Here is a 144,179-nt window from a genome sequence, read left to right as displayed (position 1 = left end):
GAGGGATAATATTAGAGATTTTGTTGACCTCAAACCAAACTTGCTTTGCAACACCATTTATAAAGTTTTGGTCAAATCATTGGCAAACGGATTGAAATCGGTTCTTCCTCACATCATCTTTGAGGATCAATCCAAGTTTGTCCTCGGGAGATCTATCCTAGACGGAACCATCATAGCACAAGAGGCCATTCATTTCATCCAAACTAGGAATGTCCCTAGTATGCTTATAAAACTAGATATAAAGAAGGCATACAATAAGGTTGAATGGATATTTCTATGTAAGTGTTTAGAAGCATTTGGCTTCAGCAAACAATGGATAGATCTTATGTTTTATTGTATTTCCACCCCAAAAAATTTAGTGATCACTAATGGATCTCCAATGGGGTTTTTTTAGGCTTCTAGAGGGCTCAAACAGGGTGATCAAATATCCCCCTTCCTTTTTATTATTATGATAGAGGGTTTGGGCAGAAATATTCAACAAGATCAATAGGTTGGGAAGATAAGAGGGATTAGTATCACTAGGGAGATTGCACCAGTAATGCATCAACAATTTACAGATGATACCATGTTATTGGGTGAAGGAACACCTCAAGAAGAATCCAACTTCAAATACATCTTAGACAAATACTATAAAGTTCAGGACAACAAATTAGTATAGAAAAATCAGAAGTTTTCTTCTTTTTCCTTCAGCCCTGGGAGGAAACACAAATCATCAGAATACAGCATTTTCATCAGGGAAATCTTCCTTGCTTCTACCTAATAATTCCCTTGCAGAGTGGCATCCTATTGGTAAACTTTAGGGAAGGATTTAAAGAGAAAGTGAGTAGGAATCTCTCTTCTTGGAAGGGCAGATGGTTGACTTGGGTAGGTTGAGTAATCATGTTAAAGATAGTAATCTCAACATTACCTATATATCTAATGTTATGTTTAGCACTCCCAATAGGGGTAGCTGAGAAGATCAACAAATGCGTGAGACAATTTTTTTTGCAAGGTTTACAGAAGAAAAAGAAGATGACCATAATAGCATGGGATTCTATTTGCAAGCTCAAATAATTTGGAGGTGTGGGGCTTAGGAAACAACTATGGTAGAACAAGGCTTTAGGAGACAAATTGGTGTGGAAACTATATGAATAGTCATAGCTCAAATGGCTTAAAATTTTGAAGAGCAAGTATCTAATAGGGGATGATTGGACTACAATCTTTAGGATAAAGTCTCCCTCGAGAGGGTCCAGAATTTGGAACTTTATCCTTTCTTGTAGGGATATAATTATGAAAAATATTACTTGGGACATAGCAAATGGAGCTAAGGATCACTTCTGGGATGACTCTTGGTGTGGATATCACCCTATAAAATCCATGATGAATTCAAAAAGACTTTAGGAATCCCTGGAACATAGGTGGGGTCTCTATGTTAAGAATTATGTGATTTTGGATGGGCATGGTCAGGTGCTTGGATGGGTTTGGAATGTACTTCAAGATAGGGATGATCTTAGATCTGACATTGATCAACTACATGATTTTGAAGGGCAGAAATGTGACTTTTAGAGCTTCACAGGACAAATTGGTATGGTCTAGAGTTAATTTAGGTGTATATTCAGCCAAAGAGGATAATAGGACAATGACAAAACAACAAGATTGGAGAATCTAAGACCTTCCTCTATATCTTTGCTAGAACAGGGCATGTCTACCAAAAGCTAGATTATTTTCTTGGGCAATGCTAAAGGGTCGAGTCCTTATAGCAACCTAGTTCAGGAAAATTGGGTTTAGTGGACCCTCAAGATGTGTGCTCTACAAAAAAGACAAGGAAAGCATCAATCACTTATTCCTACAATGTCCTTATACCATCAAATGTTGGAAATGGTTATGTGCAAAGTTAGGGTGGTCAATTACCCTCCCAACAGATATTTTAAGTCTTTTTAAGAGTTGGCCTATCTTGAATAGGAATGGAATCTTCAGTGGATTATAGATAGCTAGCCCTTCACTCCTAGCATGGGAAGTTTGGCAGGAAAGAAATAGGAAGACCTTCAAGGATGCAAGATTGAAAAAAGATATCCTCCTCAATAAGATTGAAGCAGCTATTGTGGAGGTTGTGAACAACATGAATGAAAAACAAAATTTGGTGAAAAAGAGCTTCTCTAGCTGGGATGGGCAAGTGAGAAGAAAGTGGAAGGGTCTAAAAACTCCAAAATTGATTAGAGCGGGAGGATAAGATAGTGTGCGAGCATGACTTAGGTGTGTGTGGACATCTCCTCAAGAGGGGTGGTTTAAATTAAACTTTGACAGTGTTGCAAGAGGGAACCCAGGCATCTCAAGAGTAGGTTGTGTTATTCATTGTTGGGAGGGTAGAAAGATAGCTAGTATGGCATTTCCATTGGTCATCGATTCTAATAATCAAGCAAAATTTATAGCATTAATAATTGGCCTAATAAAAAGCAAGGATCTTGGCATCCGTAAATTTAAAATTTAGGGGGATTCAACTATGACAATCAATGCATTGAGACATGAGGAAACACCTAACTAGAAGCTAAAAGCTTTACTTGGGAGAGCATTAGAAAAAAAAAAAATTGAATCCGACACCATTAATCATATATAGAGAGAGTAAAATCAAATGGTGGATGAATTGGCCAATAAGCAGCTGACGGGATAAAAATCGATTCATCTATTAGCATTTAATAATTTTTATTTTGCTTGTTGTATAAGAGCTCAAGGTCTTGGCAAGTGGCTCCTTCAAGTTTCATAAATGATGTTTTCTCATTCTGGCTAGATAACTTTAAAATTTATAAAGTCATTGACAAGTGATGGTTTGCATGGGCCCATGCATGATGAGATGGACTAACATGTCTGCAGCCAACTGAGATGAGTCAAATGTTTGGATGATGCAATTCAAAAGATTTTGGTAGGTAGAAATTAATGCTTCATTCAATGTTGAAGCCAAGGTAGGGATCCAACTAGATCGATAGAATATGTCAGAGTATCTGTAGAGGGTTGATGGAACATTTATGGCTCCAGGGAAACTTCTTGAGGAAGCTTGGCTTTGAATTAAATACCTACCTTATTCGTCTAACATTCTTCACTTCTATATTTTTCAATAGTAATTTTTCTCTAGTTTTGCAAGTGATAACGAATTTCCTGGCGGATCATGGAGTCAAATATCATAATAGTGGTGCATAAAAGGCAAATGACCTTTGTGGGGGTCATATCAAACAAAAGGCTGCTCGGTGTCACCAAATTTTCATATGTTGTATTTCTCCATGCCCTGAAGGAGATTTTGGGCATTGAATTTCTCATCACCACACACTGATATCAAGGTAATACCGATATCCCAGCTCAATTTATGGTGACCATATTGATGGTAGAAAAGCCAGAGATATAAAGTCATAATCTCTACAAGACAATCTTCCTTGGGGATTTTTTAAGTAACATGAACACAGTTTTGCAAGAAATCAACATCAATCGGACAATCTCATGACCTAAAGACTATGGCATAACAGAGTTTGATGGCAAGCCGGTGACTCGCCTTCTGATTCTGGTCATTTCAGATGTCGACATTTTGGAGGTTAGAAAATCTCAAATCCGCTCAAACCTGGATTTTCTAAAAAGACTTATGGGGTTTGCCAAGGATGGTTTTTTGGGTGCTCCGATTGGTGATGCAGTTGATGAGTAGGAGGGGTGGGTGAAATACTACAAAAGGATTCAAGGTCTCCGAGCTGAGGATAATAATTTCAATAATGAGAGCTTGTCTTTAAAATAATTGAAGGGCCTCTGAATGGTTTTCTCACATTTGGTATGGTTTTATAGGTCTGTGACCACATTTTGGCAATGTAATAGGGGTTACAATTTGTTAGTTTACTTGTTGAATGTCTCTTAGAGTTTATGTCATGGGTTGGGGATTTTTTGCTATATGGCTCTCAAAGCGTATTTTTTGTGAAATTAACTCATGAATAGGGGATAATTTTGTAGTGGCTACAGGTGGGTGGTTTGTTTTTTGGTATTTTGTTTGGTCTATGTGGGCCGAATTAGATTTCTCTGGATGTAACAAAGCTAGATTTTGATATACACCAACAGTATGTAATTCCTTTAAATATTAATATAATCCTTGACCTCTGCCTTTTATTGATAAAGAAAAAACAAATAATTAAATAAATAATAATTGATCCTCAATCATAATAATGATATTAAATCATTAATTTAAATATAAAACCAAGGATAATTAATAATAATAATCACCCATTAATTTTAAAATGTTTATATTAACTATTTATTTAATTTATTACTATAAACTATATTAATCCATTAATTTTAATTTAAGATTATTAAACTATATAAATCAATTAATTAATTTAATAATTAAATCAAACAATAATCACAACACTACACAACAAAAACAACCCAAGGAATCACTAGACGCCAAACAATAACTCGCACCAAGACACCAAACTGATAAGGGTGATCAACTTAAACCTAGAGTATAGAGTGCATTTTCATGTCATCTCCAATCAACTTTCCATTGGGATAAGACACACTCAGACCTGTGAAGCCAGGTGGAGTCAATGTATGGTACCTACAAACCTGTCATCCCAACTCAAGTAAAATAACATATATAATAACATATATCATATAATAGGAAGACAAGTGAAGTGGAATCGCAATGCCATATCATGCTCATGAATGAGAGGTATGGCATCATCCCTTTCACAACCACAGTAGAAGACACTCCCAATCAACAATCACTATCATAGTCATCCTCATCAAAAGATAGGGTTAGTACATAACATGATATCATCAAATCACACATATAACATGAGTACATATCAATCATCAAAGAGTAATCCATCCTCAAAATAATATAGGAATGTCATCATCCACAAGTAATCATGATGTTAGCACAATATAATATGTCTATTATCCATAAGGACACATTTAAATCATAAGTAAACCCATAAACATCTAATCAAAGCATCACAAAATAGTCTAAGCTATGCCAATATAGTCTAACGATGCACAAAAATGAGAGATGAATTAGGGAGGGGCACTACATTACCTTAGATTTCCATATAATTGCATAATATTGTCTATATATCATATCTATCTTGCATTTCGGCTGCAAATACCATTGTCCATTCATCTATTGTCATCTTGAAAACCATAATCAGTGCAATCTAAGAGCAACATATCAACAATCAAGATCAAAGGTGATAGGACACAATGAGACACCAACTGGAGGTTTACTTGCTTTAGTTTATTTCCTTTATTTTGTTTCATTGGTAATCTAGGATTTTTTATAGGATTAGAGTTTGTGGTAGCTTAGATTAGTCTTGCATATTTCTTTATTATTTTTCTAGGTTACATAATCATATCTTGCATTGGATCAAAGATATCATCATATTCTTGAATAAATCTATATATTGGCAACAAATTGTTCAATAGAAATCTCGCATCTGCCCCATACACTAGCTCAAAAGGTGAGTTACTAGTTGTCTTCTTTATTGTTACTTTATTAGCCCAAAGAGAAACCTTAAGCTTGGAATCCCAAGCTCTCTTATTTTTATCTAATACCTTTTTCATGACACCTAAATACCATATGAATCACAAAATTCATGGAACTCATTAGACCTAAACCACATGGCAATTATGACTAACTTAGTTGGGACACCAAATTTGATGATAATATTTTCAAATATGAAATGTAGGACAACTTTACTAGTGGCCTTTTTAGTAGGGATTGCCTCAATCCACTCAGTAAAGTAATTGGTGGCAAAAAGTATCCATTTATGCCCCCCAATAGATGGATACTTAATTTTCCCTATAAATTCAATGCCTCACTGATGAAAAGGGGCCTCATATGGTACTAGCCTGAGAGGTAATGCACTTGAGAATTTTAGTTTTCTAAAATATTTTAACAAGATTCACACTTCTGAACCATTTTATGTGTATCTGTGAAAAGAGTAGGCATGTAGTATCATGCCCTTAAGATCTTATGGGTAGTTGTTTTTGTTGTATAGGGGCCACCAAGAATACCTTCATGCATTTTTTTGAGGACTTGTTGTGCCTAGTATTCATCTAAACAAATCAACAAAACATCATATCTATCTTTCCAATAAAAAACATGTTAAATAAAGACATATTTCTATGATTGCAATTTCAAGGTTCATTTTTTATTATTAGAGAGAGAATCGAGACATTTTAAAGTCCTTAGATGATAGATAATATTAGCATACCAAGGAAATGTTTCTAAATTGCATACCTTTCCTTCTTGTATTTAAACAACATTAATTTGGGCAGCCTCCAAATTAGTCTTTGTCATCAACTTAGCTAAACCTTGGCCTCTCACAAGTTTTGTGATTTGGATATCAATATTAAACTCTTGGATTTTATTAATTTGTAGCATCATAAATTGTAACCAATCTAATTTACACCTCATGTTTGTAATCCTACTTTAGTGTGTCCTATCTCCATCCCCTCTCTAGGTCCAATTTGACCCTCTTCACAAACTTTAATATCATGAACAACATTTTGTGGGCCTTGTCTTGGAGGTCCCTCTCGCATTTATTTTTGTATTGGTCCTATTTTCTGGAGGACAAAGGCATCAAGCACCTTGGTCTCAACTAGGGCACCCCAAAATGCCCTGGTCCCCCTTAATCAAGCCCCAATTTGAAATGGGGCAAGCCCTTTATCTCCTTGATGGTTTCCAGTCCTTGTGGAAACACATGAAAATTAAAGGTTGGCCTAATTGGTAATTTACCTAGGGAACCCTATATAAAGACATCCTATCAATTCATTTTAGATCTAAGAATCCATCATCAACATATATATAATATTCGTGCATCTTGTTAGTCTCAAATTATGATTCCCTCTTATCCCTTGTAAGAAAATGAATAACTCTATCTGCAAATGAAGAGATCAAGGAAAAAATAATCTTAGAGTAACATATGACAAGGTTTCGAGAACCTTCTACACTTTGAACTTATCCAAAGTTCAGGCGGGTATACCTTTTGTGAATAATTTCACACTTTTAAATGAGATCCACGGTAAACCAGTGTCCAAAAACCAATGGATTTTATCACCTCAACATAAACTAAAATAATAAAGGAAAACTTGTGCTCATTTTCAGTATTGATCCTCAAGAGATGTAGAAAGAAAACTAAAACTGATACCAGTGCCTTATCCAGGCTACAGAGTCATCTAAATTAAGCAAGGATTTCACAATTAAACATCCCCATACATCTCATCACTTCGGCCTCTATTAACCCCATACATGCCTGACATATATAAGAGTTCTTTCTTTTTAAACTAAACAGTGTTTATCAAATTCAAAGCTTCAAACAAAGTAACCTACTGACAGAGATATTTCATGTGTATTTAATTCCTCTCCCAAAGAGAAAAGCTAAGAAACATATCCATAAAGATTGCATTACAATCCATTTTCAGTTGAATAACCCTAGATTACTCAAATGAAACTAGTCAATTATTGAAATCACACCAGAAAACAACACAAGTTTAGGTTTGAAAGTTTTTGATCTGTATATTGATATTCATTTTGAAAAAATCTTACATAACTCAAAGTACTCTCTGTAATAACTAGAAAAAACCTAGATATATTTCTGCAGAGTTTCTTTACAAAATTCTTGTGATCCCTTTTTTACTAGTCCTGGTATCCATTTATAATATTATGGATGCTTACAAGCTTCGGACATTCCTAAGAAAAGTTGTTACAAACCGCAATACTCTCCAATAAATAGTTACAAGTCCTTCTCAATATCAACGGCCTCTTCTATTTGTTGTTTTGTTGCAACCTCTTCTACCTGCTCTGGAGAATCTTCCTTTTGTCTGACATATTTGCCCTTCCACTCCTGGAACACGTCATAACTTGGCCAAGCAAAGCTAATAATCTTTTGTTTCATTTCTTCTAGCCTTTTCCAAAAGACCCTTAATTGCCCAATTTCTATTTCTATGAAACCATAGTGTGATTTCACTTTTTCAATTTCTTCAACTGTTTGGACAAATAGGGATGTGTCATCAGTGTTAATAATTTCATTAACCCTTAAGGACAATTTGTGGTCCAACTCTTCTCCTCTTTCAATTGAATTGGACCAACAAATCCCCCTGGAAACAATTCAAATTTGTGATCTGAATTTTTTTTTTTATATAATTGGGCTTTTCTTTTTACACCTACCCTTTCCTCTGAGAGTATATTCATCTCTTTTATGAACTCACTAGTGGACCTTAGATTGTCATTCACTTCTGCATCTGCATGAGATGAACACATGAGCTCTAACTCCTTACCTCTAGGCATCCACTTATTAAGGATTGGTTCCAAAGTGGCTTCATCCTCTCTGAATTTGATCAAAACATCTAGAATCCTCTTCATATTAATGTATAAAATTGAGGCCTTGACTGAATCAGCATACTTAAAGATTGTAGCTTTCACCTTTTCTTCATACTTGTTTACAAACAAGGCTTGAGCTTGTTTCAACTTTTCCAACTCATGTTGGACAGTTTCAGCTAACTGGAAACCAAAAGGCATAGGAGAAGGGGGATATTCTATAATGGGGCTAGAAGGTGGAGGTCTTGCTGGAGAGGAAGCTATCATGAGTGTAGAGGATTCACCTGGATGGTGCTGACCTACAAACTGACTCTGAAGTCTAGTGATAATGTTGTCCCTGTTGGTTATTCCCTCTTTGACCTGATTGTAAGCCTTTAAGTGTTGGTATTTTGGTATGGTTTTGTCATTGATGTCAACACCTACTAAAACACTAGCACTTTGGAGATCCAACAGCATTCACCGGCAAGAAAGTAACTATTGCACAGTTACTAGTATATGGTTCACCGACAGGATATAATGATCACCGACAGTTGAAATGATATGGAAGACACTTGGTAATATCGAAGACATCATGTGGACATCTTATCTTAATGAATTAATCATTGGTATATTCATATTTGCATATTTGCTTTTACCGGCAAATAGGTCCAGGGTTACACCGGTAGGTTTATCTTTTCCAAATCAGCATGGCACGCTATGGAGATGATTAATTATTGTTGTAAATGCATTAAGCCGACATGTTCAATTGGTTATTGCATCGGATATTATATTATTTGTAAAAAAATTTATCGTAATACCTTGTAGAGAAAACCTACTAAAATTGGTCTTAGGTTATGGTATAAAGGTAAGATCTTATTTGTAAGATAAAATGTGGAATGCAAAAAAGAATTGTGTGAAGGTATATGCGAGATTAAGCAGTGCAATACACGTAGACATCATTTGAAGGTGAAGCTAGGTTTTTGTGAAAGAATATTAGCATTACACCAGTACTGAATCCAGCATATGAAGATGCTATTTTGTGCAGTACATTCTTATTGGATTTAACCATCCAACTATAGTCAGTGTGACTCCCATTTTGTGATTGAGCAGTGAGCTCTAGGCTGTTGGCCTTTCTACATGTGCAGACCCCATTTATATACACTTACTATCTGCAATAGTTTCATTTGATTGTGGGTAAGGTTTCCCACCATGGTTTTTCCCCTTACAAGGTTTCAACCTACAAATATTGTTGTCATGTGTTGTGGATGACTTTGTGTTTATGTTTCATGCATTAATCTTTACCGGTATAGCCATTAACTATTAAAATTGTCTACCGACATACTTAACTAGTTTACCGGTATTAAGCATTAAGTTGGTTAAGTTGTTTTTGGTTTGAATTTATTTGACAACTGATTCACCCCCCCCCTCTCAATTGTCTCCGGGACCTAACAATTGGTATCAGAGCTTAGTTCTTTATTGCAGAAGTTTAACAACTTGAGGAGATCCAATGTCTACTAATTATTTCAGGAAGGATAGTCCTAAACTTGATGGAACCAACTATGGCATATGGAAGATCAGAATAGAGACACATCTAAATTGCATTGGTAAAGACATCTAGGAAGTTACAAAGAAAGGTTACACTGTTGTTGTACCTGGTCAGCCCAGTCCAACTAACTTGGCTAAAGATGAGGAAAATGATTGCAAAGCAAGAGAAGCACTTTTGAGTGCATTATCAGATCAACAAATCATGGGATTATCAGATAGGTCTACTGCTAAAGCTATTTGGAATCATTTGGACACTAAATGAAGGAGATTCCATAGTCAAAATTGCAAAACTTGAAAGCTTTCGGGTCAGATATGAACATCTGAAAATGGAAGAAGATGAAAGGATTCTGCTTTTATGGAAAGAGTAAATGAAATTGTTTTGGGTATTAAATGTTGTGGAGGAACCTTAAGTGAGGATGAAATTGTTTCAAAAGTTTTAAGATGATTGCCACCAGCATATAAGATGAAGGTTACTGCTATAAATGAGTTAAGAACAATGCCTAATACATCAATATCTAAGGATACATTTATTGGGAAACTTTCAGCTTTTGAAATTGAAGAATTTGGTCCTATTGCTACTATTAAGATAGATTTAGCCTTTAAAGAATCAACATCATCTGCTCCATCATTTGACAAATCTAATTGGAAAGCCTTTTATGCAAGAGAACTTGAAGAAAGCAGGAAAGAAAATGAAGAACTTGAAGCACTATTTGCAAGGAAAATGCCTAAAAGTCCAATTGGAAGTAAGTATGAAGCTAAAGCACCCTTTAAATGTTTTAACTGCAATAAGATTGGTCATATGGCTTTGAGATTCCCTGATAGACATGATAGACATGATAGACTAAGAGAAGAAGCTAGAAGAACATACAAGCCTAATCCTGAATATCAGAGATATAGATTTAAGAAGAACAAAGAAAAATCTTGTTACATTGCTGATGAAGGTGTGACTGATGATTCTGATGAGGATCTAGCAGACAATGGATGGGTTTTTGTTGCTATAACAGAAGATCAACCAGCACCTACTGCTCAACCAATAGAACAAGCCCTAGCAGCTAAAGTTGAAGTAAAGGATGAATGGATCGTTGACTAAAGATGCTCACATCATATGACAGGAGACAAAGGTAAATTCTTGAACTTTCAAGAATACAATGGAGGTTTAGTAAGATTTGGAGATGACAAAGCCTGTTCAATCAAAGGTAAGGGTACAATATCCCTTGTGTTACTACTTATCAAGATGCCATTAGTTTTATGTTCAAATTTATTCTATATACTCTGGTCGGTTATCTCTACCGAGATATTAAGTCGGTATGCACAGTCTAGTCCGTTATTGAAGAAAGTAATCTCAGAACGTAGTTTACACTGAGTTGTCTATCGAGTATCATTTCATGTCTACCGAGTAGCAAAGATGACACACTGAGTTGTTACACACCAAGTGAAACATGTTACCAGATTCATTGAACCTGGACATACATATGAAAACGTGTTACAAGATTGAGGAACATCAAACTGTTATCACATTGGAAATTGCACTTAAAGATTGTGTATGATTTTGAGGTCATCTAACCAATGAAATATTGTGCATGGTTATTCATTCGATAAAACATGTTTGTAAGATCAAAGCAATGAATGGATCACCAACATAAGAGATCTATTTATACAGCATGAGTTAAGAATTAAAAGTGTGTGTGCATGAGTGTAAGAAGACTGTTATAGAGACACAAAGGTCACCGAGAAGGTTTTCAGAGAACAGTCAAAGAACAGAGTAAACAGAAGGGTTTATCGAGTTACTATATGGGTTACCGAGGTATTCTATAAGAAAGGTAATCTATTTTGAGCACATAGAATTTTCTATAACATTCCAGATGTAAACTTGCAGATATTTGTTATGATTTATTGTAATATTTTGAAGTTGTAAGAGAAACCTTTAACAAGGTAAAAGACTCTAAACAAGTCTATAAATTGTAAAGCCTCTAACCAGGGGCAGCATTTAGTTTAAGTGTTGTAAAATCCTTTAGCAAGGTAGATCTAACAGATCTTCTTACTCCTAATAGGGTAAGCTATCAGAAATAGCTAAACATGTAGCTCTAATCGAGCACTCTTTATTATTGCACTAGTGAAGTTGTGGGTGCCATCCCCACAGCAGTTTTTCTCTCTAACCAAGAGTTTCTATGTAACCAAGATATATGTGTTATGGAGTGAACATGTATGATTGTTATCTATTTGTTTTAGCTTTATATTTTATATTATTGCACTATTCAGTTTATGCATAACAATAAAGTTATTGTTGAAGAAAAGTTTTGGAGTACTGATTCACCCCTCCCCTCTCAATACATTAGCTTTCCATATTGGGCCGAACAATTGGTGTCAGAGCTTGAATCTTGGAAAAGAGTTTGACTGCCTAAAGAGAAAGATCTTATCAATGGAAGGCTATAAACAATCTCAGAGGATTGTGTATTTGCAAGAAGAGATGGATCATGCTAATCAAGTGATTGCAAACATGCAAAGACAAATGCAAAAATATCTGAAAGTGAGAAGAAGATTATCTAATGATTTGCAGGACTCTCAAGAGTTAGTGGAACAAATTGAGACATCATCTGAGAACAGCATGTCTGAAGAAACTAAAGAAATGATTGGAGTATTGAGAGAAAAGAACAAAACACTAGCTGATCAACTAAAAGCAATGAAAATAAAACATGAACATTTCATCACACAGATGACTAAAAATCTTGATGCATTGAGGACAGCCAAGGATAAAGTAAGAGATCTAGAAAGAGAGAAACAACAACTTGAAGCCTTAGTATCTGATAAGAATGATGAAATCACAAGGATGACTAGAATTCAACAGAACCTATCAGATCAACTAGGTTATGCACATCATGAAGCAATTCTGAAGGATGATGAGAATCAAGCATTGAAACTTGAAGTATCAAGGTTGACCGATGAACTTGAAATAGAGAAGAAATCCAAAGAAACACTGAAGAAGAGTTATGAAGCATCAAAGATGTTGGATGAGCAACTAAATACAAGAAGACCCAACAAAGATGCAGGACTCAGTTACAAAGGAAAGAACTCTACCGAAAAGGGAATTCATACTACCGAGAGAGGAGAATCATCAAAGCAAGCTGGAAACAAGAACAACATCAAAAGAAAGAAGCCTATTTGCAACTACTGTGGAAATCAAGGTCATACTACCAACTTGTGCCAAATCAGAAAAGGTAAGCAACCGAATGTCACTAAGTCCAAAGGTTATTGTTATAATTGTAATAAATATGGTCACACATCTAACCAATGTAGGACAAAGTCTGTAAAAAATTATTAGAAGGCAAAATTCAAAGGGTTTTGTAAAAACTACAATAGATATGGACATAATACCAAGAAGTGTTGGTTTAAGAAAAAGAACTATATGTGGTACGCACATCAAGCAAATGCTAGAGGTTACCGAACTCACACAAATCCTTACCGACAATATTCTGTAGTACCATGGGATTACAATACAAGAATATGGTGTGAATGTTGTGGAAGATATGGACATATAAGTGCCAACTGTTTTATAAGGTTTGGAATGTACAACCAAAGATCATGGAGAAATCCTGGTATGGCATGTTTTCATTGTCACAAAGTTGGACATTTAGCTAGAAATTGTAGAGATCAACCTAGAAAAGACACTGAAGAAATAAAAGACAAATTAAAGATGATTTGGAAAAAGAAGGAAATTGTGTCAAATAAAAAAAGAACCTTACCTACCGAGTTAGGTGCTCCTATTCCAAATTAATCGGTAAAGGTATGAAGGGAATACATTCTATCAAGGTTAAATCTTAACAGTTCCTATTCTATTATGTAATTATTCCAAATCTGCATAATTAAGATGTAATAGTAAGTTTGAAGTTCTATCAAAGTCCTTTGAAGTACTTTACAAGAAACCTGTCAAGTCGGTGAATATAGGAAGCCTGTCAAGTCGGTGAATGAAGGAAGTTCTGGTTACTCGGTTAAAGTGAAAAAAAGGAAAGAAAGTTAAATGGAACTGAGTGCATTTAATGTTTTTGACCTAACCTACACGGAGCTCGATAGGGCATATTGTGTACTTAAAAGCATTTTCGCAGTCATTTTCAACTCACCAAGTCTTCAAGAGAGCAGAGAAAAGCGAATCCAAGGTGATCAAACCTCCTACAAAGAAAATTCAAGGTATTTACATCAATCTCAACACATTGTTAAGTTGGTTTATCGATCTTATCAAGTTGCTATTATTTGCTAAGTGTGAAGCGTCAGTCATTTGAAATCTTGAAACCCTAAGGATTCTTTGTTAGCTTTTATCTGAAATCTAAAATGGCGCCTAAGATCCAAGATCCCATTGTTGTCAAGAATATAGAGAAGCCCTCACTAAAATACTCTTTGACTCCCAAAGTTGCATCTAAACCGGATGACAAAACCATTTTTTCACTCATCCCAAATAGAGTGTTGTTAGTCGAGGATGTGAGATTCTTCACCAAATATCGTGTTGAAGAACTTGGTCATGTTGAAATTAAAGACACCTATGATGAATTATTCACAAATTGTAAACTGAATAGCAAGTATGAGCACATCAAGATCAAGGGATTAACTGAATCCCTAACCTATCCCCGTGTGTTCAAACCCTAGTGGGTCAAGTTTGTTCTAAGCAGAGTTCATGATGATTTCATGTGGCTCGAAGAGCAACCATTTAAGATTACCAAGGAAATCATTCATCTGATTACCAGTTACCCTATTTATGATCATGCCCAAGCCCAAAAGATGATATCACAGAAGGAATTGATCAGTTTAACCAGAGTGGAATCAGATTGTAGAGGATTAAAATTGAACAATATCATAGATGAAGAACTAAGATTTGCCATAAGAGTAATAGGTTATTGTTTCTTCTAATCAGCAAGGGAGAATAGTGTACCATGTGTAGCAGTAGACCTAGCATACCAAATTGTGAAAAAGGGAATGAAAATTGATCTATGTGAGGTATTGCTAAAGAACCTGTTTGAGAATCTGAACACCATCAGGAAGCCAATGAAGAACAACTCGCCTAATACACTAAAGTTTGGATCATTACTTGTATGCATGTTTTTCTATTTTGAAACATTCTTTCCATCAGTCAGTAAAGTTGTTTGGGAACTACACCAACCAATCACCCATCAAATCAATGACTTCATCAAGAAGTTAGGTGATAATTTCAATGATATTATGGATGATTACTTCAGTAAATTTCAAGAGAAAATGTATAACAGGTACTGGATTCCACCCCAGCTAGTGGAGAAGTACAAAAATGACATATGCTTTGAAGTTGACACTGATTACTGTTATGTGAATGTTGTGGAACCAAGGACTCAATCTTTGTCACTGATGGGTTACGAGATTGACTTTGACATCACACAATAGCAAATTGATGCATTTCTTACATTACCAAGGCATGCTACCGAGCTAAGGTATGGAACCTATGAGGAAGTGAAGGAAAAGGTAAAGATGAGCATTGTAGTACCCAAAGCTACAAGAAAGGCAACAAAGATGATAAAGGCATTGTCAGAGAAATTTGGAGAAGACTCTTCCTCTACACCTATCAAAGGCACCATTGCCATTACCGAAGAGGAATCTGAAGCCCAAGAGGCAGCTATAACACTGAGCACTTAATTGCCTAAGGGAAAAGTGTTGAAGAGAAAGAAACATGACACATCAAAGGCCTCACCAACTCCACCTCCAAAGCGACCTAACACTAGAGCATTTATGGCTTCACCGAGTAAGAAAACAAAGAGTGTTACTGTTCCCAAGGCAACAAAGACCTACAAGAAATCTACTGAAGACTCATTTTGGCAAAAGAGTCTAGTGATACCAAATTAGAGGATGCAAGCAAATTTTAGATTGTCAAAAGCAAGAAGGTAAATGTACATAGTGTTGAAAACTTCTGTGCTAATCTAAAAGAATATGGAGGATTTGGATCATTTAGACATGTTAAGTATGAAACCAAAAATAATGATGAGAAGAGACAAATTGAAGAAGTTGTCATCTGCACACTTCTAAAATTCCAGTTAGCTCCATTGGAACTAGCTAACTCAATTCCGAATGAACTTTATTTGCATATTGATAATAGGTGGAAGTATGCAATGGACTCAGAGAAATAGATCAGAGAAAGAAGTCTGGTTCATCTCTTTCATGACATGTCAATAGCTGAAATAAAAGAACATCTGACAACCTACAACTCAAAGTTTCTTGTCAAACAGAGAGCTTTAAAACTGATGACTAGGTTGTATATTGAAGTGGAAAATGAGACAAAATTAAAGTGGCAAGAAATCTTTAAAGTCAAGGATGTCGGTAAGCAAGCTATAGTTGAAATTATTGATGTCACCGAGCAAGATCCTGATGTTACCGAGAAAGACCCTACTGACACCATTCAAATAGATGAAGATGTCATGGATACAGAGGCACTGGAACAGGAAATGATAGAAGGTAATTCATATGCAAAACTTGTATCTACTGAATCAGTCTTGGAACAAGTTCAGCGTTATCCACTGGTCAAGCAACCTATCTCAACCGAAACCCCTCATGACACAGAGCAAGGCACCGAAGGCCACAAGTCTACAACAGGAGAAGGTACTACTCAAGAACAAACATCTCAAGCACCTTCTAGCACTGAGAATGTTGCAACTGAGACAAAAAGTATCGAGACACCGAAGGACTCTACAGAGGCTAAAGAAACCGACCAAAGTGTTGCCTCTACTGAGCAACCTATCGAGGGTCATCAAGCCTCACAAGCCATTGTCTTAGTTCCATCGATAAAAGGTAAAGAAAAGAAGATGAAAAAGCATAGTTTTAAAGTTGATTTGTCAAAACCAATAGTGTTGCCCAATATAGATATATCAAAATTAAAGGGGCAAGCACTCATTGATTTCGATGAACTATGCAAAGAAAAGGCCAAACAAGAGAAACAAATGGCAATTCAAAAGAAAAATAAGGTACTTCAGAAGGTGAAAGCACTCTTAATAGACATGCTACCTGAAGCTAAAGTATCAACAGATGCAGCCATCCACATTCAACTGGATGAACTCCTAACAAAGATAGAGACATCTGGAGTAGATGCATCGGAGTATTTGAGCAAGCTAAAAGACAAAGAGCTCACTGCAAAAATGATAGAAGACGTACAAAAAGCTATAGCTATTGGCCAAGTTAAAGTTGTTAAATTTATTGTTGAGTTGACTCCTCAACTCAAGCACATTCTTTATTTATTTCAGAAACTCTGCACATTTTCTTTATTCATTAAAGACATTAAGAATAAAATAGAGGCAATTGAGAAAGAGAACACCGATCTCTCAAACAAGTTGACCACAGAGCCAAATTCAGTTCAGAATTTCTATACAAGGTTACAACAGCTCATGGCTCAACAATTGGACCTAAGAAATGAAGAACACAAGATCAGGATGGACATAATGACACTTCAGACATTATTCCTTCATCATCTTTCATCCGTCCAAGAACAGATCAACCGAGCCACCTCCTTATCTACTACACAAGAGGGAAGTACTCTAGATGGCTTAATATCATTATTGGCTGATATTCAAGCACATAATTCTTTAATGGACAGTGTAAAGAATGCCCTCTCTGTCACTCTCACTGAAGCACAGACTAAGTACAAATCCATTTTTGACCAGTTACCACACCCGAATGGTAATTAAGTTTTGATGTTTGTCAAAAAGGGGGAGTGATATGATATAGTATTAGGAGTAATGTGATACAGTATTGGGGGAGTGTAGTATTCAAAGTATCAAACAAAAGGAGTATATTATACATGGGGAGTATACTAAGCAGAGCAAGCAGAGTATTGAAGAGCAGTGAATAGGATAGTAAGCAAAGATCACAAGAAGCACACAGAACATTGATCATCGATCATGCAAAATCAGAGTTTTGTATAGTATATCGATAAGGGGAGTATATCTGGATATATTATTTCATTGACTATTGTATATACTATTAGTATAGTCAAATTTTGCAAGTATATAGATTATTGAGTTATAACTTTGAAAGTAGTTTTTGTCAAACATCTCAACTAATGTCAAAAGGGGAGATTCTTACTACTTATCAAGTTGCCATTAGTTTCATGTTCAAAGTTATTCTATATACTCTAGTCAGTTATCTCTACCACAATATTCAGTCAGTATGCACAGTCTAGTCGGTTATTGAAGAAAGTAGTCTCAGTACGTAGTTTACACCGACCTGTCTACCGAGTATCATTTCATGTCTACCGAGCAGTAAAGATGACACACCGAGTGAAATGTGTTACCAGATTCATTGAACCTGGACATACATATGAAAACGTGTTACAAGATCGAGGAACATCTAACCGTTATCACATTGGACATTGCACTTAAAGATTGTGTATGATTTTGAGGTCATCTAACCAATGAAATATTGTGCATGGTTATTCATTTGATAAAACATGTTTGTAAGATCGAAGCAATGAATGGATCACCGACATAAGAGATCTATTTATACAGCATGAGTTAAGAATTAAAAGTGTGTGTGCATGAGTGTAAGAAGACTGTTATAGAGACATAGAGGTCACTTAGAAGGTTTTCAAAGAATAGTCAAAGAATAGAGTAAATAAAAGGGTTTACCGAGTTACTATATGGGTTACCGAGGTATGCTATAAGCAAGGTAATCTATTTTGAGCACATAGAATCTTCTATAACATTCCAGATGTAAAGTTGGAGATATTTGTAATGATTTATTGTAATATTTTGAAGTTGTAAGAAAAACCTTTAACAAGGTAAAAGACTCTAAACAAGTCTATAAATTGTAAAGCCTCTAACCAGGTGCAGCATTTAGTTTAAGTGTTGTAAAATCCTTTAGCAAGGTAGATCTAATAGATCTTGTTACTCTTAACAGGGTAAGCTATCAGAAATAGCTAAACATGTAGCTCTAATCGAGCACTCTTTATTATTGCACTAGTGAAGTTGTGGGTGCCATCCCCACCGCAATTTTTCTCTCTAACCAAGAGTTTGTGCGTAACCAAAATATATGTGTTATGGAGTGAATCATGTATGATTGTTATCTATTTGTTTTAGCTTTGTATTATGTTACTGCACTATTCGGTTTATGCATAACAGTAAAATTATTGTTGAAGAAAAGTTTTGGAGTACTGATTCACCCCTCCCCTCTTAGTACATTAGCTTTCCATATTGGGCCTAACACTCTTGATGGTAAGCATAACACTGACAATGTTTACTATGTTGAAGGATTAAAGCATAATCTTTTAAGTGTTGGTCAATTAGTTGAGAAAGGATTTTAGTTACAATTTAAAAATGGAAAATGCAAAATCATGAATAGAACTGGTTTGGAAATTGCAACCAGTAATCAGACTAAAGGTAATATCTTTCATTTGAATAACAGTGAAAAGACATGCTTGATTGCACATATAGATGAAAGTTGGTTATGGCATAAGAGACTCTATCATGTAAACTTTTATTGCATGGTAAAAATCAGTACTACTAAGGCAGTTAGAGATTTACCTAAAATTGTCAAACCTCAAAATACAGTATGTAAGGAATGTCAATTTGGAAAACAAGTTAGAGCTAGTTTCAAAAGTATTCCAGAAAAATCCAATAATTCTCTTGATTTGATTCACACTGATTTATGTGGTCCAGCTATTCTAGAATGTGTTGGGTTACTTTTCTCAGAGAAAAATCAGAAGCACTTGCAAAGTTCAAACTATTCAAAGAAATGGTTGAAAATGAAACCGGTAAGAAAATCAAATGCTTAAGATCAGATCAAGGAGGAGAATTTGCATCTAAGGACTTTAATACATTTTGTGAAGTGAATGGAATCAGAAGACAGCTATCAGCACCTCAGACACCACAGTAGAATGGAGTTGTTGAAAGGAAAAACAGAACTATCTTAGATGCAGCAAGAATTATGTTACCAGAAGAAAATTTACCACATGTGTATTGGAGAGAAGCAGTCAGCACAACGGTCTATACATTCAACAAAGTTCACATCAAAGGTGAAACCGGTAACACCCCTCATGAACTATGGTTTGGTAATACTCCTACTCTTAAGTATTTTAGAATTTTTGGAAGTAAATGTTATATTAGAAGAGATGAGTATATTGGAAAATTTGATCCTAGAAGTGATGAAGGAATATTTCTTGGTTATTCATCTAAGAGCAAGGCATATAGATGTCTTAACAAGAGATTGCAAAAAATTGTTGAGAGTACAAATGTAAAAATTGATGAACAATTTAGAGGAACTTCAAGGTATATAGACTCTGAACCAGCAACAGAAATTGTGACAAATGAACCTACACTAAATCCACCGGTATAGAATGAAGATCCAGTTTACCCAGTACCATTTGAGGATTCCACAATAATTGAAGAACAACAGCAAACAAAGACACCCCGGTATGGAAGATTGAATCATTCTGAAGATCATATAATTGGAAATAAATTTAAAGGAGTTATGACAAGAGGAAGATTGGCAAATGAAGAGGTATGTCTTATTTCTCAAATTGAACCATCATCTGTTAATGAGGCATGTGAAGATAAATTTTGGATTAAAGCTATGAAAGAAGAATTAGAACAAATTGAGAAAAATAACACTTGGACATTAGTTCCCCAGCCTAAAGATAAAAATGTAATTGGAGCCAAATGGGTATTCAGAAACAAACTTAATGAAGATGGTAAGGTTGTCAAAAATAAAGCAGGACTAGTGTGTAAGGGATATTCTCAAAAAGAAGGAGTTGATTATTATGAAACCTTTGCACCGGTAGCTAGAATTGAGGTAGTCAGATTATTCTTGGCTTTTGCAGCACACAAGAACTACAAAGTTTATCAAATGGATATTAAATGTGCATTTTTTAATGGAGATCTTCAAGAGGAAGTATACATTGAACAACCTGATGAATTTTCTTTGACAGATGACAATGATATGGTTTGTAGGTTAAGAAAAGCTCTGTATGGATTAAAACAAGCTCCAAGAGCTTGGTATGCAAGATTGGATAAGTATCTTTTAAAGATTGGTTTTACTAAAGGAAATGCAGACAGCAATTTATATTACAAAATAACTAATGATGACATCTTGATTATAGAAGTATTTGTTGATGATATAATCTTTGGAGGAGAAGATGGTTTATGTAAGGAATTTTCTACTAAAATGCAGCAAGAATTTGAAATGTCTATGATTGGAGAAATAAAATTCTTTTTAGGATTACAAATTTCACAGACTAATAAAGGTATATTCTTGAGTCAATCCAAATACTTGAAAGAGTTACTAAAGAAATTTGGGATGGAGAACTCTAAACCGGTAAGCACACCTATGACTACAAATGACAAATTATCTCAAAGGGATGAATCTACACCTGTTAATCCAACTAGATACAAATCTATGATAGGAGGTTTACTGTATTTGACACAAACCAGACCTGATATTATGAATGCAGTATGTATTGTTTCTAGATTTCAAAGTAAACCTAGAGAAAATCATGAATCAGCAGTAAAAAGGATTTTTCGATACTTACAAGCCACTATAAATCTTGGATTATGGTATCCTAGAGATGAAAACTTTGAATTATATGCATACACAGATGCAAATTGGGAAAGAGATGTGGATGATAGAAAAAGCACCACCAGTGGAGCATTCTTTCTTGGAAACAAACTAGTTTCTTGGTTGAATAAGAAACAGAGTTGTACATCTTTATCAACAGCAGAATCAGAATATGTTGCAGCAGCAACTAATTGTACACATGCACTATGGCTTAAGCAAATGTTGAAAGACATAAAGGTAAAATGCAAGGAACCTATTACCATATATTGTGATAACACTGCAGCAATTGATATATCTAAAAATCCAGTACTACATTCTAAAACAAAACATGTTTCTATCTTCTAAGGGAAAAAGTTGAAGAAAAGGAGATAAAATTGGCTTATGTGAATACTAAAGAACAGCTTGCAGATATTTTTATAAAACCTTTGCCTAAGGAGACTTTTGAATATCTCAGAGATCAGCTTGGAGTCATACCACCACCGATAGAGACTTATATAATTGATGATTGTCATCAACCGACAAAATTAAAAGACAAATCTTTTACTCTGGTCTTTGATGAGGAAGCTACTTCTCATGAGGAGTAGTTGGTATATTGAATTGATTGGTATTTTGTATATATTATAACTTTGGCATTTGATGTCAAAGGGGGAGAGATATCTACGAAAAAACACATTATCTTTTGGAGATATTGGTATGGAAACTTTGGATAACACATATTGCTCCCAGGGGGAGAGATTGTTGTTTGGAAGAGACTATTACTCTCTGTATTTTGGTTATGAATTTTTTGGAGATTGTTGGTTTTTGGCATTTCTGTTTTGGCACTTTGATGGTTTTTCCATCTTGTGTTGCCATCAATGCCAAAGGGGGAGATTGTCGATATTTTGGTATGTTTTTGTCATTGATGTCAACACCTACTAAAACACTAGCACTTTGGAGATCCAGCAGCATTCATCGGCAAGCAAGTAACTATTGCACAGTTACTGGTATATGGTTCACCGATAGGATATAATGATCATCAGCAGTTGAAATGATATGGAAGACACTTGGTAATATTGAAGACATCATGTGGACATCTTATCTTAATGAATTAATCATTAGCATATTCATATTTGCATATTTGCTTTTACCAGCAAATAGGTCCAGGGTTACCTAGGGTTACACCGGCAGGTTTATCTTTTCCAGATCAGCATGGCACGCTATGGAGATGAAAAAAATTTGTTGTAAATGTATTAAGCTGACATGTTCAATCGATTATTGCATAAGATATTATATTATTTGTAAAATGTTTTTATTGTAATATCTTGTAGAGCCAACCTACTAAAATTGGTCTTAGGTTATGGTATAAATGTAAGATCTTATTTGTAAGATCAAATGTAGAATGTGAAAAAGAATTGTGTGAAGGTATATGTGAGATTAAGTAGTGCAATACATGCAGACATCATTTGAAGGTGAAGCTAGGTTTTTGTGAAAGCATATTAGCATTACGCCAGTACTGAATCCAACATATGAAGATGTTATTTTGTGCAGTACATTCTTATTAGATTTAACCATCCAACTATAGTCAGTGTGACTCCCATTTTTTGATTGAGTAGTAAGCTCTAGGCTATTGGCCTTTCTGCATGTGCAGACCCCATTTATGTACACTTACTATCTGCAGTAGTATCATCTTATTGTGGGTAAGATTTACCACCGTGGTTTTTCCCCTTACAGGGTTTCCACGTACAAATATTGGTGTCATGTGTTGTGGATGACTTTGTGTTTATGTTTCATGCATTAATCTTTACCGGTATAGCAATTAATTGTTAAAACTGTCTACCGGCATACTTAACTGGTTTATCGGTATTAAGAATTAAGTTGGTTAAGTTGTTTTTGGTTTGAATTTATTTGACAACTGATTCACCCCCCCCCCCTCTCAGTTGTCTTCGAGACCTAACATTAAGATGGTCTCCAATTTGAATTGGAGATTATCTCTTTCTTTTGCCTCTTTCTCTACTACTGCCACACTAAACTTTGCAGTTTCCAAAACTGTGCTTGCAGCTTCCACTACCCCTGTATCTTAGACTCTCTTAATAATCATGCCTCCTAAGAGACTAGAATCTAATGCACTTTTCCTTATTTTGTTCTCATCCTTCTTCACTGACCACATGACTAGAGCAGCATTATCCTTGTTGAAGGTCACTCCTTCCATTGGCTTTGTCTCCTTCCTCACTGCTTCAAGAACTAGAGCATCAACTATATCCCATTCAGGGAGGATTAACACACCAGCTTTAGACACCATCTCTCTTCCTTTCTCAGGGGTAATAGTCTTAAACTCTTCCATCAATTCTTTCTTTATTTCTTCTTCCACCTGAGTTGCATCTCTGAGAGGTTGTTCACTATTCCTTTGCTCACATCTGACCTTGAATTGCTCCATATTTTGCTTCCACACAAATTGCATGAAAGCTCCTGTTGTAACAAAATTACTGCCAGCCAGGAATTCCTCACTGGCTTTCTTAATAGTAAGGTCTAATTCTTTGCCCTTTAGCTCACCATCAGTCAAGTTCATTTCAGCACTAGATGGCTCTTCTGGCATCCCCTCTTGGGTCTCCTCATAGGTATAGGCAATCTCACCGAGACTCACTAACTGTAATAACTGTTCAGCTACTGCTTTCTCATCTCCTATGTGGATAGGGGACTGAGATGGAGAATACTGAGGTTCATTAGTTTCAACTTCCTTCCCCACTCTTTGCCTTTTAGGGGAATCTTGGATGTCAATGACATCTTCAATTTCTCTTTTCCCTCTTGAAGTGGAAGGCTCACCTATCACTGGCATCATCACAGTGTACTTTGATTTCTTATGCATTACATAGTCACCAAGTGCGATGGCCTTAGCAAAGGCAGGATTAGCTAGGACCAATTTAACCCTATCAGGATCGTTTTGCATTATATCCTCTCTTTTTTCTTTAAAGGTCTGCATGAGGTCTTCAAAATAGAGAATCAAGAATTTTACTTTCTCCTCAAAGGGGTTGAAGCTAGAAAGAGAGTCATAACTACTATCAAATTGATGAATAAAATCAAGTGTCATTTTATATGCAACCCACTTCTCCTTCCTCAGTTCTTGCTCATCTAAGATGAATTCATTCCTAATTAAATCTTCAGGGAACTAAAATTGGTGAGGCCTACCTTTACACACTACCCTCTTTCTGAACATGCCATTGAAAAATTCCTTAGGGTCTACACATCTTGAAACTATAGATGACAGCCTGTATGGCTTAAAGAATTCTTCAAAATATTTCCAGCCACCTTTAGTGATTACAAAATGGTAGGCCATGGTGATAGTCGAGATAATGGTCCCTTTACCCCTATTGGTCAGCTCTGCCTATTTTACTCCTCCAATTTGTCTCAATACTTCTGCAATTCCTATCTTCAATGGGATCTGATAGGGCAGTAGATAGGGGGTACCTCTAAAACCACACACTCTAAAAACAATAGAAACAGGGTCCAGATACATGTCTCCCCAATTGTGAACAATCTTAATACCCTCTAGAAACTCTTTAGGTCTGAGGAATTCCAAGAGAGCCTTCAGAATCCTAGGGTTTTCTATGCATAAAAGAATTCTAATCTTAGATGCAAAGGATCCATCAAACTTCAGAAAACTAGCATCTTCTCTATCCTAGGATAAAACATTGCTCCAAAGTTGGACAGACATCTCTTCCTTATCCTTTACCTTGACCAAGTCCATTTTGTTTGCAAAATAGTCAGCACCTTTGAACAAAAACATGTGCATTAATAGGGAGTACCATCCAAATGGCCTATCCACCTTACCATTTTTTATCCCTACTAGTCCTGCATGAATCGCATTAGTAAGGTATGGTACATAATCAAATGTTATTGCCAGAGAGGGGTTCAGAATTTGTGCAATCATTAGCATGTAATGGGTTGGCATGTTTCTCTCAGCATCTTCTCCAAAGATCTGACATAGTGCCAATACATACCTTTAGCTCTCAGAGTAAACAAATTGAGAGAGAATGGTTCCATTATGTTGGGGCCTACAACTATTAACCCCCCTATCTTAACCAAAAACTCTTTCAATGGGCCACTCCTAAGATGATCCCTTTGTGCATTGTAGATGTAGGCTAATGACTCAAAGTCAATAGGTTCTAACAAACTGGAAGCCTCACTGAGTTTAAACACATTTCTAAATTCATCATCTATTATTTCAATCAGGGCTGATCCCTTCACACTCCTGATACATCTTGCTATAGGGTCATAATTTTGTGCAATCAAGGTCAACAAATCTACATCCATGAATACACCAGGGACCACAAGCATCCCTACATCCAATTCCCGTATGCTATTCAAAGGGGCGAGGGAATATCTTTGACCAAAACCTACTTTGAACAGTCCTAAACTTGACATTCCTATTTTTGGATCCCTTAACCAATTGCCTTTATCATACAGGCCATCCCCAATTCTCAGATGAGGGTTATTTGGTACTAATTCTTTGGCCTTAGCCCTGACATTGGTAGACATGGTTAACTATTCTAAAAAATCATCACAAATGTTCCTGTCCTGGTAATTCACTTTTCCTGTCAACTCCCTTCTTGGGGCCATCTTGAATATGCTACTATACCAATTAAAACTAGCACAGACCTCTAATGAAACAATTCACACAGCAAGAACTGAAATCAAACCAAAATTATCAAGAAATGGCACAAAAACCTGTTATTCACCTGAAGAGAACCACTCCGCACCAATTGCTCTACAACAAACTTCGATGAAATGATATTAACATTCAAGTTGATGTGGACTTCTAATATGGAAAGTTGGCATTGAATTTCAAGAATTAACCCTGAATGCTTCGGCCATCACCTCAAAATTGAATTCACAAACCGGATTCAAAAATAGGCTCCAACGGATCATAACTTCTCTGAGTATTTTTCTCTGTTTCGCTCTTTCGCTATTTCGCAGAACATAAAACCTTTGCACTTTTCTTTCACAAAGCAACACTGGCCATTGGATTATGAGAACTTACACTGCCTTTATCTCCATCTGATCTCTTTGTGTTAGTGTCGGGCCCTACCTTCTTTTTTCTATTTCGTGGGCTTTAACACTCATGCACTTTTCCTTCATGAAGCCATGCCAGCCATTAGATCAAGCTCTAACTACCCAGTCTTTACCTCCAACAATGACCATCAGTTTTACTAACTAACTGTGCCTTACCTTGATGGCTAAAAATTTTTGCCATTTCGTAGAGACTAAGTTGCAGGCATCTTTAGGCCACAAAACAACGATGACCGTTGGATTGACCATGAGATGAATATATTTTAATAGGCTTTAAACCTTTCAGGTGGGCCCTTTAACTTGGAGATCACTTTCTCTACCTTATCACTGGTTAACGAACACAACTTGGCACTTGGCCATTTGCCCAAGAAGTTCCATCGAGTTCCATTCTAAAACCGCCACGTGCTTTACACCACTATTTTCCACATAACTGTCGGTTGAAATCAAGGCGGGCCCTCAACTACCCTTCAGAGCCATGTGTACTGGACATGTCACTATTACACTCTACGAAACACACCATCTATCCTACCACCTCCTACCTTCATGTGATTGCCACCTGTCTTTTTCCATTTCATGATGACTAACTTGCAATCATCTTGTCTTCATGAATCCACACGGGCCGTTAGATCTTAGGAACTTGCCTGTTGTTTATCCTTTCTATGACCACCTCGCTCGGGGCCACCACCTTTTTGCTACTTCACGAAAGGTAGAACACGTGCATCTTCTAGCCATGAATCAACGCGAGTCATTGATCTTTTCTAAACCGATCATCCTTTAACCAAAGAAGTCGCTGGCCTCTGGGACCCGCCATGTGTTTTCGCTATTTCACAGAACTTATACTATGTGCATCTTGGGCTAGCAAATCAACACGAGCCATTGGATCATAATCAAGATGCAGTTCTTTTATCCGACGGTCAATCCACCTGGTCGGGCCTGCCTATGCCTTTCACTATTTCGCGAACATTAACCTGCTAGCAACTTCTCTTAACGAAACAATGATAATCGCTAGATTAACAAAGAGTTGCACAATATTTACGGGGCCCGACAAACATTAGAACAAGGTAAAGTAAAGACGCATAAATTTAAAAAATTTAAGGGACCGCCTAGGGAAATAACTAATGGGGGATACTTCTCACGATAGACCGACCCTTCTTTAAGTGACAAAAGTAATGCAGAATTAGAACATAAGGGTTTTTCTCAAAAACTAGAAGGGTTAGAACTCAAACCTTAAACCCTCTTCTAACCTAAGACAATCAAAGGCAACAAGGCCATACCAGACTCAATTTTTTGTAGACTTTTAGCCAATTATGGAACAAGAATATCCATTTTTAAACAGTGATAACACATCTATGAAGCATTCATCATCAAGAATTTTCAGAGATTCAAAGTTGCATTCCATCCTTCAAGCATTATGGAAAAATTTACATCAATCTTCATATAAGCATGTGTGTGTGATTAGGGTTTTTCATTTTCATGTATTTTTCATGCCTTTACATTCAATATTTGTGATTATATTCAAAGTTAATTGCATCATCATCAACAATTGCAAATCTAAAGTATATATCCTTAAGATTTATTTCAGTATTTGCATTATTTCATTCAAGGTTAATTCCTAAACCGAGGTTTGACTTAGGCAAACCCCTATCCCCAACATCTTTCTCTCTCTTACTATGTGTTGTAAATAGGTGCAGGAGTTGTACTTATGAATTCCAATAATATCAACAGTGATGAACATGTTTAGCTTTTGAAAAAGCAAAATTTAGAGGACCGGGGTAGATTTATACTAACTGGTCTCGAAAAATCAAGCCAAACTTCTGGGAAGGTAAAAGTACAAAGTTGTGTCACGCTTTTATAAAGGAAATGGCCAATGTTGATTCAACTTTTTAAAGTGAATGAATAGAAAGTGAAATATATGTTTTGAATTTTGAAATGATGTGAACTAATCAAATGTATATTCTTTTATGTATTTTATGTTTTTAATTTTTATAAAAATTTAAAAAATTATTTGAACATAGTTTTGTATATAGTATTTACACTATAATTTATTTGTTGATAAAAATGTTGAAACTAAAGTTACACAAGCCATCACACTTTATTTAATAAGTTATATCTTTTTTTCTTCAATTTTTTGTCTATATTGGTAACTTGAAACTTTAGTGCATAGATATATTTTTTTAATAAATTTGAAAAGTTGCATGTATTGAAATATCTCTTTCCATTTGCCACCACCTTTCTTATTCATTATTTATCCAAATTAGAAAAGAATTATATCATCTTGGTATAGACTCTTTTCTCTAGTGCATCATATTTTTTAGAAAATTTTAAATAATTTTTTTAATATTTTTTCTTGTCAAGATAATTAATCTTATATTAAGTGTTGACGACCTTTCAATCAAAGTAAAATGTAAAATATAAAAAAATATAAAATATTAAAATATTAAAACAGATATATTTTGGAATATTCACTTGTAGATCTATAAAAGGATATTTTTACATTTCATAAAAATTATTATTTATAAGAGTAGGAGTTGTTGAAACATCGTGATGCAGGAGCATCCCCGGTTCATGGAAATCTTGCATCAACCAAAAATATTTCTTTTTTGTTTTGCTTTTTGTTTGCAGTTTCAGCATTTCTTTTTGTGTTTCCCATATTTGGCTCACCAGAACCTGTGGAGTTGGATTTTTCTTGAAGACTTGATCATCTTCCTTATTCCCAAATTGTGGAGCATTTGGATCATTTTCTGGCAAGTTATGGTTACCGGTTTCCGAGACAGTTTTTTGTTACCAGTTACCTAAATCTATTTGCATTGGTGATCTATTAGATCCTTTTCATAGCTTGTGGAGCCTTGAGCATTGATTCTATTGTTCCTTGGTGTGTGGCCAACCTTCCCTTTGATTCTTACTTCATCCTTTGGATTTTTCAGAGGATTTTTTTGGTCAGAGGCCGACCTTGTTCGTTTTACATGTTAGGTCTTGTTCTCAGGGTTTTGATCCCTTTCTGGGCCAATGGATCCCCATGGATCATATAAATCATTTTAATAGAGCATTAGAATGTATCAAAGGAGTTAGACAGAGCATAGAAGATAGATCTTAAGATTTGAGGTCTCAATTGTGACCTATTTTGTATTTTGAGCATGTTTTAGCAAGCCTGTGAGTCAGTTTCTGTAACCCGATTGTTACCGGTTGGTTGAATCAGTTTTCATGATATAATTCAATTTGTTCTCCATTTCCTCCATCATTTCCTTGTATTTTCATTGTGTTTACTCTTACTAGCTGATCTGGACTGATCTATTTGAGGTCTCTCCTAACCGATGACTGCACCAAGTCGTATCAGAGTGAGCTTTTGTTCCATAGATTGCATTGTCCTAAGAATTTTGTTGTAGGGCAGTGGACTGTGAATATGACCTGTAGCTACAAATGGCTGGCATAAAGATGGCGCGAAGAGGAAATAGGAATGGTGGAGTGCATAGAAATGCAGACCCTATTGTGATAGAAATGTTGCAAGGAATTCCAATCCAGTTGGAAGTCATGGAGACAGCCCAGAGAAGAGGCTGACACATTGAAGATGTAAGTGAAGATGAAGGAGAAGCCCTGACAGAACAAGTAAACCCATCAGTGGTTGATCTGGATGAGGAAATTTTTTCGAGGGTTTTGACTAGGGTGAATACTAAACCTCATTTTACCCCACCGAAATATGATGGAAAGTTGCATTCAGATGAGTTGATGGATTGGATCTCAGAGATGGAGAAAAATTTTGATTTTGAAAACACTACAGAAGAAGGGAAGATGAAATATGCATGTACCCGGTTGAAAGGTCATGCATCTCTTTGGTGAGAGCATTTGCATGTTGATAAATAGAGAAGAGGTAAAGAGAAGATCAAGACATGGGATCGGATGGTTGCTAAGTTTAAATCAAAATTTATACCAGTTGATTATCAAGTAAATATGTTCTAGAAGTTGCAGAATTTGAGACAGAAGGAATCTAGTGTGAAGGAGTACACCAAAGCATTTTACAATTTGAATATCAGATCTGGACATATTGATGATGAAGTTGAACAAGTTTCCAAATATTTGAATGGATTGTGGGTTTTTACACAAGATGAGCTCAGTTTGATCAAATTGCAAACTATTGAAGAAGCTTACCAATATGCCCTGAAAGCAGAAGAGAAGCTAAACAAAAGACATGAGCAAAGGCAGAGAGGCAGAGGTGGAAGGTTTTTCGGAGGAAGATTTTGAGGAAGAGGATATATTGGAGGTAGAGGAACATGTATAGATTAGAACAAAGACAAGGAAGTGAGCAAAGAGGGTAATTCATACCGTAAAGATGATAGAAATTTCTACAGGAGAAGAGAACCGGATGGCTACCAAAATGAGAATTATGGAAGAGATGATAGAAGACAAGACAAGAGAGTGTTTAGAGGAACTTGATTTAAATATGGAGGTGAAGGACATCGTGCTTTCGAGTGTAAGAAGATAGAGAATACTATAAGAACAACAATGATGGAAGAAAACCCCCCCGGATCAGAAAATAAACCGGAAGATGGAGAACTATTTATGATGAGGAGAGCTTTGTGTCATACCGAGAGAGATGAAGAGCCCTTGCAGAGGAAGAATTTATTCAAGACCAGATGTAAGGTATCTGATAAGTGTTGTAAAGTTTGCATTGATAGTGGTAGTTCAGATAATCTTGTTTTAGAAGAGATAGTGAATAAGGTGAATTTGGAAAGATTGAAACACCCTAAACCTTATGAGATAGCATGGATTCAGGATGATCATAAGTTGTTAGTAAGTGAGCAATGTTTGGTGATATTAAAAATTGGGAATTATCATGATGAAGTCTTGTGTGATAGTATGCCTATGGATATTTGACACCTTTTGTTGGGTAGACCTTGGAAGTTTGATAGACACACAATAGATGATGGGAGGAAGAATACATACACTATTGTAGCCAATGGGATGAAGAAAACCTTGTTGCCCTTGGAGGAACCTTTGAAGAGTAAAGTTCGTACGAATGCTAGAATCTATTTGGTGGATGGAAGGAAATTCCTGGATGGATTGAGACATGAATGTGTTTTGACTTAGTCCCTAAAAAGACTAAGAATCTGGAGCATGAAGAAGAACAACTAGAAGAGATGAAAGATTTACTGACAGAATATGAGGAAATCATTCCAAATAATGTGCCTGTTGGATTACCACCTATGAGAAGTATCAGTCATTGCATGGACCCAGTTCCCAGAGCTAGTTTTCCTAACAAAGCTGCACACTGGATGACACTGACAGAGAATGAAGAGTTGAATCAACAAGTGCATGAGTTGTTGAAGAAAGGTTTGATCAGAAAAATTTTGAGCCCTTATACAGTACCAGCAATATTAGCACCTAAGAAGAATGGAGATTGGAGGATGTGTACTGATTCCAGAGCAATAAACAAGATCACAATGAAATGTCAGTTTCCTTTGCCTAGGATAGATGACATAATGCACTGTTTGAGTGGAGCCACGTACTTTACAAAGATAGACTTGAAGAGTGGATATCATCAAATCAGGATCAAAGAAGGAGATGAGTGGAAGACTACATTCAAGACAAATGAAGGATTGTATGAATGGTTGATGATGCCTTTTGGGTTAACTAATGCACTAAGTACCTTCATGAGGCGGATGAATAAGGTACTGAAGAAATTCTTGGGTAAGTTTGTTATTGTGTATTTGGATGAAATTCTGATTTTTCAGTAAGACAAAAGAGGAGCATTAGTTTCAATTGAGATAAGTTTTGCAAAGGTAAGATCATTTCATGGATTGGCTAGTTTCTACTGGAAGTTCATCAGAAATTTTAGTTCAGTTTGTAACCCTATGATTGAGACAATGAGGGGAGATCAAAAGGAATTCCAATGGACACCTGGAGAAAACAAAATTTTTGAACTATTGAAATGAAAAGTGACTGAGCATCCTATGTTAGCTTTACCGGATTTCAATAAATTATTTCAAGTGGATTGTGATGCAAGTGGAGCAGCAATAGGAGCAGTCTTGAGTCAAGAAGGGATATCAGTAGCTTATTTCAGTGAGAAATTGAATGATGCCCAAAGGAGATATTCAGTGTATGATCAAGAATTTTTTTGCCATAGTTCAAGCCTTGAAGAAGTGGAGACATTACCTGTTGCCTAAGGAGTTTGTGTTGTACATAGATCATCAAGTTTTGCAGTATTTGAATAGTTAGAGTAAGTTGAATTAGAGACATATGGGATGGGTAGAAATTTTGCAAAGTTACACCTTTGTGTTTAATCATAGAAGTGGGAAATCTAACAAATTTGTTGATGCATTGAGTATGAGAAGGAATTTTCTGATAGAGATGAGAATAACAGTATTAGGATTTGAGGAATTGAAGACCTTGTATTATGATGACCTAGATTTTGCAGATCCTTGGAGAGAATGTAGAGAACCGGTTACGGTAGATAGAAGCAAGTGGTTAAATTACTTCATTTAGGATGGGATGTTATTCAGAGGACTTCAGTTGTGCATACCTAAGAGTTCTATGAGAGAGAATATTATAAAGGAGAAACATAGTGGAGGATTCATCAAACACTTTGGTATTGACAAAATAGTAGCATTGGTGAGTGAGCATTACTTTTGGCCCCAGATTCATAAGGATGTTAGGAAATATGTGAAAAGTTGTAGAGTCTATCAAGTTGCAAAGGGTAGTAATCAGAATGTGGGATTGCATAAACCTTTGACAGTGCTAGTAAGACCTTGGGAGGATATAAGCATGGATTTCATACTTGGATTGCCTAAAACGCGGAAAGGGAATGATTCTATATTTGTGGTAGTGGATAGATTCTCAAAGATGGCTCATTTCATACCTTGTAAGAAGACATCAGATGCATTACATGTAGCAGACCTATTTTTCAAGGAAGTAGTGAGATTGCATGGATTACTGAAGAGCATAGTTTCAAACAGAGACACTAAGATTGTTGCCTATTTTTAGAGAACGCATTGGAAGAAGATGAAGACAAATTTGAAGTTTAGTTCTACTTTTCACCCACAGATTGATGGACATACATGAGTAGTTAACCAGATCTTGGGAAATTTGTTGAGATGTTTAGTTGGAGACAAAATCGGAAGTTGGGATTTGATTCTTGCACAAGAAGAGTTTTCCTACAATAATTCAGTGAACAGGAGTACCGAAAGGACACCTTTTGAGATGGTTACCGGAGTACACCCTAGAGGTATATAAGAATTAAGAGATATTAACAGTGAAGACCAAAGAATTTCAGAAGTAGAATAATTTACAAATCACATGAAGGAATTACATATTCAAGTTAAGCAATAGTTGGAGGGCATGAACAACAATTATAACGAGAAAGCAGAGGAGAAGAGGAGACCTAAGGAATTTGAAGTTGGCAATGAAGTGATGAAGTATCTAAGAAAAGAAAGATTCTCGGTTAGAACTTATAATAAGTTGCAGATGAGAAAGTTTGGACCTCGCAATATTTTGAGAAATTTTAGTTCTAGAAATGTATATGAAGTGGAGTTATCAGATAGTCTAAGTATTTCACCTGTGTTTAATATTGCAGATCTTCATCAATATCATGAACCGGAATTCAGTGAGGACAGTATTGCAGACTTGAAGAAACACTTATTGGTATGCACTGCATACCTAACCCCCATTAGTTTCCTTGGGTTGAAATGTGGGTCCCCTATTTTGCCTTATGTCTCTTTGTTTCTTTTTTTTTTTGCTCCTTTTACCTCAGAACCCTAGAGTCCCGGAGTCTCAAGGTCTCTTTCCTTTTTGTTTTTCTTTGTCCACCCCAGAACCTCAGAAACCTAGAGTCCCGAGGTTGGTCTCTTTTTGTGCTTGTTAGTGCAGCTACCTTGGAACCTGAGAACCCCGGAGTCCCGAAGTGGTGCATTGTCTCTCATTTTGTGTTGTCTACCTCAGAACTCCGGAGTCCCAGAGTCCTAAGGTGCATTTTGTGTTGTCTGCCTTGGAACTCCGGAGTCCTGAGGTATGTTGTGTTTTTGTTCATCAACCCCGGAACTCCGGACCCCCAGAGTCCCGAGGTTGACTGTTCGTTTTCTTGTTCTCCCTCACCCCGGAACCCTGGAGTCCCAACGTGAGGTGTCTATTCTTTGGTTTTTGGTGTGGACCCTGGAACTCCAGAACCCCGGAGTCTCGGAGTCCTGGAGTCCCGAGGTCCTGTTTAAGGCATTTGTATGGATGAGGTTTAGGGGGGGTATAAATATGTATAATGAACTTTTCAAATCTCATTTGTGCATTCAACCTTCCAGATCTATTTCTATTTGCTTCCTGAATTTGTGCCTTCGTCATTCCTAGCTCCTTTTGGGTGATTTTTCTCACTAGGTTGGTTATTTTTCTTGTCCTCCTTGTCATTTCTAGATTAGATCTTCTTGACGTGCGTGTCTTGTTTTTTTTTTCTTGTTTTTTTTTTTTGTTTTGTTTTTTCTTTGCTCCTCGCGTGCCCTAGTTCTTCCCCAGAACCCCAGATCCTGAGGTTGGTTTTTGTGCCTAATGCTCAATGAACCCAGAACCCCAGAATTTTGGAGTTTTGGATTACCCCTTTCAAGAAGTAATACCATCAACCTCAGAACCCTAGAGTTTTGAGGTCCATTCTTCTGAGCGCGTCTTCCTTAAAAATCTTCTGGATATCTTTTGTGTCTATCCTAGAACCCTAGAACCCCAGAGTCCCGGGCTGAGCGTCAACTCTCAATCTCCAAAACCCAGAGTTCTAGACCCATTTGCAATCCATCAAGCTCGGAACCCCGGAGTTTCAGACTTTAGTCATGGTTCCCATCCTGGAACCCTGGAGTTCCAGACTTCATTCAAGCTTACCCAACCTGGAATGAGGTCCTTTCTTTTAAAATAGAAACACCCACCCTAAAATCTCGAAGTCCCGAGGTGAATGAAGTTTTTTTATGTTTTATATAAGGTACTGACACTTGTTTCCTTCTTGTAGATTCAAGCAACTAGATGGACCCAGCTTCCAGCAAGAGAGGCAAGGACATTGATCAACTTTCGGCAACCATGAAGTACCATTACCAAGGGCAGGTTTATGCTTCAAAATTGGATGATGAAATTAAATGGGTTACCAATACTGAGATCGAACACATCAAAATTGAAGACATTAAAACCCAGTTAGACAAACCAAGGTTGGAAGCCCCATAGAGAAGGATAAAGAGATCAGGCCTAGTAGAGGCTACCATCTTCCCACAGTTGGTGCAGGCTCCAGAGTTTATTATGACAAATACCTAATTTTATGACCCTGACACCAAGAAATGCACAGGCGCACAAGGTAAGACAGTGATAGATTTGTCTCCTGACATGCTGGGATTTGTCTTCAGCATCTCTACCAGAGACGAGATATTCCTCTCAACTGAAGAGGAAGCCTTGAATATTTGGAGCGGCAATGTGACCTCAAATAAGAGGCACATGAATGAAAATTGGTCGGAGGAAGAGAGGAAAATGGGTCTAAAGGCCATAGAGATACTGAGGGAAGACTTAAAAGAGCCTCAAAGAGACCTGATCATCATGTTGAGCAAGGCCTTTGGCAAGCTCGATTGCAAACACTTTCACCCATGGATGTTCCAATTCATGACAACCATTCTAATAGGGAAACAATACTCCAATTGGGCTCAAATCCTTTTGAATAACATATGTAGGCAGATGAAAGAGGTGCACCAGACCAAGAAGTTCTTCTTTACCTCTTATGTCATCCGGGTGGTTGCAAGAGCTGGCAAATTTCCAGGCCTATAGGTTGAAGGTCAACTAGGGGATGAAGAAGGCCAGAAGAAGGTATGGGAATATTATTCCCTACTCCCCCTCACCAATGAAAAGGTGCATTTTAAAAGGATCAATGATGCCATCCTTTTTCTTGTAACTATTAAACTAACAGGAGATACAGGATACAGGATTAGACCGGAGGCCATGGCTATCATCCAAGAGTGGGTGTGTTGGTTTATCCAAAACCCATGCTCCACCTACATAAGGGTCTATGGGATTATAGGAAACCCAATGCTACTACCATAGTACTGCAATGACTGGATCATCTTATTAGAATATGTCAAGTAGCTGCTAGGCCTCCAATCCATCCTGTCATCCAAGCACAAAATAGGGATTGACTTTTCAGTATCTATTGGGTATTTCTCTTGCTCAAAGATCTAGTGGCAAAGTTGGCAGAGCAAAAGCTCCAGGATTTGAATTTAAAATAATTTGATTATGCTAGGGAATTTTATGATCCCTATGAGAAACTCAAGTAAACTATGCCTAAGGCATATGAGGGGCATAAGCCTAGACTGGAGGATTTTTGGGCAAACCTCCAAGACAATTTTGAAGTAAGAGAGAAGAACTAAAATAGGTTATCAGTACCCTAAATAAAGAATTTTGAAATTGAGACTAATCTCCCTAAAGACCTGAGGGATGAGGGCGACTTACTAGATGTTGCATACAAAGAGCAAGAAATTGATAAAAGGCCCCTCTCCCCAATAAGGTGGTTCACAAATGAGGATGTGAATATAGAAAAGGTCTCCCAAGTGGTCATCAACAGGACCAAATAGTGGCTAAGTCAAAGGGTTAGGCCGAGTGCTTCAAAGGGGAAGCAGAAAGAGTCTACCTCAAGGGTACCCTAATCAAGAGGTTATAAGGAGTATGCTCAGAAAACAAGATCGAGTTCAAGAAAGAATACATCTACTGACCTTGATGAAGCAGTGGGGTCCCAAGATAGCACTGAAGACTTAATGAAAAAGCTTCATGAAAAAATGAGGAAGTCTGAGTTATTGAAGAAGGCTGCAGACCTGGGAGTAATGGATGAATTAGGAGCGGTGTCACCCATTGAAGTCCTTTCACCAAGGACAACTATAGGGCAAGCTACAGGAGAAGGTGCTTAGGAGAAAGAAGAAGGAACAGAAATAGATGAAGATGTGCCCACTCAATCTTCTCCAATAGCTACAACACAAGTTCCAGTTACCAATGCCCCCATACCACCACCAGTTGATACAACCATAGGGAAGCCTGGGATATAGGGATTTAGGTCTACTAATGAGAATATAATTATCAGAAATATTAAGACTTAATTAGATCAAGAAGAAGAATAGGGAGAAGAGAAACAACTAATGGGAGGGGAGAAAGAATGAAATGAGGCAGAATATTTGTTGAATGAAAGATTAGTCTTACCCCGTAAGATCAAGAAGACCTCCTTAAGGATATAGATGTCGGGCAGGATAAGACCGAAACAGATAGGGAGGGAAGGAAATTTGGAGAGGAGGTCAGTGATAAGTTGGGAGAGATGCACAAGAAACAATAGTTGAATGTTAATATTGCTCTCCAAACTAATCTTGCCCGCCAAGTTGCTTCACCTCAAGATCCCAAACAGATAGAGGCGGAAGGGAGGGATGAAGCAGAGGAATAGATAGATGTTCATATTGTAATTGCTGACATAGTGTCACATCAAGGTGAAAAGGATAAAGATATACCACAGTGCCTTGAGTTTATTTTTGAGAAGAATAAGAGAAAGGTAAAGTTACCTAGAGTTACTCTACAACAAGCAATCATGGAGGAGCCAAGAAAGGTCAAGAAACCTAAGGTTGTACATCATTTGTTGAGAACAGGTTCTGGTGAAGTGGTTGTGGATGTGGCAGTTCCACTTCACACAGAGGATCAAGCCTCTACAAAATACCAAGTATCTTAAGTAAAATTTGGCAAGCAAATAAAGTGGGGAGAGTTGGATACTTTGGAACTTGTCACCAATGTTGTCAGGGGATGAATAGAGAAAGAACATACCTCTCATACTGAGGTAAAGGTTAAACTGGAGTAGTACAAACATCTGTTGATAGAGATGGGCAAGCCATTAGATACTTGCAGGAGTGATAATCTATCGTCAACGTCATCACTCCCAGAGGGAGAGGTAAAATCATTCATGGAGGTAAGACAGGTGGCCGCTTGAGCAAAGTCATGGGCCCAAATAAGTTCTACCAAGACCAAATTATTTTTGCAAGATAGTATGAAGGTATATAAGGAGGCAGTACAGGTGGGAGGAGCATTAGCTTTTGCTTCTCAGCAATGGGAGCGAAACCTCAAAATGTTTAGTAAACAATTCTAGATTTTGAATAAAGTTTTGTATATGGGAGAAGAGGTAATAATGGAGGAGGACGTTTTGAGTGGTGATAGTGGTAAAAACTTGCAGTCTTACACATACATTTTAAAACTGAAGATCGAGATGCTTTAGCAGTATGTGAAGAATGTGACAAACATCCAGGTTCCTCTCCTTAAGGTAATTTTTGAAATATGAGGATTTTTTTAAGCACCTACTCAGAATTTTTGGATTAGGGATAACTGATACAGGGGTCATGAAGGAAGAGCAAGTATTGAATCAGTGGGATGCATATGAGGCCCAGCATTTGCAACCTCCAACTTAATTTGATGTCACACTGATGGACAAATACACATGCATGATCACCCAATGTCAAGAGGCAGCATAAACAATAGGGGAATTGGAAAAGAAAAGAGAGAAGGCAGAGGAAATCTTGAAAAAAGTATAAATTTAGAATCAAGCATGTTGTTGATCCTCCTGCTGAAGAAGTTGCATGTATTATTAATAATTATAAATCTTATAAAGGAAGTAGAAGATGAACCTACAGTTGCTAAATATAGAAGGATTTATGAGAAGAGATTTTGCATGACTTCTCCACTAGCACTCTGATGGCAGTTCCAACTCCTGTTCCAGTTTTGAACAAAATTTTGCATGACTACGAAATCTTGGCTCATATAGCATGCTCTTTGTAGTGCTCACTAAACCTCTATTTCATAGTAGTTAATTGGAGTCTAGAGGTAGAAACTTGCAAGTTAACTGCGGCTCCTAGTGTTGAGTTCTTAATTTAGATTAGATTTATTTCCTAGAAAGTAGGGTAGAAAACTCTATAAATTGAGAAGTTTGATTCATTTGTAAAGGTCCACAAATTGATGATTTGAGGCCCACTTAGAAATTTTAGATTATTTTGCAGATTCTTATGAACTTGAATTATTTTTGTTACACATTCTTTGAAATTAATACAAGAAGCAACTTGTAGATTGCATGATCTACGCATATATTCTATGAAGTTATTCTTTTTGATCCAGTAACATCTATTATTTGGAATTAGAAACGTGGTTTGATCTTTTTTTAATTGCTTTATAAATCATATTGTGCACGTAAGTGGTGTATGAGAATTATTGTGGTAGATGATATTATTGGTGATTTTATTTCCATAATTCTGTGAAGTTGACAATTTTGCAGGTTTACTCGAGGTCCGTTGTTGAATGCTAATTTGGATAATATATGATAATTTTTGGATTGCAGGGAATTAATTGAGTAGCTTGTTAAGTTGTTATTGAATTGGTTTCATTGTTGTTTTCTTGTTTTCTTTACTATTCATAGTTTATTTTCCAAAGAATCTTAAATCATAAAATATAAAAAAAGAGGAATTTAAGCCATTAACAATCAACGGGATTTAGTTTCAACCAGTAGGCCCCTTAACAGGTACAGCCACATCAACCATTGGGCTGCCCATCACCGTCGTGACCCGACTATAGAGACCTTGGAGTAGTGAGTTTTCCTAAACTTATTGTTTTTCAGGAGAGGTGGTGAGTGTTCATATTGGCTACCTGACTGTTGGTGGGTGTGTTAAAACAATTGTCAATAGTTACCCCAGAAGGAACTAGATCAGATTGAAGACATTTTGGATAGTAGGATTGGAACTAGTACTTGGAGTAGTCAGTATAAGGAGTATCTTGTGAAGTGGAAGGACATACCAGTTGAAGATTCATCTTGGATTTCTCAAGTAGAGGTAGACTGCCTTGGTTTTCCTTTGACCCTAGAAAAGTGAGAGACTTTCTTTTTTCAACAACCCTGGATGTCTGATGTGGGAGCATCCTCAGTTCATGGAAATCTTGCATCAACCAAAATATTTCCTTTTTGTTTAGCTTTATGTTTGTAGTTTCAGAATTTCTTTCTATGTTTCCCAGATTTGGCTCACCAAAACCTATGGAGTTGGATTTTGCTTGAAGACTTGATCATCTTCTTTATTCCCAAACCGTGGAGCATTTGAATCATTTTTTGACAAGTTATCACTACCGGTTTTCAAGATAGTTTTATGTTACCGGTTGCCTAGACCTATTTGCATTGGTGATCTACCGGATCCTTTCCATACCTTGTGGAGCCCTGAGCATTGATTCCATTGTTCCTTGCTATGTGGCTGACCTTCCCTTTTATTCTCACTTCATCCTTTGGATTTTCTGGAGGATTTTCTTTGTCGGAGGTTGACCTTGTTGGTTTTACACGTTAGGTCTTGTTCTTTGGGTTTTGATCCCTTTCTGGACCGACCGGATCCCCTTGAATCGTATAAATCATTGTAATAGAGTATTATAATGTATCAAAGGAATTAGATAGAGCATAGAAGATAGATCTTAAGATTTGAGGTCCCGGTTGTGACCTGTTCTATATTTTGAGCATGTTTTACCAGGCCTATGAGCTGGTTTTTGTAACCCGGTTGTTACCGGTTGGTTGAATCACTTTTTATGATATAATTCAATCTATTTTGCATTGCTTCCATAATTTCCTTATGTTTCTGTTGTGTTTACTCTTGCTTACCACTTTGGACTGATCTATTTGACGTCTCTCCTAACTGGTGACTACACCACATCGAGTTTTTCAAAACAAAATAAAATTATGGTAATTAAACTCAAAGTGATAAAATATGCATTTAGTAGACACTTCCAATTGGAAAATTTGTGTTCCATATATAACTTATCTATAATGAATCTATATAGACCATATGTTTGACTAAAGTTAATTTTTTAGTTAGAAAAAGTTAAATTCACTTTTGCTGATAAGTTAGCCTAAAAGGTGACATAGTATTGTCCTTTTACATGAGAACAGGTTCTAAACATCTTCTTTTACCCAAATATTAGTTTGTGGCTCTGTCGGATATTTATAGCCAATTATTTTTATCAATTTACCTTAATTATTCATTATTTTATCCTAATTTTTTAGCTTACATTTACACATTCAACTAAAAGAGGGTGGCAAACATAGCCAGTGAATCTAATCAAAAATTTAGCCCTTTTCATTTTTGGATTGTTGCTAGATATATTGAAACCTACTATAGATTCATTACTCCCCTTTTTGATACTTGTAAACTCATTTAAAGAAAACTTAGGATCTAAATGTTCTCCATATTGCTATTTAAACACATGTTTAAATTCATTCTAGGAACTAATGGAATCATTTGGCGAGCTTCTATACCAATCTCTAGCATCTACCACAAGAGATTGCATGAACAATTTCATAATTACATCCTCATGTTCTTTTTCAAAGTTATTAACAAAATTTGTGAAAGTCCTCAAATGATCCTCTCTTGACAACACGTTGTTTCCTTAGAACTTTGAGACTATTTTCATGAAGGATTGCATCCTAAATGCTAAGCTTTGGTGCTCAGCAATCTCATGAAACATGAAAATGCCTTCGAGCCTATGGGTTGCACAAGATGAAGGTGAATCTCTATAGTGAGCTAGTTCTCTTGATGGACACCTCCTAATACTATTGATTGCTTGAGAAAAGGGGTGAGATATTGCTTGAATTGAAACTCTATGCTACTAGGAGGTGATACACCAATGCTTTAGGTCTGAAACTACTAACTCAACTCACAACCTAATTCTGAAAAAGCTTATTTTTTTCTTCACCACTCAATCCAAATCACAGAGTATATAATTGTCTTATATGGAGGTTTTATTTTTTCAATATTTACCTGAAATAAACCAAGTTTCACAACTTAAAGTTATTGAGAAAAATATTTAAACACAACATATAATATGTACTACCAGTGAAATATCTTGCTTCCACATTTTCTTGAATGAAAAAGAAATAAATGATTTAAAATCAATCACAATACTTTCTTAGAATCATACATACATAGTTAGAGACATGGAATTAAAGAAGGAAACTTGTTGCTTTATTGAATCAGAAAGGAGTAATTTGTTGTTACAAATATGAGAATTGCTTCTAAAACTAGAAAATTTGATTTACAAGATTGTTCTTGAGCCTGAAAGAGCTTCAAGAGCTACAATACAAGATAAAAGTAAGCAAGAAATAGATAAAGAAGGAAGAAGAAAGGAACTTTATAGAAAGAAGGAGTTGATCTAATGATTGAAAGATGTGATTGATGCTGAACTCTAGCCTTGACTCTTAAACTTAGCTCCAACTGGTTGCTTCCACCTTGGTTTATGCTCAAATTTGCATGATCCTATCGTCTTGGGTCGAATTTGAAGAAAAGGCATGAAAAAAGGCCTTAGAACTACTAAAAATTGATTGTGGAGTGCTCCAAAAGTTGTCTCAACTAATTCCTAACCCATGAGGGGTCTCAAAATGAACTGGAACTATTGTATTTTCTTCATAGACTCCACCTTTCAGGGCCTTGAACTAATGTTGAATTTAAAACTCATCTCTTGCTTTCATAGGTAACATTTGAACTAATGTAAATGGATGGCATGATGATTTGGAACTAATTTATGAACCTTTAAAGTGATTGCATGTCATAAAGGATTTATTGATCTTGATTTTGACCTGTCTTGTGCTAACAATCTCTTTTAGTCTAAAGTATCTCCTTTTACAACTGTGCTTAACTTTGTATTCTTATTGAAGACCATTGTCAAAACCCTTATCACTATTCCTAAGGTTAATGCATTAGATCTTTTATGATCGCATACTATCATATGTCTACTTTGCTAATCTATTTGGTTGAGACCTTGTTCATTAGCAGAGAAGTAAACTCGAAATTAGACCTATAGAAAATAGAGACTTGCTTCTACCTAGTTATTGGTACAAACTCCCAGGGTGAACTCACAAAGCTAGTTCCCACTTTTTGGTACATCCTGATTTTTGCTGAAATCATACATTTTTTAAGAAATATAATTATTTAAGCTTTAAGAGGTCCCATTTGAAGTAATTAATTGAAGAGAGTTAGATCAAAGGCTCTTAGATCAAAATTTCTTGGATAGAACTTCTCTACTTCTAAATCATACTTGCAATGGAGTTTTCTTTGCATCTATCAAATGCTGATAAAAAACCAATTTTACATTAGCTTTTGAGGGGTCAAACGAATTCATTTATAAGTTTTGTTTTCTTAAAGATTTAGTCCTTATTATAAGCTTTCCAAATAGTATAATTTTTAATATATTTAATTTCATTAATATATTTTTATTTTATTTTTTATGAATGTAGGTTTTTCACTGAACATGAACTTCTTTGTTCAATGCATTGGGAAAAATAGTAAACTAATTCAAAAAAAATCAAAAAAATATCTATGCACTAGGTATTGATGTCTTCTTTCTAACAAAATAAATTAAATTAAATTTTGATATATGTAGAACAAGTTATGTGCTCAAACGTACACCTATATCTAAATTATACTTAGTCGGACTTCAAAACTTAATAAAATAAAAAATATTCAACATATCACTATCAATCCAACTGCATGCCCTAGGTATTGATGTTACAAACCAAAATTTAAAAGAGATAAGTTTTTATCATTTATAGAAAAAAGTTATACGTTTCGGGATGCACATCACTCTTAAAAAATGTTGTTTGCTGTGAAAAACTACTTTTGAGGGAGATGGAAAAATCAATAAAATTTTATTCAAAAAAATTTGAAAAAACTATATTTAGAATCTTCAAAAACGATGTTACAAATCACTAGTTTACATCATCTTTTCTTAACAGTTTAAAAGTTATAGGTGTCAGAAAGTGAAGGTTTTTTGCAAAATGTTCATCTAAGTGTCAAAGTTGGTCAAAAAGTGGGAACCAGTATTGTGTGTTCACCCCCCATCAAACTAATATTGGTCCTTTGTTTTTGTTGCATATACCTTGACAATGATATGACAATCTTTGTCTTTTGATAGTCACCAAGTGAAATGACTGCTCTTTATTACTGGTCTTTGTCATCATTATGATCCCTACAACTTCTTAGGATTGAAGCTTGTCTTTATGGCATGTGCTATCAATAGTAATGTGATCTCTATCACTTTTATCTCTTCCTATCTAACTACTGCAACTTTTGTTTTCTATTTTTGATCTTCTATCATGTTAATCGATGAGAAAACTACTTTTTACTATCCATTGTCAAAACTATCCATATTGCTCATTTGAATGGAAAATTCATCATTGTATTGTTCTTTGCTTAGGGTCTTTCTTTACCTATTATCTTCATTATTGTATGAACAAAAACTGGCATTAGTCCACTATTATGACTATGCAAGGCTTTTATTGTTGCTTCTATTTTCTATTCTAGCTTCTTGATAACTCATTTAATGATACATTCTTTCATGGACTATTTTGTCTTTCTTGTTGCATTGAATGCCTTGAACCCTTGAAGTCACAGTTTTGACTTTCCTATTTGAGTGTTCCAAGCAAGCTATCCTATGACTAAGAGAGGTTCTTATTAATGGTGAGATTCACCTATCTCTACACAATCACCCCTAATCTTTTATTAATCTTTGAATGTCTAAGTCTTCCTTCTCTCTATTCAATTATCTTGTGCTTGACAAGGAGTGAAAGCACTGTAATTCCTTTGCATTCTAACCTTTATTATTGTTTATGCTTATCTGAGAATGTAGCCTTTACCCCTAACTCTAGGATTGTAATTGTCATTAAGCATACTCTTTTTTAGTTGTCATGATGATGGATGCTCATAGTTTGAAAATGATTGTCAAAATTGTTTTTGCTTCATTTGGAATGGTTTCTTTATTTCTCTGTTGTATCTACTCATTTGCCTTTTGGGGGCTTGATACCTCGTCTTCATTACTTTCTAGGGGTCTTATAAATTACTACTCTCTTATTTCTTCTATTTGTACGTAGGTCTTATAACTTTGTCTCAAACTTGTTTTCTTCTATTGAATGCTACTACAAGCTCATTATATTGCTTCTCTTAAGCATTAATCTATGCTTTCACACAATGATCTTTATGATGATTCTCTATGTTTTAGTCTTTGACTGTTCCAAGTTGCTTGTAACCTTTGTATGGACTATCACATTATCTTTTGCTACTTTGCTATCATTAACATGACTATTCAAGAGGGTTTCAAGCTACACCACTTTCCATATATTTTGGTATCATTGTACATTGTTTTGACTTCATTGTGATATGGATCTTTATGCATCCTCATAATCTCAAAGATAGAGATTATCATTATCCTAAATGTTTTCCTTGTTCTATTTTTCTAATATGGTTACAAAGATAGTTGGACTATTCTTTATTAGCTACAAGTGATCTATGTGAACTTCTTTAAGATACATATTCCCTTTATGTCTTTCTATTGTTGCATCAAACATGATGAATGGTTACTATCATAAGTGTCTTTGAACTATGGACTCTACTTTTAAATCCCTATAACCTCCAACATTTGGCGATGTCTTTATCACTATCTCAAACCGTTATTTTTAAGATGAATGTCTCAGGCTCTTTGATGAGCCTATAAATTTACCATATTATTTCATTTTTTATGATACATTACCTCATGTTTATAATGTCCTTCCAATTCATTTCCAAAAATTATCTTGGTTTTCTGAAGCATTAACTAGGATTAATGGTCTTGGATATACATATGTGTGTCTAGCTAGGTAATGATAAATGATGATAAAATATTATAATAAATTATTATTATTGAATGTAAAGTACTTAAGAAGGATTAAAATTTTTTTTCTGAGTGTTTTGAGTTGTTCATATAGCTACAAAGGAGGAGGAGTAAGTTGGAAATTGATAGATGTAGAAGTTGACTGAAAGTGCAGAAAAAGTCAAAATACTAGTTTTAGTAAAATAGGCATATCTCACTCGTTTCTTGATGAATTTAATATTTTCAAAATGATCTGAAAATATTAAAATAATATATAAAAAGGGTTTAAACCATTTTATCTGATTCACAATAGTTAATGAGAAGCATTCACTAGAAGTAGACTGAGAAAAACTAGCATATTTTCGGGCAGCAGTTAAGGATTGAGTTCTAATTCAACTTGGACTCTTCTACCTCTTCATGAGCTCGTGTATTTGGATTTATTGAAGTCAACAAACATTGGATAATCTTGCAGAAACACTATTTTATGATTCATAAATAATTTTAATTGTACTCTATAGTTGTAGAGTTCGAAGAGGATTAGAACTCTCTCAACTCTTGTTAGTTTAATCTTTATTATCGCTCATGAGTAGAATAAGTCATCTCCTTGCTATCATAGGAGAAATAAAATTTGTATTAAGTTGTTAAGTTTTTAATTAATTCAACTCTCAAGCCTCAATCATAAATCTGATATTTTGTTGAGTTATGAGTAAGTAGTGTTGAAAGTAGTGTTGAAAGGAGTGTTGAAAGTAGTGTTGAGAGTAGTGTTGATAATAGTTTAAAGAGTGTTTAGAGAATATCCAGTGAGTGTTGAGTCTTATTAGTGGTTTTCATGTTCAATCAAAAAGTTTGATATATGTCCATGTAATATTTGATTTGCAATAAAAATATTATTTGAGCATTGAAGCTTGTCAATTGAAGATGCAATGCTAATGACAAATTGAAGAAACTCAAGCAAGGGCCACTTGAGAAACTGTGATTCCATTGTAGTTTAGTTTTGTAGTAGTTTAGTTTATTGTTCATTATGATTTACTATTAGTGATCACTTTCTTAAGATATGTTTTGTTTCATCATATTCAATTTCACTAGTTTTAGAACAGTCAGCCTCCATCCACTGTTGTGTAGTTAGTTTTATTTACAGCATTATCATGTTTTCAATTCAGATTATTTTTCTGAGTTTATTCGCTATACATAAATGAATTAAAAACTTAGAAGGCTTCCATAGTGCATATATAGTGTTGTCTCATTTCAAGTTCATGCCCCTAGGTTGATAATTAAATGTAGCTTCTAGTTCATGAAGGGTTGCTTAGTGTGGATAAAAATCCCTGAGTTGTGAATTAGTATTCCAACCTCGATTGCAATTTAAAAGCACAACATTTTTGGCGATGTTGTCGGGGATGAGACAAGCTATGAGGGTCTCTAAGTTGTTTTAGAATATCTACATTTTAGAAGTAACCGCAAGAAGTCAATGAAGCACAATAATCAGAAGTCAATGGCATTACCAACAAGTTTGGAAATCAATGAAGACATGTTCTCTAACATCATAAAGGAATTGTGTGCATGTATTGACGACAAGGTGTTGGTTTCTTAGAAGGTACAGGAAGACAACCTTGTTTTTCAAAAAGAAGTTACCATACACAAGGTTGTTGAATGTGATGTCAAATCAAAACTCTTTCTTCAAGAAGAGAGTTGTCATAAAGCTAAATTTAGTCCTTTAATTCTGAAAAGTAAAGAAGATATTGATGAAGACATGTTTTGGGATAACTTGGAGAATTTTTTCTTAAATTTGGATGCTATACAAGTATCTTTTATAGAGAAAAATCATGAACAACAAGAGAAAAGTGCAGAAATTTATGTTTCAGTCAAATAAGTCACACAAAATGGAGTTTACAAATCAAGAAGAGGATAAAGAGGCAGCCCATCAACACAAAAGCACCAAGGAGGGTTCTAAATTTGTGATTTCATGAGGATTTCCTATCATACATCTAGCTAAGAAGGAGGAAAGCAAAGCATCACAAATTATTGCATCCAAGTATGAAGTTGCAGTTGAAGATGAAAATAAATTTTTAGTTGCAACTAAAGAAGAATAGTTCCACCTCTCTTATCCACTTGAAAACAATAGTATATATTATCATATTGAAGTTGTAAGTGAGTGTCTTAATTTCTTTCAAAATTCGTTGTAGTTGATTGTTAAGTTTCTATTGATATTGCAACTCATTTTGGTTGCACATAAGCATGTGAAGCATTGTAAGTTGTTGAGAAAGGGCATATATTTCATAGAACTAATGAATGGTTTTGCGTGAGTAATTCTTATTTTCTAGTTAGTGTAGGTTAGGATAGGTTAGAATAGGTTTTTCATTCTATAAGTGATCTTGCACAATGTCTTAGATGTCTTATTCTTCAATTGTTCATGCATATTTAGTTAGGTGTTGTCTAGTGGAGTTGTTTCCCCAAATTCTTCTTGTTTAAATGACTCCTTCAGAGGTGTTTACAGCTGCTTTGTTGGTCATTTTAAGATAACTTATTTTTCATGGTTGTGAGTCACTCATGTCTTCAATTTTGAAAGTCTTGGCATACATTGTCAAAAAAAATCATTAGGTAGTTAGGTGTTCGTGGAATGAAAAATGTATATCCAAATGGTGTAGTCTAGTTGATCTACTCAAGTTCTATTTACTAATAAATAGACAACATATAAACTTGTATTAAACTCATTGTATGGAGGTGTAGTAATTGTTCAATAAGTTTGTGGCTTTTGTAAGTTACTTGCAGCAGCTGTATTGTGACTAAATAGTCAACCTACATAATCTTCCAAGAAGTATACAACAATTTTAATGTCAAATATGCAACACTCTTAAAGGGACCTATAAACTCAGCTACTTAGGGACCATTACTTTTAGTATTTCAGCTTTCCAAAGAACCATAGGTACTTACCTTTATGATTTCTATTTATTTGTAATATTTATCATTTTTAGTTAGTTGGCTATCTATGCATTATAATGTGTTTGTCAAATTGACATTTTTCTTGTTACATGCTTCATAACTTATTTATTTTTCCACCCTCATTCATTCATTGTCATTTGCGGACAAATGACCTTTTAGCTAGGGGGAAACATCCATACCTTGTATTGTTGTCCTACACCATAGAAAGATGATCTTGTCATAGTTGCATATATTCATGCTTTCTTCCTAGATTCATGAAAATATTTTTCTCATTTGACATGTTGTATTCACTCCATTTTCCATTATTTCCTCAAAGTGACAAAAGAAAAGAGTATTTAAGGGTGTCTATACCAAACAAAAATGACAGTCTAGAGACAGTGGAAAGGAGTAACAAAGTACAAATTGTAGAAGGGATGTAGATTATTAAATGTTTTAGTGCAGAAATCAACAATGAAATAACAATGAGAAATATTATCATATGAAGAATTTAAAAAGAGAAGAAATCATGATATAGAGAGAAAGGAAGATGAAAAAAAGATAATAATGAGAATGGAGCATAGAAGTGGCAGCAACAAAGAAAGTTTCTACAATTTGACCATGGATAGTAGAAGATGGAACAAGATCAAGGCATGATGATAATTATTAAAACATGGAAAGAATATTTTTAAATCCCTTGTAGAAGAAAAGACAATGAGAAGAAAAGACAAGAGCCAAGGAAGAGGATATCACAATCACATAATTTCATACATAAACAATGCGCCTACTCCTTGCTTGAGGACAAGCAAGATTTTGAGCTGTGGGGAAATTATGATCCTATAAATTGACCATAGTATTTCATATTTTATGATACATTACCTCATGTTTATAATGTCCTTCCGATTCATTTCCAAACATTATCTTGGTTTTGTGAAGCATTAACTAGGATAAACGGTGTTCGATATGCACATGCGTGTCTAGCTAGTTGATGCTAATTGAATGGTAATAATTTGTTGAGTTTGTAATTAATTCAACTCTCAAGCCTCAATCATAAATCTGAGATTTTGTTGAGTTATGAGTAAGTAGTGTTGAAAGTAGTGTTGAAAGTAGTGTTGAAAGGAGTGTTGAAAGCAGTGTTGAGAGTAGTGTTGATAATAGTGTAGAGAGTGTTTAGAGAATATCCAATGAGTGTTGAGTCTTATTAGTGGTGTTCATGTTCAATAAACAAGTCTTATATATGTCCATGTAATATTTGATTTGCAATAAAAATATTATTTGATCATTGAAGCTTGTCAATTGAAGATCGAATGCTAATGACAAATTAAAGAAACTCAAACAAGGGCCACTTGAGAAACTGTAATTCCATTTTAGTTTAGTTTTTTAGTAGTTTAGTTTATTGTTAATTATGATTTACTATTAGTGATCAGATGCTTAAGATATGTTTTGTTTCATCATAATCAATTTCACTAGTTTTAGAACAGTCGGCCTCCAGCCACTGTTGTTGCAAATCTGCAGCCACTGTTTTGTAGTTAGTTTTATTTATAGCATTGTCATGTTTTCAATTCGGTTTATTATTCTAAGTTTATTTTCTATACATAACTAAATTAACAACTTATAAGGCTTCCATAGTACATATATAGTGTTGTCTCATTTCAAGTTCACATCTCTGGGTTGATAATTAAATGTAGCTTCTAGTTCATGAAGGATTGCTTAGTGTGGATAAAAATCCCTAAGTTGTGAATTAGTATTCCAAGCTCGATTAAAATTTAAAAGCACAACATTTTTTGGTGATGTTGTCGAGGATGAGTCAAGCTATGAGAGTCTCTAAGTTGTTTTAGAATATCTACATTTTAGAAGTAACCGTAAGAAGTTAATGAAGCACAATAATCAGAAGTCAATGGCATTACCAACAAGTTTGGAAATCAATGAAGACATGTTCTCTAACATCATAAAGGAATTGTGTTCATGTATTGACAACAAGGTGTTGGTTTGTGAGAAGGTACATGAAGACAACCTTGTTTTGCAAAAAGAAAATACCCATATACAAGGTTCTTGAACGTGATGTCAAATCAAAACTCTTACTTCAAGAAGAGAGTTGTCATAAAGCTAAATTTAGTCTTTTAAGTAAAGAAGATATTGATGAAGACATGTTTTGGGATAAATTGAAGAATTTTTGCTTAAATTTGGATGCTAGACAAGTATCTTTTATAGAGCAAAATCATGAACAACAAGAGAAAAGTGCAGAAATTTCTATGTTTCAGTCAAATAAGTCACAGAAAATGGAGTTTACAAATCAAGAAGAGGACAAAGAGGCAGCCCATCAACACAAAAGCACCAAGGAGGGTTCTAAATTTGTGATTTCATGGGGATGTCCCATCATACATATAGCTAAGAAGGAGGAAAGCAAAGCATCACAAATTATTGCATCCAAGCATGAAGTTGCAGTTGAAGATGAAACTAAATTTTTAGTTACAACTGAAGTAGAATGGTTCCATCTCTCTTATCCACTTGAAAACAGTAGTATATATTATCATATTGAAGTTGTAAGTGAGTTTCTTAATGTCTTTCAAAAATTTTTGTAGTTGTTTGTTAAGTTTTTATTGATATTGCAACTCTTTTTGGTTGCACATAAGCATGTGAAGCATTGTAAGTTGTTGAGAAAGGGCATATATTTCACAGAACCAATGAATGGTTTTGTTTGAGTAATTCTTATTTTCTAGTTAGTTTAGGTTAGGATAGGTTAGAATAGGTTTTTCATTCTATATGTGATCTTGCACAATGTCTTAGATGTCTTATTGTTCAATTGTTCATGCATAGTTAGTTAGGTGTTGTCTAGTGGAGTTGTTTCCCCAAATTCTTCTTGCTTAAATGACTCTTTCAGAGGTGTTTATAGCTGCTTTTTTGGTCATTTTAAGATCATTTATTTTTCAAGGTTGTGAGTCACTCATGTTCAATTTTGAAATTCTTTGCATACATTGTCAAAAAAAAATCATTAGGTAGTTGGGTCTTCGTGGAATGAAAAATGTATATCCAAATGGTGTAGTCCAGTTGATCTACTCATGTTCTCTTTACTGATAAATAGACAACATATAAAGTTGTATTCAACTCATTGGATGTGTTGTTCACCAAAAGTGATAACCCAACAACACCTGCAAATCTATCTATGAGATAGCCAATCTTAATCAATGAAACACCTTAGGGCTTGGACAACATAACATAGGATTCTAATGGTCTTCCTGCACTTCAGGTTCTTCTAGACCTAGGAGGGGACACCCTTTTGATGCATTAAATACAGTAATCACAAACATAAGACTGCATCAACAATAAGCAGACAAACCATTCCACAAGCTCACCAAATTAGGTAACACGTATAGATGGGCTGGATCTTATACAAATAATAGGTGAAATAGAGCTTTGGAAGGATAGAACATTAACCCCTAAACATAAAGGGAAATAGATTTTCTTTTAAAATGTATATCTGATACCATCCCCAAATCTGTCAAAGACCAATGCCTTGTTCATTGAGCAACAAAGACACACACAGAACTACAAAATGCCAATCATAGCTGCAAATTTGTTCTCCTTACAAAATATCCCTGCACTAATACCTTATACAAATGCATTACTCAGTCCATTCACAAAATTATCAGATCTGGGACACATTCCATTGTTTATGACTGATTATAGAATTTAAACTCTTCATTGAAGAATGCCTACAAACAATCATACAATCTCCTTGAGATGACAAATTATAAGCCTCCTTGAGGATTCAATTCATAATAATGAAATATATGCACAGAGACAATATCATGGGAAATTTGCTCATGCCTGACACAAGTAAGACCTACAACTTAGAAAACAATATGTCATCCTATAATGTAGCCCCTATACCCTGAACAGATCCATAGAACTTTACAAGTTTGGGTCAAGAAATTCAGAAAATGGAAGCCATGAACACTGGAGCCCTTCTCATTGAATTTTGGAACTCTTACAAAATGAGAAGAATTGGGAATAAGAAGGAGAGAGAAGAAAATCAAATCTACAACTGAAATTGCCAAGTATCTACTCTCTAACTGAATTTCACTCCCATGGAAACTGCTCTCAAAATATCCCACATTTGTCAAAATTAACAGCTTGACTAGATTCATCATTCTGAGAGCTTTCTGGCGATATATAACACTTCATATTTTGAGCAAAAATGAGACCCTGAGCGAATTAATTCCTTATGTGTGCACATCCTTTAAATTTTTGAATTATTCAATATAGTTGAAACTATATCTTTAACTGATTTTAAATTTGATTTCTGCTCCCATTTGGTCCTGACATTTTCCACGTGGCGGGATCTGATTTGTCGATGGAGTTGACTAGACGCCACCTGGGATGACACCTCATCACCGCCATGTCATCCGCTTTGTCACTACCACTTGGTCGCCACGTGTACACCACCTAGGTGCCACCTCTACGCCACATCATCACCACCGGGATGGGACCTACCTGCTGGACCTCTGACTGTACCTGCCACCTGAGCGCCACTTGGATTTTGCTATTTCACAACTGGTATGTTTCATGCATCTTCTCCTCACGAAACCGCGCAAGCCATCGATCTGCTCCAAACTTGCTCGACCTTTACCATGCTGCATTTTTGCCAAACCATTTCACCATTTCGTAGGGTTTAACTCGCGTGCAACTTTCCTTCGTGGAGCAGCACGGATCGTCCGATCTCTCAGACCTGCTCACCGGTTAAGCCGACCTTTCTCTGTAAAATTTGGTTGTTTGCCTCGAGAAGCATTCATGCATGGGGTCCACCTAGTCACTGCTCAGTCACCTCCTCCATCACCTCGAGATCTATGCCCATGCATGGGCCCACCTTGGGCGCCCAACAACACCGTCCATCAAAAGCCCAGAGAATTACCCTCCACAGTCAATGTGGGACAAAACGTTAAGCCTGGAACTTCACTTTGGAGCTTTGCCTGAGTGTTTAATGGCCATTCATATTCTACAGGGATGACATTGGCAGATGGCATGGAGTTTGGCACACACCTACCAAATGCATTCGCTAAAAAATGTTTTAATGCTCTCCAAACATCATACCACGCAAAGGGGAGATGCTGGTAAGTTTTTGAGATATTTTCATCAATCATATTACCTGCTGCACTTTGCACTTTACAATATGTTGTAGCACGTAGGGGATAATATTACACTTGCCCAAAAATTTGCTTGAAGACCTTGTCTCTTACCTGCTGCGTGGGAGAAGCTTTAGTTTCTGATTGCACTTGCTTAAAATTTTCTTAAGCATCTTCAACATGTCACGCAGGGGATAATGCTGAGAAAGGTTGTAGAGTCTGGGCCTTACACCAGCCAAAGGTATTTGCTAATCAACATTTCAAATTGTCTCCTTTAAACTCCTTCCACCATGCAGGACATTGGCTTGAGTTTTATTGCTGAACTTTTCCCTTTGTTTCCAATGCAGGGGAGGGAAGAATCATTACGCACAGCAGGGAGGAAGACTTGATTTATTTGAAACTCATAAATTGCCTCCATTCAACGAAGAGTACACTGGCAAAGTCACATGGAGTGTGGGATTTTACTGTTGTTTGCATCTACATTTTGCATTTGTTGGAGCCTCCTTATTTGCTGAATTTTAATGCTTCAATCTGCACTTGATTTTTAAAATTCTCTGCTTATCCTTCAAAACACCACTCCAATTCAACGTGTTGTGTTGAATGCTCATGAATTGCATTTACTAAGAAATATTAATGCCCTTTCAATGCTAGAATGGGGGTTTATCTCTTACACAATAGTAAAGGAGGGGGTGTTAACTTGCACTTGCTGCAAGTTTCAATGCCCAGCCATTGCAATTTCTCCATATTTTAATCGTTGCCCCTTATATTCAGAAAATTCTACCAGAAGGTGTGGAACTTGGCTTTTACGCTTGACACTTGCATTGTTTGAAAAATTTTGCTCTTTATCCAATCAAAAGAATAAAATGAAATCCTCTCTACAAATCAAAATGTCAATTACAGTCGAGCTGGTATTGATATGCATTACTCTGAATTAAGACTATTTCGCCATTAAAAATAATGCACGGGCACGAACCAAGTCGGGCCCCAAAGTGGGTCCGGCTAAAAAAAAAATTGTTTTCAAGTAACTGGCCTTCGAAATGCTTCAGGAACCTTACCCATACCTCTGGAAACGATTGGCATCATTTTCGGATCATCAGACTGAATTTCGCATCCTTCAGGTGATTACGCCACATTTTTGCATTTAATCGCGAAGACGTATTTTTCAAGTCGGTCAAATCACCTTTCTGGAGCTCGCCATCTGATAGGCATGTACTTTGATATACAAGCATGAACACTGCTAAGCGGTTTCTCAAGATGAGTTTCGAGCGAAGAGATATTAATCGACGAAAATGCCCAACTGGCTTTGTCGACACTACGGACCTGATGAAGTCAATGTTCTAGCAACACATGATGTCTTTCTTAAAAACACCAAACGACCTCCGTAGATCCTCAAATTTGAAACATAGGTACCTTTATGTACATACTAAATCTTTGAATTCTCAATTCGACCCAAAATCTTGACTGGATGCAAATGGTGCACTCACAAAAATGGCTACATTAACTGATATAGCACTGGAAGTATGGAAGACTGAAAATGATGGCTAAATGAACCCTTTTGAAAACTAATCAAACGGATTGGTAGGAGCTTGAAACTTGAAATGTAGCTCATCATTTATACCAACATTGGCTTGGAACAAACATTATGGCATGATGCTTACTGAGGCAACTTTAACACTTATGCGAAATAGGGCTCCGACTAGCTGTCGAAACAGGGATTTGCCAAAACACAAACTGCAAATGGATTTGACTTGGTAAATTGAGCAAATGGATTTGTTAGGACTTGAAATTTTGCAAGCTAACTCACATTTATGCATACAATTTAATCCACTTTGAATTTCTTCATGATGATCAACAGGGCAAAAGATATAATTTCTCAAAGTAGGCTACTCAATAAAATCTGCATTTGTGCCTAAAAATGCACTTTCAGCTCACCCCTCAAAATGGGTACCTCATAAACTTATCCAAACTGAATTCTGAAAGTTGCACATCACTACATAGGCCAAATGAAAGGTGTGGGACATGAATCCCGAGCCTTACCCTCTGAAAATCAACTGGCTCCACTTTACCCTCTCGCAAACTACGCCATTCAAACTGACTCATTTAGGTACTTTTTTGACATGCAGAGAAAAATTTGTAAATGGGCCTCTAAACTTGACTCAAATTTAATGAGTCCCAATAGTGGCTTTGACTGGGGATGGCTGATTGCAAGATCAATACAAGATTATAGAATCAATGGTTAACCAGACCACCCAAAAATGGATCATTCTTCTCTCAATTCTTCTCTTCTCATCTCATTTCAAAAACAGGGCTTCCTTATTCTACCCAAACAGCAGGGCACTTTATTGAAAACCACACAACTGAAAGCAAAGCGACTATACAAGATATACAAACATGTTGACAACTAATTACAAACTGCTCAAACAATCTTCAGTATTTACTTCTGTCAAAAATCTTATTCTCATCACTTGATACCATGATCCAAACAAAGGCACCTTTCAATAACAACTGAGCATAACTTTTAAAGCCCACCTCTTTTGTCTCATCACTGTAACAACTGGTGTGCTTACCTTTTGTCTGATTCTGAACTTTGTAGTCACACATTACTTTAACACAAGTAAAACCATGAGACAACTCACTATAGAGGCCTTCCCACAAGCTGCAGTACACTTCACTATCCCACTCAACTCTATCATTTTCAAGGACATCATCATGCTAAATCTCAAAAATAAAACATTCACTCTCAACATTATAATTCCTATTAGCACATACCTTATTATCATTTAAATCAATAGAATGAGGGACACTACTAACCAACTGATGCACACAAGGAACATAAATGTTACAATCTGGATGTGATACTTCACTATGCTGATCACATTCTATACTCTCCTTGTTTATCAAACTCAAAACTTCCACATTCCCAGGATCCTATTCATGGATAAGAATGCATACCTCTGGCTGAAGCAAATACTCGGCTAAATCTTCTTCATCCAGACTTATATCCATCTGAAAAACTTCCATTTGTGGCCTGAAACAATCATCACATAACCCATGCCTCTTATCTTCACAACCCATGTTACTGTTGTTTGGAACTTCATCAGCATTACAAATTTGTTCCGCACAAGGGGAAACTTCATCTTTTTCATCAATGAAATCAACACCATGGATATTTGTATCAAAAGTAAAGAACTCCAAATTCGGTTCAAGCATACTATCAACATTCACATCCTCATCATGGTACTTGAAGTTCTGAAAGCATTCAAATGTGGGTTCATTTAAATATGAAAATAGAACATTATCAGCACTGTCACATATATTCTTATCTTCAAAAACACTTTCATTTTCAGATTCATAACTTGGTCTCCTATTATATCATTTTCACAAGATGAATAATAAGAGTTCTCATAACCATTATCAGCTGCATAACTGGCATTCATTTGCTGATCAAAAGAAAGTGAAACACTTGTGCCAAGATCGTTCTCATTCTGAAATTGATCTTCATTGTTCATTTGCATACCTTCAAGGTGTTAGGAATAGAACTCATTGTCCTCATAATCAGCAACACCACTCCATTCTGAAACACATTCATCACTGGGTATACTTGCATTGAACACATCATCAACATCATTCACAATTTCATTTTCAGATTTATCAGACTTAGACAAAATCTGATTTATATTGTACTGCACATTTTCACTTGCATAATCAGCCACATTTAGTGATCCTTTAGTACTTGGCATTGCAACATTAAATACATCAGCAGTATGTAAAGATTGATGGTCATCATTACCATAATTTTCATTATTGTTAACCTTAGGAGATGCATAATTAACTTGATAATTGGCAGCCACATAATCAGCGTAACCGGCATACAAATCAAATGGTACATATCCCTTGTATATATATCAATCTTCATATCAGCATAATCACAACATTGCACACTAATCATTCCATCATTACTGTGAGAGGCAACCGACATTAACAGTAGAGGATCTTGACTCTCATTCAAATCTGAAACATATGCATCAACAAAACCATTTGGAACTGCAAAGCTTGATGCACCTAGACAAGGAATGATTGGTTGAGCTTCACATGGTATTTCACCATTGAAGGCATTTTGATAAGGAACTACAGCAGACACAAATTTCTTGGCTATCCCAAATTTCAAATTATTTTCAATGTCTCTAGCTGTGTTAAAAGCTTCATACAAGGTTTTGGGTTCTTTGTTTCTCAATAGGAAACCCATCTTCTTACCAAAAGCACTCATATAAATATCCAGACATACTTTATCATCAAACTTATACTTTCTAAAAATTTTAGACAATGCTTGTGAAAATCTGATATTAAATGTTGTACCAATTCATCTTCTCTAATTTGTATATAAGTGAATTCTTTCAACAAGTCATAATCACTCACCTTCTCACCGAATTGATCCATGAAATCTGAAATCAATTCTTCCCATGAGGTAATAGAATTCACTGGCAAAAAAGAAAACCAATCTTTTGCATCTTCTTTCAATGACTGAACAAACAATTTCATGCATATATCTTGCTGACAAATTTCAAATTCTCCTATCAAATCTGAAACTCTTTTAACATGTTGACATGTTGGTTCTGATTTCTTCCCACTGAAAATTGGCAAATACTTTCTAATTCATGTGGGTATGGGATTTGGGTAACCTGGAATACCTTCAAAGTTTAAAGCAGCATAATACTTCATACTAAAACTCTTTCTATTACATGGTTGTTCTAGTTTACTAGGCATGGTCATATGTGGATAAGATTGGGGTTGAAAAACTTCACAACTCATTTATTCCTTATTTCCACAAATGATTATACAATCTTGGGTAAAAACTTCAAGCACATATTCTTATTCAAATCTATTCCTTAACATTGCTTGACATAAAGTTCTTCCACATTTTCATACTATGGAGGATAACATACACTGAATATTTTAGCAGCATAGATATGCAAATCAATTTTGAGATCCTCTCTTTCCCTCTTTACTAGTGTTGTTCACTAAATGGGAAAACTACATTATACATTCAAAATTTCAGAAGACATATCTTTGCATTTGAAACCTCTAAAAAATACCTGGAGATTTGCAGCTATAAAACTTGTACATCTGAAGATTTACTTCACTTTCAGCATGGTCTTTTATCACAGAGTTGCCACCTCTTGCACAGAGGATATTTTGAACAGCAGAACCATTCAATCACAAATTTAATTCTCTTTACTCCTTCGATCTCGCTACAATCAACACTCTTCCAGGCTATTTAACACTGGTATGAACCACAAAGTCGCCACCCAATAAGGAATTGGGGAAAAATTCACACACAGCTGAAAGAGCTTCTTACAACTTTCAACCATGCATTCACTGTTACTCCTTCATAAACTATGACATGATACACATATCATTCTGCAGATCCAGAACAAGGAACATTTATTTCATCATAAAAACACTTTCAAAACTATGTGCATACACAATGGCCAGACTAACTGGATATGAAATTGACAGGACGAAGGATACATTCAACTTCTGACCTCATCAATCAAACATTCAAATCCATTAATTCCCCAGCAGAGTCGCCATTTTTGTTGTTCACCAAAAGTGATAACCCAAGAACACCTGCAAATCTATCTATGAAATAGCCAATCTCAATCAATGAAACACCTCAGGGCTTGGACAACATAACATAGGATCCTAATGATCCTCCTGCACTTCAGGTTCTGCTAGACCTAGGAGGGGACACCCTTTTGATGCATTAAATACAACAATCACAAACATAAGATTGCATCAACAATAAGCAGACAAACCATTCCACAAGCTCACCAAATTAGGTAACACGTACAGATGGGCTGGATCTTATACAAATAATAGGTGAAATAGAGCTTTGGAAGGATAGAACATTAACCCCTAAACATAAAGGGAAATAGATTTTCTTTTAAAATGTATATCTGATACCATCCCCAAATTTGTCAAAGACTAGTGCCTTGTTCATTGAGCAACAAAGTCACACACAGAACTACAAAATGCCAATCACAGCTGCAAATTTGTTCTCCTTACAAAATATCCCTGCACTAATACCTTATACTAATGCATTACTCAATCCATTCACAAAATTATCAGATCTGGAACACATTCCATTGTTTATGACTGATTATAGAATTTAAACTCTTCATTGAAGAATGCCCACAAACAATCATACAATCTCCTTGAGATGACAAATTATAAGCCTCCTTGAGGATTCAATTCATAATAATGAAATATATGCACAGAGACAATATCATGGGAAATTTACTCATGCCTGACACAAGTAAGACCTGCAACTTAGAAAACAATCTATCATCCTGTAATGTAGCCTCTATACCCTGAACAGATCCATAGAACTTTACAAGTTTGGGTCAAGAAATTCAGAAAATGGAAGCCATGAACACTGGAGCCCTTCTCACAGAATTCTAGAACCCTTACAAAATGAGAAGAATTGGGAATAAGAAGGAGAGAGAAGAAAATCAAATCTACAACTGAAATTGCCAAGTATCTCCTCTCTAACTGAATTTCACTCCCATGGAAACTTCTCTCGAAATATCTCACATTTGTCAAAATTAACTACCTGACTGGATTCCTCATTCTGAGAGCTTTCCGGCAATATATAACACTTCATATTTTGAGCAAAAATGAGACCCTGAGCGAATTAATTCCTCATGTGTGCACATCATTTAAATTTTTGAATTATTCAATATAGTTGAAACTATATCTTTAACTGATTTTAAATTTGATTTTTCCTCCCATTTGGTCCTAACGCTTTTCCACGTGGTGGGATCTGATTTGTCGATGGGGTTGACTAGATGCCACCTAGGATGACACCTCATCACCGCCATGTCATCCGCTTTGTCACTACCACTTGGCCGCCACATGTACACCACCTAGGCACCACCTTTGTGCCACATCATCACCACCGGGATGGGACCTACCTGCTAGACCTCTGACTATACCTACCACCTGAGTGCCACCTGGCTTTCCCCATTTCACAGCCGGTATGTTTCATGCATCTTCGCCTCACGAAACCGCGCAAGTCGTCGATCTGCTCCAAACTTGCTCGACCTTTACCATGCTGCATTCTCGCCAAACCATTTCGCCATTTCGCAAGGTTTAACTCATGTGCAACTTTCCTTCATGAAGCAGCGCAGATCGTCGGATCTCTCGGACCTGCTCACCGATTAGGCTGACCTTTCTTTGCAAAATTTGTCTGTTTGCCTCGAGAAGCGTTCCTACGTGGGGTCCACCTGGTCACTGCTCAGTCACCTCCTCCGTCGCCTCGGGATCGATGCCCGCACATGGGCCCACCTTGGACGCCCAACGGTACCGTCCGTCAAAAGCCCAGAGGATTTGACATTAAATGACGTTTGTTTTTGCTTATAAATACCAAAAAATTACCCTCCACAGTCAATGTGGGACAAAACGTTAAGCCTGGAACTTCACTTTGGAGCTTTGCCTGAGTGTTTTAATGGCCATTCATATTCTACAGGGAGGACATTGGCAGATGGCATGGAGTTTGGCACACACCTACCAAATGCATTCACTGAAAAACATTTTAATGCTCTCCAAACATCATACCACGCAAAGGGGAGATGCTAGTAAGTTTCTGAGCTATTTTCATCATTCATATTACCTGCTACACTTTGCACTTTACAATATGTTGTAGCACGTAGGGGATAATATTACACTTGCCCAAAAATTTTCTTGAAGACCTTGTCTCTTACCTGCTGCTTGGGAGAAGCTTTAGCTGCTGATTGCACTTGCTTAAAAGTTTCTTAAGCATCTTCAACATGTCACGCAGGGGATAATGTTGCGAAAGGTTGTAGAGTCTGGGCCTTACACCAGCCAAAGGTATTTGCTAATCAACATTTCAAATTGTCTCCTTTAAACTCCTTCCACCACACAGGACATTGGCTTGAGTTTTATTGCTGAACTTTTCCCTTTGTTTCCAACGCAAGCGAGGGAAGAATCATTATGCACAGCAAGGAGGAAGACTTGATTTATTTGAAACACTAAATTGCCTCCATTCAACACAAAGAGTACACTGGCAAAGTCACATGGAGTGTGGGATTTTACTGTTGTTTGCATCTACATTTTGCATTTGCCAGAGCCTCCTTATTTGCCAAATTTTAATGCTTCAATCTGCACTTGATTTTTAAACTTCTTTGCTTATCCTTCAAAACACCACTCCAATTCAACATGTTGTGTTGAATGCTCATGAATTACGTTTACTAAGAAATATTAATGCCCTTTCAATGCTAGAATGGGGGTTTATCTCTTACACCATAGTAAAGGAGGTGGTGTTAACTTGCACTTGCTGCAAGTTTCAATGCCCAGCCATTGCATTTTCTCCATATTTTAATCACTACCCCTTGTATTCGGAAAATTCTACCAGAAGGTGTGGAACTTGGCTTTTACACTTGACACTTGCATTGTTTGAAAAATTTTGCTCTTTATCGAATTAGAAGAATAAAAGGAAATCATCTCTCCAAATTAAAATGTCAATTACAGTCGAGATGGTATTGATATGCATTACTCTGAATTAAAACTATTTTGCCATTAAAAATAATGCGCGAGCATGGGCCAAGTCGGGCCCCAAAGTGGGTCCGACTAAAAAAAATTTTGTTTTCAAGCAACTGGCCTTTGAAATGCTTTAGGAACCTTACCCATACCTCTGGAAACGATTGGCATCATTTTCGGATCACCAGACTGAATTTCGCAACCTTCAGGCGATTACACCACATTTTCGCATTTAAACGCGAAGACGTATTTTTCAAGTCGGTCAAATCACCTTTCTGGAGCTCACTATCTGACAGGCGTGTACTCTAATATACAAGCATGAACATTGCCAAGCGGTTTCTCAAGACGAGTCCCAAGCGAAGAGATATTAATCGGCGAAAATGCCCAACTGGCTTTGTCGACATTGCGGACCTGATGAAGTCAATGTTCTGGCAACACATGATGTCTTTCTTAAAAATACCAAACGACCTCTGTAGACCCTCAAATTTGAAACATAGGTACCTTTAAGTACATACTAAATCTTTGAATTCTTGGTTCGACCCAGAAGCCTGACTGGATGCAAATGGTGCACTCACAAAAATGGCTACATTAACTGATATAGCACTGGAAGTACGGAAGATTGAAAATGATGGCTAAATGAACCCTTTTGAAAACCGATCAAACAGATTGGTAGGAGCTTGAAACTTGAAACGTAGCTCATCATTTATACAAACATTAGCCGGGAACAAACATTATGGCATGATGCTTACTGAGGCAACTTTTACACTTATGCGAAACAGGGCTCCGACTAGCTGTTGAAACAGGGATTTGCCAAAACACACAAACTGCAAATGGATTTGTTAGGGCTTGAAATTTTTCAAGATAACTCACATTTATTCATACAATTGAATCCACTTTGAATTTCTTCATGACGATCAACAGGGAAAAAGATATAATTGCTCAAAGTAGGCTACTCAATAAAATCTGCATTTGTGCCTAAAAATGCACTTTCAACTCACCCCTCAAAATGGGTACCTCATAAACTTATCCAAACTAAATTTTGAAAGTTGCACATCACTGCACATCACTGCATAGGACATGAATCCCAAGCCTTACCCTCTGAAAATCAACTGGCTCCACTTTACCCTCTCGCAAACTAGGTCATTCAAGCTGACTCATTTAGGTACTTTTCTGACATGTAGAGAAAAATTTTGAAATGGGCCTCTAAACTTGACTCAAATTTAATGAGTCCCAACAGGATGGAGGTGTAGTAATTGTTCAATAAGTTTGTGGCTTTTGTAAGTTACTTGCAGCAAGTGTAGTGTGACTAAATAGTCAACCTACACAGTCTTCCAAGAAGTATACAACAACTTTAATGTCAAATATGCAACACTCTTAAAGGGACCTGTTAACTCAGCTACTTAGGGACCTGTACTTTTAGTATTAGCAGCTTTCCAAAGAACCATAGGTACTTACCTTTATGATTTCCGTTTATTTGTAATATTTATCATTTTTAGTTAATTGGCTATCTATGCATTATAATGTGTTTGTCAAATTGACATTTTTCTTGTTACATGCTTCATAACTTATTTATTTTTCCACCCTCATCCATTCATTGTCATTTGCAGACAAATGACCTTTTAGCTGGGGGGAAACATCCATACCTTGTATTGTTGTCCTACACCATAGAAAGATGATCTTGCCATAGTTGCATATATTCATGCTTTCTTCCTAGATTCATGAAAATATTTTCCTCATTTGACATGTTGTATTCATTCCATTTTCCATTATTTCCTCAAAGTGACAAAAGAAAAGAGTATTTAAGGGCATCTATATCAAACAAAAATGACACTCCAGAGACAGTGGAAAGGAGTAACAAAGTACAAATTGCAGCAGGGATGTAGATTATAAAAAAATTTATTGCAGAAATCAACAATGAAATAAAAATGACAAATATTATTATATGAAGAATTTAAAAAGAGAAGAAATCATGATATAGAGAGGAAGGAAGATGACAAATAGATAATAATGAGAACGGAGCATAGTAGTGGCAGCAACAAAGAAAGTTTCTACAATTTGACCATGGACAACAGAAGATGGAACAAGATCAAGGCATGATGATAATTATTAAAACATGGAAAGAATATTTTTAAATCCCTTGTAGAATTAAATACAATGAGAAAAAAAGACAAGAGCCAAGGAAGAGGATATGACAATCACATAATTTCATACACAAACAATGTGCCTACTCCTTGCCTGAGGACAAGCAAGATTTCAGCTGGGGAGAAATGATGAGCCTATAAATTGACCATATTATTTCATATTTTATGATACATTACCTCATGTTTATAATGTCCTTCCAAATAATTTCCAAACATTATCTTGATTTTCTGAAACATTAACTAGGATTAATGGTGTTTGATATGCATATGCGTGTCTAGCTAGTTGATGCTAAATGATGATAAAATATTATAATAAATGATTATTATTGAATGTAAATAAATTAAGAAGGATTAAAATGTTTTTTTTGAGTGGTTTGAGTCATTCATATATCTAGAAAGGAGGAGGAGAAAGTTGGCAATTAATAGAAGTAGCAGCTGACTGAAAGTGCAGAAAAAGTCAAAAGACCAGTTTCAGTAAAACGGGGCATATCTCACTCGTTTCTTTATGAATTTAAAATTTTTAAAATGATCTGGAAAGATTAAAATGATATCTAAAAAAGGTTTAAACCGGTTGAGCTGATTTGCAATATTTAATGAGCATAATTCACTAGAAGTTGACTCAGACAAACTAGCATTTTTGGGCAGCAGTTAAGGATTGAGTTCTAATTCAACTTGGACTCTTCTACCTCTTCATGAGTTCCTGTATGTGGATTTATTGAAGTCAGGGAACATTGGAGAATCTTGTGGAAACAATATTTTATGATTCATAAATAATTTTAACATGTTTTTTGCACATGTTCAACCATGTTTATTCTCTATAGTTGTAGAGTTCGAAGAGGATTAGAACTCTCTCAACTCTTGTTAGTTTAATGTTTATTATCGCTCATGAGTAGAATAAGTCATCTCCTTGCTATCATAGGAGAATTAAAAATTTTAATAAGTTTTTGAGTTTGTAATTAATTCAACTCTCAATCCTCAAGCATAAATCTAAGATTTTGTTCTGAGATTTTGTTGAGTTATGAGTAAGTAGTGTTGAAAGTAGTGTTGAAAGGAGTGTTGAAAGGAGTGTTGACAGTAGTGTTGATAATAGTGTAGAGAGTGTTTAGAGAATATCCAGTGAGTGTTGAGTCTTATTAGTGGTGTTCATGTTCAATCAACAAGTCTTATATATGTCCATGTAATATTTGATTTGCAATAAAAATATTATTTAAGCATTGAAGCTTGTCAATTGAAGATGGAATGCTAATGACAAATTGAAGAAACTCAAGCAAGGGCCACTTGAGAAACTGTGATTCCATTGCAGTTTAGTTTTGTAGTAGTTTAGTTTATTGTTCATTAAGATTTACTATTAGTGATCAGTTGCTTAAGATATGTTTTGTTTCATCATATTCAATTTCACTAGTTTTAGAACAGTCAGCCTCCAGCCACTGTTGTTGCAAATTTGCAGCCACTGTTGTGTAGTTAGTTTTATTTATAGCATTGTCATGTTTTCAATTCAGTTTATTATTCTGACTTTATTTGCTATACATAACTGAATTAAAAACTTAGAAGGCTTCCATAGTGCATATATAGTGTTGTCTCATTTCAAGTTCACGCCCCTAGGTTGATAATTAAATGTAGCTTCTAGTTCATGAAGGGTTGCTTAGTGTGGAGAAAAATCCCTGAGTTGTGAATTAGTATTCCAAACTCGATTACAATTTAAAAGCATAACATTTTTGGTAATGTTGTCGGGGATGAGTCAAGCTATGAGAGTCTCTAAGTTGTTTTAGAATATCTACATTTTAGAAGTAGTCGCAAGAAGTCAATGAAGCATAATAATCAGAAGTCAATGGCATTACCAACAAGTTTGGAAATCAATGAAGACATGTTCTCTAACATCATAAAGGAATTGTGTTCATGTATTGATGACAAGGTGTTGGTTTGTGAGAAGGTATAGGAAGACAACCTTGTTTTACAAAAAGAAGTTACCATACACAAGGTTGTTGAACGTGATGTCAAATCAAAACTCTTACTTCAAGAAGAGAGTTGTCATAAAGCTAAATTTAGTCTTTTAATGCTGAAAAGTAAAGAAGATATTGATGAAGACATGTTTTGGGATAACTTGGAGAATTTTTTCTTAAATTTGGATGCTAGACAAGTATCTTTTATAGAGCAAAATCATGAACAGCAAGAGAAAAGTGTAGAAATTTCTATGTTTCAGTCAAATAAGTCACAGAAAATGGAGTTTACAAATCAAGAAGAGGATAAAGAGGGAGCCTATCAACACAAAAGCACCAAGGAGGGTTCTAAATTTGTGCTTTCATGAGGATGTCCCATCATACATATAGCTAAGAAGCAGGAAAGCAAAGCATCACAAATTATTGCATCCAAGCATGATGTTGCAGTTGAGGATGAAACTAAATTTTTATTTGCAATTGAAGAAGAATGGTTCCACCTCTCTTATCCACTTGAAAACAACAGTATATATTATCATAATGAAGTTGTAACTGAGAGTCCTAATGTCTTTCAAAATTCATTGTAGTTGTTTTTTAAGTTTCTATTGATATTGTAACTCTTTTTGGTTTCACATAAGCATGTGAAGCATTGTAAGTTGTTGAGAAAGGGCATATATTTCACATAACCAATGAATGGTTTTGTTTGAGTAATTCTTATTTGCTAGTCAGTGTAGGTTAGGATAGGTTAGAATAGGTTTTTCATTCTATAAGTTAACTTGCACAATGTCTTAGATGTCTTATTCTTCAATTCCTCATCCATTGTTAGTTAGGTGTTGTCTAGTGGAGTTGTTTCCCCAAATTCTTCCCGTTTAGATGACTCTTTCAGAGGTATTTACAGCTGCTTTGTTAGTCATTTTAAGATCACTTATTTTTCAAGGTTGTGAGTCACTCATGTCTTCAATTTTGAAAGTCTTTGCAATATATTGTCAAAAAAAAATCATTAGGTAGTTGGGTCTTCGTGGAATGAAAAATGTATATCCAAATGGTGTGGTCCAGTTGATCTACTCATGTTCTATTTACTGATAAATAGACAACATATAAATTTGTATTGAACTCGTTGGATGGAGTTGTAGTAATTGTTCAATAAGTTTGTGGCTTTTGTAAGTTACTTGCAGCAGTTGTAGTGTGACTAAATAGTCAACCTACACAGTCTTCCAAGAAGTATACAACAACTTTAATGTCAAATATGCAACACTCTTAAAGGGACCTGTTAACTCAGCTACTTAGGGACCTGTACTTTCAGTATTTGCATCTTTCCAAAGAACCATAGGTATTTACCTTTATGATTTCCATTTATTTGTAATATTTATCATTTTTAGTTAATTGGCTATCTATGCATTATAATGTGTATGTCAAATTGACATTTTTCCTGCTACATGCTTCATAACTTATTTATTTTTCCACCCTCATCCATTCATTATCATTTATGGACAAATGACCTTTTATCTGGGGGGAAACATTCATACCTTGTATTGTTGTCCTACACCATAGAAGGATGATCTTGCCATAGTTGCATATATTCATGCTTTCTTCCTAGATTCATGAAAATATTTTTTTCATTTGACATGTTGTATTCACTCCATTTTCCATTATTTCCTCAAAGTGACAAAAGAAAAGAGTATTTAAGGGCATCTATATCAAACAAAAATGACACTCCAAAGATAGTGGAAAGGAGTAACAAAGTACAAATTGCAGCAGGGATGTAGATTATAAAATGTTTTAGTGCAGAAATCAACAATAAAATAAAAATGAGAAATATTATCATATGAAGAATTTAAAAAGAGAAGAAAGCATGATATAGAGAGGAAGGAAGATGACAAAAAGATAATAATGAGAATGGAGCATAGAAGTGGCAGCAACAAAGAAAGTTTTTACAATTTGACCATGGACAACAGAAGATGGAACAAGATCAAGGCATGATGATAATTATTAAAACATGGAAAGAATATTTTTAAATCCCTTGTAGAAGAAAATACAATGAGAAGAAAAGACAATAGCCAAGGAAGAGGAAATGACAATCACATAATTTCATACATAAACAATGCGCCTACTCCTTGCTTGAGGACAAGCAAGATTTCAGCTGGGGGGAAATGATGAGCCTATAAATTGTCCATATTATTGTTGACATATGCACACTCCAATGAGACATTGTATGTGATTGAAGGTTTTGTCATTGATGGCAACCTTACAATCCTATGGCACCGGCAAGGCATTACACCGATCACACTCCACACCGGCACTTAGACCACCGGCACCAGTACAGAGGCCAACAAGATTTTTGTTATATTATATTTTCTGTATTATTGTAAAAACTTTGTAAGCCGACTTGGCAAGTTGTAAGATGACTCTTATATATAAGAGAGATCATTGTAGACATTTTGTAAGTGATGTAAGCAGAAAAGGAAGATATTAGGTAGACCTATTATGTGAAATATAGGTTAAAGGTTTATGTAAGAATAGAGCAGAAACTGGTACTGGATCAGGCATTATAGATGCTATTATAAAGAAGTACAAGATATTGGATTTGAATAATCCACAGTGTAAATCAGTGAGACTTCCCATTGAGTAGTTAGCTCTAGGCAATTGGTCTTCCTACATGTGCAGGCCCCCTTTTGTAAGTAATATTCTCTTATTAGCCAATAAGTGGATATTGTGGTTCACAAATTCTATCGAGGTTTTTCCCACATAGGGTTTCCTCATTAAATCCTTGTGCCATAGTGTGCTTTTCATGTGGATGTTTTTATTTCTATTTATTGCATTATTTCTTGCATACCAGTACACTGTTATAATATGTTCTGCATGTTTTAAGTTGAGAAATTCTAATTACCGGTTAGATACTGATTCACCCCCCCCCCCCCTCGCCTCTCAGTATCTGTGGGATTCCTAACAATTGGTATCAGAGCTTGGTCCTCTATTTTCAGAAGCCTAACAGCTTGAGGAAGATCTTAACACTGGTAAAGATGGAAAATCTAATGAAGCAACTTGAAGCAGCTCTCTAAGACTATGATACAGAAAAATTGAAAAATATCAAACTAGAAGATGATCTAAAAGTAGCTCAGGATATCATTCAGGCACTTCAAGAGAATCTTACTATTGCAAGAAATAAGAGAAGAGAACTTTATGAAAAGATGCAAAATGAGAATGATGAAAAGGAATCACTTAATAATATGTTAAGTAAGCTGAAACTGGAGAGCATAACTACAAAGAATGAGATGCAGGATATGACTATGAGATTTTGTAAAGAGATTGAAGATAGGAAGAAGAATGAAGAAGAATTGAGCAGAAGACTAAGTGATGCAGCAAATGAGAACACAAGACTTAGCTATGAAAATGATTTATTAAAGACAGATTTGATGCACACTCAGAATGACTCCAATGAGCTAATGAGGTAGAAAGAATTCTTAGAAAGAGAACTAGAAACTGCAAATCAACATAAAGAAAAATTCAAGAAAAGCTCAAAGGAACTTGGTAACTTACTAAACAATCAAAAACCTAAAGGTGACACTTCTAGAATTGGCTTTGAAGTTGGTGAAAGCTCTGGTACTACAAACACATAGGATCACAGCAAACCAGTAAGACAACCTAATGCTTATAAATTCAATGGAAAATGCTTTAACTGTAATAAGTATGGTCATAGAGCAAATGAATGTAGATCTAGAAATTATTAGAATATCAACACACCCACCAATCAATATTCAAAATGCAACAAAGTTGGTCACAACTCTAAAAATTGTAGAATGAATGTGAGATGTTATGTTTGTGGAAGATTTGGACATTTATCTAATCAATGCAGAACACAAACCGACATAGGTTATGGGAAAGCTATTCAGAAGAATAATGTGACTTGTTATGCATGTAACAAGATTGGGCATATTGCAAAATTTTGTAGAAGTAAAGGATCACTGGCAGACAACAAAAGTTCTAGCTTGAAAGGTAAAGAAAAAGTTGAAGAGGTTAAGAAAGAATTCTCAAAACAATGGATTAGAAAATCTTATCTAAATGTTGGGAATACTCCTCCACTGGTAGAACCAATCAATGCTTCACTGGTAGGACAAAGTGATGCTTCACCGGTAGGACAAAGTAGTGCTCCATCGGTAGGAAGTTCTTCATCAAATTGAAGAAAGTTTCCTTGAGGGTTTGGCAATCTAATGACACGTGTTATTATTCCCTCGATTAGAGATGAGAAGTTGGAAATTACTTCATTACCGGAAGACAATGTTAAGTGAATACTTAACTGGTATGCATTTAATGTGGTAGATGGTAGATTAACACTATAAATTTGTGGTTTTGGCTCCATTTCATTTCGCTGTGATTTCAAACATTCGAAGAGCGTGAAATTTGCAGAGCTAAGGAATTTCAAGCAAAGAGGTGAAGCACTTCAAGCAATCAATCCATCCAAGACAGAAAAAGGTATTTATCATCATGGCATCCACCTCTACACTTGAATATATAGCAAACCCTACTATAGTTGAGGTCATAAAATGCCCTAGGCCCGTATTTCAACTAGTTCCCGAAGTAGCAAAGAAAGATGACAATATAGGTGCAAAGCATTTGAGATTAAAACTGAGTCCAATATTGGACCATCTAGCATCATTGTGGAAGGAAATATCTAAGGCACCGATACAGGGATAGAAAACACTGGTAAAGCATTTGCAGCACCTCACCGGTACAGTTAAAAGAACAGAGACAACAATAAGAGACAGTAAAAATTTTATGGAGAGTATAAACTTGATTTTGGTGGATCTATTTCAAATTGCAACTACCCAGTTACAAGGTTGAAACTACAAACTCTACTGACATCTTGACAACATTTGTCATTAATTCCAAAGGGGGAGTAGTGGTATGAGAAAATTCAATATCATACGAATCATATGCTTAGGGGGAGCACACATTCTTGGTAACATTTTTGACTTCACATTTTTGGATACACTTTTGAAATTTCTCATGAGTGTTGCCATCAATGCCAAAGGGGGAGATTGTTGGCATATGCACACTCCAATAAGACATTGTATGTGATTGAAGGTTTTTTCATTGATGGCAACCTTACAATCCTATGGCACCGGCAAGGCATTACATTGGCAAGGCATTACATCGGCAAGCCATTACACCGATCACACTCCACACCGGCACAGAGGCCGACAGGATTTTTGTTATATTATATTTTGTGTATTATTGTAAAAACTTTGTAAGCCAACTTGGCAAGTTTTAAGATGACTCTTATATATAAGAGAGATCAATGTAGACATTTTGTAAGTGATGTAAGAGGAAAAGGAAGATATTAGGCAGACCTATTATGCAAAATATAGGTTAAAGGTTTTATGTAAGAACAGAGTAGAAACCGGTACTGGATTAGGCATTATAGATGCTATTATAAAGCAGTACAAGATATTGGATTTGTATAATCCACATTGTAAGTCAGTGAGACTTCTCATTGAGCAGTGAGCTCTAGGTAATTGGCCTTCCTGCATGTGCAGGCCCCCTTTTGTAAGTAATATTCTCTTATTGGCCAGTAAGTGGATATTGTGGGTCACAAATCCCACCGAGGTTTTTCCCACACTGGGTTTCCTCGTTAAATCCTTGTGTCATGGTGTTCTTTTCATGTGGATGTTTTTAATTATGTTTATTGCATTATTTCTTGCATACCGGTACACAATTATAATATGTTCTGCATGTTTTAAGTTGAGAAATTCTAATTACCGGTTAGATACTTATTCACCCCCCCCCCTCTCGATATCTGTGGGATTCCTAACAATATTTTCTGATACATTACCTCATGTTTATAATGTCCTTCCAAGTCATTTCTGAACGTTATCTTGGTTTTGTGAAGCATTAACTAGGATTAATGGTGTTCGATATGCATATGCGTGTCTAGCTAGTTGATGCTAAATGATGATAAAATATTATAATAAATGATTATTATTGAATGTAAATAAATTAAGAAGGATTAAAATGTTTTTTTTGAGTGGTTTGAGTCATTCATATATCTAGAAAGGAGGAGGAGAAAGTTGGCAATTAATAGAAGTAGCAGCTGACTAAAAGTGCAGAAAAAGTCAAAAGACCAGTTTCAGTAAAACGGGGCATATCTCACTCGTTTCTTAATGAAATTAAAAAATTTAAAATGATCTGGAAAGATTTAAAGGATATCTAAAAAGGGTTTAAACTGTTTGAGCTGATTCACAATAGCTAATGAGAAGAATTCACCAGACGTTGACTGAGACAAACTAGCAGATTTCCAAGCAGCAATTGAGGATTGAGTTCTAATTCAACTTGGACTCTTCTACCTCTTTATGAGTTCATGTGTTTGGAGTTATTGAATTCAAGGAACATTGGAGAATCTTGTGGAAACAATATTTGATTATTCATAAATAAATTTAACATATTTTGTATACATGTTCAGCCATGACTGAACTTTATACTTGTAGAGTTCGAAGAGGATTAGAACTTTCTCAACTCTTGTTAGTTTAATCTTTATTATCAGTCATGAGTAGAATAAGGAATCTCCTTGTTGTCATAGGAGAAATTACATTTATAATAAGTTGTTTATTTTTTTAATTACTTCAACTCTCAAGCCTCAAGCATAAATCTGAGATTTTGTTGAGTTATGAGTAAGTAGTGTTGAAAGTAGTGTTGAAAGTAGTGTTGAAAGGAGTGTTGAAAGTAGTGTTGAGAGTAGTGTTAAGAATAGTGTAGAGAGTGTTTAGTGAATATCTAGTTAGTGTTGAGTCTTGTTAGTGGTGTTCATATTCAATAAACAAGTCTGATATATGTCCATGTAATATTTGATTTGCAATAAGAAGATTATTTGAGCATTGAAGCTTGCCAATTGAAGATGAAATGCTAATGGAAAATTGAAGCAACTCAAGAAAGAGCCACTTATGGAACTATGATTCAATTGTAATTTAGTTTTACAGTAGTTTAGTTTATTGTTCATTATGATTTACTATTATTGATCAGTTGCTTAAGATATGTTTTGTTTCATCACATTAAATTTCACTAGTCTTGGAACAGTCAGCCTGCAGTCACTGTTGTTGCAAATAACTAGTCTTCCTACAGCCACTACTGTGTTTTTAGCTTTATTTACAGAATTTTCATTTTTTCAATTTAGTTTATTATTCTGAGTTTATTTTCTATACACAACTGAATTAACAACTTAGAAGGCTTCCATAGTGCATATATGGCATTGTCTCATTTCAAGTTCATGTCCTTGGGTTGACAATTAAATGTAGCTTCTAGTTCATAAAGGTTTGCTTAGTGTGAATAAAAATCCCTGAGTTGTGAATTAGTATTCCAACCTCGATTGCAATTAAAAAGCGCAACACTCTTCATTATGGGCTACTCACAAAATCCTTGTGCTTTTCTAGCTTGAACATCTCATCCTTTGTCTATCGCCAAGAGACACTACATGTATGTTGAGATGTTGTCATTGATGACAACTCATATCAGATTTGACATACGCAGTTCATGTTTTCATCATTCTAGAAGATTGATCAAGTATTGGTGAGGTCTGGTGAGAAGCATTGTACTTGATAGAGTGTACAATGTTTTGGTTTGCAGATTATTTTGGTTAAGTATTTTGCTTTGTGGATCTAGGAGATGTATTGTGTATATGAAATTTTCCTTATTCCAAGTTTGTGGCCTCTAGTGTTAAGTTTTGTGTTGGTTGGTAATGTCCAGCGGATTGGTTTTTGGCTAGAATAGTTGCTATCAGTAGTAGCGTGTGAAAATTCAGTATGTGGATCATGCAGATCAATTTTTGTGTTTGTTTCCATTTTTGAGGTAGTTAAGCACACATATGGGAAGTGTGTGGATGAAGTAGTCACCGGTGAGGAGGGACCTCAAAGAGATCAATTCAGACCGATCAGCAAGAGTAAATACATCAGAAACACAAAGATATGATGGAGGCAATGCAGAGCAGATTATTTTATTATATGAAATTTGATTACATCCAATCGGTAACAATCGGGTTACAACATACCAACTCACAGGCCTAGTAGAATAGGTCACAATCGAGACCTTGAATCTTATGATCTATCTTCTATGCATAGTCTAGCTACTTGATTCTCTAATTGATTTCATTATAATGCATAATTACAAATATATATATATATATATGTATATATATATATATATATATATATATATATATATATATATATATCCAAAGGATCCAGTCGGCCCACAAGGGATCAAAAACCAAAGAACAAGACCTAACATGAAAATAACAAGGTCGGCCTCCACCAAGAGATTCCTCTGAAAAATCCAAAGGATGAAACGTGGATCATGGGAAAAGGTTGGAAACACACCAAGGAACATCAAAATCAATGCCCAAGGCTCCACAAGCAGCGGAATGGGTTCCGGTAGATCACCAGAATAGGTCCAAGCAACCAGTAAATAAGGAACAACTAGTAACAAGAAACTTTCATGGAAACTAGTAGCCATATCTTGTTGAAAAATGATCCAAATGCGATGTGGTCTAGAAGAAAGAAAGATGATCAAGTCTTCAAGTAGAACTCAACTCCATAGGATCCAATGAGCCAAAATCAAGACACATAGAAAGGAAAACTGAAACTGCAAACAGAAAGCAAAACTAAAAGGAAAATGTTTTTGGTTGATGCAATATTTCTATAAACCGAGGATGCTCCTGCATTAGACATTTGGGGTTATTGAAAAAGTGAGCCTATCACTTTGTCGAGGTTAGAGGGAAACCAAGGCGGTTTACCTCTGCTTGAGAAATCCAAGATGAATCTTCAATTGGTCTTTCCTTCAAACTTCACAAGATATTCCTTATACTCATTGTTTCGGGTACTATACCCAATCCTACCGTCCAAAATCTCTTCAATCTGATCTGGTTCCTTCTGGGGTAACTGTTTCTCCAAGTCTACAACAATGTTCTGACTAAATTCAGGTACATGATACTCATGAAGATTTGCAATGTTGAATATAGGTGAAATACTCAAACTATCTGGTAACTCCACTTCATATGTGTTCACAGAACTAAACTTCCTCAAAATTTTGCAAGGTTCAAACTTCTTCATTTGTGACTTGTTATAAGTTCCAACTGGGAATCTCTCTTTTCTCAGATATACCATCACTTCATCACCAAATTCAAATTCCTTATGTCTCCTTGTCTCATCTTCCTTCTCCTTATACTTATTATTCATGTCTTCCAAATGCTACTTAACCTGAATATGCAATGTCACCATATGATCTGCAAAGTCCTCTGCTTTTGAACCTCTCCAGTCTTCACTGTTAAATTAGTATGGCTCAAGAACAACTCAAGAAGACCTCTGGTAAGACAACTTAATGCTCATAAGTTCAATGAAAATCATTTTGTTTGCAATAAATTTGGTCATATGGCTAGTCAATGTAGAAATAAAATAATCAATCATGGTCCATCTTTTACCGATCAATGTTTCAAATTCAACAAATATGGTCATAAGGCAAATGTATGCAGAATTGTGATGAATAACTTTTAGAATAGGATAAATGTCAGATGTTATGCATGTGGTATGTTTGGACATGTTGCTAATCAATGCAGAACAAAAATAAATTAGATGAATTTTTGGCCTATGCAAGGAAACATTGTTTTCTATGCTTGCAATAAATCCGATCACATTGCTAAGTATTGCAAAAGTAGAAATGTGAATAGGAGAGGTCCAAAAGACAAGAACGAGAATGTGAAGCCTGATGAGAAGGGAAAAGGAAAATTTGAATAAATCAGAGATTAGATGAAGAAGACATGGTTTAAGAATACTAATTCTGAGACAGGAAGTGGGTCTACACCTGATTTTGGTGCTAGAACTACATCTGATAACTGAATCTAGGCATCCGACCTTGGGGGAGTTATAAAGAAAATCTTTCAAACCTCCTGTTTGAGACCTATGCCTATTTTTGGTAGGCTGTAGAAATATTTATGATGACTACAAATATTTGTGGTGGATCTCTGAAATAGTTGAGCTGATTTCAAGATCCGAAGAAGATTTTTTGACAGATACAGAGCATTCAGAAGAATTAGGGCAAAGTACATTTATTGCAATAAAAATTTAGGTTTGTGGTGAATAAAAACTAACTTTTCCTCTTCATTTCTCACTTTGTGATTGAAGAAAAGAAGTTTAAAGAGATCTACGAAGAAGGTGATTAGGCAAAATTAAGTGCTACCGAATTCCAAATTGATTTGGTGAGAAGACCTAACCAAGTATCAAAGGTATTTATCAGTGAAACCCCTCTTTCAGTTGAAGTTTGAATTTTGAATCTATAAGAATGACTGAATTTGGTACCGCCACCCCTCCGGTTGTAAATATCAATGAGTGTGCTTGCCCCAACTTTAAAATCATACATTCATTTCAATGGACGACAACCCTAAGAGTGCATTTTTGTTTTTTCCCTATGGAGTCCTGCGTAATGAAAACATAAGGGTTTACACATATTGTCTGATTAAAGAATTGGGAAGCTCCCAAATGCTGAATCTTTTCAATAACCGATTGTCTGATCAAAGTTCCATGTTGAAACCTGAATTTCCAGGATTGGAAAGCAAAGGTTTTGCTCAATTTGTGAATTTTTTGATGGCATATGAACAAGAGTGGATCCATTATATCCTAAGTCATGTTCATGATGAATTAATGTGGTTGGATAAGCCGCATATGATCACTAAAGGTGTGATTCAGGCAGTAACAGAGTTGTGTGCATCTACTTAATTGACATCTCTGAAAATAGTAAAAAGTGACATTGTAACCAATGCAACCAGGTCTAAATTCGATTAAAGAGAGATGAATATTGATTATATTTTGGAGGATGACATTTAGTTTGCATCCATAGTGATAGGCTATAAGATCTACTACTCCAGTCCAATGAAATTTGTATCTGGTACTATAGTTTAAGCTACATATGAGATGTTAAGGGAGAATAAGAAATATGATCTTTGTGAGTTGCTCCAGAGTGAGCTTATCAAGAACTTAAAGAAAATCAAAGAAAAAAAGAAACACCCCTTCAAATATGGTACTCTACTTCTAATAATATTCTTCTATTTCAATAATGAGATTCCAGGAGTTGGTCCGATATAATGGGAATTTTATAGGCCAAATAGGAGTGCAGATCCGAGACTATCTATATAGCTCTGGTGACTCCAGCCCAAAATAAGAATCTATGGGGATATTTCAAGAACTTTCAGGAGGAGATGCATGAGAGGGAGAGAATCTCTAAGTCCATTGTGGATAAATATGTAGACACCATTTGTTTCATGGTTGACACTAACAAATGCTTGATGGAAGCGATGGATCCCCAAACTTCATGGATTCTACCAATAGACTATGAGGTTGATGAATAAATTTTGGAACTGTATGCTCAACATTTGTTGAGTCAACCATTGGAACCCAATGAAGAAAGGTTTGAAATCTATAAGGAGAAGAGCCTAAAATTACATCAACAATTAAAGAAACCGGTCATTCAAAAGAAAGTCTAAAAAGAGATCAACACTTTTGCCGAAAGCATAGGGATAACCAATGAAGCTATTAGAAAATCCAGAGAGGAGAATATCCTTTCTAAGGAGCAAACTGTGAAAATAGAAGCCAATCTGGAAGCACCTAAGCCAAAGGCAAGGCAAACCAGGAATGTTTCTCCTCCCTCTGGTACTGCTAAGCCAGCAAGCAAGACCAAATCCTTAGTTAAGCCATCTGCTGGTGTGCAGAAGAGGAAATCAGTCAGATTTGTGGTGGTTGATGTGGAAGAAACTAAATCAGATGAGTCAGTTAAAGAGGTGAAGGTTAAAGCTCCAAAAGCCACTAAAATTACAAATGAGAATCCTTCCGGTAGGACTAGATCCAACAAGAAACCAAAGTTTGAAATTAATGAGGCATTGAAATAAGGTAATTATACTATTATATCTATTAGATCAAATTGTGAAAGCAGTTGTTAAGGATGGTAATTTGAAACCAGTATCTGAGTGGTATGAAAATTTTGTTGAATCTTGAAAGAAAACTTTAGAGGAAGAAATTGTAGAATACCTAAATGTATATGATAAATCTTTAATTGAATTCATGATAGTCATACCCAAGATCTTGTATGACATTTTGGATGCTAGAAGGCAAACAACAAATAAGGAAGATGAGAGATTGGAGTATATATTAGTCAATTTATGAGGAGATATATAGATTACTCCAGTTAGCCAAGGATAAGTTTCAAAGTAAGCACAAAGTAAATAAGATCATGTTTGATAAAATTGATGAAGTTTCTAAGGAAACAAAGAAAATTTGGACAAAAATTTTGTAAGAAAATCAATATGAAGTTAATCCGCCAAAGGAACAAGATGACACTCATCTGAAAACTAAGTAGACCAAGGTAGATATACCTTCCATTTCGAAAGTGCAATCAGTTGAGAAGGAAATGGATGATAATTCTGTTATAGAAGTTCAATCAACAAAATATGTAGAAGTCAATATTTAGGAAGAAGGTAGAGTGGAGAATGATGTAGGTATGGATGAAGTTGTTAAAATAGATAAGGTTGAGATCCCTTTGTTATGGGGACGGGTTCTCATAGAGAGTCTCACCTTGTTCAATAGGAAGTTGAGTGATATGTTAGTGGGATCCTTTCACTCTACATTGGTCATTCAAAAAACCAAAACACTCAAACTCTCTAGGAATGCTCCCTATCAAATTGTGCTCAATAGTTGCTCAGGCATAGTTGAGATTCACAAGGGTAAATCCAACATCAAACTAAGAAATATTCTAACATATACTTGCAGGGGTTGTAGTATGTGTTCTTAAGGTATTTTCATTTCAATCAACTAGTTTTATAGTTGTCTTTCCTTCATTTCTTCATCACTCCCTCTTTCTCCTATTTTCTAGGCCTAGTCACCCTAGAGCCCCAATTAGCCCTACCTAACCAGTTTTTGGGGAATTGCTCAAAAATAACTCAAAGACCCTAGAAAACCTTTTTGTGATCTGAATACCCTTTTGGATGAACTTTTTAATCCATTAGGTGAGGAATTCAAGTTTGTCCGTACAAGTACAGAACCCAAAAATGGCAATTATGAAAGGTTTTGGGACTTTGTTGTCTTCTTCAAAGGGTTTATTGTCTTCCCTGCTCTGTCACACCTCCAACCTTCCACATAGGCTCTTCCACACCTTACTTACTCATGCCAAATACTTTTCATCTTCATAACTGATCATCCCTGCAAGCACATGCAACTTTTCAATCATTTTCCTAACCGGGCTATGACTGAGCTTGCCTAGGAATTGATGCCAAATTGCCTTTCAATGACTTCCAGGCCAAAAAAAAACTTATTCACATTGTACAATGGTTCCATGGCTCGAGTCCCAAGGGTTATTGAGAAAACTCAAGGGATTTCAAGTTGGAATCATAAATGGGCTCTTAAACCCTTGCTCAGGCCGAGAGCAATACAAAATCACTAACACACTTCAAACATGCACTAAAAACTATTACAAACACCTTCTAATCACTAAAATGGAATGTAAAAATCAATCATGAAAGAATAGTAGTCAAATCAATCCATTAACTACGGACTATTGCTCAAAAATTAAGAAAATGCAAGGTAAAATCTGGAAAATCTCTTCACAATATATTCAAACATGCTCAAAGATGCTCAAAGATGCAAAAAGTTGTAAAATGTTGTCGAGCAACAATGACAACTTTTGCCAAAATGTGCATTTTTATACTTCATGCATCGCCACTCATCCTAAACCTCCTATAATAACTTAAAAACACTAAAGTGACATTTCTAAATACCAAATGAGGTGTTACAAGACACTTTACACCAAAATGCAAGTTTATGCCATTTTAGGCTTACAAGGGCTCATAAGCCAAATTGGAGTAAATACATGATCTAGTTGAAATTCATCCTCCAAATGCATATCCAACACACAAGTGGACCTATGAGTAGTCCATTATTCACAAACCTAAACCAAAATAAATACAAACACACCAAAATCTAGAAAATGCACTTAAAACTAGGTGCTCCTGCACCATACTCCCCCAATGAAAAAGAGGTCAAGTGACTCCTTGAGGTAACAAAGAAAGGGGAACTCCACGCTTAGAAAATTTTGTCTTAAGTATCCATGTAGCCTCATATTCTAGAAGGTGCTTCCATTTTATTAAGTGCTCCATATAGATAGTATGGCTTGTCTTGTTGAGAACTCTAGTGTCTAACACCTTCTCGGCTTGTGGTTGATGAATAATGATGAACAATGAATACTCTAAATGGTACTGAGAGGGGGGGTGAATCAGTACATACAAAAACTTCTCAAAAACTTATCAAGATAAAATAATTATAACCGGTTGTCTTCATTACTGAACTTAACCATGGCAATACCGGTTAAACACAATAAGACTTCAGACAACATAAACAGGTAAAAATGAATACTTCAAATACATTCAATACTTGATAACTACTTCACCCATAAACATATGCATGTGGTATATCATAAATACCATAACTATTAGCTCTGCATGCATAATCACTTAAACAAAGAATACTTAATCATCACATGAAAATGCACAACTCATCACACAAATATTTTTCATGTGGAAACCCAAATGGGAAAAACCATGGTGGGGATGAATACCCACAACCTTGTTTTGAACTCTTTTGAAGCTCACTCTGTTAGGAGCCTAGTCCGGTTAAAGACTTTACAATAAGGTTCTTCTAGGAACAGATCCTAATAAAGATCACCCAGTTAAGGGATGGCTATATACCCAGTTAAAGGTTGAAACCCTGTTAAAGGTTGAAACCCTGTTAAAGGTTACCTTGAAAAAGGATTTAAAGAACTCAATGAACCTGAGTCACCTGGTTAGAGGATTTACAGTAAGCTTGTTAAAGCTACCTAGCAAAGGGATTTTCCTTCTGTTGAAATGGTTAGAAGACAACATGTAAAACTCTGATCAGATAACAGCACTATATGCTAAGGCGGATCCTTTTCAGTTCCTCTATTTTGCAATCACTCTGCAGTTTTCTCTCACTGGTCTGGCAAGTATCTCATCATTCGGATACATACACAACTTTTTCCAACAACTTACAATAACAAACATCATCAACCTTATAGACAACAATTAGGTTGGTAGCATAAACCCTAAACCCTAAGCATTTAGGTTTACAATTACAAGTGGTCCAATCCTGACCATACAAACAATTTTCATAGAATGAAACAATCTCAAATAGATCACAAGTCATTCTGCATCATCCATTATTCACTGCACATAGAAATTAGTAACCCATCACGCTTTCTTCTCATACCGCTAAGAAGAATGTTCATTCCCAAGGTAGACATTTAATACAGTCGATCTTCACATGCAAGATCCTCAAGGAAATCCTTCACGTACACAAAACTAACATGGCATCTTGATCTCATCCTCATTTCTTAGCTAACTCATCACAAAATATCATCGGTTGCATTGCACAAGCTAGATTGCCAAACCAAAAACCCTAGAGATGAGACTACCAACCGGTAGTCACACTTAGTGAAACCTTGACACCGGTTCACTACATCTCTTCATACCGGTTCTTCAACTTGATCATCAATAACAATCACTTCCAATCTTCATACTGGTTGACCTATACTTATTGACATCAATGACAACATACATTATTATCATATCATCATTTGCCAACGTATCAGTTCATCAAATGCCAACAATCTCCCCCTTTGGCATTGATGGCAATACTTACTTAGCGTAGCATTGCAACAAGAAATATCATAGACCAGTGCAACTAAAATTCTTCATCAGATATCATACAATGGATATCTTCTCCCCTATCTCATATTTTCTCTCCTTATTATATATCTTCTCCCTCTTTGATAACAATTCCAAAGTGGAGGCACAAGCTCCCATACTCCACTATGATGCTCCCCCATGAAGTAGCATTCTTCAACACATCAACCCTGAAAGATTTGTTACTGTAATACCTGACTAATGTGGATCACACATCTTTAGTTTACTTCATGAAGGGGGAAAACCCCTAATTCACCTCTCAAATAGATAAATGTAGTCTTTGGTAAGGGCTTAGTGAATATGTCTACTAGTTACTCCTTCCTGGAAACGTGTTGTAATACAACCTCTCTGTTTTGAACCTTCTCTCTCAATAAATGATACTTGAACTCAATGTGCTTAGTTCTAGCATGCAATACCGGATTTTTGGAAATATTGATTGCACTAGTATTGTCACAAAATATACTCACCGGTTCAGATATAGGTACTTTGAAACCATCCAATACATGTTTCATCCAGATTGCCTGAGTACAATTCATAAATTCTGCCACATACTCCGCTTTAGCTATAGACTAAGAAGTACAATTTTGCTTCTTACTTGTCCATGAAACTAGTCTTCCACCAAGAAAGAACACTCCATCGGTTGTGCTTTTCTGATCATCCACATTATCTCCCCAATCTGCATCGGTAAATACCTTGCGATTAAAATCACCATTGTATGGATACCACAATCCATAGTCAACAGTCCCTTTCAGGTATCTAAGAATTCTCTTGACCGCTACCAAGTGGGATTCTCTAGGACTTTTCTTAAAATGAGCTACAATGCCCACTGCATGAGAAAGTCTGTTGTGCACCACATAGTGCACCTTACCAATCATTGGCTGATACTCCTTCTCATTCACTAATTTTGAATCATCTTCCTTAGTCAATTTTACAGCTGGTCACCATCGGTGTGCCAACCGGTTTGCTCTCCTCCATGCCAAAGGTCTTCAACACCTCTTTGACATACTTGGACTGGGTAATGAAGATACCCTATTTCATTTGTTGAATCTGTAAACCATTGAAGAACTTTATCTCTCCAATTAGAGACATCTCAAACTCTTTCTTCATTTCATCTGCAAAAGCATGACTCATTTCATCATCTCCTTCAAAGCTTATATCATCTACAAATTCTTCATAGATCAGAATCTGATCTCCTTCAGATTTCAGGTAGATGTTGCTATCCTCACTTGTTCTCTGAAGTCCTATTTTCACAAGATGAGAGTGTAACTATTCATACCATGCCCTAGGTGCTTGTTTCAATCCATATATGGCTTTGTGTAATCTACTCACCATGTTACTATCTTCTAATAAGGCAAACCCATATGGTTGCTCAATATACACTTCCTCTTCTAAGATTCCATTTAAGAACATAAACTTCACATCCATCTGGTATACCTTAAATCCCTTGAATGTTGCAAATGCAAGTAGCATTCAGAGACCTTCTAGTCTAACCACAAGAGCAAAGGTTTCTCCATAGTCTTCTACATCTTCCTGAGTGTATCCCTTGCATACAAGTCTTGCCTTGTTTCTTACAATTGTACCTTCTTCATTTAGCTTATTCATGAAAACCCATTTGGTACCTTTGACATTCTTATGTTCTGGTCTAGGTACCAAGGAACATGTTGCATTCTTTTCTATCTAGTCTAGCTCATCTTCCATTGCCTTAATCCAATCTTCATCTGTAAGTGCTTCTCTGGAAGTCTTGGGCTCCAATTCAGAAATCATGCAAGAGTTTTCTTTCACCTTTCTTCTTGTGGGTATCCCTGCATATTTATCTCCTATGATCTGCTTTGAATCATGATGTAGTTTCACATATTTAGGAATGACTCTAGCTGGTTATGCTTGCTTCTCCTCTTCTTATTCACTTACTTCTTCTTCTTCACCTACTGCAGCTTCTACCAGTACAGGAACACTGAGATCTTTACTTGTTTCTTTCTTAACCGGTTCCTAGAAGGCTACACCTAGTTCATCTTCCACTTCCTCACTATAGGTTTCCTCAGGTTCCTTAGGAGATTCATCAACCCTGACATTGATACTCTCAACAATTTTTTGTGTTCTATTTTTGTAGCACTTGAGAGCTTTACTCTTAGTGGAATACCCTAAAAATATTCCTTCATCACATTTAGCATCAAACTTTCTCAGATGCTCACCTCTCTTGATGTAACACTTACTACCAAATACTTTAAAATAACTCATAGTGGGAGTCTTCCCGATCCAATACTCATAAGGTGTTTTAACTCTACCTTGCTTGATGAGTACCTCGTTCATAGTATAGACTGCAGTGCTCACCGCTTCTCTCCAAAAAGTGTGAGAAACCTTTCCTTGGATCAGAATTGTTCTGGCTGCTTCAACTACAGTCCTATTATTCCTTTTTGCTATGTCATTCTGTTGTGGTGTCCTTGGGGTAGACAACTGCCTCTTGATACCACTATCTTCACAGTACTTGTTGAATTCATCAGAAGTGAATTCACCTGCTTGATCAATTCTTAGGCATTTTATCTTTTGACCACTTTCCTTCTCTACTAATGCTCTAAAGGCTTTGAACTTTCCAAATGCCTAAGACTTGTCTTTCAAGAATGTGACCCACATCATTCTTGAGCAGTCATCAGTAAGAATCATGAAATACCTATCTCCCTGAATACTTCTAGTTTTCATAGGACCACACAAATCAATATGCACAAGATCAAGTAAGTTTTCTGCTGAAAAAGACTTACCTTTGAAAGTTGAGGAAGACATCTTCCCAAGTTGACATTCTCTAAATAAAGCATTCTCCAGTTTGTTTAGAAAAAGCAATCCTCTTACTGCCTTCATCTTACTCACCTTTAAAATAATATCAAAGTTCATATGACAAAGTCTCCTATACCATTTCCAACTGTCATCAAACTTCACCATCAGACACCGACTTATCTTGGCATTTAGTTGAAACAAGTTACCTCTGGTCTGCTTATCGGTGGCAATAAGTTCACCACTCTTTCCAATTATACTGCATACTCCACCTTTGAACTCTGAAACAAGTCCTTTATCATTTAGTTGAGCAACACTCAATAGGTTATGCTTAAGACCTTCTACCCAGTAGACATCATCCGCATTGCTCTTTCCATTTAGTGAGATGGATCCTTTTCCTTTTAAAAAGCATGGTGCATCATTGCCAAATCTGACAACACCTCTATCATATTCTTCTAGAGACAGAAACTTTCCCCAATCACCAGTCATGTGGTGAGAACAACCACTATCAATAATCCACTCATTAGAGTTTTCAATACGAGAGACAAGTGCTTTCTTGTCAGACACTTCTTCCTTTATAGCTACAAACACTATGTCCTTATTCTCTTCATTCTCAGATTCTTCATCAATAACACATTCATCCATTGCAACAAGACAATTTCTTCTATTTCCTCCTTTATACTTTCTAAACCTCTCTGGTTTATCCTTATTGTCATTGTTAGGACAGTTAACAGCTATATGTCCTATCTTATTGCAAGAAAAACATTTTAAAGGAAGCTTACCTCTTTATTTTCCAGTGCCTTTTGCAAGTCTCTTGGCAAGAAGAGCTTCAAACTCCATCAGAATCTTTTTATCATCCATACATCTACTTTGCATGGATTCATAACTGGTACTTACTTCTTTTCCTTTTTTGGCTGGTGCAACAGATTCTCTAAAAGTTCATTGTCTTCTGAACACTGCCATCATAGCTATTCAACTCGTATGCAGTCAACTTTGCAATGATAGAGTCTAAGGATACCTTGGTTTTGTCAATAGACCTTAGTTCCTGAATAGCAGCAACTCTAATTGCATAGACTAGTAACAATGATCTCAAAACTTTACTAACAATGGTGGCATCATCAATTGTTCCACCATATCTCTTGATATCTCCAACAACAGTATTGATCCTTATGCCATATTGTTGAATGGTTTCACCTTCAACCATCCTCATATCTTCAAATTTTCCTCTAAGGCTATCTTCCTTAGCTTGCTTGGCATGCTCATCACTGCCATAAATAGTTTCCAATGTGTCCCATACATCCTTAGGAGTGTCCTTATCTTGTACATCAATGAACTCAGTATCGGACAAACTGGTAATAAGAGCTTCCATAACTTGCCCGTTTTCTTGAATCTCTCTTTTCTGATCATCAGTTAAAGTGTCAGTTGGGATTAAATAGACATTTTCAACATAGCTCCACTATTGAGCACCTGAACTCTTGATATAGATCTTCATTATGTCCTTCCATATTTTGAAGTTATCTCTATTGAACTTAGGACCTTCCCTCTTCATCATTAAGGCAAGATCTTTTTCCTCAAGCAGTAAGCTTATATCATCGAGGACTTGGAGTCGCTCTGATACCAATTGATGAATAATGATGAACAATGAATACTCTAAATGGTACTGAGAGGGGGGTGAATCAATACATATAAAAACTTCTCAGCAACTTATCAAGTTAAAACAATGCTAATCGATTGTCTTCATTACTGAACTTAACCATGGCAATACCGGTTAAACACAGTAAGACTTCAGACAACATAAACAGGTAAAATTGAATACTTCAAATACATTCAATACTTGATAACTACTTCACCCATAAACATATGCATGTGGTATATCAGCAATACCATAACCATTAGCTCTGCATGCATAATCACTTAAACAAAGAATACTTAATCATCACATGAAAATGCACAACTCATGACACATAGATTTTTCACATGGAAACCCAAATGGGAAAAACCACGGTGGGGATGAATACCCACAAGATTGTTTTGAACTCTTTTGAAGCTCGCTCTATTAGGAGCCTAGTCCGGTTAAAGACTTTACAATAAGGTTCTTCTAGGAACCGGTCCTATTAAAGATCACCTAATTAAGGGATGGCTATATACCCTGTTAAAGGTTGAAACCCTGTTAAAGGTTACCTTGCTAGAGAATTTAAAGAACTCAATGAACTTGAGTCACCTAGTTAGAGGATTTATAGTAATCCTGTTAAAGCTACCTAGCAAAGGGATTTTCCTTCTGTTGAAATGGTTAGAAGACAACAAGTAAAACTCTGATCTGATAACAGCACTATATGCTAAGGCAGATCCTTTTTAGTTCCTCTATTCTGCAATCACACTTTTCAGTTTTCTCTCACTGGTCTAGCAAGTATCTCATCATTTGGATACATACACAACTTTTGCCAAAAACTTACAATAACAAACATCATCGACCTTATAGACAACAATTAGGTCGGTAGCATAAACCCTAAACCCTAAGAATTTAGGTTTACAATTACAGATGGTCCAATCCTGACCATCCAAACACTTTTCATAGAATGAAACAATATCAAACAAATCACAAGTCATTTTTCATCATCCATTCTTCACCGCACATAGAAATCAGTAACCCATCACGCTTTCTTCTCATACCGCTAAGAAGAAGGTTCATTCCCAAGGTAGACATTTAATGCAGTCGATCTTCACATGTAAGATCCTCAAGGAAATCCTTCACGTGCACAAACCTGAGGTGGCATCTCGATCTCATCCTCATTTCTTGGCTAACTCATCACATAATATCATCGGTTGCATTGCAAAGCTAGATTGCCAAATCGAAAACCCTAGAGCTGAGATTACCAACCAGTAGTCACACTTAGTGAAACCTTGACACCGGTTCACTACATCTCTTCATACCGGTTCTTCAACTTGATCATCAATAACAACTACTTCCAATCTTCATACCGGTTGACCTATACTTATTGACATCAATGACAACATACATTATTATCATATCATCATGTGCCAACATACCGGTTCATCAAATGCCAACAATCTCCCCCTTTGGCATTGATGGCAATACTTACTTAGCGTAGCATTTCAACAAGAAATATCATAGACCAGTACAACTAAAATATATTCATCAGATATCATACAATAGATATCTTCTCCCCTATCTCATATTTTCTCTCCTTATTATATATCGTCTCCCCCTTTTACAACAATGCCAAAGTGGAGGCACAAGCTCCCATACTCCACTATGTTGCTCCCCCTATGAAGTAGCATTCTTCAACACATCAACCTTAAAATATTTGTCACTATAATACTTGACTGATGTGGAGCACACATCTTTAGTTTACTTCATGAAGGAGCAAAACCCCTAATTCACCTCTCAAATAGGTAAATGTGGTTTTTGGTAAGGGCTTAGTGAATATGTCTACTAGCTACTCCTTACTGAAAATGTGTTGTAATACAATCTCTTTATTTTGAACCTTCTCTCTCAAGAAATGATACTTGAGCTCAATGTGCTTAGTTCTAGCGTGCAATACTGGATTTTTGGAAATATTGATTGCACCAGTATTATCACAAAATATACTCACCGGTTCAAATATAGGTACTTTGAAACCATCCAATACATGTTTCATCCATATTGCCTGAGTGCAGTTCATAAATGCTGCCACATACTCGGCTTCAGCTGTAGACTGAGAAATACATCTCTGCTTCTTACTTGTCCATGAGACTAGTCTTGTACCAAGAAAGAAATAATTAATACTGGTTGGGTAGTCACCTTTGTCTTCAAGAGATCAAATCCTCTTTGTGCTTATTTTGTCCATTGAAACTTGGTTACCATACCTCCTTTGATTGTATCAAGCATGGGTGCACCTATCTCACTAAATCCTCTAATGAACTTCCTGTACAATTTTGCCAAGCCATGAAAACTTCTTACTTCACTTGTTGTCTTAGGTGTAGGCCAACTTATTATGGCTTCCACTTTAGACGTATCCATCTTCAAATCACCTCTTGAGATTACAAACCCAAGATATATCAATGCCTATTTCATAAACTCACATTTCTCCAAATTGATGGTTAGTTGTTCATCACATAGTTTCCTCAATACAATCTCTATATGCATAGGATGTTCATATTTAAACTTGCTAAAAATCAAGATGTCATCTAAATAAACAATGACAAATTTACCAATATAGTCTTTGAGTACTTCATTCATGAGTCTCATGAATGTGCTAGGAGCATTTATGAGTCCAAATGGCATAACAAGCCATTCATAAAGTCCTTCTATGGTCTTGAAGGTTATCTTCCATTCATCACCCTCCTTGATTTTGATTTGGTGGTAACCACTCTTGAGGTCTATCTTGGTGAAGTATTCACCACCTCCTAAATAATCCATTAAATCTTCAATCCTTGGAATGGAAAATCTATAACTGATTGTAATCCAATTTATGGCTCTAGAATAAGTGCAAAGTCTCCAAGTACCTCCCTTCTTTAGGGCCAAAATAGTGAGTACTGCACATGGGCTGATGCTCTTTCTTATCATACCATTGTCTAAGAGTTCTTGTATTTGCTTAGCTACCTCCTTATTTTGATCCGGTGTCATTTTATAAGTTGCCTTATTAGGCAATGAGGCTCCTGGTATAAAGTCAATTTGGTGACTTATGGCACATTGAGCAGAAAAGGTTGTTGGTGTTCCTTCACTGATTTTTATCTTTAAATAGATTTAGGACCGGTTGAACTTCATTGGGAATGCATACTTTCTTCTCCTTGCTTTCTTCTTTTGGTTTTACAACAATTGCAAACCCCACTCCTTCTCCTTCTTTGAGTGTGTTAATGAACTCCTTCTCACCAACTAGCAGCACATTAGGAGCCTTTGATCTTCCCTCTTCTTGGTCTCCTATGGACTGAATTTTATAGGTTACTCCATCCTTTTGAAAAGTATAGGCATTCTTCTCCCCATGGTGTATTGCTTTTCTGTCAAACTGCCATGGCCTACCTAGGAGTAGGTGGCAAGCATCCATTGGCAAGATGTCAGACAATATTTTGTCCTTGTAGCCTCAAATAGTGAACTCCACCCAAGTTTGTTCCTTCACAAGAACATGCTACCCCTTTTTGAGCCAAGTAACCCTATAAGGATCACTATGTGGTATTCTTTGTAGGTTGAGATTACTCATTGCTTCCTCTGACACTATCTTATCCATAGACCCTAAATCCACCACCACTCTACATACCTTTCCTATAATCTTGAATTTTATCCTAAACAAGGATCTCCTTTGGCGAGGTTCCTCCTTAGCCGGTTCTTTAATCAAGACTCTTCTTATCATAAGATTCTCTCCAACCTCTGAATCTAAACTTACTTATGATGCCTTCATGTTTGTTGCATCTTCTTGAGAATAATTTACTCTCCTCTCACCTCTTTGGGATGAATCAGACTTCTCAAGACATCTATAGGCCGAGTGTCCAAGTTGATGGAAATTGTAGCACTTCATTGTGGTGAAATAGGACCCTCTTCCTGATCCACTAGACCTTCCTCTACTAGAGTTGCTAGAGCCCCTTCCTCTATAGCTACTCTTTCTATTGTAATCCCCACTTTTCTCTACCAACTTGGATTCCCCTTGGGATCTTTGGTCTACACTTCTTCCACCAAAGCTGCCTCTCTGACCTTTGTCATCTCTTTCCCTACCTTTGCCTCTGTTGCTTTTCTCTTATTTCTTTTTGCTCTTATCTTCCACATTGAGTGCCAATTGATAGCACTTATGAATAGTACTAGGACATGACAAACTCAACTCTTCTTCAATATTCCATCTCAAGCCATACAAGTATCTGGCTACCTTAATGCTTTCATCTTCCACCACCTTGGATCTCAGACAAAACTACTAAAATTCCTCAGTGTAGCTGCTCGCATCTAAGTCTCTTTGTCTCAAGTTTTGTCTCCTCTTATGCAATTGGATTTCATAATCTTCAGGGATATATGCTTCTTTCACCTTGGCTAGCATTCCTTTCCAAGTGGATATTGTTTTCTTACCCTCCTTTTGCCTCTCCTCTTGGATGAACTTCCACCAAGTCAAGGTTGCTCCTCTCAATCTAGATTTGGCCACCTTCACCTTTTGTGCCTCACTGATCCCATCACATTCAAAGTGATTCTCCAATCCTTCAATCCAATCCATGACTACTTCTAGTTCCATTTTTCCACAAAAAAGTGGCACTCCTTCTAAGGATTTTCCTCCTAAGGATTTGATGGCTCTAAGGAAATGTCCTTCAGGTAGAATAGGATTTTTTTCATGTGTGCTATCCTCTTCTACTACTTCCTTACCCTTCCCTTCATTGACCTTGATTGTCACTTTCTCAGTCTTGTCTTCAACTGCATCTAGTTTTCTATCCAACTATTGTAGTCTTACCCTAAGGAGTCTATTCTCTTCCTCTTGATCTTCTACCTTCTTGGCTAACTCTGCATTGGTCACCATCCTTAGACTATTGTCTCTGATTGACTCAGTCTCTGACATGAACTAGCTTCTTCCCAAATCATAGTTGCTCTGATACCACTTTGATGGGGAGGGGTTCTCATAGAGAGTCTCACCTTTCTCAATAGGAAGTTGAGTGATATGTTAGTTGGCTCCTTTCACTCTACATTGGTCATTCAACAAACCAAAACACTCAAACTCTCTAGGAATGCTCCCTATCAAATTGTGCTCAATAGTTGATCAGGCATAGTTGAGTTTCACAAGGGTAAATCCAACCTCAAACTAAGAAATCTTCTAACATATACATGTAGGGTTTGTAGTAGGTGTTCTTAAGGTATTTACATGCCAATCAACTAGTTTTACAATTGTCTTTCCTTCATTTCTTCATCGCTCCCTCTTTCTCCTATTTTCTAGGCCTAGTAGTCCTAGAGCCTCGATTAGCCCTACCTAACCGGTTTTTGGCGAATTGCACAAAAACCACTCAAAGACCCTAGCAAACCCTTTTGTGCTCTGAATACCCTTTTTGATGAACTTTTGAATCCATCAAGTGAGGAAGTCAGGTCTGTCCATACAGGAACGGAACCCAAAAATGGCATTTATGAAGGGTTTTGGGACTTTGTTGTCTTCTTCAAAGGGTTTATTGTCTTCCCTACTATGTCACACCTCAAACCTTACACATAGGCTCTGACACACCTTACTTACTCATTCCAAAGACTTGGCATCTTCATAACTGATCATCCCTGCAAGCACATGCAACTTTTCAATCATTTTCCTAATCGGGCTATGACTGAGCTCGCCTAGGAAATGATGTCAAATTGCCTTCCAATTACTTCCAGGAAAAAAAAAAACTTATTCACATTGTACAAGGGTTCCATGGCTCGATTCCCAAGGGTTATTGATCAAACTCAAGGGATTTCAAGCTGGAACCATAATTGGGCTCTCAAACCCTTGCTCAAGCCGAGAGCAATACAAAATCACTAAAATACTTCAAACATGAAATAAAAACTATTACAAACACCTTCTAATAACTACAATGGCATGTACAAAGCAATCATGAAAGAACAGTAGTGAAATCAATCCATTAAGTACGGATTATTGCTCAAAAATTAAGAAAATACAAGGTAAAATCTGGAAAATCTCAAACATGCTCAAGACTTTTTCCAACCTATTTACATTCCTTCTAAAAGAATTTTATATTCCATCTGAATCCTAACCAACTCTTCATCGGTTTCCTAACCACCAATGTGCTCAAAGATACAAAAAGCTGCTCAAAAGTTGCAAAATGTTGTCGAGCAACAATGACAACTTTTGCCAAAATGTGCATTTTTATACTTCATGCATTGTCACTCATCCTAAACCTCCTAGAATGAATTAAAAACACTAAAATGACATTTCTAAATGGCAAATGAGATGTTACAAGACAGTTTACACTAAAATGCAAGTTTATGCCATTTTAGGCTTACAAGGGCTCATAAGCCAAATTTGAGTAAATTCATGATCTAGTTGACATTCATCCTCCAAATGCATATCCAACACACAAGTGGACCTATGAGTAGTCCATTATTCACAAACCTAAACCAAAATAAAGACTAACACAACAAAATCTAGAAAATGCACTCAAAACTAGGTGCTCCTGTACTACTTTGACACCTGAAAAGGAAGCAATTGTAGAAGAAAATATGGAGAAGATAGAGGTCAAGGTTGAAGATAGAACTGAAGCAAGAGACACTGCAAAGACTGTGAAAGGAAAGAAGGTCATTAATGACCCAAAATTTTCACAAGGACCAATCAATCTCACTCCCATGTCTCCTTACTCTATCATGTATTCCTTCATTTTCAATGCAAACTCTTCTCCCTGAGCACTCCTATCCATGCCTTGTAGTTCCCTTAGTTCTTGAATCCCACTTGGGTTAAGCCCATAGATAACCTCAAAAGGGATCCTCTCGGTGCTTCTATTAGTAGATTCATTGTAAGAAAACTATTCTTGAGGGATGATCATATCCCATGCCTCTCCATGCTACTTTGTAAGACATATAAGAACATTCCCCAATGACCTATTCACCACCTCACTTTGGCTATATGTCTAAGGGTGATAATTTGAAGTGAAAGACAACTATGTTCCCAATTTCTTCCACAAAGTATGAAAAAAGTGGCCCACAAAATTAGAGTCCCTATTAGTCACAATGTTGAGAGACAAACCATGTATTCTAACAATCTCTTTGAAGAATAAACCAGCTATATGGGAAGCATCATTAGTGCATTTGCATGGTGAAAAGTGACCTATCTTACTAAATCTATCGACCACAACAAATATGCTATCAAAACCTCTTTGAGTCCTAGTGAGACCCAAGACAAAATTCATACTAATACTCTCCCATGGCCTATTAGGAATATGGAGTGGTTGATATAAACCTATATTGGATGGTGTTCCCTTAGCCCTTTGGCATATGTTGCAACCTTCAACAAACTTTCTGACATCTAATTGTAACTTTGGCCAAAAATGGAATCTATTTACTTGTTCTAGGGTTTTATCGAGCCCAAAATGACCCTCCAAACTGCCACTATGGTTTTCTTTTTTAGTTTTCTCCCTCATGGAACATCTAGGGACACACAATTGGCTCCCTTTGAACAACAATCCCTTCTACAACATAAGCTCGGAAAAATTAGTACGACAAGAATCAAAAAATTGAGCACAAACCTCATATATCTCCTTGAAATCTTTAGCATCCTTGTACATTTGCTTGAGGGAATCAATCCCCACAGTTTGCAGTTGGACTTCTTGGACCATGAACACCCTTCTACTCAATGCATCTACCACTTTATTGTCCTACCCCTTCTTGTGTTTGATGGTGAATGTATAGGCTTGAAGATGTTCAACCCACTTCATGTGCTTGTGATTGAGTTTTTTTGGTCCATTAAAAAAACTTAGTGCATGATTATCAGTGTAAACTATGAATTACTTATGCAAGAGATAATGGCTCCATTTCTTCAAGGCTTGTACCATTTCATACAATTCTAAATCATATGTGGAGTACTTCCTTTTGGCATCATTAAGCTTTTCACTAAAGAAAGACACTGGTTTGCCCTCTTGACTCAAGACAACCCCTATGGCTAGATTTCTAGCATCGCACTCCACTGTAAACAATTTGTTGAAATCAAGCAAAACAAGGATGGGTTACTGTGATACCCTCTTTTTCAGATATTCAAAATCTTCCTTTGCTACAATGGACCAAATAAACTTACACTTTTGTCCTCCCTTAATGGTGTCTACGATAGGTGCACATATGTAACTGAAATTTTTGATGAACTTCCTATAAAATGTTGCTAAACCATGAAATCTACTTACATCACCTGTTGTCTTTGGTGTTGGCGATGAAAAAATAGCCTCCACCTTTGATGGATCCATCTTAAAATTCTCTTTTGAGATAACAAAGCCAAGGTATACAAGTTCCTCCTTCATGAAGGCACATTTCTCCATATTGTTCATGATGCAACTTCCTCAAAACTAGGTTCAAGTGCTCCAAATTCTCCTCCTTTGTTCTTCTAAACACAAGTATATCATCAAGATAAACCACAACAAATTTACCAATGAAGTCTTTCAATACCTCATTCATGAGGTGCATAAATGTGCTTGAGGCATTGGAAAGCCCAATAGCATCACCAACCACTCATAGATGCCTTCATTTATTTTGAAGGTAGTCTTCCATTCATCTCCCTGCCTTATCCTAATTTGATGGTACCCACTCTTGAGATCAATCTTGGAGTAATAGAAAGCCCCTCCCAAACAGTCCATTAGGTTTTTAATTCTAGGCATAGGGAACCTATACCTTATGGTGATCCTATTGATTACTCTAGAATCTGTACAACCTCCACTTACCATCCTTTTTAGGTGCTAGGATTGTTGGGACAACACATGGGATAAGACCCTTTCTCACCAACCCCTTGTCCAACAACTCTTGCACTTTCTTGGCAATCTCCTCATTCTTAGATGGGGTCATCTTGTAGGCCCGTTTGTTTGGAAGTGTGATATTTTGCCAAGATCAAGAGCTCAATGAAAAGTACAATAGAGAGACAAAATATTGATAGGAATAAATTGCATTCTATCAAGATGAAAATACTAATCAACTGGATCATCAATCAATTAAAATTGTTACATACAATGAATATGAGCCTGCTTATATAGGCAAGGCTATATGGATATGTGAGCACACAAACATGACATGTGGCTCAATGAGAAACAAGGGTAGCTAGGAGAAAAAATATAATATTCCACATGAGGTGGATCACCCACCGAAGGTGGAATGTAACAACAAGATAAGACCAGAAAAGGTGGAAATTCTCCTACACACACTATCTCAATGTGGCACAAACACCCAAGTGTCTCATACCCAAACTACTATGATATGCATATACCTAACTAAACTTAAGTAAGGTGTAATAATATCCAACATGAATAAATAATTACACCAACACACCCCCTTAAGTGAAACTTAGGGGAATGCACTTAAGTCTACAATGCAACTAAGCAATTAAAGATGGTTCCTGACTACTATGCCATGTTAGGTACCCATGTACAAATGCAAATGCATGCAAACCAATGCAATGAAATCTCTCGTAAAGCGGGAAAATAGATAAAAACCCAATGGTAAAAAACCCTCCCCCAAAAGAGAGATGAAAACTATACAAGAGAACTCTCAAAGAAGTATGTGAGGAAAAAGTTCCCCCCCCATATGAGAGAAGAAGAAGAGAGACTAGGTAGCCCCCCCTCAATGTAGAATCTACATCAATGATAGAAGCTCGATAATGTATGAAGAAACTATTCCATGAACATCCAACAATGTTCCTCCCCTTAGGAAGAAACAAAACCAAAGGTGTATCCATGAAGTCTCCCTAATCATGAAGGGAAGAGGTAGGAAAAAAACTCATGATGAATGGAATCTTTGAAAACTGCTCAAGTGTCCCAATGTTGATTCTAAAATTTACCCCCACCAAAGGTGGTAGACTGCTCCACACTGCTGAAAAAGGCACTCCAAGATCTAGTGGAGAAGAATGCAGAACAAGTCCCAAAGACTCACATGTCTCCTTTGAACATAAATAGACCTCCTCCAACTGATATACAAAAGTATCCACAATCATATTAACCTCAAAAGAAGGATCATGTAGATAATGCACAAGAGGGCCAGAGAGTTCCCTCGCAACAATCGAAGAAGGATCATCTTCATCAAAGAGAATATGAATTTCATCAATGATGTATCCCGAATCTGCAATGTAGGACTCCACAAACAAACCTACAATGTCTATCAAGTAGGCATCCCAATCAATTGAAGCTGGAAGACATTGAATATCTTGTTGCACTGAATCACAAGAAGGCAAAATTGTCCTACTAGTTGCATCATCAGGTGCAATAGGTGATGTGATATCAATAGGAGATGTGATATCAATAGAAGGAAATGAAATAGAAGGCTCGAGAATAGGGTCACATGTGAGAACACCCAAGTTCAAGTACCCAAAATTCTTCTCAAAATCGGAATCATCAACATAGGAAGAATCAACCTCATCAATAGGATCAAAATATGAAAAGGAATACAACTGAGATGCATGATCAACCACCCTAGTCACAATGATAGCTCTAGTCTCCAAGTCTCTAATGATAATTGAAACAGGTGTGAACTCCACAGTTTTCCTAGTTGCCCCATGTGTGATTTGATAGATGGAAAGAATATTGTTTGTCAAGTGGGGTACACACAACACATCATTGGAGTTATCTCCAATGGCAATAGATCATTTTCCAATCACAACCATGTATGTATGATTGCCCATCAAAATATGCAGCATGTGGCAAGGTTCAAATGAAGAGAACATAGGCTACGAAGATGTCATATGATGAGAAGCCCCTAAATCTAGAAGCCATCTCCCTAAATCATGACTTGTAGTAGTACAAAGAGCTTGTGCCTTTCCTTTATCTATCCCAAAAGAGTGATCCTTTCATTTATCCTTTTCTTTGGAAGAAGAAGCCGAAGTAGACATTCTAGAAGGTAGGTTGATTTTGTTCTTCTCAAGAAGATTATTCAACTCATAAATATCCTTCTTGTAACAACGTTGTTCATCATGTCCCGACTTCTTGCAATATGCACAAAAAAGATTGTCCTTATATGATTTCCTCTTAGGCCAGGATGTAGAATCACCTTGTTGTGGAGAGGATGATTGTGCTCCATCTTGTTGTGGTTTGGACTTAGGTTGCTTTCGATTCTTGCCTTTTCGTTGATTTCTTTGATTCTCCTTATTAACCACCAAATCTTGTGACTTTGAAGATTTGAGAATCCCCATCTTAGTCAACTTATATTTCTCAAGTATCAACATCTCCATGAATGCATCAAATGAGGGAGAAGTATAAGAGGAACCTTGAGCTAACCTATGGGTGTGAAAGCTAGATACAAAGGCTGCATACTTTGAAGGAAGCTTGTCCAACAAGTTATAAACCAATTGAGAATCCTTTTTATCAATGCCACAATCCTTTAGCTTTGCCCTTAACTCATTTTCTTTTGTGACATAATCTTGGATTGTATCAAAATCCTTGGGATCCAAAGTTGTGAGTTCACTATCAAGCTTGTAGCCCTTAATCTCATTAACTTGTCCATACAATTTCTCATAAATATCCTAAGCCTCTTTAATTGTAGTACACTTATAAATGTGAAAAATTAGGTCATCTGCTACATACTTTCTAAGAGTTCCAAGTGCCATAGCATTCTTAGTGAGCCATTCAGTTTGAGCATTAGGATCAGCCTTAGGACCAGGTGGTGTTGTAATAGTTCCATTTACATAATGAATGAGTCCTTTTTCCATTAGTTTACTCCAAGCCTTAATCTTCCATGAAGCATAAATATGAGGAGTTAAAAGTGGAAATTTAGAAGAACCCATAGCACCAAAATGAAAAAAAAAAAACAAGATATAGAGAGGCACAATCACACAAGACACCCCCCCAAATTACTCAATCAAGAAACCCCCCCAAAATGGTGATTTTGCACTTTATACTTAGTGCGTATACAATGTGCCACTTGCAAAACAAGGCAAGGTGGACTTCTCATGTCAACTTTACAACTACCTCAAATAGGCTATAAGAGACTCCAACAAATACAATGAGTGATCTAAACTGAGATCCAAGCAAAATGCAAGTACCAAATAAGCCAAAAATGACCAAATACTGAAAGTACAATTTCTACTCAAAATCACTACAAACTAATGGCAGACTATGAAAGTAGACAAAAAATTATGCACTTTAAAAAAAATAGAACTTGAAAAGGAGGACACATGACCCCAAACGAAGCCTTTGAAGATGCAAAATCGGGGATTAGAGAGGTACAGTCATGAAGATCTACAAATTTTGAAAAATACGTCCATCAAAATCAGAAAATTCCTCCACCACTGCAAAGAGCATGAAATTCTAGCCCATTTCAAAAAACATTGTACCAAAAAAGGAGCAAAAATGAGCAAGATATGGTCTTCCAAAGTTGAACTGCAAAACTGAAAAGCTCAATTAGAGGGGGGTAAAAAAATTTCAAAATTGCTGATGTAGGCTGATGTCAGCAACCTATGAGCTTAAAATAGATGGTCGTATGACCATCAAAATGATCATCGCTCCCCCTGTCCAAGTTGTACGAAAATGTTAAATTGGAGGTATCTTGTTCGTCCGTACCGATTACATGGTAGTCTAGGTGTCATGCTGACGTGGCAAAGTGTTGATTGGGCAAGATCCGCATGGTTGTTGACTGTGTGAAATTAGTGGCAGTGACTGGGTGAAGACATGGATTGGTGGCAGTTGTCTTCCGGGGAGGTCGTCGGCAGTGAGGCGGCTCGGGCCAGGAGCAAAGGTTGGTGACAACGCAGACCGACAAGGGATGCAGGCGGGGGCAGCACGATGGCCACGGAGCTGCACGGTGACCATAGATAGTGGTGGGGGCCACGAAGCTACACGACAACCAGAGTACAGGCGGTTGTCGGAGGCAAGGGCAGTCATCAGTGAAGGAGTGCACAGAGCCCAGAGAGTGGTGGGAGGGAAAAGGCGACGGGGCCCACAGAAAATGAACTAGCAGGGGCCACCGGTGGGGTATGGTGATCCCCAAAATTAAATAAGCCTTGCAAAGAAAATGATTCTGCGTACGGAGTCACAGGGGGGGATCTGCAGACCCCCCGAAAAATATAATATATTTTAAATTTTTTTTCAAATGAAATTTTTTACAACCTGATAATAAATTGTTTTTTGTGGGTTTTTTTTAAATAAATTGAAAAGAATTTATTTTTTTCACAGAAAATAAAAAAATATGTTTTTTTTTTGGAAAATCAGTACAAATATAGCAGAATTGGCGAAAAATTTTCCCTCACCAAAATAGGCCGACTTTATAGTCAAAATTTATGGAAATGGCCTTCCAAACTCAAGCGTGATGTCCAAATCATTGTATGACGCCCCGAAAAAATGCAGATCCCCGAATCCAAAAATGAAGCCTCCAAAAACACCTCTCCAAGACAAATCAATGAAGCCCCAATGGCTCTGATACCATGTGAGATTTTGCCAAGATCAAGAGCTAAATGAAAAGTACAATGGAGAGACAAAATATTGATAGGAATAAATTGTATTCTATCAAGATGAAAATACTAATCAACTAGATCATCAATCAATTAAAATTGTTACATACAATGAATATAAGCCTACTTATATAGGCAAGGCTATATAAATATGTGAGCACACAAACATGACATGTGGCTCAATGAGAAACAAGGGTAGGTAGGAAATAGGTGTGGTAGGTAGGAGAAACAATATAATATTCCACATGAGGTGGATCACCCACCGAAGGTGGAATGTAACAACAAGATAAGACCATAAAAGGTGGAAATTCTCATACACACACTATCCCAATATGGCACAAACACCCAAGTGTCTCATACCCAAACTACTATGATATGGATGTACCTAAGTAAACTTAAGGTGTAATAATATCCAACATGAATAAATAATTACACCAACAGGAAGTGTAGCCCCTATTATGAAGTCAATCTAATGGATTATGTCTCTAATAGGTGGCAATGTGTTAGGCATATCCTCCACCACTATACCCTTATATCTTTCCAACAACTATTGCACCTCATTGGGAACTTCTCCCTCATCGTGGTCATGCAAATCAAGACTGTTTTTGGGCTTCAAAATCAAAGCATACCCTTGGGTTCCTTCCTCCTTTAGGGTGTCTAAAAACTCTTTTCTACTCACTAACATGACACTTGACCCAATGTGTTTATCCACACTCTGATCCAGTAAAGGATCCATCTTATGTTTTCTTCCATTTTTGGTTATGAGAAAGGATTTTGTCTTCCCATCATGTTGGGATTGTACATCATATTTACATGGACGCCCTAACAACAAGTGGAAAGCATCAATGGGGATCACATCATATAATATTATATCCTTATACTCCCCTATCTCAAACTCTACCCAAGATTGTTCATCTACCAAGACTTGTTGTCCCTTGTTCAACCATGACAGCTTGTAGGCGTTAGCATGAAGTAATGTTTTCAATTTCAATTTATCTACCATCTCTATGGAAAGCAAATTCTCAGTGGAACCTGAATCAACTATTACCTTACATATCTTACCATAGGCCTTGCATATGGTTCTAAATAATGTCTTCCTCTGAAGGGGTTCCTTCACTTGAGGCACCTTCAACATGGTTCTCCTCCTCATCAAGCTTTCTCCATCATGTGTCGGGGCTGCACTTCCAATTGGGGAATTGACACTTTGGCAATCATCTTCCTAAATCAACTAGTTCATTCTCTCTCCTCCATGAGAGATTGAGGCTTTCTTAGGACACTTGTTCATGGTCTTTCGTACTTGGTTGCTATTGGAGCATCTCCCTATGAAGACACTAGGACCTCTCCCTAGTCCTCCAAGCCTACCCCTTCCATTGGGTCTCCTTCCCCTAACACCTCCTCTTGAACTTGACTCTCCACTCTACTCTTGTTAGCTAGACTCACCTTGGGGTTTTGAAATTGACCTCTTTCCCCAAAACTTCCATTTCCTCTAGAGTTATTGCCTCTTCTTCCCCTACCATATTGTTCACCTTTCCTTCTCAACTTATCCTCGGCCCTCAAAGTCATTTGAAAGCATCCATCTAATGTTTTAGGAGTCATCAGACTCATCTCATCTTGAATGTTGAATTTGAGTCCATTCAAGTACCTAGCAGCCTTCTCCTTTTCATCTTCCTGGTATTCTGATCTCATACTCAACTTGTGGAATTCCTCTATGTAGGAAGCCACATCCAAATCCTTTTGTTTTAATTTTTTCATTCTCTTGTAAAGTTGCACCCCATAGTCAATAGGCATGAATTTAGATTTGATTTTGGACACCATCTTGTCCCAAGAGTGAATCATGCTCCTTCCAATCTTCTCCCTTTCACCTTGAGTATAGTTCCACCAAACCAAAGCAGCACCCTTCAGTTTGGTCTTAGAAAACTTCACTTTCTTTTCCTCATCCACTTCCTTATACTCAAAATAATATTTCAAGGCATCTATCCATTCCACAAGTTCTTCAACATTCATCTTCCCACTATATGTAGAGATCTCAATCTTGGGCTCAGAAGAATCTTTGCCTATGGTCTTTAGAGCTTCAATGAAATACTTTTGATCTATATTTATCTCCACCTCTTGCTTTTGGGGTTCTTCTTCTTTTTCCCCCATTTTCTCTTCTCCATTAGAGTCCTCCTCCGGCCTTGTCCCTTTCTTCATTGCCTTTAGTTTAGCCTTGAATACTTCCTTGACTCCAACCTTGATCATCTCTTCCATCTCTTGGAACCTTCTGGCCACTTCTATGGTCATCCCCTTTGGAGGCATTATGGTATCCTCTCCTTCACTCTCTTCTAGTGATATACACCAAATCTCACTTCCCTACAATCAGTTTGGCTCTGATACCAATATGATGTAGAGCCTTGTGGAGGATTGGGTTTGACAAGCCAACTTCCTGGTCACAAGTCCAAAACTGAAAGGTCCTTCTTGAGATCATATTTACAATAGTCTTAAGCCCCTCACAAGACTCTAAACATCAGTGGAAACATTCAATGTATGGTGAACAACTCATGACACAATGCTAAGCCTTAGCCCTCAAGGCTTCAACACACATTCACTAGACATGCTTTAACATGGTGTGAGGCACAATGTACAGTGGTTTGAAAACCTTGGAACATTTCTAGAACAATCTCACAACCCCCCAAATGAGACTTGACTGACCACAACCTTCTTTCTAATATTTATCACAACATAGACACCACTTAGGCCTAGTAGCCCTTCCACAGTGGGCATTCCCAATGTACCCAATCACAAAAGGAATAGACCCAACTTGTCTACATGAAATGGAACCATTAAAAAAGGATAAAAACATATCATAAATTGGACCCTTGATGTTTTGGACTTCCTATGAGGACTAATGTTACACTACTAGCCCTGGAGCCCCAATTAGGCCACTTTTGCAAGGCAACTACCCTTTAGATTGATTAAAAAAAAACATTACCACTTGGAAAGCCTTCTAACAACCTCCAAACCACCAAATACACCAACATTTTGGGTCCAAACACTTCCAATTCTCCCCAGTCCACAAAACTCGATCAATTACACAACTTGTCACATGAGGATGCCAAGTTAAAAATGCTTGATTATTCCTCCATTATTCATGGCCATCTCTAAAACCCCAAAAATAATATAATTCATTGTTATAATTTACATTCCCCCAAGAGATTTTATTTTTTGATCAAGGACTATCAAGTTATAACCACATTTGTCTAAAACCCTAGGTTAAGAGGGTTCACAAACCCGATAAGAAATAATTGATTGGATCTCTCTCCAAACTGCACCAAATAACTTAAAATCACTTTGAGAGGTAAGCTAACTCATTTCTCTAACATGCCAAATACATCTCTTGTCTACACCAATCCATACAAGTGAATTCCAACTGACTATTACACATTTTGCAGGCAAAAAACATAGGAATTTCAGAGATATTATTATTGTCTTCAATAACCCACATTACAAACTTGATCCCAAGGGTATTATAGGACTTTTGACACCTTCCTCCAACTAGCCCAACCAATTTTTGAATTGTTTTGCCATTGGAAACAACCTTTAACAAAATTTTGTCAACTTGACAACAAAAGTTGCAAAGTTGCCCATGCAACTACAAAAAAACCTTCAAAACACTTTACAATCATTACATATAGGCCACATATGCCTCAAAGACATGATTTCCAATGGTGTCACCCAATTTCCACATTTAAATGACTTTTGACCATAGTTGACCAACTAGGTCCTGATAGGTTACAATGCACAAAAAATGGCATCAAAGCCTTACATCATGGTCAAAACATTATGAAATGGTCCACATGACCTTATTACATCATAGAAACATGAAAATCACAAAATATAAAGATAGTGGGTCTTCATGAACCTTCTAGGTTCTCATGCACCACTCCTATACAAAAGCTTGAGTTAGCATCTTTTGTTCAAGCTAGAGCCAGTGAAGATCTTTTAAAATCTCACACTAAAGAAAGCTTGTTGATGAACACGACAATCAGTACTTTGGAGAATTTAATGCACTCATTCCAAAAAGATACATTCAATACTCCATTTGGGTAATTGAAAATCCTAATTAATTCTATTGTTTACCACTTTGAATATTTTGAAAAGTCTACAGAGGAAAAGGTCATAAATGAATTTGAGGCTAGAAGGCTTCGCACCTTAAAGAAAATGATCTCAAAAGATAGAGCCACATTAAGTAGTTGTGTAAAAAGCATGCAAGATGCAATGACCGTGGGTGCAATCTTGTATAAATCATTCTTATCCCTAAATAAGTTCACTACGGATATTGAGAATAAGTCTCAGGAGTACAAGGATCAGTTGGAAAGCTTATCTCTGTCAGTTGATCCTTTGTCAAATTCATTGAGCCATCATGAAAGTTAGGTAATTTCACTGCTTGAGAAGATTCAGAGTCTGAGCTATGATCGGGAAAGGTTAATTGGTAGAGTTGGAGAACTTAGGAGACATATTGTCCCTAAGTTGGATATAATGCTAAATGCTCTTCAAGATGCTTAGAATGCTCTCAAGGTAGATGATCCAGATGATCTCAAGACAGTACAAATGCAGTCTTATCTTCTCAGTGAATTTATAACATTTGAGAATCCGCAAAAGGTTTGGGATAGTCACTTGGACTCTCTGAAGAATCTTTATGTAGATATTTTCAATTTTTTGTGAGTCTATGTGTACATACATGTATATAGCATTTTTGGCTTTCATTTTTTATTTTTGGGACTCTACCTTTTCCAGTGATGTCAAAGGGGGAGAATAGATGAGTGAAAAATATTGATCTTAGGGGGAGATCTTTGATTCTTTGATTCTTTGGGATCCTATTTTTGGTTGCATTGTATTGTATTTTGGTTTTGGTCTGACACTTAGTCATTTTTCACTAAGTGTTGCCATCAATGCCAAAGGGGGAGATTGTTGGAAAGAGACACTACATGTATGTTGAGATGTTGTCATTGATGGAAACTCATATCAGATTTGGCATCCATAGTTCATGTTTTCATCATTCCAGAATATTTATTGAAGATTGATCAAGTATTGGTGAGGTCCGATGGGAAGTAGTGTATCTGGTAGAGTGTACAATGTTTTGGTTGGTGGATTATTTTGGTTAAGTATTTTTCTTTGTGGATCTAGGAGATGTATTATGGATATTCAATTTTCCTTATTCTAGGTTTGTGGCCTCCAGTGTTAATTTTTGTGTTAGTTGGTAAGGTCTGGTGGATTGGTTTTTGGCTAGAATAGCGGCTATCAGTAGTAACATGTGGAAATTCAATATGTGGATCTTGTGGATTGGTTTTTGCAATTGTTTGCATGTTTGAGCTATTAAAGCCAACATATGGGAAGCATGGGGATATTTTGTTTTGATCTACTTAGTTGTTTTTGGATCAATTTGAGCTGACTTGGGTAACACATTTTGTGTTGCGTGTTATGCGGTTTTTTTGGGTCGACATGGAATTGACCTAAAATTGGTGATGCAACCTGTATATAAGATGGATTGATTTGATTATTTTTTATATCAATGGTTATGTGGTATGTGTGTATGATCGATTGTGTGCAATATCACGTGCACAAGGTGAATATTTGTGCTCCAGTATGTTGCAGAATATCATAATAGAACAATATTGCATAACAAAGTAAGAATATGTTTTTTGTTCTTAATCAGAACTATACTCAAGCATTTGTTGATGCTATTAAATAATTCAAACTCTCTTGTATCTCTTATAATCATTTTGAAAGGCAGTGAGCCTTCCAGGTTGTAGCTCTTATTGTAAACTTTGAGCAGTGAGCTCTAGGCAGTGTGCCTAAATGCATGTACATTCTCATTATGTAATATTTTTATACTTTTAATAGAGTATATTAATATTGTGGGTTTGAATCCCACTGTTCTTTTTCCCTTAGTCAGGTTTCCAAGTAAAAATATTGGTGTTATGGTGTTGATGATCTTTGCTTTGTGTTTCTGCACTTTACTTGTCTTCATTTTAAGTGGATTAAAGGAAAAATTAATAAGATCAAAAGTTGCATAACATTCATTCACCCCCCCCCCCCATCTCAGTGTTCCTTGATTCCAACACTATCATTATTGCATGCATACCAAACTAAAAATGTTGTTAACCCATCAAAAATGCTTATGTTGGGTACCTTGAATTGTAGCAATAACTATCATAAACCCTCATACTCTTGTGATCATGTGGCTGCTACTTATATACATTGTATTACAAATTCCTTTGTGTATGAAAGGAGATCCCATAATGAGATACTAAAAATATCAACATGTATTGCTCACTATCTATTATCCTTCAAAAAAAATTCCAATATCATCTCTTATAAGCATGATATTATGATAACAAAGGAAGATCTATTATATCAACTAGAACCCTATAAAGCGAATATAATATGCTCGTTACTATAACATTTCTTTGCAATACATGCAGATCCAATAACTGAAAGTGTATGAAACTTAAAAGACTGAAATCATCTCTTGGTTTTAGTGATAGGGTTTCTTGAGAACAAAATGACCTAGTACACCTTTTCCTTTTGCATGCATGATGGTAAGGAGCTGAAGAAATGTTCCACTTGAGATTCAGTCTTCCTCCTTTACACAACTGGAGCTATTCAATGGCTTCTCTTTGCTGCATTGGCTGCCATTATAGCTTCATAGTGATGTTTTCATAGAAGATTGAGAGGAACTAGGGATTCTCCTCATGTGGAATTTAGTCTGAATATAGATCATAACTTGAATCAAGGGGAAAACTCAATGCCAACTGTAGTCAAAACATGAGTTTTCCTTTTTGAAAACCACCTTTCCTCCTTTTAGTGAATGTGAGCTAGTAGAAAAAGCTTCTTTGACATTTCAACTCAAAGATAACATACATTTGATTTTACTTTTGAAAGATTTGTTTTTTCTTTTATAGAGAGTTTTTTAGAAAAATAGAAAACCATTTGTCCTTTATTTGTTTTGACATGAAAATTAAAGGCTTTTAAAAAGATAATTTTTTCTATGCCCTCTTTTAACATTGCAAAACCCTCCCAAAAACTTTGCATAAGACCTAGGGTCTTATATAAAATATTTTTTTCTTGGGAGGGAAAAATTTTAACATGGACTTCATGTTTGATTTCATTGGTGATTAGGCAGGGGAAACTTGGGATCTCATTAAAGTTCAATTGCCTATGCCTCTCAACTTGCAAGGGAGTGCTTGCCCATAAATTCAACCCTTGTTGACCAAGATGACATCCATGGTTTTGTATATTTTTCTACCACTGAGCTTGTTGATGTGGAGCTACTTGACCACGAGGCACTTGTCAGTGCATTTGAGGCTGAGCGATAGGAAATTGTTGCAATAAGAGATTTTTATTTTGTTGCCAATTCTAATTTTACAAATTTTGTTGACCAACAAAAGGATTATAGCCAACATATTGATATCCTAAAGCAAGGATACACAAATTTTGGGGAATTTGAACAAAGGGTTGAATTGTAGAGGGAAACAATACAGAAGTAGCTTGAGCATGAAATGGTGCAATGTTGGTAGTGCAAAGCTTTGAACAGAACTAAGAGCTTGTGATTTTGCAAAGGCCTAACCTGAATATGTAAAGATATTGAATATTGGCCATGCTTGACTAGTTGTACTAGAAGAAGGGAACGCGGTGGAAGGAGAAAATGTTGTTGCATTAGAAGGTCCACTCTGAGTACTTCCCATAAAGGTAGTGCTTTGAGTCAAAAGACTAGTAATACTAGCAGAGGTTTGCATATTAGTACTAGAATTTATCCTAGGGTTCAAAGAAAGAAATTGTTGAGCCAAAGCCTCTCTCTCCTTCTCCAATCTAACCCTTTCCAATTGAGCCTTTAATTATTGAATTTGTTTTCTTAATTCCTCATTAGTTGGCTTAGGGGCTGAAGTAGAACAAGTATTAGCATAGGTGTATTGTGGAATAATGGGAATACCAGATGTTAATGTTTGATTTCCAATTAGGCTTGGAGAAACTTGATTTTGGAGTATTTGTTGGCTCAAGACATTAGGATCTAGCTAAGGAACCATCTTTTGGTAAATTCTAGCCTCATAGTGCGTTTGATATGAATGAAAGGGATCCCCATATTGTTGCAACCATTTAGTCAACACAAAACAATCAACAATATTTGGGATAGTAATCTCAAGGACAATAACATATATACCCACCCATACTTCCTTGTGATCTAGAGGCAACTTCATGAACTTGTATAATTGTTTCCATATGAGACTTCTATAATATCATCTCATACATATTGATAGTAGGTCTTTTCTCTATACTTGGAGTAGAAACTTGCTATTGATTAGAGAGACTTGGGGTATTTGAAGGAGTAGACATATCTGGTTGTGTAGGCACCCAAGTTTCTTTTGGACTTTCATAACTCATGCATTTTTTTTATTGCATTTGAGCTCTAGTTTTTACCATTCCATTTTGAGGACTAACTATAATTCTTAAGAACCTTGAGCTAATGATTTTGGAGGTGTAATGAGTCACCACCCTTGATGTAGGGGAATGAAGTGGAATCAAAATAACAAGGAATGAAAAAATATATTGATATCTTTTAGGCCTTATAACAGACTTGGAAAATAATAGTGCTCCTTATAGCTCCCCAATAGAGTCACTATTATATTGGTTGTTCCAACTGATTGCCCAAGTGGCCCCTATGACGTAGCCAATTTCAATCAATAGGGACTTGTATCAATGGCCAACTAACAGGATCTTTGATTAGGGATAAGGAACTAATTAAAATTCCCTATACTTTAGGATATGTTAGACCAAGGTGGGTGTACCTATATCAATACCTTTATAATCCTAAATCCTTGTTAGATGGGTATTGTGACAGTTATGTTCTTAATGTATGGAAATCATATGCATGTGTGATATCAAGTGGATTTGGTTGTATCCCTTATTTGTGAGCTTTGAGATCTTGAGAACATATAATTTTAACTCTAAATTTTGAAACTACAACAAACTTAAAGCAAAATAACATAGAAAGGAAATATATTTTTTATCTTTTAAAGATATGTTGAAGTTGTAAAATCAAGAAACATGATCGATGCCTATCCTAGGGCTAATGGAGTCATGAATAAAATAAAACCACTTGAAGCAACTGCAATATGTTAAACAAAGACATACATATTCTGCTTGATTAATACTTTCTATTAATCAAACAATGATGATGAATTGTGAGCTCTAAAGACTACAAAATTAAAAAATTTGATTTAAGCATTTAATCTTCTACTTTAGAAGAAGTGGAAATCAAACACACATAAGCAACATAGTGCAAAGACAAAATTAAAAAAATCTTAGCCATTGATTTTATAATATTGTTGAATACACATATTGGAGAAAGATTGGAAATCATTGGAAATATTGAAATAAATAATGGAAGGATATACCTCAAATTTGCAATGACTGGTAATGATGTTTTTCTTCTTGAGTGTAATCACATATGTTGTATGAAATGACATGAACATGACAAAACCCTAATCGCACACACATGCTTGCATATGAATGTTGTAATTTTCTCCATAATAGTTTAATAAAGGATATGCAACCTTGAAAATCTCTAAAAATGCTTGTTGATGAACACTTCAATGCTTGAATGTTTTAGGTTGAATGTTTGGAATCTTAGATTCAAAATAAGTTGAGAAGAATGCCTTATATAGGGATTTCATAATTAATATCACATTTAGGATGACTTAGAATGAATATATTTTTGCAGGGAGCTAAATTTGAATAGGATAAGACCGTCCAATTATCCTCCCGAAATTTGGGGGAAAAGCACAAGACTTGTGTGGTGGGCACCCTAGTCCTGACCACTTTTTTCCCAAAGTTCTAGGGATGTGATCTATCATGATTCTAATGCTATAAACAGCTTGTTGTCTAAACCCAAGATGTGTATATTTACAAAATATGCTTTGAGAGTTAAAATTAGGGCAAGATTAGGGAAAAATTGAGATAAAATGTAAAGGGCACACCTAGAAATAAGGGCCCAAATAAGAGTGTGATGATGTAATAAAGTGGAATAAGACCCATAATATTGAATTAAATATCAATTAATTACACTAAAGGTCCTATAATGCATATAGCAAAGGGAAATACTAAAATAGGTGCTAGGAGAGTGTGAAATTAGACACAATAATAAAGGGTGTACAATTTACGATACTACATTTAGCCCCAACTTGAGTGGAGTATGAGCTTATGATAAAACTCTCAGTAAAGAAGAAAGATGAGAGAGAGAGAGAGAAGAAAATAGGAGTGCAATCACAAGGAGATAATACTTCACTAATTTCAAGGAACTATTATCACGGAGGATACACCTGCTTCTACTAAGCAAATCAATACCAGTACTTATGAATTCTTGTGCAACATGGAAACAAATCTTGAGTTTTGGGTGAACTCAGAATGAGAAATGAATCTCCAGGTTATGGGTTGACTCCCTTTGAATACCTCCTAAAACTAATGATGGGTGTGGAAAAGAGTAAGAAATGATTGGAAAAGCTGAAAATCGAAACTATTCTAGGAGGTGATGCACCAAACTATGATGAAAAAACTTGCCATAACTCACAAAAATCTATCAGAACTCTGGTCACACAAAGCAATTATCTTTTCAATCACAAAAATGATTCCTAGAAAGGTTAAGAAATTAGTAAACTTGGAAGGAAAACTAGTTTCACAACACAAATTGACTGAAAACCTACAATACAAACTAAGACCTGTGATTTAATGAAAAGCAATGATGCATGAACATTAAAGAGACAAAAGCTTCAAGGTTTCAGAATGAAACACAAAAAATAATTCTATCAAATCTATCATGGACATACACAACTGCAAAGGCACACTCATGAAATTATGTAAATAAAAGGAGTCTTTTTGCAAATAATAGAACTAAAACTATTGTAAATCTCTATATCAGTGAATAAATGACTTACAAATTTCTGCAAATTCTCTTAAGGTGAGAGAATAACAAAGGCAAGAACTGGGGAAAAACCAACAAGTTTTCCTCTATATACAAAAGATCTAGGGTATGCAAACCCTAATCAAGAACTGCACTCTCCAGAAAGCAAATTGAAGTCAAAATCTAAGGTCAATAGAAAAGCCTCCAAAATAGGTGTAAAAACTGCATGAAATGATGCCATATCACTGCCAACATTCCCTCATGTGAATGCATGACCCAAGGGATCCCTAAAATAAGCTCTAAATTGTTGATAACTACCTCATATTAACTTTGATATGACGTTGAATGATCACCTTCTATCATATGCATGTGTGTATAATAAGGGGAATTTTAGAATAAATATTAAAGTCCAGTAAAAAATAATTTCACTTTTAATATTTATTATATACGCATGACTTCATCCCTCATTATGTCTATATAATAAATAATAAAAGCGATTTATAACAGTATCACTTTAATATTTATTTTACAATTTTCAAGATTATGCATGTATGCATATGATAGAAATAAAAATCCCCTAAGTGCAGTAATTAAATTAATTATTTTATTTAAATAAATAGAAGTACATAAATAAAGATTAAAATAATCTTTATTTTTTTAATTATTTTATTTAAATAAATAGAAGTACATAAATAAAGATTAAAATAATCTTTATATTGTTTTTTTACTTTTACTTTTGTTTATATAGATAAGTAATTAACAATTTATTATTATAGTTATTATATTAATAATGGTATGCATGTGTTATTTCTTTATTTAAATACCATTATTAATATATTAAATATAGTAAAAACACAAAGCATCTCCATGCATTGAAACCTTGCATGAATTTTGGGTTTTTCCTGTGTATATTCATGCTTTATTCTCTGCAAACTTGGACCACAATCGCATGTTTCTATACTTACCGTGCTTTCAAGATTAATGAAAGAAATTTTTTTTAAATGGATCTTTCTTTTCTGATCTCTATCGTTTATTATAGGTTGCAAAGAATTTAATTCACTATATATGAAATTGCTGATGATCATGATTTTTTACAGTGTTTCTTTATTTTCGCATGAAGAGAACCCTAAAAATAAAAATGTCTTGCACCGATTCTTTGAGGGTTCCTGAATATATATTTATTTTTAGGTTTCTTTTCATGCATCTGGTCCTTTTCATGGTGATACCCTACTAGGGTTTTATAGATGACAACATTGTGTCTTTATCTCTGAGCTTTATGGAACATTTATTGTCTTTGTGGTCTTATGAGCATGACAGGGATCATACCGACTTTTGTCTTGTTGCACATCAAATGTCTTAATGATTGTAGCATGCATGTACTATATATGATCAATTACATTATCTTTGTATTATGCTTACATGCTATCATATGCTCATTTTAAGGCATTGTTGTTGTAATACATTGTTAGGACTGCTTTATAATGATTGTATCTATCACTGATTTTCTGACTATAAGACTGTCAAAAGACTATGATTAATGGCTTTTGTTGATCTTTCACTGTATATGGTTCCTCTGTTATTGTGTGTGGTAATAGAAGCTACTAAATTTGTTGAACACAATGTATCACTAAGAGGGGGGTGAATCAGTGGTTCCTAAATTCATTTCCTTTTTAAAACAATCTTGGAATACCGGTTATCACCCTAGGCACTAAACAATCAAACCGGTAAGAGAAATGTGGATATCAAAAGAGGAAAACACACAAATCTAACCCACAACACCAGATGTACGAGGAAAACCCAATATGGGAAAAAATCTCGGTGAGAAATGTTGTTGGAATCTACTGCTCCCTCACAAGTGAAACACTGAATTACAAATATTTAGGGCACCAATCCAAGGAGCACCAACCCCTACACCAAGCCCCAACTTAGTGATGTATAGTGAAATATAATTTTAATACAGTTATATCATCTGGTTGCAAATGAGTTCTGCAACACTTGATCAAATAGATTTATGTTGGTTAATAGCCTTCTCTACTTCACTGGATCTCACACTGTCGGTTATGAGATTACTCTCTCTGATTCTTAGATAGTCTTCTTTCTCTCCAGCCTCACAACACACTATACCACACTTGGATGCCTTCTTGATCAATCACACCTCAACGGTTAGCTTAACTATTAGACCTCCAACAGTTTACCGGTACTCTGTCTCTGTCGATTAAACCCTCTCACCGATTCGCCTGCTAACTCACTTTGCAACTTTCTTAGAATAAATTCTAAGGAAGATGATTTTTCTCTTTACTCAAGATCTCTTCACTCTCCATCTTCACATCAAGCATCAATAATTTATGTCTCAAGCTCATATATTTATAATCTAAGGTTCCCACCAAAAACCGCATTCAAACAATGTTGTGTTAGGTTTTTCCTTCACCAACTTGATCCATATTTGATTTGATTTTATCTGCTTTTCTAGGGATATGATCTTCATGTCATTGATCAACACCACCAAATCTTCACATTCCAATGTGCATTTTCTAAATCCGGAGGTTTGCACCATGCTTTTCTCCTTTTCTTTGTCATACACTAGTAATGGCTCGGTTGTTTCCTTTAGCAAACATCGTACGAAGATCAAATCTTCTTGCAGGATCAGTTCAGTCACTTGCCAGCTTGTCTTCCTCGAGCCGCAATCCTCTGGCATCCTCCGTGACTTGTGGATTCTTCATAAAATTCAACCTACTTGATGACATGTTACATTGATGCACATTGCACCGACCTATGCAATATTACCACCTGGCATCCAGCTGTCATGTTTGTTGACATCCACCTCTTCTTAGTTTTATATGTCGGTTTGACATTCTGCATTGACCAAGATTAACTACCGACAGCACATCCACCTGACAATTCATCTCACATTGTGGTATGTCTTCATGCCATTCTTTTTGTTCTACTCACTAGGTGTTGTTGTGATTCAAATAACATTTTGCCTCTTCATCACAAACAAACAACCAACCTTCATACGAGTTTATGCCTTACTGGTAAGCCTACCTTACCAACAGATGACACAATTCATGTGTACCGGTAACCTTCCTTTTGTTTGCTTACTCACATGTGGATTGACATCATATGTCTTACTTTTCTTATACCGGTCACCACTTCCTACTTACCGGTGACCTTGCCAAACCAGTTGACATCAATGACAACTTAATGCCAATAATGCCAACAATCTTCCCCTTTGGCATTGATGTCAACTTACTATAAGACTTCATACTGGTAGATTTCTCCCCCTTACACAATGACGAAGGGTACTATATATTCCCCCTTTGACTCATACCTATCTCCTACTTAGGTTGATACCAGTGATTACAGTCAACACTGAGATGTGGTTCAAGAGTTATAGATGCTGCTATGAACTCCCCCTGAACCATTTAAATCCTTACTATCTCAAGTGCATAAGGCAGGTGACACAACTCCCAGCTTGTGTCTTAAGTACTCAAAAGTGCTTACCAACAATGGTTTGGTGAAAATGTCTACTACTTGTTCTCCTATAGGGACATAGTCCATCTTTACTTCCTATCCTTCAACCTTCTCTCTAAGGAAATGATACTTGATGGCTATATGCTTTGTCTTGGAATGCATCACCAAGATTCTTTGATATGTTTATGGCACTTGAATTATCACATCAGATGAGAATAGGATCGGTGATGTCCACCTGTATGTCCTTGAGGGTTTTCTTCATCCAAAGTACCTGAGAGCAGCATGTACTAGCAGCAATGTATTCTTCTTCAATGGTTGATAGGAAGACTGAGTCTTGCTTTTTGTTATGCCATGAGACCAACCGGTCACCTAGGAAGAATGCAATACCACTTGTTCTCTTCTGGTCATCAATGCAACTTGCCCAATCAGCATCAGTGTATGCTTCCAAGATGAATTCCCCTTGTTAAGGGTACCACAATCCATAATTGAGTGTTCCTTGTAGGTACCTAAAAATTTTGCTTACGGCATTCATATGTGACTGCTTAGGTGCAACTTGAAATCTAGCCACCATGCACACGGCCTACACTATATTTAGTCTAGATGCAGTTAGATACAATAGGCTACCTATCATGGATCTATACAATGTCTGATCCATCATTGGTGATTCATCATTCTTGCTTGATTTTGTTCCAGTCACCATGGGGGTACTTACCAGTTTGCAGTCCTCCATTTGAAATGTCTTCAACATATCCTTTTCATACTTGGTTTGTGAGATAAAGATTCCCTTATCTTAATGTGATATCTGCAAACCAAGGAAGTATGTCAATTCTCCAAGCATTTACATCTCAAATTTTGACTGCGTCTGATCAACAAATTCTTTGCAAAGGGTGTCCTTATTGCCTCCAAAAATAATGTCATCTACATACACAACCACAATGATCATGTGGTTTCCATCTTTCTTTATGTATAAATTGTTGTTAGCACTCCCCTTTTTGAATCCTTTCTCCTTCAAGGTATCGATCTAGCCTTGAATACCATGCTCTAGGAGCTTTATTTAAACCATAAAGGGCTTTCTTCAATCGGCACACAAAGGTTTCATAATCATGTAGCAAAAACCCTTCTGGTTGCTCCATGTACACTTCTTCCAAATTTCCATTTAGGAAGGCAGATTTTACATCTATTTGATATACTTTATAACCTTTGTAGGCAAAAAAGGCTAGAAACATTCTAATTGCTTCTAATCTAACTACCAGTGTAGATTTTTCTTCAAAATCAATGCCCTCTACTTGAGAGTAGCCTTTGCACACAAGTCTATCTTTATGCCTAACAATTTTAGCTTCTTCATTCATCTTATTCTGGTAGACCCATTTAGTGCCAATGATGTTCTTGTCTTCTGGTCTAGGGACCAATTCCCAAGCTCTATTGCAGTTCTTCTTCCATGGAATCCATCCATTCATATCTTTTGCTGGCCTCATTGAATGTTTTAGGTTCTACTTCATTCATGTGGCAAAAGTTGACTTGTTCATCATTATGGGCAAGTATTCTCCTAGTCTGCACACCATCACTCTTATTAACTAGAATCTTCTCTTCCAGGTGGTTCATCTGCATATATCGGATAGGATCCTTTTTGGATGCTTCTTTTGGTTCATTATCTGACTGAGCTTCCTCGCCTTCATCACTGGAATCATCATATCGGTTTAACTATGATTGACTTCCTTTGTGCATATCCTCATCAACTCTTACATGCACACTCTCTATGACTCTTCTTAGTCTTTTGTTGTAGCATTTATAGGCCTTGATGTTATATGAGTAACCAAGGAATATTCCTGCATCACTCCTTGAATAAAAACTACCTAGACCATCCATATCTCTCTTGATAAAACACTTGCTTCCAAATACCTTGAATTATTTGACTGATGGTTTCCAGTCATACCACAACTCATAAGATGTCATTATGTTGTTTCTTCTTAGTTGAACTTGGTTCAAGGTATATGCAGCAGTATGAACCACTTCCTTCCAATATATGTTAGGCAGACTGGCCTCATTTAGCATGGTTCTAGCCATCTCCTTGACTGTCCTGTTCTTCCTTTCTACCACACCATTTTTTTGTGGAGTCTTAGGGGTTGAGTATTGCCTTTTAATTCCATGTCTTTCACAATAATCTTCAAACTCATTTGATGTGAACTCTCCACCCCATTCTGATTTTAGACATTTTAGCTTGCACCCACTTTCCTTCTCCACCATCTTCCTAAAGATCTTGAATCTGTCAAATGTGTGATTTATCTTGTAGGAAAGTGACCCATGTCATTCTTGAATAGTCATCAATGAAGATCATAAAATATATTTCATCGGCAAGAGCTCTTGTCCTAGTTGGACCATACAGATCTATATGTACAATTTCAAGTGGTCTTGAGGTGTTGTGTTCTTTTGTTCTGAAGCTCACCTTAGTCTGCTTCCCTTTCACACATTCGTCACAAAATGTGCTTATCATTTTGATGATGGGTGGAATATTTCTTACACACCCCTTTTTGCTTACTGCAACTAAGTTATCAAAGTTTATGTGGACTAATATTTTGTGCCACAACCAGCTTTCATCCACTTGTCCCAACATACATTGGGATTCAAAACATTCTTTCAGATTATATATAATATCACCTGTCCTCTTTCCTTCAGCTACAGTCTAATTGGTACTTTCTTTCTTTATCTAATAGTTGGTAGAATCAAAGGTGAATTTATAGCCTTTGTCACACATCTGACTCGAACTCAGTAAGTTGTGCTTTAGGACTTCCACATAGTACACATCTTGTGCTTTCAGTTTTCCATCAATGTTTAGAGTACCTTTTCCCTTTATTTTGATGGATGAGTTTTCTCTGAATCTCACTGAACCACCATTCCAATCTTCAAGCTTGATAAATTTATTTTTATCACTGGTCATGTGGTTGTAACAACCACTGCTTACAACCCATATATTTTTCCTTTCAGCATGTAAGGTACTCTGCACTATCAGACTTGATTTTGCCTTGTCCTTTTCTTTCTCAACCCATACCGGTTTGGTTTCCTTCTTCTTGTTAGCTGCTATTTTTTGCTCCGGTTCAACTACCAGTTCTTGATCAAGATTTGTCTTCTTCAGCTTGGTCTTCCTGTTTTTACAAAAATTTGCTATATTTCCAAACTCTTGATAGTTATAGCATTTCACATTTTCATTTAAAGATGAATCTTTGAAATTATTGTAGGACACCAATTTATTCTTCCTACATTCAAAACTCCTATGACCAAATCCATTGCACTAATAATAGACAACATTCATATCCCAAAGTGCATTAAATGGATTTCTACTTTCATTACTCATAGTGGGATTATTGGTTAATCTATAGTCGGCTATTTTATGCCCAAATTTGTTACACCGGTAACAAAAACCATGAAAGTTTGGAACATATCGTTTAGATTGCCTTGGTCCATCAAACAAATGCTTCACCAGGGGTCTTCCTTTCATGCTGCTAACCCTGGTGAATCCTTCATGGTCAACTCTTGCATTTTTCCTTGGTTCTGCATGTCATTACATTGAGTGTGGCCTCTGGTTCATTCATTGTGTATACCGGTTTGTGTGGTGGTTCTTAACAGCATCTGCATAAGTCTTCTTACTGGTATCCTTGCTTACTGTGAATGTCTTCTTCTCTTCACCTTCATTTGAAGAAGTGAATTGTATCTCCTTACCGGATGTGTCTTTTTTGTTTGAACTTTGACCTTCTTCAAATCCAAAGCCACTAGTATCTTTGGATTGCATTATTTTGCTCAACATCTTGTCTAAGGGTTCGGTGTTGCCTTCATATTTTCTTCTCACTTTTATTTCTTCTTTACTTTCTTCAAGCTCCTTTCTGAGCTTCACTATTTCTGCTTCTGGATCTTGATACTCCTTTTCCTTCGTCATCAGATCAGAGGATGTAACTTCACATATCCTCTTGGCTTCTTCCAACTAAAGTTTCAAGTCAGTTAACTTCATTGGACTCATCTAGGGATTGCTTCAAGAGACATTGTTCATCTACTGCATCAAGCTTAAACTTCTTGAGTTCTCTTCTTGTTTTACTCAGCCCCTCAAGAGCACTTATAAGCTCACCTTCTAGATCCACTTCGGCCTCAATGTCTTCTTCTTCCTCATCTTCACCAACCGGTTCATCAAGTGCCATTAAGAGATTAACTTCTTTTTCATTCTCATGGAAGTCATATTTTGATGCACTTTCTTGATCTGTGGCATCATCCTCAATAGTATATAAGTTGTTCTTCTTTTGGTAGCCTCTTCTTCCTAATCGGTAGACATTTCTTTCTTTGTTTATACAAACAGATTTGCTAAAGCTTCTTGACTCATCTTCACAAGTTTCATTATAAGGATATTTTGCAGCAAAGTGTCCAGCTTTACCACAGTTGAAACATTTGAGTGGTAACTTTCCTTTATACTTGTCGGATCCTCTTTTGAGATTTCTGACAAGTTTTTCTGCCTCTGCATCAGAGTCTTCACTGGATCTTTTATGAGCAACCACTTCTTTGCCCTTCTTAGTGGAGTTGAATGTTGCCTCTTTCCTTGAGGAAGCATCACCGGTTGTTCTCATTTCATAGGTTGTTAGTGAGACAAATAGCTCGTCCATTGTGAAGATCTTTAAATCCTTGACTTCTTCTATAGCATAAACTTTAGTATCATACTTAGGTGTGAGAGATCTGAGTACTTTCTTGACAAGAATCTCATCTATAATTTCTTCTCCAAGTCCTTTGATGGTGTTCACGGTTTCATCAAATCTGTGAAGGTAGTCTGCAATCTTTTCTTCATCCTTCATCTTGATGCCTTCAAGTTGGCCATTTAGTGTTTGCAGCTTGGCCTCTTTGACTTTTTCATCTCCTTCAAATAACCTCTGCATTTTATGTCAAGTCTCCTTGGCGGATGCACAATGCATGACCTTAACAAACTCATCATCAGACAACCCGCTCAAGATAGCACATGTTTAGCCTTTGCATTATTCTCATACTCCTTCTTGGCATCCGGATCAGTGGGAGGAACACTAGGGACAATATACCCATTCTTGACAGACATCAACACATCAAAACTAAGGAAGGAAATATAGTGTAGACACTTAAAAATAATTATATTTATTATTTTTATTTCCTCACATAATTAATTTATTAATTATTTAAACTCTAATTCTCCTCAATATTAATTAATTATAATTAATATTGTCACTATAGTCTCTAATTGATTTATTTAATAAATCAACCCTCTTTTTATTCTTCTAAAATTAAACCTTTGCAAATCCCCCTCTTAATTAATTAATTTCAATTAATTAGTTAACCTAAATGATTCCTACAAATCATCTTCCTAATCCATCATTAACCTAATAAATTCTTCTAGAAACTCCCTTAATTCACTTAGTATTAATCTTCTAATTTTTAATTCCCTCCACTCATTCTCCCTCCTAGTCAAATCCTCCTACAAATCTTATCTATCCTAATCCCACCTAACCTTTCCTCTAATCCCCCTCCTAATGAGTTGCTAGTGGTTAATCATCATGATTAGCCACAAAGTCAACTCCTTGTCCCTTCCATCCAACCACTCTCCTTAAATGCTCTTTTCCTAGGTGAATGTGATCTCACATTCCTCTAGGCATCTCATCTCCCAAGGAATTTTCAATTCCTTCTTATTCCTCCAATCCCCATGATCATCCCTTTTTGAAGAATTTTAAATTCTTCCTCCCCATTCCTCAAGAAATGTCCAATCCCTTGCTCTTCTCAAGACACATTGGGAAGTCTTCCCAATGTACCTTGAGGAGTGTGGAGACAAGAAATTCATTTAAGGCATATCTCTTGGTCTCCACACCCCCTCTTGGGCCTTGTGTGAGCTCACAAGAAATCCTGACCCTCCATCTTGGGTCAATCTTAGCCCTTCATTTTTCCTATGCTCTTCCTATAAATTGAGGACTCCATCCCTTCACTCATCATCTCCAAGTTTAGTAAGTTTATGCTCTTAGTTTGAGCTTAGAAAATCATAATTGCATCCTTACCATGCCAAAATCATCCCTCATCCATACTTAGTCACATCATCCATCTCATCCCTCAAAGATCCATTTTATCCATTTATGCACAATTTTGGAGAGCCAACCACATCAGGCAATCTAGGAGCAAATCGACATCACGCTGGAGGCATTTGGGCGCACTTCAACTCAATCCAAGATCCATCCAAAGGAGAAGGTAAAAAGGGTTGTGAGTATATGCATCTCCATTCGTGTTTTTCATGTGATTTGATTTATGCCTTTTAGTTTATGTGTTTTTATGTTTGATTTGCATATTAACAATCTAATCCACCTCACACTCATTTTCCCCTCTTCATTCTGGCACGCCCGGTGGGACCCACGTCCCTAAAAACTAATATTTTCTTGAGTTTTTGTGAAGTTGTAAGACGCAGGTTCTGGAACAACATGAGAGACTGCAAATCAGCGCGAGTGATTCGGGTTTAGCGTGACAGAAGAAGTCCTTCAGCGTGTGCGCAGGTGCATCAGCTCAAGCGAAAATGCATCAGCGCGATAGTTTTATGACATTTAAAAAAATTTCCCACTCTGTTTAAATTTTTTTTTTAAATTACCCTCTGTCTGTCTGTTTAATGCATGCGCAGGTGCATCAATGCATGCAAACGCATTTCGGCGTGAGCGAGTGCTAACCAGCGCGCCCATTTTTCCAAAACTCTCGCCTTTAGCAAAGATTTCATTTTTAAATTTGAATTTTAAAAAATTTTACCTGCTAACCTATTAGGTCTCTATTTTCAGGTGTTTCAGCGCGAGCGCAGGCATTTTAGAGCGACTGATATAGATCAGCGCGACAGGCAGGTATAAAATTCTAGTTTAATCTGTGTTGAGTTATCTTTTTTTTAATTGTTTTTATTGACTGCAGCGCGTACGCAGGTGTTTCAGCGCCTACATAGGCGCTTCAACGCGACTGACTGCACTTCAGCGCATGCGATGTATGTGTAGACCAGTGAGTAGTAATTTCCTTTGTTTTAGTCTTGCAGCTTTGATTGACCATCCAAGACCTTGAAAAACAGAAAAACTACTAATCTAAATTGCTTGCAGGTTGCCTAGGAGTTCCAATCAAACATTGTGCTTTCCTTTTTAACTAGGCACCTAGATTTAATTAAAGGGTAAATGAACTATTGTCTTATGTGTTTTGTGAAAAGCGTAAAGGTAGGAGATTATGCTCTCGTCTATCTAGACGATCAGAAATCTAGACCCTCCAAGTTTTTCATGTTTGTTGCATGCTTACCCTTAGCGGGCCTGCCCTCCCAACTTTCTCTTTGAGAAGGTAAGAGGGGAATGACCCAAGTGAGTACACCCGGACCTGGGGTTCCCAACTCACTATAATAAATAGGTTGTTGATGATGAAAGGGTCAATGGTTGGGGCTATATGAGAGTGCACTCTCACATTGGGTGCTTAGTAGGATCCTAGAGATCTCAATCACGCTTGCATGACTACTAAGTTCTTGGTGCTTTGTTGGGCTATAGGCCTCAATTGCGCTTGCGCAACTGCAAAGGGTAGCTCCTAACAAGGAGACATACTAAACACCTTGTGCATAGTAGCCAAAAACCTTGTAGTCATTGGTGCACGAGGTTAGACCTCCAAAGCTGCCCATATTTTTACGGCCCTTAGTAGAGACACAAAGTTTGCCATGAGGAGTTTTCATGGGAATTGATACTTGGCTGCCCTAGAGAAGTGAGTGTCGTGGAGGGGAGCCAGTGCGGTCAAGCATCTAAGTGTCCGCTCTGGGTAAGCATAGCTAGGAAGCCAATTGGGATCAAATGACTATTGTCCTTGCCAGCCTTAAGAGTGTTGTAGATGAGCATGAGTGTCTTTGAGTTAAAATTCATTTGATCATTGTGTTTGCTTTGCTTGATACATACTTACCAAGAGTAGACTAAAAACACATCATTATCCTCAAACACTTTGCAAAAACATTTGTCCAAAAGCAAACAATCATCCAAGTCATTACCCACACAAAGTCCAAATTGCGTCAAAAACTCCATCCATCTCATGTTTCATAAGCCCAAGTTGTATAAACATCCTAAGAAGTCAATTTGCCAACCTATCAAGAAGAAGAAGCTCACGCAAGCACAACTCCTTAGGCATCAAAAAATTTGGTATACCAACCGTAAACTCTTGCTCAAACATAGGACATTCTTGCATCACTACCACGATTATGTCCATGGTCATAGCAATGAGTTTGATACTAGTGATGAACTAAGAGTCTTTGCCCTCCATCAAGGTTCAAGTTTGTCTTTTAACACCAACTATTGTCAAAATCGGGGTGGTTGTGTCCCTTCATACAACTTGGCATCTGAACCAATCATCTATTAAGTCATGTTCATGCCAAGAATAACCTAGTCACCAAATTTCTTCTAATCATCACTATCATCCCTCCCCTTAATCAATCATTCTCAATTTCCTAAGGACTTAGCACATCAAATCAATCTCCCTCCATTATCAAATCAGTTTTCAAAATCCAAATCCAATCATCCTTTAATCCAATTTAACCTCACATTAAGGTTGCATGCCTTGTGAAGTTCCATTTAGACCTCATCATTAATCAATTGGATTTTGTGCTTGAATAAAAATCCTCTCCAAGTACCTTTTGCCTCATCCTTTGAGTCGATCAAGACTCTCAACTTACGTCTTTGCTTTGCTTAGGGTCATTAGTGAACCCTTGGTGGAAAAGAGGCTTTTTAATCATCATTCCAAGGTCTAAATTCTACCCAACTTGGTCATTACCTTGCTTGCGGTTTTATCTATCACCTAAGATCCTCATCCAAGGACTAAGGTGTCAATCTTAATCAAATCCGGGTTCTAATCCAAGAACCTCACCAATCAGAAAAATCCCTTGTCATCAAAGACAAAATCCAAAGAATCCAAAAGTCTTGCTAAGTCCTCTCATCAAAAATGTATTCCTTCAAACTTTTCTAAGGTTATTCTTGTATGGTCACAACTCGATCTCAAAAGAAAAAGATGGTTGAACAAAAATATGACAAGTCAGACATTAGTATCATATATGAAGATCCTACACAAAGTGGGCAACCTAGCAATCAAGATCAAACCCAAAATCCTAATATGGTTATCCAAGATGAACTATCTCTAGAAGTGAAAACTTTCCTATCAGACTCTTATAACCAAGAGATGATTGAAAATTTTATCCAGCACAATCCTACTGCAATTCTAAAGACCCTCCTTGAAAATGGAGCTCAACTTCCACCTGAATTTGATAGATCCACTCTTGGCCAATAAACACAAGGAGATCGCACTACCACACAGAATGTTGCACCTATTATTCAAACTCAATCAGTTGCAGCCCCATTAATCATCCAAACTCAATCAATGCCACCCACGGCACCTCCCCCCATGGTCTCCATCCCACCTCCTTCCTCCTTACCATCTATACCACTATCAAATCTGATCTCATCTATTCTCCAACATACCTCTATACCATCTTCTTCCATTCAACCACATATTTCTATTCCACAAACTTTGCTTCCTATCAACAATGTCGCAAATTTTATCAAGGTCGTACTCAATCCCGTCACAATAGTTTGTGGACCGCAACCAACTATCACTCAAATCCTTGCAATATCGGTCATCACATCTCATGTTCCTACCTCCTCATCATATCAATACATTGGTGGTGGTCCACCTTCATTGACTCATCCGATTCTTGGGGCAAATACAATCCATCATTATCAAAATCTACAACAAGACCTCATTAAGGAAATTCAAGACATGAAAAATATCATCAATGACATGAAAGAAGGGACTAATAAGAGATAGCCTTACTCATTTGAGGAATTTTGTCCTTGTCCTTACAACCCATCTATATCAGTTGCACCCTACCCCCCAGGATTTGAGATCCCTAAATTCACCAAATATGAAGGCAAAGGAGACCCCCGCGACCATGTCTGGTAATTTCACATCTTATGTCAAGAAGTCTCTTATAGTGACCTATACCTTTGCAGACTCTTTCCCAAGAGTCTCACAGGAGATGCCCTGGCATGGTTCTCATCTCTACCATCAGGTTCCATTGTCTCCTTTCTAGACTTGGCAGAGAAATTTGTAGCTCACTATGCCTACAACATGGCTAATGATGTTTCTATGATGGACCTATGCAACACAAAGCAAAGGCCTAGAGAGACTTTCACCAACTTATTACAAATATGGTGACATCTTATCAATAAATTCCAATGGGACATGCCAGAACAACATCAAATTGAATTATTTCAAAAGAACTTGGTGCCTGAACTTTCAAGACCCCTGACGTCTCAATGTATCAAATCCTTCCAAAAATTGACTGATAAGGGCCTATCACTCGAATGTGTTTTGCTGGAGGAAGGAACCTTGAAACATTACCAAAAATTGACTCAAAGTTCTTCCTCTTATCATAATGACAAACCAAAATTCTGGTCTAAAAACAAAAATGTAGTCAATGACAGTGTAACTGATGCAAAGCGGGTCCAGACCGTGGTTGCTCCCTCAAACCCCACTACCAATAATCATCAATTCAACAATAAAAATAATCAAAATCAATCCCAAAAGCCTCACAAAAGTGTCTCAGTCCAGGGACGACCACCCCGATCAAATAACAGGACTCCAAGAGACTTCACTCCTTTTGTTGAGCCTATTGAAATGGTGTTTTAAAAGCTTGTCCAAGCAGGTGCAGTGGTTTTTCGATCACCCACCCATTTGATCCCAATCAACCCAAACCTAGGTTGTATAATGAGAATGAATATTGTGAGTATCATCATATCAAGGGACATGATACACGAAAAATGCATGAAGCTTAAAATCTACATACAAGATCTCATTGATAGGGGTGAGATTGAAGTAGCAAATGCAAAACCTGGTAATAACAATGACAAACTTAAAATGGCCCAGGAACCCTTCCCGAAGCATGATAAAGGAAAAGGCTCATCATATAATGCAGTGAATTATGACTACACTAATCACATAACCAACTTTGACTCTTTAATAAGTTGCATTGAGCCCGCGAACAACCATGTTAATGTCATAACTATCCAAGGAGTTAATCCTCCCCCTTCCCAAAGTAGACCAAATCCTGCCAGGATAGTCATTCAAGGCGTCATGCCTTCCACCTCCCATTCACAAAATGACTGCAATGTAACCACATGCCAATGTAAAGTCACCGTCCAAGGAGCTCCTCCCCCACCAAAGCCCCCACCCATGTCTTCCACCTGCCAATATGACCTCCTTGACCAACTTGGGAAGACCCCCCATTCTAGAACTTCTCAAGACTTCCCATGTCCATAAAGAAATTTTGGAACAAGCTCTCCTGGAGTCTCGTGTCCCTGATAATATCAATGCTACCCAATTCCAAGCCCTTATTGGAATTCTTGTTGCCCAGCAGCACCTTGTATTCACCTCCAATGATGCTCCCACAGATGAAGACCACAATAAAGCTTAGCACATCGAAGCCCTTATCCAAAAGCATAAGGTCAAACATATTTTGATAGATGGTGGATCCGGACTTAATCTGTGTACATACAAGTTAATAAAATAATTGGAACTTTCTGAGGACCTGGTAGACACATCAAGAAGGATCACAATAAAAACATATGATGATGCAGAAAGAGTTTCGAAGGGCATGATATTGATCTCCCCTACAACATTCTCCTCGGTCAGTCATGGATTCACTCCTTGCAAGTTGTACCCTCCACTTATCACCAATGCATCAAATTCCCCTTCAATGGAAGAGAGATCACTATCAAGGGTGATCCACAACCTTTCCAATATTGCAAACTCTTAGAGGGGAAACATCCATATCATTGCCCACTAAATAGACCCTCGCCAACACCTCCATCTGAAACATCAAATGTTGCCTCCACCTCATTTCAACTAGACACACAAATCAAGATCTTGGACAATGGTTGTGGAGAATACAAATTGCAGGATGTCTTATTAATAGGCAACCTCCCCCTGTCTCCTAAGTCATTTGGCAAACCAAAAGAGCTCAAAAAAGACCCGAAACCAGTCATACAATGCCAAAATACCACCTTCTAGCAATGGGGCCCACTTGATGAGGAGAGCCTCGATGCAGATGTCTCTTCATGGTTGTACCAGGAAGAAGATGAAGATCCAGCAAAAATATCCAAAAAGATGTACCCAAAAGCATTAGCTATAGTCGAAAAAATAGGTTACAAAGGACACAGCTTGGGACTAGAGGAGAAAGGAAGAAAAGCACCCATAAATCCTGTCTCCTACAAGTACAACAGAGGCTTGGGGTACACCCCGGTGCCTAAGATTACTATCACTGGTGCCCCTTCTAGTCCTTCTTTGGATATCAAAAGCACTGACGAAGAGGAGTTCCATGAAATGCCTTATGAATACGAAAATGATATCTTCTTTGACTCTCACGTCAATACCATCACCCCCATAGCCACTCCCCCTTCACACGAGCTACATCTTGTCCATCCTGAACTCATAGACTGGGGCCAACGAGACAAACCCACTTTAGATATCTACATCGATGATAATTCTCTCATTACTCTCCTCACAGTGCGAAATCTGGAAGATTGTAATAGAGTCGAGGGTATTCAACTACATGAAAAGGAATACTTTGGTAGTCAGGCAATGCCCTTAGTTGCAAAAAAGATAATCAAAGCAAAAAACATGATACCCTAGGTGAAAACCTCTCTGAGGCACCTTTGGATGAGCAAAAAATAAAAATAAAGGGCATATCCGAAAGTGAAAACCTAGAAAAGGCACTTGACGATGAGGGACTTGACCTCCCTACCATTGGTTATCTTCCACAGGACAGATCAAATTTGCTGATAGAAGAAATGAATAGTATCAACATGGGCACCGAAGTCATTCCAAAAAATGTGCTCATTGCCAAGTCCCTCACAAAAACAGAGAAACAATACTTCATCAACTTCCTTATAGAGGTAAAAATCAATTTCGCATGGTCCTATGCTAATATGCCAAGTTTGGATCCTGCCTTGGTGGTTCACAATCTCGATGTCCGCCCAGATGCAAAACCTATAAAATAGAAATTGCGCAAAATGCACCCGCATATTGCACTCCTGGTCAAGGCAGACCTCCAAAAGATGTTGGATGTAGAGTTCATCAAACCAATAGACTATGCTGAATGGGTCTCTAACATTGTACCTATCAGCAAACCCACCGAGGGCATCCGCATTTGCACTGATTTTCGAGATCTAAATAGGGCTTGTCCTAAAGATGACTTCCCACTCCCCAACATAGATATGATTGTAGATCTTACAGCAGGGCATGAGATGTTGTCACTTATGGATGGATTTTTTGGATATAACCAAATCAGGATTGTAGACGAAGATCAACATAAAGTTGCATTCATGACACCATGGGGGACCTTTTGTTACCAGGTCATGCCTTTCAGCCTCAAAAATATTGGAGCTACATATCAGCGTGCCATGACAATAATTTTTCATGACCTCTTGCATAAAATTATGGAGGACTATGTGGATGATCTGCTAGGCAAATCCAAGACAAGACAGGAACACACTCCTATCCTAAGGCAGATCTTTGAAAGATTGGAAAAATACAAATTGCACCTAAATCCCAAGAAGTGCATTTTTGGGGTCACATTAGGAAAACTATTAGGTTTCATTGTTTCCCGCAGAGGCATCGAGGTTGATCCTGCAAAGGTAAAATCCATCATGGAAATGCCTCCACCAAAAACTCTTAGATAGTTGGTCTCTAGGGAAAACTCCAATCTGTTAGACGCTTTATTTCACAACTGGCAAATAAGTGCCATCAATTTTCACACCTGTTGCGCAAAGACACGAAATTCAAATGGGACTGCTTATGTCAAAAGGCAATTGAAAAACTAAAAGAATATCTGGCATCACCTCCAGTGCTTATGCTTCCTACTCCTGGAAAACCCTTTATTTTGTACATATGTGCTACTGCAGTGGCATTGGGGGCATTGCTGGCACAAATAGATGATCAAGGGAAGGAACGTGTCATTTAATACATCAGTCAGACACTAGTAGGGTATGAACTCAACTATACCCCCATTGAAAGAGCATGTTTGGCATTGGTGTTTAGCACACAGAAGCTCTGACACTATATGTTGAACAACAAAACAAAACTAATTGCTAAGACTGATCTGCTTAAATATCTCTTGTCAAAAGTTGCCCTCACTGGAAGAACCGCTAAATGGGTCATGCTCTTAAGAGAGTTTGACATTGAATATGTGGACAGAAAGGGAATCAAGGGACAAGTCATCGTAGACCATTTGGTGGACGCTCCACTTCTAGGTGACCATCCTATTCTCACAAAATTACCAGATGAATTCATTATGACTATTACCACATCCTCCACATGGCAATTATACTTTGACGACTCTTGCACCCAAAATGGATCGGGGTGGGAATATTATTGATCACACCTCAAGGAGATGGCATCCCAAAATCATAGAAGATAGCTTTTGCATGTACCAACAACATCACAAAATACGAGGCACTCATCACAAGATTGCGCTTGGTTGCCCACTGGAAAATAAAGGAATTACAAGTCTATGGTGATTCCCAATTTGTCATAAAACAAGTCAATGATGAATACCAAACAAAAGATGGAAAAATCCTTCCCTACTGTACCATGGTTGAAGATCTTAAGCAACACTTCATGATAATCAATTTTGACCAAGTCCCACAAACAAACAATAGGGCTGCAGATGCAATGGCCACCATCGGCTCCCTCCTTCAGATGCCAACACACAGTCAGAAGTGTGAGTTCTTGGTTGAGCAACTATTTATACTGGCATATGACCTACCAAAATCTGAAATGGTGTGTGTACTCATTGGTCCCGAGTCCCCTTGGTACCAAGAAACCTTCACTTTCCTAAAAGACAACACCATTCCCCCACATCTCACCGAAACCCAACAACAAACCTTAATTCATTGATGTGCTCGTTACACCATCCTTGGAGACACCCTATTCAGAAGGCATTTTGATGGTTCCCTCCTAAGGTGTTTAGATAAACAAGAGGCGGAATGGGTGTTACATGAAGTACACAAGGGCATCTGTGGGGCACACTGAAGTGCGCTCACCTAGGCTAAAAATATTTTGAGAACAGGATATTATTGGCCTAAAATGGAAGTAGATGCATATACCTATGTGAAGAAATGCATCCCTTGCCAACAACATGGTGACAAGATTCATGCACCATCACAAGAATTGCAGCCATTCATTACACCATGGCCCTTCTCACAGTAGGGGCTCAATCTCATTGGGAAAATCCACCCTTCATCCTCCAACAGACATAAATTCATTATCACTGACACCGAGTACTTCACCAAGTGGGTAGAGGATATCCCTCTTACTTTTACCACTGGAAAGAAGATATCCAAATGCATCCTGACCTACTTGATCTGTCGATATGGCATTCCAAAAGTTATCATTACAGATAATGGCAAACAATTTAAAAACTAGGATGTCAAAGAACTCTGTCAAAAATTCAACATCCAACATCACTTCTCCACCCCATATTACCCCCAAGGCAATGGTCAAGCTGAGGCTTCTAATAAAACCCTTATCAAAATCCTCAAAAAGACAGTTAATGAAGTTGGTCATGATTGGAACCTCCAACTCCATCCCGCTTTTTGGGCCTACCGCACCTCCATCCGCACCCCCACAGGCTCCACCCCTTATTCCTTGGTCTTTGGCTCTGAAGCCATCTTTTCCCTTGAGATCGAGATCACCTCTCTAAGGGTATCGCTACAAAATATCCTACCAAATGAAGAATACAGAATTGCCCACTTACAAGAGCTAGAATTGTTAGATTAAAGGTGCCTCAAGACCTTGAATTATCTACGGGTATATCAAAACCATCTGCGCATGAGTTATCACAAAAAAGTCAGAACCCGGGAATTCCAAATTGGGGATCTTGTCCTCATGGAGAATCAGAAAAACCTCCAAGAAAGAGAAAAGAAAGGCAAGTTCGAGCCTAATTGGCTTGGGCCATATGTAATCATAGCAAAATATGGATCAGGAGCTTATCAATTGGCTACTCCTGAAGGTGATCCTTTGGATGATCCAATGAATATCATGCACCTCAAAAGATTTTATGCCTAGTCCTCAGAAAGTCTTAAATTGTCAAAAAATCAAAAAAATCAAAAAAAATCAAAATATATATATATATATAAATGAGAAAAAGATCCTAAAAAAATAATCACTTTGGTAAAAACATGGCAAATAGGCACCTTGTGACACAAAAAAAAAATCAAAAAAAGAAAAGAAAAAACAATTTGTCCATTAGTGAAAACCACCTTGTGGCAATATGGACAAGTACCTTGGTGAAAACCTCCATGCAGGTGCCAAGGTAAATAACCAGATCCATTGTCTATTGGGTCGATATTGCAAACCCCCTCCAATCAATCCACCCATTCGCAACATTCCTTCCCTTTCACCTCTTAATAAAACACACGTATGATGATGAGTCTTTGCCTAAGTCAGGAATAAGGAATGTCCCATTAAACTGAGGTTTTGTGCCTCTGTGTGAGCTTCACAAAGTCTTGAGAACAGTCCTAAGTCCACAAGTTAATCTTCAAAAACCATATGATTAGTTGCCTAATCCAAAAGTCCACTTTTCCCTAGGGATGAATTCTTCCCTTGCCTGGAAACCTAATCCTCCACCCTAATCCTACTCTTGGAAAGAGGTATCAGTTGGTCATGAGTGAATGACTTGTTTGATTTCTTGGATTTTTCATTTAGACTTGCATCTTTTTCCCTACGATGGCATCTATCTACGACTGCCTGGATTTGCCATAATCCAGGTATGTTTAAAATAGGTGCATACTGGGGCATATTTTCATAAGCATGGCATGTTTGGGATCTCTCTTGTTTAAATTGATGACCTGGTACTAGTGTTTATCAACACTTACCCTTTCATGTACAAGAGGTATCGGTGTGTTTGAGGGTTTCCTTGCACGTACCCACAACTTTGTATTAGTATTTCTCAACACTTGCATAGCTGTGTGTAAGGAATTCCCGTTTGTCTGAGAGTCAGTCCACGCCTTGGATTTCTCGTAGCATCTTGATTCCTATAATCAGTGGTGCAAGTCACCCAAGGCAATATCAAACTAGGTTGGCTCTGCACATTTTTTGTGCACAATTTTCACCACCATTCCATAAAATCCTAAATCTACTAATTCCATGGAGTCCTCAATTTCCTCCATTCCCCATCTATTCCACATTCTTCTATTTTTCTATCTAAGATCATTGTGTTATTCTTGGCATATTCCCTCTTTGTATTATTCATTCACATCATGTTATTCATATAGATTACATTACTTATTTCATTACACTACTCATTTAGATAGGCATTTTCCACAAACATTTATCACATAGGTTGCACTTAGATTTCGTCACATAAATAAAAGACATTTATTCATCCATGTAACATTACATTCATTTAGATTGCATCACAAATCATTTTACATCTACATGTCCATCATACATCTGCATATATAGATATCAAAAAGAAAAATCACTCATCCTACATCCAAAAACGTGTCAGCAACATATCATAAGAATACATATATAAGCATCCACACTACATCACAAATAAGTCAGCACAACATATCCATAATTGCATTCATACATCGCATCACAAGAAAAACAAAGAGAATACATCATAATAAAAGGTACACACATCATCCATCATCACCAAAATCATGTATATATAAAGAGATGAATATGTTTGTCATAATACAATGGTTGCCCGAAGGGTCAAAATATGATACACAAGCCAAAGGAGCTAACTCTCCCCTCCTTTCTCTCCACCCCCCTCTATTTTACCTCCTCCACCTGATCCTCCTACCTCCCCCCCTCTCAGTGGTCAAAAACCCACTAATCCCCATGTCTGCTGACTCTATGATGGTCGCTGACTCTGGGTCATGTGAGATCGAACACTCTTAGTGTACGAGGTTGCTCGTTGTGTTGCAGGCACTGCTCCGTGATACAAACCCCTATAGTACTCTACCTCTCGGGATGCCCTCTCCACCCTATCCCATTGCTGCATAATATCAGTATATATCTGCCCAAGCCCTGCAGGAACCAACACCTAGCAGGTTGCATCCCTCTCCCCCTGCAGCCGTGTCACATCTACCTCTGCCCTCTGTACTCTGGCCTGAAGTCCTGCTAACTCGGCATCCTACCGATGAATAGTATCCTAGAAACCCGCTATAGCTGTCCCTGACCGAGCCTCCTCCAACACCCTCTCCGACTCCTCCCTCTCATGCCTCAGGGCATCTACCTCTGTCCTCACAGTACGGAGGCTCTCTGTCAAATCCAATACCTTCCACCTTAGCCACTCCACCTCTACCCCCATACTCTCCCTATGAGCCCTCTCTATCTGTAGCTCATCCTCAACAAAATGAAGCCTCACCCGAGTAGTATCCCACTCCAGTTGTAATCTGTCAAAATCAGCTCGTGATACCCCTCCCCTCTCCTCCACCTATGCCTTAGGAGCATCCATAGGTAAAGCCTCCTCTCCCCCGCCAACCATGGCCTCTGCAGCCTCTCCTACTGGGGCATCCTCTCCCTCTCCCTCTCCCTCTCCCTCTCCCTCTCCCTCTCCCTCCTCCAGATCCCTCCTCCATACTACCCGGACTCTCCTCTATTGTCTGCCCGCACCATGCCCTGCACCAATCATAACTCTATTCCCTAGGCCATCATCCTCGCCATCGACCACCTGATCTACCCCTGGCTGCAGCTCCTCGTCCTCCAAAACCCCAGGAATGGTAAGGTGCACTAGCAAGTGCCCCTCCCACCAGCTCCTTTATCCACCTATAGTGTCTAGATCCTCACCTACCCCCATCCGCTCATCCCAAACCAAGTGAAATGTTGTCTAGAAACTGGTCCTGCCCTCTAAGGGACTCATTGTTGGACCCCAATATCTAACCTCTTGTGTAATCCGAGGATACACTGGAATATCCCCCACTATGTCTTGTACCTTCCCAAGCTATCTGGCCACCTCGAATGGTGCATAGTACTCCATAATATACATAGACCTCCCAAATATCCACATCTCTACCCCTGTCCAATGCAGCTGCCAATCATCCCTCCATCTCTCGCAACCCAAAAATGGCCGCCATGTAAACTATGCAAGCTCATCCAGAATCCTCCACCAAAACCATACAGACGATGTCTGTGTATAATGCAATAGTCCCCTGTACCTGTCCACATATGGTTGTCGGGCCTGTCTGTCTTGTACCCCCAGTGGCCGAGTAACTGCAATATGCTCCCAAGCCCAGATGTGTAGAAGTGTAACCCCTAGAGATAAACTGGCATACTCCCTATATACCACTAGACGCATATCATGATATAACTGGGCTACCATCATCATGCCCCATGCATACTGCAAACCATCATGAACCATGAAGTATAGGCACCTGCTCCACCCTACATGAAATCCGTGCCCACCCAAATAAGGAATAATCCGCCCACTTAAAAAACCACAAATAACCAATACTAACTGAGGAATCTGCCGAATACCCATCGCCCTGCCCAAATGCATCCTACTCCTATCCAAAATCGGTGGATTCCCATACTCGCACACCTCTCGAAGGTAAAAATCAGCTACCTCTAACTGATACTATGGGATAACACCACAAATGGGGATCTTCAAGATCCTCCAAACATCCAAAAGAGTCATTGTCGCCTCCCCAGTAGCCAGACGGAAGGTGTTATACCGACTGTCCCACCTCTCCACTAACATCGTCATCATCACAGTATGCGCCCGTATCCTTAGCCACCTGCCTACATAATGTAATCCCAAAGCAGTCAACACCTCCAGCTCATCACGACTCAACTCCTGATATAATCTCATCATAGCAAGCCAATACTCTCTCGAAGCCAATGGCCCCCTCTCCGCCTGCATCCATCAAACCAAATCATTACTTCCATGACCACAAGTCCCCTCTGCCCTCTAGAATGAACCATACCCTCACCCTAATCCAAAAATTCTAAGCCAAAACCTCATTTCCCCCTTCCCAAGCGCACGGACTGATCTATCCAACGCTCGCACCAAAACCGTGGTGCTCACGCCAATTGGCAGGCGCTCGCACCAACAAAAAAATCTAACCTGCTTAGTCCTCTTTCCAAGCCCGGTCAACGCGAGTGCCCGCGCTTCAGCGCAAGCGCCCTCGTAAACCCTTGGGTGCCCGCATTGAATCGTGAGTGCCCATTTCAAAGCGCAACCTCTCATGCCAAAATGTGAGCAACCGCACTAATCCCCCCATCCCCCTAAAAAACCCTGTCCTACTCGACCCTCCGTGCAAGCACCCGTGCTATTCGCTAGCACTCGCGCTAACTTAGGGGGACGTACGCTGAAATAGTGATCAGCACGAGTGCCTGACCAAACCTAGACCCCAATTTTATCCCTTAATTCTACCCTTATCAAAAAAATTCCAAAAGGTGGGATAGTCCTACATACTAGTGGTCCATAGCTGATCAGTCGATCAAACCATCGAATCCTCTCAGCGCGATGATCATAGATAGGAATGTGGTCCATCTCTCCTTCTCTTCTTCTTCGCTTTGAGTGGCTCCAAGGCTTGTGTGTAACAATGACTCCTCATTGGTCCCATTGTGGCTTATATGGGCCCCCGTGAGGGCACCTTCCCTCTACGGTCTCGCATCCTCTATTCTTCCTTCTAGATTTTCTGCATCTACTTCATATTTCTTCCTCACTTATCTCCTCCACTAAAATTCTTCTTCCTTTATTTTTGAGAATTTTTCATCTATTTTCTTCCGCAAAATTCTCGAGGGGGCATACACCTCCCACGCTTTATGCTGGGGCATTTGATTCTTCTTCCTCTATCTTCTACCCATCGCTAACTTTGTCGGTGTGTAAAAGAGGGGCAAAATGTAGACACCTAAAAAAAATTATTTTTATTATTTGTATTTCCTCACATAATTAATTTATTAATTATGAAAACTCTAATTCTCCTCAATATTAATTAATTATAATTAATATTGTCACTATAGTCTCTAATTGATTTATTTAATAAATCAACCCTCTTTTTATTCTTCTAAAATTAAACCTTCTCAAATCCCCCTCTTAATTAATTAATTTCAATTAATTAGTTAACCTAAATGATTCCTACAAATCATCTTCCTAATCCATCATTAACCTATTAAATTCTTCTAGAAACTCCCTAAGCTCACTTAGTATTATTCTTCTAATTTTTAATTCCCTCCACTCATTCTCTCTCCTAGTCAAATCCTCCTACAAATCTTATCTATCCTAATGCCACCTAACCTTTCCTCTAATCCCCCTCCTAATGTGTTGCTAGTGGCTAATCATCATGATTAGCCAAAAAGTCAACTCCTTGTCCCTTCCATCCAACCACTCTCCTTAAATGCTCTTTTCCTAGGTGAATGTGAGATTTTCAAAATCTCACATTCCTCTAGGCATCTCATCTCCCAAGGAATTTTTAATTCCTTCTTATTCCTCCAATCCCCATGATCATCCCTTTTTGAAGAATTTTAAATTCTTCCTCCCCATTCCTCGAGAAATGTCCCATCCCTTTCTCTTCTCAAGACACATTGGGAAGTCTACCCAATGTACCTTGAGGAGTGTGGAGACAATAAATGCCTTTAAGGCATATCTCTTGGTCTCCACACCTCCTCTTGGACCTTGTGTGAGCTCACAAGAAATCTTGACCCTCCATCTTGGGTCAATCTTAGCCCTTCATATTTCCTCTCCTCTTCCTATAAATTGAGGACTCCATCCCTTCACTCATCATCTCCAAGTTTAGTAAGTTTATGTTGTTAGTTTGAGCCTACAAAATCACAATTGCATCCTTACCATGCCAAAATCATCCCTCATCCATACTTAGTCACATCATCCATCTCATCCCTCAAAGATCCATTTTAACCATTTGTGAACAATGTTGGAGAGCCAACCCTCAAGCATTCTAAGAGAAATTCGACATCATGTTGGAGGCATTTCGGTGCACTTCAACTCAATCCAAGCTCCATCCGAAGGAGAAGGGAAAAAGGATTGTGAGGTATATGCATCTCCATTCATGTTTTTCATGTGATTTGATTTATGCCTTTTGGTTTTATGTGTTTTCATGTTTGATTTGAATATAAACAATCTAATCCACCTCACACTCCTTTTCCCCTCTTCATATAGGTCTCCATTTTTCTGCTCCACAAGGCATAGTTAGATCCATCAAACATGGGGGCTTTTGAGGAGGTAGACTTATTTCTTGCCATTGTGTTCTAAGACTAGAATCTACCCAAGCTTTAGTCAACCGGGAACCTAGGATCTTATACCAATTGTTGAACACCACTGAGAGGGGGGTGAATCAGTAGTTCCTAAATTTGTTTCCTTTTTAAAACAACCTTTGAATACTGGTTATCACCTTATGCACTAAACAATCAAACTGGTAAGACGAATGTGGATATCAAAAGAGGAAAATACACAAATGCAACCCACAACACCAAATGTATGAGGAAAACCCAATATGGGAAAAACCTCAGTGAGAAATGTTGATGGAATCGACTGCTTCGATCCAGCCTCACAAGTGAAACATTGAATTACAAAGATTTAGGGCACCAACCCAAGGAGCACCAACCCCTACTGATTTAGGGCACCAACCCCTGCAACAAGCTCCAACTTGGAGATGTATAGTGAAATACAATTTTGATATAGTTATATCATCTAGTTGCAAATGAGTTCTGCAACACTTGATCAAATAGATTTATGTCAGTTAATAGCCTTCTCTTCTTCATTGTATCTCAAACTGTCGGTTGTGAGATTACTCTCTCTAATTCTTGGCTACTCTTCTTTCTCTCTCATCCTCACAACACACTATGTCACACTTGGATGTCTTCTTGATCAATCACACCTCAATGGTTAGCTTAACTATTAGACCTGCAACAGTTTACCGGTACTCTATCTCTGTCAGTTAAATCCTCTCACTGGTTCACCTGCTAACTCACTCTACAACTTTCTTAGAATAAATTCTAAGGAAGATGATCTTTCTCTTTACTCAAGCTCTCTCCACTCTCCTTCTTCACATCAAGCATCAATAATTTATGTCTCAAGCTCATATATTTATAGTCTAAGGTTCCTGCCAAAAATGACATTCAAAAAATGACATGTTAGGTTTTGCCTTCACCAACTCTATCCATATCTGATTTAATTCAATCTACTTTAACAGGGATATGATCTTCATGTCATTGATCAAAATCACCAAATATTAGCATTCTCATGTGCGTTTTCTAAATCTGGAGTTCTGCACCATGCTTTTCTCTGGCATACGCCATTAATGGCTCGATTGTTTCCTTCAGCAAATGGGTACAAAGATCAAATCTTCTTGCAGGATCAGTTCAGTCACTTGCCAGCTTGCCTTCCTCGAGCTGCAATCCTCTGGCATCCTTTGTGACTTGCGGGTTCTTCATAAAAGTTGATCTGCTTGCTGCCTTGTTAAGTCTATGCACACTTCACCGACCTGTACAATATCACCACCTAGCATCCAGCTTTCATGTTTGTCGACATCCACCTCTACTTGGTTTTCTATTATCGGTTTGACATTCTGCGTTGACCAAGATTGACTACTGGTTCAATTTACCTTACCGATATAACCAACAAACATCCTCTTTACTGGCAGCACATCCACCTGATAATTTATCTCGCCTTCTGGTATGTCTTCATGCCATTATTTTTGTTATGGTCATTAGGTGTTGTTGTGATTCAAATAACATTCCACCTCTTCATCACAAACAAACAACCAACCTTCATACTGGTTTATGCCTTACCGGTAAGCATGCCTTGCAAGCAAATGACACAATTCATGTGTACTGGTAACCTTCTTTTTGTCTGCTTACTCACATGTGGATTAATATAATATGTGTTAATTTTCTTATACCGGTCACCACTCCTTACTTACCGGTGAGCTTGCCAAACTAGTTGACATCAATGATAACTTAATGTCAATAATGCCATTATTTGCATCATCATATTGAGGACTAAGAATGATTCTTTTTTGCTCATGAGGTGATACTTATGATGATCTTGTTTTTGGTCAATTAAATGTTTGTGACCTTTTGTGGCTATTATATGTATATCCATTTCTTTTATAGTGACTATAACTTTCCTTTAGTTGGATCATATAATGATCTCATCTATGAACAAGATTTTTAAATGAAATTTCTATGAACACATCTTGGTGCTTGTCGTATTTAAGGATTGATCACCTCTTTTCCCTGTGCATTGTAATACAAATTTATAGTGAAACTGAATGATCTCTATCTACAAAGAACCTGTCTTGTTTCTTAACAGTGTGCACCTTGATTTCCATGACTATATATGACTCCAAACCATCTTCCTTATTGGGCTGATTGCAAATTATTTGTTTTTATATATTTTGATAGTGATTTTTCACATCTCCTTCTATGCCTCTTAGATTAGTAGGCTTGTACATGACTATGGTTGTGATCTTTGGAGGACAATATTGTCCTTCTTCTTAACTATTCATTTCTTGAAATGACAGTGAATACCTCTATTATAATTCTTTGGAGACTGTCTTGTTCTCTAATTACTATTATCATATCTCTCTATCATTGTCTTTGGGTTGTATTATTGTTTGCATTTCTTCAATTATGGTACTAGTGTGTACAGATGAAGCACACTATTCTTTGTTGCTATATCTTCCTTGAGTGCTATTCATATGATGATACAATCATGTTTGCATTCTTTCATGCTTGATGGCACTTATGGATTGTATTGGAACTATGACTTGGCTCATGTATGGACTGTAAATCTTCCCTAATTTATTACATTTACCATAATAGTCAAACAAAAAATTGCTTCGACAATGTTCTCTATGGTGACTCAATAAGACCTGTGATGTTCTCTATTATCCTAGGAGACATACTTAGATCTTTCTCATCACTGCACTATCCTAAAAATCTCTAGTATGTTATACTATCTTTTGTATCTCTATTAGAGATCCTAAATATGTATTCTACAATCATAATTCATGGATTTGGGACAAATACCAATGATGGATTTGCTTTGTTTGTCTATTTTCTCCATGCTCAGATTATTGTATTGTCCTTTAACTCACTATTTTTGCTTATGTAATGGTTGACATTTTTGATAGTGAATACATTTTTTGTGCTCTATTCCATTAGTTGCAACTTGTATTGACTTGAATGGTTGTCATTACTTTGTATTTTCTAACTAATGTTGTGTACTCATTATTTCTTGGAGATCTTCGTATGTGTCAAAATCAACCAGGGACACCATCATTGTCACTTTAATCTCCATTTGTAGTATGATGTGTATGTGTATAAGTGGATTTATAGAGGAATAAAGATCTCGGTCTCTAACACACTTGTTCTTCACCCCTTGCAAGCACTCTAGGAGCACTAAGATCATAAAGACACAATGATGCAGCTTCAACAAACTACCGGTTCGTCATTGAAAGCCAATGAAGAATGTTTTTCTCTCTCTTTTTCTATTTATATATGTGCATATCATTCTATTTGTTGTACTTTTTCAATCATACCCATGGCTTGTGTGGGTCCTTACACATTTATGTAAATAAAAAGATTCTTTCATAAGCAGTTTTTGAAACGTACATTGTTGAAATACATTTTATTTGAACGAATTTTTTATTTGTATACTCAAATTTGATAAATAATGAAATATGAAGAAAAATTTTGTGTACCTTTCTTTCATTTGATGTGTAAGGCTGATCATAGGCCTATCAAATTTTGATGATTCAAAATTTAGATAACAGGAACCAAGCCCCCAATCATAGGATCTTAACTCACACAATCACATAAAAGGACACTTAACACAAGGGGTTAATACTAAAAACAAGACCTCAAGTCAACTAGTCAAAGATACCTCAATAATCAAAATGTCTCAACCACTAATATCATTCTTGAAAAATGTCATTTCAAAAACACAAGTGATCACATAAAAGAGAAAAGCATGCATCATCCATGAACTACAAATAGCAATGTTATGAGTTCATGAGAAGAAAGAAGAGACATGGATACACATTCTTGATGTGTTTTTCTAGGTGATCCATGATAAGAAGAATGAGAGATGACATGGATACACATTCTAGATGTGTTTTTCTAGGTAATCCATGTTGGGGAGAAGAGTAGGATTAGTCTAGTCATTTTTTGCTAGTTCCACTCATCCCCAAGTGTGTGTGCAAGTGATGTCTGGTTTCAAGTATATAGAACCCCATATAAGAGTTTGTTTCCTCTGAGTGTGCATCAACCTATTTAAGATAACTAATGAAAATGAAAATGTTAAGGGGCAAATGTCTAGTTTCAGGAACATCTTGTATAAGAGTGTGTTTGTTCTAGTTTTGAGAATGTGTAACCCTATTTAAGATAGATACATGTCTGGTTTTGAGGACATCCCATGTAAGAGTTTATTTTCTCTATTTTCAGTGATGTATAACTCATCTAAGACATATATCAAATATTGCATCCAGTTTCGGGCGTGAAGCATCTCGTATAAGGGTTTGTTTTCTCTAGTTCCAAGTGTGAACACCCCATTTAAGACATGCAAAAATGTGGTACAAGATAGTAAAAAGAGGGAAATATGGGTGCCCCCCTTAAGATATCAACATATCCATATGTTTATGTCTTAAGGAAGCTAGAAACAACAATACCCGCCTTCAACACCAAGGAGTTATCCTTTAGGAAACAATGTCATAAGTCCAAGATAAAGAGGAAATACTCTTCAAGCAAGGATAAGATAGTTGAAAAAGAGATATCTTGCAACAAGTGTAAGGAGGATCCTCAGAGGAGAAGAATTCTTTGCTCAAAATACATCTACCTCCAAGAGGAGTTTCTTGAACAAACATTACATCTTCCACCAAAAGAGGGGAAGGAGAACAAGAATGCATACCTCCCTCCTATTGTTAGGTGAAAGGGATTCTTGATGAAGGATGGCACATTTTTTACCCAAGGTGAGGGGTAATTTTATGATAGATATACATTGCCAAGTGTAAAAGAGGTTCTATCCTAGGACATACACCTCTTTATTAAGAGAGAATCCTTGTGCAAAAAAAAAATTCACACAAGGAATGGCATCAAATCATAAGCAAAAACCACTCAACAAAGGAAAAGTGGATCCTTAGAAAGGATAAGAGAGAGAAAGATATCATTGCCCCCCAAGTGTAAGGACAATAAAAATAATTACACAAGCTCAAAGGATAGATTAAACATAAGCAAATGCATAATGTACTTCACATGAAGATTCAACGTAAGACAAGACATTAATATATGTAAAATGCTACTCTAAAGAAGAGGTAATTTTTAAAGAGAAAATGAAAGAATTAGCATTAAGGATCACAAACTCCCCTAGGGAGAGATTAATCATAAGATACATACCATTATATGCAAGAAGGGATATCAATACATGGAAAATGCAACTCTTAAAGGGAATAGTGACACATGAGAGAAGAAAGAGATAAGATAGAAATGTAACCAGGAAATCAGGGAAAGCATCAAAGCATAAAGATTAGGAAACTACAAACCTAAAATGAAATGAAATAAAGTCCTAATACACTCAATAAAGGAATGAAAGCTAAGACATTCAAACTGAAATGCAAACCATCACAATTGTCTCCCTTCATTGGCCTCCATCGTCCTTCTTTCTCTTTCAAATTGGATGTGTGGATCTCACATACAAAGAAAATGCAATTGAAAGGAAGATTACAAGATGAAATTCAAAGCATAAGGTTACTTGAATAATGGTTGTTAGATGATTGAAGAAAAGCGCCCAACTTATAAGACAAAAGTCCTGAAAATTTGAAAAGGGCAATTGGACCAACAATTAACATGATTATGGCAAATTGAGTGACAAATTTTATGACAAGCTTCTATGTCAAAATAATTAAAAAATGAGAGGAAATTGTGCTCATCAATTATGACAAATTGAGAGGAAAAATAGCCACTTGATTATGACAAATTAGACCTCAAAAATAGCTTCATGATTTAATGACAAATTAGGCATAAAAAGAGCAAAAAAATTAGAGGAGAAATTAGTGGAAAATGTTAGGGGAGAAAAAGGTGGAATTAATTAATAAATTTTTATTTATTAATTAACTTACACAAGGGAAATAAATTAGCCAATTAAATAATTAATTTAATTGTGACATGAGACACTTAGGATAAAAGAGTAAAAATTCATTTGACCTAAAGATAAGTTTTAATAAAGGATTAAATGAATCAATCATTAAACCCTAGGAGACAGACTAGAAATGGAATAGGTGAAAATTAGGTCATGACGCAATATTGCAATAGATAAATGATGTTGATCATGGTCAAAAGAATAAATTCCAAGGATTTGATATTAATATGACACCAATTGACAAAGAGATCCAATTGATAAAGGATAATTGATAAGGGACCAATGACTAACTGATCCCAAATTCATGAAGATTGATGACTGATTAAGATCGATGACAAATCAATCAAAGATTGATAATTGGTTGATTTGATGAAGGTTGAATGACAAGAATATTGACAAAGACCGATGACAAATTGATCAAAATTGATAAAAGGTTGCTAATGACTGACTGACAAATCCAAAATGATCCAAATTGATTGACAATTGATAAGAGATAATTGATATTGCAAAAGACAAAGGTTTAGGAAAAAACCCTAATTTGACACTGATTAGGGTTGATGATGTCCAATTGATATGACAAATTGATCACAACCAATTATTGAGAGATGAAAAGTGATATTGACAAGACCTAATTCAAATGTGGGAGATCATAATTGAATAGGAAAACAAATTCAGAGGAATGACAGAATGTCAACAAATGATAAAGATCGAATGTGCGACATAAAGGAAATGTCAATAAGATGTGAAAACCCTAAAATAAGGTCACACGGACATGTTAGAATATGACACCGCAAGCGATGACCATTTTTAGATACTTACATTTTGCCCCTCTTTGAGACACTACAATTATGAGTGTTGTTTCAAAGAAAAATCAAGAAATATGCCTCAGACAATAACAAGGTATATACATGCCCCCTCAAGGAATTGGTCAAAAAAATCCTAAAAAAGAGGCCAATTGATCGACAATGACAACAGGAAGCCACTACTTCAAAAAAAAAGAAAAATCGAAGGTCAGACGTAAAAGATACAAGAATCACAATAGAAAAAGGACCGCGACCAATTTAACTTGGAGAAAATACACGTCCATCTAGACACCTCAAAAGGCTATAAAAGGAGGTGAGAGCCATTTTCACCCTCTAAATTGGCAAATTTGGAGCTCTAGAGCAAAGGAGACTGTAGTAGGATGGTGAACATTCTAGTGGTAGAGAACCTTGGGGAATGTGTAC

This window comes from Cryptomeria japonica, chromosome 4 (genome assembly GCF_030272615.1).
Source record: "Cryptomeria japonica chromosome 4, Sugi_1.0, whole genome shotgun sequence".
Taxonomy (NCBI): domain Eukaryota; kingdom Viridiplantae; phylum Streptophyta; class Pinopsida; order Cupressales; family Cupressaceae; genus Cryptomeria; species Cryptomeria japonica.
Note: the sequence above shows the minus strand (reverse complement) of the source record.